This window comes from Pinus tabuliformis, chromosome 6 (genome assembly GCF_031772625.1).
Source record: "Pinus tabuliformis cultivar Carrire ecotype Pingquan chromosome 6, CPIR1, whole genome shotgun sequence".
Lineage (NCBI taxonomy): Eukaryota > Viridiplantae > Streptophyta > Pinopsida > Pinales > Pinaceae > Pinus > Pinus tabuliformis.
Genome location: NC_142292.1, coordinates 237054863 through 237199041, shown reverse-complemented (window position 1 = coordinate 237199041; position 144179 = coordinate 237054863). Strand labels below are relative to the sequence as shown.

At 40.1% G+C, this 144179-nt stretch overlaps 1 protein-coding gene across 1 annotated transcript; it reads right to left on the bottom strand.

Moving 5' to 3' along the window:
- Positions 1-31383: 31383 nt before the first annotated feature.
- LOC149258277 (serine hydroxymethyltransferase, mitochondrial-like) lies at positions 31384-140250 on the bottom strand. The gene is made up of 5 exons (XM_089408884.1): positions 140154-140250; positions 137878-138077; positions 121124-121235; positions 32055-32165; positions 31384-31980 (listed from the first exon to the last, which is right to left on the bottom strand). Exons 1-5 carry the CDS (start codon positions 140248-140250, stop codon positions 31829-31831), a joined length of 672 nt encoding a protein of 223 aa, XP_089265010.1. The 3' UTR covers positions 31384-31828.
- Between the last annotated feature and the right edge of the window lie 3929 nt (positions 140251-144179).

Genomic DNA, 144179 nt, shown 5'->3' with positions numbered 1-144179 from the left:
GCAATATTAGAATAGTTGAAGACCCCGAAGATTATGTTAGCATACAAGAACATGTACATTGGAAGTTGAATGATGGTTGGGGTCATGAAGCTATAGTACGTGCCAACAGATGAACAAGTAGCTGATGTAATATATTCCACAAGAAGTTAGTTTTAGGAGCATGCTCGAATTGGTGGATGTGTTGATCTCATCCTAGAAAGCTAGTTTTTTTTTTAGAGGGAGAGATGAAGTACCATGAAATTGCCAGTGATGATACGTGGGAGGACAACTTGGTTGGCTAGTTGATGATGTTTGGATACCGGTGAGGGAGGGTATCATTGGTCTTGTGGAGCTCTGACCTTGGATATGATACCTAGATCCCTATGATACCTAGTACCTATAGTGGAAAATGCCTATATAACACCTTACTCCCAATAGTGTCCTAGATATTTGAAGAGTGTATGGCACTAGAATCCCTTAGTTGGATTCTTTATATTAGTTTCATTGACACTTGGATATTTGATGTGAGGATACCTTGGCAGCTAGGGTATCCCTAGCATTGTGTATGTTGATTCTCTTCTTATAAGAACTTTTCAAATAGAGTATTTTACTTGTACCAATTAGATAATTATGAACACCTCCCTAGTTAAGAGGGAGTGTTGGAAATTGTAACTAGTTTGGTCTTCATAATTATTTTTTGCGTCATGATGTAATTAAGTAATATCAAAATAAATTAAAGAAAAAAAAAATCTATTGTAAAAGATTGACTTATTAAAGCATGTCTTTCATGCTTGGGTCAATAGTCAATAGGTCTAGCACCCATTGTGTGCTCTATGGATTTTATTTGGAGTCAAAGTCAAAGTCAATATGATGTGGACCCTTTGGGGCTCTTGAAAAAAAAAAGAGAAATTTATTTTGTGTAAAAAGTGTCTTAGAGTCCAGCGACTGATCAGGTTGGCCAGCCCTTCAAGTCAAACTTCAAGTGACGTGTCCTTCCCACAAGAATACTATAAATATGATGAAATTCAACCTTAATTGGTGAGAAATTGAACCACATATTTTCTTATTTGTTCTGAAGCAAAAAAGGAATTTGAAGAGGCTTAAGAAGAGGCAATAAGTCTAGAGAGAAACTAAAAGGATGCCACTCTCCTTTGAAGTGTGAATTCTCTAAGGTCTACACAGTTCTAGAGGAGCAGAAGTTAGCAATTGACTTTGATGAAGCATATCTCTTTGTTGGGTGGTTGATCTAATCATGGTGTGTTGGTATTTGGGACTATGGTCTTGGAAGTCTCATTTGAAGTTGATGAGAAGAGAAAATTATGGCGGGTTTTACCCTCTAGGAGGGGTTTTTCACTGGCATGATACCTACAATATGTGTTCTTGTGATCTCTATTTGCTTGGAATTTATTTGATGATGAAAGTACACAAACATAATAATAATATAATCGCAAATAACTATCAAGAATGGAAAACATTATGCCCTAACTAGTTTTCCATTCGATAGGTGGCATCGAAATGAATGGTATATGACATGGAAGATGATGTGGATTATGTCAGGCTTTGCGCTAGGATGTTGGTTTGGCAAAGATTGAGAGTGTTAATGAAATTTGTTTGGGGTTTTTTTTATGATAATCACTTATATGTTAGATTTAGGGTCTCCTAAAATACCCAATTTCAATTTATTACTCTATGTTTGGGGGTTTAAGGATTTAGATTAATTTATCCCTTACTTAGACTATATTTTCAATCTAGAAATAAAAATTGCTTGAAATCAAATGCAACGCAAAACTAAATCACGCACCTAGTAGCTATGTGCTTGGTGGGCTATAATTGAGCCATATTTGGATGAGCTTTTTTCGCGTATATGACTCCAAAACTAGTTATAAATTTGAAATCCATATATGAAAATGAAAGTACCTATAAAACAAAGGAAGGAGGAGAAGTTATATGAGATAAATAATATATAAAATTGAAGGAAAAGCATACTAGTACCTTATGCCCAAATAATAGAGTAAGAGTTTCTCCTATCCCCTGCATGAAAAATGAGAGTTTGTTGTCTTTCTCTCAAATACAAACACAGTGGTCAAAGAAAGACAAATACTACGTGAATTTTTTCATGGAAAAGTTTCTTATTTTGCTCTATTCTATCATACAAAAATGAAAGAACAATGCATGAAAGAAAATAACTGGAAATGAAATAAACCTACCATAAAAACTAGTAGTACATAATGAGAAAATCACCATGACAATACATAAGCAAGGGGGGAATCCAACTCTCAACAATTTTGGTACCAACCTGATATCATCTCAATATAACCAAAGAATAATCAATACAATGCACAAACCCACTTTATTATTATCTCACTGCTTGACTTATCTTCTAGACTAGAGCACATACCCACTCATGATTATTATTTATTTAAAATGAGCACAAACCTTTATGTAACTCCTTCTCAGCCAAGACATACAACACAAATATCAAACAAATTTTGTTGTCTCACCTAAACCCTTACCATTTTTTGTTATTTTCTTCGGATAGTTGTTCCACTTCAACATCTGAATTGATACTAGTTGTCCTACACATATTCATGAGACCAATGAGGAAAACTTAGATTAAATTTGACCAAATATCAACTTAATTGCATAAATAAATAATAATTAAAAAGACTCGAGTGCATGAATACCTGAATGAGTTTCTCTCAGTTTTGATAATAAATGGTTGGAGTAGTTTAATCTTGGAGAAAACCTCCCTCCACTCGATGAAACAATAGTGAAGTCAACATTGACTTTGTTGTTGCTTTGTTGGATCGATGGTGTTTTTTTACAATATTATCCAAATCCTTATTTATTCTCTATTGAACAGGGCCAACCATGTGAAGGTGGAAGCTCTCATGGCCCCTTCCCACCTCACATCATTCTCAATTCCCCAGTACCCAATCTATCTACTAGGGAATAGTTGAAAGAAAGACATTAAGATACCTAAAGAAACAAATAGAAAACATTCATTCATTAATTCATTCGTACATCCAAAAAATATTTTATCTCAATAAAGTTTATCACAAAAAATATGTTTACGTAATATGAAACAAGGTCTTTCTAATTTTTTCCATCGGAAAAAATTACAACTTTTTATTAAGATAGTCAAAAGTTATATGTGCACATTCCATGAGGCATTCAACCTCTTAATCAAAAATGTGGTACTCAAAAAATCGGGCTCTAAATAGACAAGTGTGTATATATATATATATATATATATATATATATATATATATATATATATATATATATATATATATATATATATATATATATATATATATATATATATATATTATAGTCATAATATTATATATTATAGATATTAATATTAGTATAAGTTAATTATGTATTAATAATGTATATTTAATTATAATATTAATGTTATATTTATTTTAATTAGTTAAACAGATCAATGCAAAGTGGTCATATTAGACATTACCAATGAAAAAATCCATTAATGGTGGAATTGAAAGCTATGTAATGGTTATTTTCCATTTTTCGGAAATTGGACAACACATTTTCATATTGGATATAGCATCGGATATTCGATGATAAAAGAACTCTCATTGGATATTCAACGACAAGAGGGATTATAGGAAATCGTCGAATAACCAATGGGATAGGACAATCTGTCAAATATTCTACTGTTGAAGAACTCCCATTGGATATTCGATGGGCGTTGGGATTTTAGAAGAAAAAAAATGCATTTAACTTCTGACACTTTTTATTTTATTTTATTTGTTTCATCAGATTCTGTCGTTGGAATTTCGCCCAAATGTAGTAGTGCAAGATTACAATTGAAAATACCAAATCCCTCAGTTTAGAAGAGGGGTCATTGTTTTATTCTAACTATGGCATTGTCCTATATCATTTTTCAAATCATTAGCCATAGGGGAATGGCCTATCAAAATTGAGTAACAAGGATTTAATGGCAATCACCAAAATGACAATGGGGAACAACAAAAGAAATTGAGATAGTAAAATTAATCATGTTTTATGGGTGGATAGGATAATGAAGAAATAACCCACAAGGAAAATCGCTTTTGAGTTGGTGTACAAGATGGAAGTTACCTTTCCAGTCCATTTGAAGATCTTGATATACCATTTATTGCAACATTTCACCACAAATAAAGAAGTAGTTCAGGAAATCGTGAATCAACTAATGGACATGGATGAAAATTGGAGGAAAGCATTTAATCTTGTTTAGAATTAGAATAAAATCAAGGGAATTTTTTATAAGAAGGATTTTCCAACAGTGCTATATAAAGTGAGTCCTAGTACTGATGTTAGATAAGAGAAGTGAAAATCCTAGGTAGCAAGGTAAATTTGATATGTTGTGGATATAGATTGTACATAATTAAAGATGCAATTGGCACAAACTCTTTCTACCTCAACCACCTAAATGGAGAAATGTTGTAGTTTCCCATAAATGGGAAAATTTTGAAGCACTAGTATTCTAATGGCAATTGATGCCATATTAGCTTAGTGAAAGTAGGAATGAATAAGCTTGTGTGAGTAATAGCTTAAAATAGTTATTTATTTCCATGTGCGCTTTGACATATTTGTTAATTATTATTTCAGAGTTGTTTTGATTTCATGTATCTAAGCCACATGACTCAAGGACATGGGAATTGGAAGACACAAAAATATGAGTGTCGAACATTGCACACATAAACCCTCGAAATAGGACACATATGACATGGAAATATGGGTGTCCAATGCAAGATACATCAAAGCCTAAAATGGGACACAGGACACTGAATATATATATTCAAAAATATAACATATATTAAAATAATTATAAATTACTAAGATAAAAATGAAATATAGACATAAAGTTCCAACTTTTTTAGAAAGTTGAACATTTACAAAACACTTGGAATAACTTCAAATCTCAATTTTACCCTTCACCTAGATAATAAGAGATTGTAATAGCTCCTTCGATACAAATGAAAGTGATAAAATAACAATAAGAAATGATTTTAGAGTTAAAATAGTAGGAGATGTCTAGGGCACATGTCTTGTTTTAGGATGTGCCAAACATGTCCCTAACATGTCCTACCATGACAATGCCCCACATGTAGGATAGAAACATGTCACCCATAGGGCAAGTGTATTGTTACTTAGTTGCTCATGTATTCTATATTTTCCTCAATTATATTTTATGATAACCCATGGTGAAAATCTCACCATGTTATGTTAATATAATATTTTCCATTTTGACTTATACCAAGTTTTGCTTGATATTTTCAAGTTCTCATGTACTCTCTTTCAAAAAACGTGTTAACATGTTGGACCAAGTGGTTAACCCTTATGTTGTATGAGGATATCTTTGTTAAAATTATTGAAAGAAGGTAATGAAGAGAGATAAATTTACTAGCAACAAAAAAGACACGTAATATTTATCATGAAAACCTCAATCTGTGAAAAATCTAGCTAACAGAATATTCTATTGGTGTCCCTTGGCAGAATTTGGCCAAGCCGACCAAGTGAGCCTTTACTACTCACATCTCTGGCACATTACAATGAAGTATTCCAAGCCTTTTAAAGGCTTCATTACATGTAATCCACTAGCATAAAACCATGGGAAACCAAAACAAGGTGTCCAAAACCACCAATGTTTGACCAAGCAACATTGAATTTTTCACTTGACCAAGTCTAACCAATCCTTCCAAGTGAACCAGCACCCCTCACCTTTAGGCCCTAACCCCTTATTTCTAAGGTATCATCTAATTCAGCATGCTCCCATATCACCTAGGTCTAACTCTAGACTTAACCAATAGTTTCCTAGGGGTATGCATGCTTCACCAAGTCTTACATCCATATGCCCATTTAAATGTAATTAGAAAGGAAAATTGACACCATTATAATATGTTATCATTGTTGTTGTTGCTATTCCAACACTTATGCAACCATCTTGTCGCCTCGACACGCCTAACGCTCTCCTCACCCATGTACAACCACATTCTATGTATCCATCATAAATTATCTCATTGAAACATTATGTCAAACACTTTGCATGCATCCTTGGCATAAATTACAGGTTCATATACTTCCTTTAATGCCATTGGCACAACCATACCCACCAAAAGTAGGTAACCCCATAGGAGAAAAAAATTTCTCCTATCTTGGATAGCCAACTAGCCAACAGCCTTATATTTGGTCAATATATAATGATATGCCACATTCCTCTACCATTTTCGCTAATCACACACCTCTCACCATCTAGAATTCCTCTTAAAGGAAGGTGGGTTACCACTTGGCAGGGACTTAACCATTTTGCAATCAAGTGCTTTTGCTTAAATTTTTAGGCATTCTGACATGGAGATATAGATGATATGGATGGTGACCAATCTTGAATGTATATTTTTTCTCTCAACTTACCAACGAGGTTAGTCTTTGACCCTAGTCTAGTGGGACCTCCTCGAAAGCCTTTGGGTTATAGGAGGGGCACTACTTAGGAAACTTGGATTGACGTAGCATGTCCATAATCATTCCATACTTACACTCTTCACCATTCCCTTAATTTTGCATCCACGCTTTGGTTTTGTTGTCATTAGTTCGTTCAGATTTGGCACCCTCATATCCACAACCCTGAGTCAAGGCTAGAAAACTTTTCCCTAGAGGTTGTTGCAACTAAAAGAAAAATAAAAGCATAAGATGGCCACAACAAAGGAAAAAGAAAATATAAAATGAAAAAGATGGTCAGGATAATAATTAGTGCATGGGAAAAATCCTAGCAAGAGCTCTAGCCCCCCATTAGCCATCGCCTAGTTCCTAAGCACTAGATGCTCCATCATATAATAAAGGAACCCTTTCATGTCCCAAACATAATGAGCAAGAAATTAACTCATCCTTAAGGGGTAAATAAGTGCTACGTCATTGAAAGCAAGCTTGGACACCTAAGTTATGCTCCTTATCAACGGATTATCAATAAAAAGTAAAAGGTGCACTAGAGGGGTGGAAAAAGCAAGCCAAGGAAAGGGTAACTTGTGCATCCATGATTGCCACATCCATACATCTATACAAGTAGGATGACAGACATCCATTATTTGGTTCCACTATCATAAAAACTTATGAATTGAAGGGATGACCTTGGACATGTCACCTCCCTTTAGGGGCTGGAAGCATCTAATATATTTGACCATATAGCCACCACTAACAAGGTAGAGAACACTTTTACATGACTTGGTCTAGTTAGATATTTGAAGGTAATCTTGGTTTGAAGTATTATTATTCCCTTAACAATTAACTATGGTCCAATATGATGCATCTATGGTCATTGTCTCTAATGAATGGTAACTTTCACTTGAGTTTGAGATGCCTTTTCTAGGTGGCCCTTCATAGATCAATAGAGGCCTTGAGGCCACGCATTACATGCTTTCACTCCACATGATTCCTAGGCCATTCTACACTTTCAGACAACAATGATGACCTTTTAGATGTAGTTTTGTCCTTCCACAGCAAAACATTGGGCACTTTGATGATTCTAGCAATTAATAGACACCTCGGAGCACCCCCAGATGCCAAAATGCTGAGCTCACTTATTTACTACTGGAGATACTTGATATGTACCCAACGAACCTAGCATGCCCCCAAGCTAGCCTTGACATTGTTTGATGGGAATAGCTTGATCCAGACCCTATATGATGATGGTCGTTCCCAAGATGACAAGGGAGGGCTTGAACCACTTCTTAGAGCCCCAACACTTGTGAGAAATTGCACTACGTTATTTTTATAGCCCCCTTGGAGATGATGTAAGGCACCCAAAGTTGGATTTTGACATATGGATACATTCAGAGGCATGACTTGAGGGTTTCCCCTCAATCATGTGGTTTATTATGATGGTTGGAAAGTTTTCTTGCCCATTCCATTCATTTTTGGAGCTTTATTTTTCCTAAAAGGGCATGACGTCATTCTAGAGAGGAGTTTTGGCCCTCACACATGGGCTTTTAGTGGCTTATTTTATATTGAGATATTGGGTTGGCTTATAACCCATTTTCCTCCTGTACACTCAAAATTAAACTTGTTATATGGCTTTTAAGTTAATTAATTAGAGTGATTTACCCCATATAAATAGAGGATCACTCCATTGTTATTTTCATCATCACTCATGGATTTCAACCTCCTTTAGAGAGCTCAACTTAGCCTTCTATAACTTTCTACTTGTGGAGATGTGATATTATTGGACCTATTGCTATTGGAGATTATTTTTGTCTTGGAGATATCTTTTTAGGATTGAATGAAGGTAATTTCATGGAAGAATTGTAAGTTTAGTTATAGATTTTTATTGTTTTTCATGTGACTAACTTGTGCCATGTGTAAATTTATATTATTTGTGGAAAATCTTAGTTGATTAATGAATGTTAAAATTATCTTCCTTGAAATCCATAGGAGACATCCTAAAGAGTTTCCCCTATTTAATTTCTCCCCTCACAAAAAAATGAGTTAGGGTCTATACAAGTGAAAACAAGGTTTTCCCCCTTACTCCAACAATTAATTCACTTTTCTTAAATTTAGCCCTAAAGACTCCACCTAATTAAGAATGGGCACTAGGAATCATTGTGTTGGCCAAAAGAAAATTACAAAAAAAACTTTAATATTTCCCTTCCTTTTTATTTTTGTATGTCCTTAAAGGCAAGCCGCTAAGGCTATTTTGTAGGATTGAATTCAATTAGGGCACTCTTGGATGAATGTTTGAGCTAAATATGCTTGGATTTAATCTTGTTGAGCCATCTCAGTCAAAATATAACATTTTACATGGTTAAATTTTCCCTAAAATGGATGATGTCATCCTCTCTAAGTAATTTGTGCCCTTGAAAAATCCTAACCCAAGCTAGGGCTTCAACTTATGGCTTAATTTGAGCATTTGCTTTCTCCTTTGTTGATTATACCATCTCCAAATCCTTTCTTTGTTGCATGTGAGCCTAGTGATTCCTTTGTTGATACACTTCTTGAAACCCTAGGTCATACATGCCTCTTTTAGGGTTTGGTATATGATACACTATTCTTATACAAAAATAATTGTGCCTTTGTCCATTGAAGAGTATCTTCACCTAGCCTATATTTACATCACCATGAGCCACATAACCTAGGATACCCCTTTAGGTGATCACTGGGAAGCCTCCCTTGTAGTGCAATTCCACTAAAGAAAGGGAGAAATATTGCTAAGGTGACAATGGCGATCTCCCTCAATGACGCAACAAGGTATGGCCTTTGCCTTGTGAGGCCTCTCATAAGGTTTGTTATATTTTGAGGCAACATCCCCCTATTACGTAGGTCTAACAACAAATTTTACCAGTGATTTCCTACAGGTATGCATGCCTTACAAGGTCTTATATTTGTATGCCCATTTACATCCAATTAAAAAAACCCATTGTAATTTTTTATTATTATTGTTGTTATCCAACACTTATGCTACCATTCTCTCAACTTAGCACACCTGATGCATGCATCATTGGCATAAATTGGTTGGCCATATGATTCCTTTACTATTGTCAACTCGAAAAATGATCATGGCATCATCCACTAGGGAGGGCAAAACCTCTACTGTGCAGTGTCTTAAAATATATTTGATTGACCACTTCTAGCACAAATTCACAATCATTCTCCTCATAGCTTTAGGAATCATAGATCCTTGATGCACTTTCATGAAATTTCCTAGCACCGGGGACAACCTTCGGCCGCTGGTGGTCCATCTTTCACTTATCTGACTCAACCTTCTGGTAATCCAGGGCAACCTGGTACCCAGCAAGGTTACCCGTCTGGACAACCAGGACAACCTTACATCCAACAAGGTCAACCTGGTGTCCAGCAAGGTTATCCCTCTGGACAAGCAGGACAAACTTATATTCAACAAGGTCAACCGGCAGTCCAGCAGGGGTACCCTTCTGGGCAAGGGGGTCAGCCTTACGTACAGCAGGGCCAACCCACTGCCCAGCCTAGTCATCCTTCTGGACAAGCTGGTCAACCTCAAGGTCAACCGGCCGTCCAGCCCGCTCAACCATCTGTTCCGCAAGGACAACCCTCGGTTGCACAAGGACAACCTAATACCCAGCAAGCTCGTCCTGTTGGGCAAACGGGTCCGTCCCAAACCCAACCAAGACAACCTTCCCACCAGATGGTCCAAGCTCAACCTGTTCAAGGACATCCTTCTAGGCCCCAGACTCAAATTGGTTTTCAGATGCAAGGTGGATTGCAATCCCAACCTTCTTACCAAGCGCAGCCTGCTTACCAGGCTCAGTATGGAGCTCAGCAACCGTATGGTTACCAGCAACCCCAGGGGAAAACTCAGTTCACCCCTTATCAAAATTATCAACAAATGCAGGTCACCCCTTATCAGAATTATCAGCAACAGTATGTTGCACCTGCAAGTCAAGTTGCTAATCCATGGGGTGCTGGGGGGCAGATCCAGAGTCAGCTGTCTGCTTATGGACAGAACCCCTATGGACAAAATCCCTATGGGCAGAACCCTTATGGGCCAGGCCTGTCCGGACAAAGTCCATGGGGGCAACCACCACCTGGTTGGAACCCTGGTACTACCTCTCTTCCACGGCCACAGATGTCCTTCAATCCTCAGTTACCTTTCTTAGCGACATTGGAACTGCCAGATGTGTCCAAATTGACAAATGATCCCATTCTTCATAATCCATATTGGCCACCAGTTCCGACCAAGATACCCGGTGATTGCCCGAAATTCGATGGCAAAGCTGGCGAGGACCCTCAAGCCCACGTCATGACCTATCACCTTTGGTGCTCATCCAACTCGTGGCTTGATGATTCCATCCGGCTCCGCCTCTTCCAAAGGACTCTCACCGGCTCGGCCGCTAAGTGGTATATTGAGTTGAATCGCGGAACATTTCAAGATTTCAACTCGTTGGCTATGGCATTCCTAACTCATTTTCAGTTACCCATTCGGTATGAGACGGGGACGCATCTCCTTACGTCTCTCAAACAGGACACGGCCACGCATATATCCGATCATATACATGAATGGAGACGGCGTCGTCGTTTGATCAAGTTCTGGATTCCTGATCAGCTCCTAACTGATTGGTTTACAACCTCCTTTGTCCCTGTGATCGCGCGAGACATTGCTATGGGAGCTTGTGTAACTGAAGAGCAAGCTATCGCGCGTGCTCAGTACCTCGACTTAGTTTATTCTCAGTCAGGTACTTTATATGATTATTTGCCAGACGCCCCGAGACCCGGAACATCCAAAGCTCCGCCAAAACCATCTGTTGACGGTGTTATTGGCTCTGTAAACGCATCTTCAAAGAAATCATCCGCGAACCCTGGGAAGCAAAAACCGAACGCTCCTAGCGAAAACACTTCTCAGGGTCAATCTAATTCTGGAAACACTTCCGAGGTTAACGCCGTCCAGTCCACCACGGCGGATAAATCCTCGAAAGGGAAAAAGAAAGGGAAAGCCAAGAATAAATCCGAACAGCCCAGACAGGACTCCCCTAAACCTCCACCCGAGGAAGGAGCCAAACGTAAACCTAAGTATCCTTGTCTTATCTGTGACGAGGATCACTATACTAAAGACTGCCCCAGGCGGTCCGAAGTTAGTCGATTGTTGAAAGGTGCTCATGGGACCCCTGCTGTGCTTAAAGAACCTTTCCCTTCACAGCAAACTCAAATGGTGGCAGATCCATCGCAACCCTCTTCTTCATTCGGCTCTCAAGTATTTATGGCTGGGACGATTCCCGTCCACATCACTACTCGAGCAAAAGAATATCCGTCGCATGCCGGGAAAGAGCCTGAGGTCTCCTCCAGTGCTCCTCCGTCCAGTTCTGGTCCACTCCACATCGAGAGACCTAACACTGAGACGACTATTTGACCCCCTCCAAAAGGTGTACTCCGGAAGTCTTCGTACAACCCTAATGCTCGTGCTGCCTAGCACTACAGCATCGTTGAGGACTTAGCTCAGGCTCTGTCTGCTATGTCCGCCCTAGAAGTGCTCCAGAGCTTCCCCTCCCAGAGGAAGTACTTGCTATCGGCCATCAGTGGCATAGACCCGCTGACTCGGATTTGATTTCTTTTGACCTCGAGGGCCATACGCCGAGACTGCCTCACCAAATCTCTTTCCTCATACAGGTCATTATCAATACTAAAACGATTCATCGTACAGTCATTGATGAAGGTGCTTCGACTTGCATCATGTCTGTTGCCTGTTGGAAAGCTATTGGTTCTCCGACGCTGAGCCAGTCTCCTACAACATTGGAAGCCTTTGACGGAAGAGAGTCCCGTCCTTATGGTATCCTCCAACGGTTGCCCATCTCTTTGGAAGGGAAGACAGTCGAAGTGGAGGTCAAAGTTGTCGATGCTAATCTTACCTACAACCTCCTCCTCGGACGTAGCTGGACATACGCCATGCAAGCCATGGCTTCCTCTCTTTTCCGTGTCATTCGTTTCCCTCATCAGGGGAAGATTGTCACCGTGGACCAGCTCTCCTTCTTCGCCTCCTCTTCCGAAGGCAACGTGCCTTTCGTGGAGCATACCTCTAAATCATGTGAGAGTGTGGGAGCCGGACTCTTTAAAGATCCCGCCCTGATGGGTGTCTTTTCCCTCCCACCTCCTAATCTCGCTCCTATTAATATGATTTCCGTGTGCTCTGATCTGTGGGTCCTTCCTCCCGCTAATCAGATAGAATCTTGGGGCGATACGATGCCGTTGAGTCCCGCCGAGCTCAACTACGTTGAAATCGTTGCTGCATCGGCTCCCCCTCCCGAACCTGCTCCTCCGAGCAGCGTTCCCGACTCGTACGTTCATTCCCCTTGGCTTGGAGATGACGCTACTTCGGATCCATTAAAGGAAATATTTCCTTCCGATGAAGCCATTATAGAGACCATGTCTCTTGAGGAACCTCCTTGGTCTGATTATCACCACCGTTCCTCGTTCCTCCCTGCCCATCAGGAAATGATCGCCTGTCTCGAACGGTTTGCTTCTTGTATCCCATTTCAGCCCCTTCAAACACCTATTCAAGTTTATCAAGTGTCTTCTGAAGGCAATATGGGAAACATTACGCAGACCCAACCCATCGACATCTCTGTGAAACCAGGGATTGTCGAGCATATTCACATTGGAGTCACTTGTACTCCAGAGGAAGTTCAGCTCTACACCAATCTTTTTCGCGAATTTCGTGATGTCTTCGCTTGGTCCTACGAAGAGATGCCCGGCATTGACCCTAGCATAGTGGTGCATGAGATACCTACGTATCCGGGTGCTAAGCCCGTTCGTCAACGCCTACGCCCCGTGCACCCCCGAAAGGCTGCAGCCATTAAAGCAGAAGTTGAAAAGCTTCTCAAGGCTGGTTTCATTTACCCCATTCCTCTTACGGATTGGGTTTCTAATATAGTCCCTGTGAACAAAAAGCAGGGTACCATTCGAGTCTGTGTTGATTACCGTGACATTAACCGCACCTGTCCTAAGGATAACTTCCCCACAGCCTTCATCAATCGGCTCATTGATGAATGTGCAGGAAGCGAAATCTATTCTTTTATGGACGGTTTTTCTAGGTATAACCAGATCAATATTGCGCCCGCTGATCAGCATAAGACGGCCTTTATCTACCCTTGGGGCACTTTTGCTTACAAGAAGCTCCCTTTCAGTTTGAAGAATGCCGGTGCTACCTTCCAACGTGCAATGTCCTATGCTTTTCATGACATCCGTCACATTGTACAACCGTATCTGGATGATCTACCAGCTCATTCAGTCAAACGTCAGGACCATCCTTCCCATCTTCGTGAAATCTTTCTCCGCTGTCGACACTACCGTATTAGGCTCAATCATCATAAATGTGTCTTCTGCGTTGAATCAGGCCGACTACTTGGGTTTATCGTCTCCCGAGAGGGCATCCGTCTGGATCCCCTCAAAGTCGAGGCTATTCTGAATCTTCCTCCCCCTGCTTCTTTGCAGCAATTGCAGAGCTTGCAGGGCAAAGCAAATTTCCTAAGACGATTCGTTCCGAACTATGCTGAGGTGGCTAAAGGTTTTACATGGTTATTGAAGCGAGATACACCCTTTCATTGGGATGCTATCGCCCAGGAGTCTTTCGAGCGTCTCAAGGCTCTCCTTGTTTCTGCTCCATTATTGCGACCTCCGAATTACCACCATGATTATACTTTGTATCTGGCCGCCGCCGATACCACTATCGGCATGGTTCTCATGCAAGACGACGATGATGACAATGAGCACATCATATATTATCTCAGCCACAACCTCTTAGACACGGAAACTCGATACGCGTACGTCGAGAAGTTGGCATTGGCCGCTGTTTATGCCGTCCAACGCTTCCGGCATTATATCTTGTTGCGCACCACGACTGTGATTTCTGATTGCAACCCGATGACGTACATTTTGTCACGTCAATTGCTGGTGGGAAAATACTCAAAGTGGATCGTCATCCTCCAAGAGTTCGACTTGGAATTCACTGCTGCCAAGTCTAAGAAGTCCCTGGTCTTTGCTGAGTTACTTTGCTCTTTGCCATCTCCTTCTGCACCCCCTCACTCAGAAGATCATATCCCGGACGAAACTCTTTTTCTGATCAGCACCCTCGACCCCTGGTACGGGGATATTATTGTATATTTGCAGACGTCCTCTTTCCGCCCCGCTGTATCCAAAGATGCTCGGTGGCGGATCCGTCATCAGTCTCAACCCTATCGTATCATCGGGGACACCCTGTACCGTCTCGGCGTTGACTCCGTCCTCCGCCGATGTCTAACCCTCGAGGAAGCTGAGAGAGTCCTGAATGACTGCCACTCTGGTGCCTGTGGTGGTCACATGTCCGGATATGCCACAGCTCAAAAAATCCTTCGCGCTGGTTATTTCTGGCCCTCCATTTTTAAGGATTGCATTCTTGCCGTCCGTTCGTGTCATGCATGCCAGATATACCAGCGGAAGATGCGTGTGCCACCAGCTCCGCTGCACCCTGTAGTCACCGTTGGCCCTTTTGCAAAATGGGGCATTGATTATACGACCTGTAAGCCTCGCTCGGCCGGGGGGCATGGGTTTATTATCGTTGCCGTCGATTACTTTACAAAATGGGCCAAGGCGATGCCCACATTAACTGAAGACGGTCACACAGCGGCGCAGTTTTTGTTCAACCATGTTATTACGCAGTTCGGAGTTCCACAGGCCATCGTCACAGATCACAGGAAGCATTTCCGTAATCACATGATGACCGAAATAACAACCCAACTAGGCTTACGGCATGATAGTTCGACCCCGTACTATCCTCGATCCAACGGACAAGTTGAAGCTGTTAACAAGATTTTGGTTACGATGCTTCAACGTACTGTTGACATGCATAAGTCTAATTGGCATCTGATGTTGTTTCCCGCCTTGTGGGCTTACCGAACCTCTGTGAAGGATGCCACCGGTTTCACTCCATTTCAACTTGTTTACGGACTGGAGGCTACCCTTCCTATAGAATGTGAAATTCCTTCGTTAAAAATAGTCGTCGAGTTGCTTCCCAACACTACTCCGGTAGAGGAACAGCTTCTTTACCTAGAACGGCTGGACGAGACCCGACGCCTAGCCTCTCTAGCTATCGAAGCTGAAAAGAAGAGAGTTAAAACTCACTTCGACCATACCATCCATCCTTGTTCCTTTGTTGAGGGAGATCTAGTCCTACTATACAACCAAGCAAATGACAAGCTAGGGGCAGGCAAACTCGAGCCCATGTGGCTAGGCCCTTATATTGTAAAGAAAGTGTTGCAGAAGGGGGCATATGAGCTAGTTGACTACGAAGGTAATCCTCTTGATAAGCCCCGCAATGGGCTGTACTTGAAAAAGTACTATGCATGATTCCATGCACTTCGATTTATACATGCGTGTGTGTGTGTGTGTGTGTGTTTTCATGTTTTTGGCTTGGTGTGAAGGCGTGATTGCCCCTTATTGTGTTTTTGCTTCTTGTGCAGATGTCAGGTGCACCTTATGTTGGTTTCGTTGATGGTGCCTACCGCAGCACTCGCAATTTGTCCTCTGCGGCGTGGGTGATCTACGATCCTCACGGTGAGTTGATAGATCTTCAAGGTGTGTGTTTAGGCTGTACTACAAACAATGTTGCTGAATATAGTGTTGTTATTGAATTATTAGCCGAGGCGATTAATCTCAATATTCGTACATTGGTTGTTAACCTAGACTCTCAACTTGTCGTCCATCAGCTCAATGGGCGATATTCCGTCAGAGACCGTCACATTTTAAGGTTGTACTTACGTGTTAAATTGTTAGAAAGGAATTTTGACTTTATCACATATCAGCATATTCCACGACGATTAAACACATTATCTGATGCATTGGCTAATCATGTATTAGATAGACATTTGCGTAATTTATAATCAAAACATCATACAAGCAAGCACATAAAAGCACAATAATAAACCATAGGCATATGTATATATATATGTGTGTCGTAATGTTTGCACCGCGTGCATTATATAGTTCAAAAAATAATACATGTTCATCCTGATACATCCGGAGACGACATGTCCCTCAAAAAATATGCATAAAAGAAGCCTAGAAGTCTAATCGCGGTGGTGCTCATGATAGCACGTCACCGCGCGCACCAATCATCTCAACAGACGATGGACATGACTCGGCACCCCCATTGTGTGCCTCTGGTATGCAAAGGGCACATCCGCCAGTCTAGCGTAACCCGGAATCCCTCGGGTGAGTCCCTCAAGATTCTGAACCAGCTCTTCCCCCACGGCACCCTCTGCTTGAGGGTCAGCTGTGGGCTGGACCCTCCGCGCTACAGGAGACAAGCCAGCTGGTCGCTCTGGGCCAACGTCTGCATATACATACAACTGTCATCAGAATATGCATGTATTGACAAAAACAAAAAATACATAAAACATCAAAAAACAAAAAGATCATACCCAACTCCTCGTCCCACTCCTCTCCCTCTGGCAGTGGGAGATCTGGATCCCCGGTGAAATCAGTCCCCGCGTATGACCAATCCTCCACCATAATCAGCTGATGGTGGAGCCATATAAAGAACTCGGGCCGCCAGGACATCTGTTGGCCCCCTCCTCCTCTGGGCATCAGTGCTGCCCAGCGAGCCATCCTAGGCTCTCGTGGCAATGGATCAGCCACTATAGCTCCCTGAATCTGAAAAATGGGTAATCGTTCCAAGAAGAACGACACCACAATTGAGCCATACCCGAACTGTTTCACTCCTCCTCGCTTACACTTTGTAAGCTGCCTTTTGATATTGGTGGTCACCGCTGTGGTCCAGTCAAAAATGGTGGGATTGAGGCATTCTATCGCTAGTAGCAGAGGATTCTTGCTCGCCTCATGAGGCGCCTGTACCTCGACTGCACGAGTGATGGTGAACAGTATCACCCTGAGAACCAAGTCCGGAACGGTGGCAATATCCACCTTGGCACTGTTTTTCCCAAATTGTGCCCCTGGACACACTCGGGCCATCACTTCACCCATCTTCTCCCCGGAAGGTCTACTTCCGGTCAAGATGGGCCTCGCCCCTCTCCATGATAACCCAGTAATGAAATACACATCGGACACGTCGAGCTCTAATACTTGGTCCTGTAAGCGAAATACTTGGTCATCAACATCCCAAGCGTCAACTATAAATTGTAATAGCTCGGGCTGAGCTCGCAGGTAAGATGTGAGGAAGAATTTTTTGAGACCACGGTCTCTTAAGGCATTCATGCATCCCTCGTCCTCTATGGCCAAGGCATCTGCAGCATCATGTTCCCTTTCTTTCCATTCCACCACCATTTTCCCTGTTTTCCTGCGCCCACAAGGATGAATAAATCATTATTAGAACACTGGTAAGCTTACAATCCAGACAAATTTAAAATGCAATGGGAAATTTCAAAGGAAAAATTAGGTCGCGCGGTTGGCGCGACTGTTTCTAAAACAGTCGCGCCAATGGCGTGACCCCTTTAGGAAAATCACCCCATTAGCGCGGGTCCGTGCCGGATACCCGCGCCAATGGGCGCAGCCCTAAATTTTGAAATCCTCCTTGCAGAGGCTCAATCAGGAAACCAAAATGCATAAAAAATGTATGGAAATGGAGCTAAGGGAAGCGCCTCTTACCTGGAACCGACGAAATCCCGAATGGTTGCACGGATTGGCTGTAATCACCGTCTGAAGTTCACTCCCCAAACAGACCACTGCTACTATTCAAAGAGGTAAAAAGTAAAAGTAATTCTATTTTTTACCATTTTCACCATATTTATAAACTTTTTGACTTATACTTAGGTTTAAAAAGTTATTTTTTGAATATTTTAATATATTTTTGGTCGAAAATGGATTTTACGCTTGCTTCTTGTGCAGCGACAGGTCTTTTACGCAACTTCGATGGTGAAACGAGTTGTATTTTATACTTTTTCGGACTCGGTAAATACACGAAAAAGTCACTGTGGAGTCATCTTTCAGCTCTTTTCTGACTCGCTAAACATGAAAAGATCGTCGAGTTATCCCTCTTGACTCGTTAAACGTAAATAAGAGGCGGTCGTCTTTAAACTCTTTTCCGACCGTGTAAAAAATGAAAAGATCGTCGGACCCTTGTCGTTTCAGGTTCGTTAATGGTTACGAAACGACGTGATATTGATCGCTTTTTTACTTTTTCAGGTCGATGTCACTACATATGAAAAGTACTCCTCGATCGTAATGATCGGGCGGTTCTTTCGAGCATTGTTTTATACTTTTTCGAGCTCGCGAGACACAACTTTACGAAAAAGGACCCCCTAGAGTTCACTTTTCTGCTGTCTTTTCAGACTCTCTAAACAGGAAAAGACGCTGAGTTCTTCCTTTGTCAAACTCGTTAAAACTTAATGACATCGGATTCTGTCGTAATGACGCCTTACAAGCATATGTTATCCCCGTCAAGCTTGTTAAAAATAACTGGGGTACTCGCCAGAAATGGTGGGGAAAATGGATCCATAATTATTGTCGTGTCAGCAGTATGTCGCTCTTGAACATGGCACTTGTCTGCTTTCGTGTCTAGGTGGGGACATCTCATCTCGCTTTTCACTTGCCTCCATGGGTTTGGGTTATCCTGTTTGACCTCTCATTTGCTCATTGCCTTGTCACCATGACCCTTGATCATTTAATGTCAAACACTGCCAAGTCCACTGTCGTGCCACCGATATGTTCAAGAGAAGTTGACCTCTGCAGAATTACAACCTCCCTCTGATACCTCACATAATTCTGATTCACCACAACATTCTTCCTTTGTCTCGTGTCAATGATGTGGGAAACACTATGGCCCACCTTTGATCAAGGTCATTTCCTGTCGACTTCAGCTCATTATCCAAGAAGCTGATCTAGAGACTCCCTTCCGGTGCCTTGGAGCCTGCATGCCTCAATGGCAAGTTCTTCGTTTTCGACGAGAGGTTTTCATCATTGGCCTCCGATCAAATGATTCTACGAGTGTTCGACGCCAGCTCACTCATTCACACGCCGTAGATTGTACCTATAGTACCTTGAGGGCCATTGTCATTATTGGTGGTACCTCTCGCGTCTATTAACAGTTTTCACTATTGGCTGGTAATCAGACGATGTTCATGCATGTTCGACTTCAACCCTCATATTCACATGCTTGAACTTGTACTTTGTTTGGGTCAAGATGGAGCGCAAGACCCTGGATTTTGTTTGTTGGAATCCAGACTGCGATTTGTGGCTTATTATGATCATTACATGACTCATTCACTGGATGGCTGCGACCATGCCTGAGTCTATTTATCGATCCTCACTGGATGGCTGCGTCCATACCTTGGATCTAGATTATTGTGTACTCTGTTATGGATGGCTGCACCCATACCACATATATATCATGTACTTGAGATATCAGTTGTACTTCTTTACGCAGGTTCTCCGGCGACAGTGTTTTCAGTTACGCATGTTCTTGTAAAGCATTTTACCCCTCTCTCTCTCTCTCGAGCCTCATGCTTTAGGGGGCATCTGTTACACAGTAATTTGTCACCGTTTATCACCGTCCCTGTTTCCCCTCTCCCGTACATTGGAGGACTTATTTCGGGACTTGTGAGAAGTGACATAACCTGAAACCACTTGCATTATATTCCTCTAAGTATGAGCTTCATATGCCCTGAAGACATCTCCTGCAGCATACCCATAAAAATAGCCCTTTTTGCATTAGCGCGGGTCCACAGTGTATTGCTCGCGTCAATGGGGGAAATCCTCTAAAGAGGGCGCGCTATTGGCGCTCTGTCTCAGAGTCGCACTCGCGCCAACCTAGTTGGGTAAAGTTTTTAACAAACAAACTTCCGAAGGTTCTCCTTAACACATTCACCAACTGAATCCGTGTTGAGTTAGGATGGTTTGGCTTCGAATCTCCATAGAAGGGAAGTGGTTTGCCACCTTTCATGGAAGCTTCTAAGTGATAAAGCCAATCCCATGGAAATTGTGATTGATCTTATCTCCTTCCCCTCTATCTATAAAAGCTTGTCTATATGCCTTGGGCAAGCTAGTGCTAGTGATAGGAAGAATTCCAGGAGTTCAAGAGATTGAAGTTGCAAGTGCCTTCTTTACATCCATAAGGCCAAATCTAAGTGAGGAGATTCTTGTCACCAAGGAGAGAGAGGCCTGTTTCCCATCCCAACAAGCTTTGCAAGACTTGTGTAGCTGATCACCCAGCCAAAGGAGGATTTGACGTCAGAACTATGGTTGTATTCTCCTTTGTTATTTATCAATAATAGATGACTATCATTATGGTTCCACTCCCATTGTCCTTTGTAATGATTGATGTTGAGTTATATCTTTTCTGACTGATATATAATTGCATCTATTGGATTTCATGCTTGTATTTGTGTGGTTCTTTGCATGTGCAGGTGTCCAATCACGGAGATCGTGGGGATCGTGACCGGCCGAGGCAAAGGAACGAGAGCAACGTCTCTTCTACAAATATTAGCATTGGAATCCAAGTAGGTTCTCATCATCCACCTTTAATTTGCAATTAGGAACTTGCATGATAGCATTGTTTGATTGTTGCTAGACCTGATCTGGGCTAGTAGGGATCGTCTCTGTCCGAAGAGAGGATTTACCTCCACAACACATCCATTAGTTGGTTCCACTATCATAAAAACTTATGAATTGAAGGGATGACCTTGGACATGTCACCTCCCTTTAGGGGCTGGAAGCATCTAATATATTTGACCATATAGCCACCACTAACAAGGTAGAGAACACTTTTACATGACTTGGTCTAGTTAGATATTTGAAGGTAATCTTGGTTTGAAGTATTATTATTCCCTTAACAATTAACTATGGTCCAATATGATGCATCTATGGTCATTGTCTCTAATGAATGGTAACTTTCACTTGAGTTTGAGATGCCTTTTCTAGGTGGCCCTTCATAGATCAATAGAGGCCTTGAGGCCACGCATTACATGCTTTCACTCCACATGATTCCTAGGCCATTCTACACTTTCAGACAACAATGATGACCTTTTAGATGTAGTTTTGTCCTTCCACAGCAAAACATTGGGCACTTTGATGATTCTAGCAATTAATAGATACCTCGGAGCACCCCCAGATGCCAAAATGTTGAGCTCACTTATTTACTACTAGAGATTCTTAATATGTACCCAACGAACCTAGCATGCCCCCAAGCTAGCCTTGACATTGTTTGATGGGAATAGCTTGATCCAGACCCTATATGATGATGGTCGTTCCCAAGATGACAAGGGAGGGCTTGAACCACTTCTTAGAGCCCCAACACTTGTGAGAAATTGCACTACGTTATTTTTATAGCCCCCTTGGAGATGATGTAAGGCACCCAAAGTTGGATTTTGACATATGGATACATTCAGAGGCATGACTTGAGGGTTTCCCCTCAATCATGTGGTTTATTATGATGGTTGGAAAGTTTTCTTGCCCATTCCATTCATTTTTGGAGCTTTATTTTTCCTAAAAGGGCATGACGTCATTCTAGAGAGGAGTTTTGGCCCTCACACATGAGCTTTTAGTGGCTTATATTATATTGAGATATTGGGTTGGCTTATAACCCATTTTCCTCCTGTACACTCAAAATTAAACTTGTTATATGGCTTTTAAGTTAATTAATTAGAGTGATTTACCCCATATAAATAGAGGATCACTCCATTGTTATTTTCATCATCACTCATGGATTTCAACCTCCTTTAGAGAGCTCAACTTAGCCTTATATAACTTTCTACTTGTGGAGATGTGATATTATTGGACCTATTGCTATTGGAGATTATTTTTGTCTTGGAGATATCTTTTTAGGATTGAATGAAGGTAATTTCATGGAAGAAGTGTAAGTTTAGTTATAGATTTTTATTGTTTTTCATGTGACTAACTTGTGCCATGTGTAAATTTATATTATTTGTGGAAAATCTTAGTTGATTAATGAATGTTAAAATTATCTTCCTTGAAATCCATAGGAGACATCCTAAAGAGTTTCCCCTATTTAATTTCTCCCCTCACAAAAAAATGAGTTAGGGTCTATACAAGTGAAAACAAGGTTTTCCCCCTTACTCCAACAATTAATTCACTTTTCTTAAATTTAGCCCTAAAGACTCCACCTAATTAAGAATGGGCACTAGGAATCCTTGTGTTGGCCAAAAGAAAATTACAAAAAAAACTTTAATATTTCCCTTCCTTTTTATTTTTGTATGTCCTTAAAGGCAAGCCGCTAAGGCTATTTTGTAGGATTGAATTCAATTAGGGCACTCTTGGATGAACGTTTGAGCTAAATATGCTTGGATTTAATCTTGTTGAGCCATCTCAGTCAAAATATAACATTTTACATGGTTAAATTTTCCCTAAAATGGATGATGTCATCCTCTCTAAGTAATTTGTGCCCTTGAAAAATCGTAACCCAAGCTAGGGCTTCAACTTATGGCTTAATTTGAGCATTTTCTTTCTCCTTTGTTGATTATACCATCTCCAAATCCTTTCTTTGTTGCATGTGAGCCTAGTGATTCCTTTGTTGATACACTTCTTGAAACCCTAGGTCATACATGCCTCTTTTAGGGTTTGGTATATGATACACTATTCTTATACAAAAATAATTGTGCCTTTGTCCATTGAAGAGTATCTTCACCTAGCCTATATTTACATCACCATGAGCCACATAACCTAGGATACCCCTTTAGGTGATCACTGGGAAGCCTCCCTTGTAGTGCAATTCCACTAAAGAAAGGGAGAAATATTGCTAAGGTGACAATGGCGATCTCCCTCAATGACGCAACAAGGTATGGCCTTTGCCTTGTGAGGCCTCTCATAAGGCTTGTTATATTTTGAGGCAACATCCCTCTATTACGTAGGTCTAACAACAAATTTTACCAGTGATTTCCTACAGGTATGCATGCCTTACAAGGTCTTATATTTGTATGCCCATTTACATCCAATTAAAAAAACCCATTGTAATTTTTTTATTATTATTGTTGTTATCCCAACACTTATGCTACCATTCTCTCAACTTAGCACAAATGATGCATGCATCATTGGCATAAATTGGTTGTCCATATGATTCCTTTACTATTGTCAACTCGAAAAATGATCATGGCATCATCCACTAGGGAGGGCAAAACCTCTACTGTGCAGTGTCTTAAAATATATTTGATTGACCACTTCTAGCACAAATTCACAATCATTCTCCTCATAGCTTTAGGAATCATATATCCTTGATGCACTTTCATGAAATTTCCTAGCACCGCAATAATTTTTTATCGCTATCCTCATGCCCAACAAACTCTTCCTACCTCTTTTCATTAAACTAATCTCCTTGGACAATCCAAGTTAGCTTGCCTTTGATACATTGTTGAGGTTTATAGATACACTAAAACTCGTAGACATTAGTAAACTTCCAAGCCCATAACATTACCTTGAATGGGTGGATAGTCCTAAAACAAATTACACCCCCTCCCCAACCCCACTCACCAGGGAATCGATCCTAGGCCAAGGCTCTAATACCATGTTAAAATTACCAAGAGAAATTAACTGAAACAAATAAATTTACCATCCATAAAAACACTCATAAACATAATGTTTATCTTGTAAAACCCTAGTATGAGAAAAACCCAATTAACATAATATTATAATAACGTCCCCTAGCCAAACTTGGCCAAGCTAACCAAGTGAGCCTTCACCACCCACATCCCTGGCATATTACAATGAAGTATTCCCTAGCATTTTAAAGGCTTCATTGCATGTAATCTACAAGTGAAAAACCATGGGAAACCAAAACCATGTGCCCAAAACCATTTCTAGGAAAAACTGTATTGAAAACTGCCCAAAACAGAGACAAAAACCTTTGAAAATACTTTTCCCGAGGGTGTTGTAGCTGGCACAACATATAGTGTGTGGATGCAATCATGCAAAGAATATAACACATATCCAACAATCTCCCAATTGTTAGACTTTAAGCTTCTGTGGTTGTTTCTTAGTGTAGTATGATCCGGATTATCCACAGTATTATATTCATCATGTCGACATTTCAAACCCCAAAGGGGGTCCATCATCAAGACCAAAAAATGATAGATTATGAATGATTTCTACATTGTTTCAGAAATTGCAGGTCGGCAATTCTTCTTTCAATCTTTATCCTTGAAATTTCGAGAAGACAGATCTCATTCCATGTATCCCATCCGTATAGGGAAGTAATGTTAGACTTTAAGCTTCTGTGGTTGTTTTTTGGTGTAGTATGATCCAGATTATCCACAGTATTATATTCATCATGTCGACGTTTCGAACCCCAAAGGGGTCCATCATCAGGACCAAAAAATGGTAGATTATGAGTGATTTCTGCATTGTTTCAAAAATTGCAGGTCGGCAATTCTTCTTTCAATCTTTATTCTTGAAATTTCGAGAAGACAAATCTCATTCCGTGTATCCCTTTCGTACAGGGAAGTAATGTTAGACTTTAAGCTTCTGTGGTTGTTTTTTGGTGTAGTGTGATCCGGATTATCCACAGTATTATATTCATCATGTCGACATTTCAAACCCCAAAGGGGGTCCATCATCAGGACCAAAAAATGGTAGATTATGAATGATTTCTACATTGTTTCAGAAATTGCAGGTCGGCAATTCTTCTTTCAATCTTTATCCTTGAAATTTTGAGAAGACATATCTCATTCCATGTATCCCCTCCGTACAGGGAAGTAATGTTAGACTTTAAGCTTCTGTGGTTTTTTTTTGGTGTAGTATGATCCGGATTATCCACAGTGTTATATTCATCATGTCGACGTTTCGAACCCCAAAGGGGGTCCATCATCAGGAACAAAAAATGGTAGATTATGAATGATTTCTACATTGTTTCAGAAATTGCAGGTCGGCAATTCTTCTTTCAATCTTTATCCTTGAAATTTCGAGAAGACAGATCTCATTCCATGTATCCCCTTCGTACAAGGAAGTAATGTTAGACTTTAAGCTTCTGTGGTTGTTTTTTGGTGTAGTATGATCTGGATTATCCACAGTGTTATATTCATTATGTTGACGTTTTGAGCCCCAAAGGGGGTCCATCATCAGGACCAAAAATTGTTTTCTTTTCACATAAGGATTTGTAGGAGTACATGATCAACAATCCAAGACAATAATGCCCTTTGTTTCTCTACACCAAGAGAACTTCTCAGTGCTCATATATTTTGTTAGTAAATCTGCAACATTCTTCAAAATATCCACCTTTTCGGGAAGCACCTTCTTGTCTTCAATCATATCTTTCACGAAGTGATACTAAACATCAATATCCTTTGTCTTCGAATGATGAGTTGGGTTCTTCACTAGGAAGACTGCACCCTAATTGTCACAATCTATCCTTACAGTTTATTGTACCAACCTAATACATGAACACAATTTTTGTAACCATATTCCTTCCTTTCTTGGATGAGTTTTTTCCATGTGTTCAACATTTGTAGTTGAGAGTGTCACTATAGACTAACATTTCCTCATTCAAATGATTGCTTCGCCAAATAGGTTAAATACATACCCACTATTAGATCTTTTGCAATCTAGATTTCCAATCCAATCTGCATCAACAAACTGATATATGTCTATCATATCCTAGTCTTCCTTGGTAGCACGATCCATAGCCAATAGTACCTAAAATCCCTCTTTACTATTGTCCAATGTTGCTTCCTTGGTTTGATATATCCCTGCTCAATACTTCCATTGCATGTGTGATGTTTGATCTAGTACGGGCCATTGCATACATCAAGCTTCCAACCACACTAACATACGGAACATAGAACACATACTCTTTCTCTTCATGTGCCTTGGGACATTGTTTTGCAAATAACTTTATACCTACAAGAATAGGCACCTTTAGTATTTTTCATTCCTGCATATTAAACCTCTGTTATTTCTCTCAACATACTTCCCTTGACTTAACCAAAGTTTCTTGTTTGCTTGATCTCTTCTAATTTCCATTCCCAAGATAAAATTTGCAGCATCGAGATCTTTCATGTCAAATTTAGAGGACAATTGAGTTTTCACTTCTTGGATGATTTCCATATCATTTCCAATCAGCAATATATCATCCACATATAAGATCAAATAAATAACACAATCACCAGCTAATTTGAAAAACACAATGATCTGCTTTGCTCCTTGTGAAATCAAGTCACAAGTATCAAATTTTGATACTACATCCTTGGTGATTGCTTGAACCCACGCAATGACTTTTTCAGCCTACATACCAATTGTTTCTTTCCTTTAACAACAAAGCCTTCTGGTTGCTTCATGTGGATTTCTTCTTCCAGATCCCCATGTAAGAAAGTTGTCTTCACATCCAACAATTCTACTTCAAAATCAAAGCAATAGCAATAGATAAAAGAAATCTAATAGAACTTAACTTAGCAACAGGAGAAAAACTATCACAAAAGTCAATTTCCTCTACCTGGAATAACATTTTGTTGTTAACCAAGCTTTGCATTTCTCCGCTCTGCATTCTACATTTAGTTTCTTCTTAAACACCCATTTATTGCCAATGGGAATACTTCCATCTAGCAACTCCACTAGATCCCAAGCCTCATTCTTATCCAAGACTTCCATTTCTTCAACCTTAGCCTTTTTCCAAAGTTTCCCATCCTTTGAATCCACTACCTCCCTAACAGTTCTAGGATCATCATCAGTAATAAACAAAGCAAATTTGAACAGAAATCAAGTGCAATATACCTTTCTGATTACCTTATTTCCCAAATCAATATCTTCAATGTCAAGTTCGTGGTTCTGTTTCACATTCTTCTATAAAGTCTAATTCATCATCCTTCAGTTCAAACTATCTTTTTCGGTTTCTTATCCGTTTGTAGGACTTTCTATTTGACAACATCTTTAAGTTCTCAAAACACTAATCTCAACTATACAACTACCCTTTTGTTTTTTGTTCCAAAGCTTATAACCTTTCAAACCATCTTTATATCCAATAAAGATAACACTTTTCAACTTTATTATTCAACGTACTTCTATTCTCCTTTGGAACATGTACATAAGCATCACGTCCAAATACCGTGAGATATTTAAAAGAAGGTTTCTTACTAGTCCATACCTCATGTAGAATCTTGTCATCCAACATTGAAAAAGGTGATATATTTACCAAATAAGACGTAGTTTCCACTGCTTATACCCAAAAAAAATGTCCTAACCCAACACCATTAAGCAAGCTCCATACAGACCTTCTAGAGAGCATCCTAGCCTTTGAGGTGATTTTGATGGTTATATCTTGTTATTTAATGCATTTACTATGGTTTTTCATGAAGCACTCTCTCCTAGTACATATTTTAATGTTGAGGTTGTTATGTTGATGTGGATTGACCTCCCCTTCTACCATGTGAGACTTCATAACTTGAGCACATTGCTCCTTTGGCTGACTTTCACATTTGAGATGCATCACTTGATGGGGATTTAAAACATCTTTGTTGAGCACTACCTTAGTGCACACATGTTGAGGCATCTCATTGAATATATTGTTCTTTTATTCATGGAAATGGGTCATTACATTGATTTTGGAGGGTAGTCAGACTTGTTTTGACTTGCCAACATGCTTCATGGTGATATTTTATTGCTAGTTGGCCTCTTCTTTATTGGATCCATGTTATTCTACTTGATTTGAGGTCATTGCACTTGGGAGAGAGGCCATACCTTGCTTGAATCCACATGTGCAATATTCAATAGACATCATATACATGTTTCATAGTTTTGAGTTGAGATGATTGCATGAGACACTACACATACCACCTTCATGCATCTATTGGCAGTGTTTGGTTGCATATTAGAGGATTTTGAGGGGAGGGCTCTCCTACTCACATGTTTGACTTACACATGATGGTCAAGGAGGCTACAACTTGCAATTCCACATTTTTGGCATGGTTATTGTCTACCTAGTGGATTCATCCTCTTTTTGGAGGGTCGTGTGCATTCTATTGGCCTTGTATTCTACTTGGTTTGAAAATCCCACCTTATTGAGCCATCCATGGCTTGGAGATTGTATATGTGACATTAATTCACCATATTCCATCATTTGATGACTTGTCCTCTGAAGTTAGTTGGATAGTAGTAGTTTATGCTTTCCTAGAATAATCTTGGGGTTGTTAAAGGTTATAATCATTATTATCTTGTGGAGTTAGTTCAGTCAAAACTCTCATAACTTTGTAATACAAATGCTCGTGTTTCTTATCTAAGCTCTTGTGAATGGTGGTGTTATCTTGTTGATGTGAAACAATTTTCTTGGTGTACATGTGGCAACCAATATTGCAAATTTGTGGATGCCAAAGCTAATTCAATGACCCATAGAAGAGCAACATCACTACAATGAATACTTACTATTTTAATCTCTTTGATCCTTAACTATGAAAATCAACACTACATGCATCTAATACCTTGAATTATTGCATTAGTTGAATTTGTTTAGTAAAGCCACCATTGAATTTGCCTTGAAAGTGGATGCCCTAGACCCTTTCATATTGCAAAATTTGTCATGTTTATCAGTCAAACTAGGGTTGTTGTAACATGCTTTTTGCAACTCAGTTTGTCTTAATCTTTGTTGGAATAACCCTCATAGAAGCCCACTTGACCCCATGGCCCAATATAAAAAAAATAAGGCATTGATTTTTCTCTTTAACCACCAAAATTTTTACAAAATTCATTGTTTTTATTTCTGTTCTACAATCTGAAATTTTTACAACAATAAAAAGTACAATTCAAGTTGTCATTCAAGTCAAATAAACCCTAGTTAATCATCTTAATATTGACTTGAAATTTCTGAATACAAATGCTTAATTTTCCAACACTTATTTCAACTTTGAATTTGCTATATTAGCCAAATTATCCTTTTGTTTTGTATTTTTCAAATAGGCTAATTAAATCTGAGTGCAAATATAAAATCTTAATTCCTCATTTACAAGCCTAAGCTGTATTCCCCCTCAGCCCCTTACCCTTTTCTTATTTGACAATATATTGACCTTAGGGATTCCTCTCTTTAACTAGAATAAAACTAGTCTAGAGACAAAAGAATAAGGCTACTAAGATGATAGTGAGTAGCTTATCTTAACTCGCCCTTAAAGTTTCACATTTGTGGTTTGGGACTTTTACCTAGAATGAGAACCCAACAAGTAACACCCCATATTGTTTCTCATAATGATTAAAATCATTATCACTTACATCCTCTCCTTCCACTAGATACTCCTTACATTTCGTTTCACAACTTCACAAAATCTACCTTGTTCCTACCTTGTATTGAACTATGTTTATTGTTTCTCATAATGATTAAAATCATTATCACTTACCTCCTCTCCTTCCATTAGATACTCCTTGCATTTCGTTTCACAACTTCACAAAATCTACCTTGTTCCTACCCTTGTATTGAACTATGTTCACATATTTAGAGCAATCACAAGTCAAGTATCTGGAACAATTGACAAACTCACTCAGCATCGACTATTATGCGATAACATGTTCCCTTATTCCTTTCCAAAATTAAAATAGCAATTCATGGGTAATTTTTAAAATCTTTTGAAAATCATTCAAAGAAATATAGAACATAGTTTGAAGAGTCCCTTCAAGCTATGTGGTATGGTATGGTAGAAGACAAACACTACCACGTTATTAAAACTCTAGTGGAAGAAGGCATTTGTCCAATCCTGATGAGAGAGCCAACCATAGGCGTATCTAGAACAATCAACAAACTCACCCAGCATCGGCTATTAGGCGATAACATGTTCCCTTGTTCCTTTCCAACATTAAATAGCAATTCATGGGTAATTTTTAAAATCTTTTAAAAATCATTCGAACAAATATAGAACATAGTTTGAAGAATCCCTTCAAGCTATGTATGGAAGAAGACAAACACTACCACGTTATTAAAACTCTAGCGCAAGAAGGCATTTGTCCAATCCTGATGAGAGAGCCAACCATAGGCGTAATCCAATGGGATAGATCTTCCAGTAGATGGAAGTTGAACTCATTGCTGGGCATGATGACTGAAATGAGGCTATCATGCAGCAAAGCAATGACACTACACCACCAGGGAAAGGGATTGCTCAACGAGAAGCTCATGAGGAAATGCAATCCGTTGAACTTATCACAGAAGACACCAGGTTAATGACACAGGATGAACTGACCAAAGTTGGGGTCAACCACTCCCTGGGGATGGGTTGCTGATTCATGGATCCTATGAACTGAAGGTGGTAAACTAGAACCTGGGAGCGGCAGCGCTGCCTGAGTAACTCTTCTATGTGGCAATCAAATATGTCATTTTTGGGTGTTATTTTCAGTTGCAGATATTGAATTTTGGGACAATCTTAGATTAAGTTTTCCAGCTCGCCATAGCATAGCAAAGCAAACAGCGAGAAAAGTTTAGTGTTTCTTCTTTCTTTCATTCTTTTTTTCAAACAAAAAATCTCTCTTTCATGTTTTTCTAAGAAATCTTTCCTATAGATAAGCTAATAGGGCAGCTAAAATGAAGACCTGGATAGGGTATGGGAAGCATATTGTTTTTTAACAGAAGTGGGACCTTAAATCAAACTGAAATCCACTGTCTCGTGACTGTATACCATGCCTTGTACTTTCTTCTGTAATATAATCTCTGTTCATTTACAAAAAAAAATAGATATCTATTGGACTATAAATAATTTTTCCATACATTTCCTCCTTGATCACTTAAATTCAATGTCATTATTTTTTCTGCATTGTTGATTCTTTCTGTTGATCCGCTGGAGTGTGCATTTAGCAGTGATCTCATTTGGCATGTTTGTGGCTGTACGCTGGTCCATTTAGGAACTGTGACCGTGCTTGGTATGAAAGAAAATAAGAAATAAGGCATACATGTTGCTAGAAATCACGAAACTTTATTCCCCCTTCAGTTCTAAGCAATTGTATCTCTAGATAGAGTCAGAGATCAATGACACATCAAACCAGCAATAAGAAAAACGTAATAGCCAAATAGGCTGAGAATTTTTCCAAATACCATTTCAACCTTACATATCATGAAATTGGAGAAAGAAGATACACAATTGAAAAGGAACACATAAAGTGGTCTCAACAAAAAGACTAGTTATCCTCCACTATGAAAAAGCGATCACATCTCTTTCGGATTTCAATAAACAGGATAGAGAATTAATTTTGCTAAGCAAAGGCCTTCTCTTTTCATTGGCATGGCACTCTATTACTTTTCTTCCAAATCCAAGGCAACCTAAACCCTACCATCTTGCGCTATATAATGAATTGGTCGGCTTCTTTACATTCAATAGAGTACAGGACATAACAATGGAGATCAAAGAAATTTCATATGATGAAAATCAAAGCTGGTCTGTAACTCCCTTGAAATTTAGGAGATACGACCCAGAATGCATATTTGTACAAGTCTTCAATCTTTGTATTTCAAAGATGTTTTCTCAAACCCAATTGTTGGAAACTGCTTTGCATACTCCTCAACATTGTGTCGAAGGCTTGCAATTTCAGCTTGGAAGTGTGGGCTGCTTTCGATTGTAGCTTTGAAGTCCTTCAGCTTTGAACCACCTGTGCTAACAGGTTTCAGAAACTATTGGATTTACTGAAATATTTACATCAGCTGACATAATTGATATACTCACCCTTTGTTTCAGACTTGATTCTAATGGCTAGTTGAGTAGCAAGATCAAAAAATTCTGCTACTTTTGCAAAATCATCCTCAACGAAGCCTCTGGATGTCAAAGCTGGTGTCCCTGCATTAAGAAACAGAAAAACAAGCGTTGGACTGTAACACCTCAATATAATTCAATGTATTAAATGTAATAAAAGTCATATTAGAAAGTAATAAAAATAAGTTAGTTAGATGAGGTAGTTAGGATCCTGTGTGTAGCTCAACTTACATAATGAACCGAATTTAAGGTGCAGCCCTATTGTATCAAATGTTGAAATTTCCCATAATCACTTCATAGCTTAGCTGATGAACCCATTCAAACTTAGAGATAACAACACATAAGAAAGAGAGGCACCATATTTGATAGATACTCATTCCCTAAATCACTTATCAGATAACATTAGATCATAAGATGATGAATCACAAATGACAGTTGAGTGTATATTTATACACAACTCAAGAAGTATGGCACCTTCCACAAGAGGGGTTATGGGTCCACAAAATGACTAGATTGGTGTTAACCAAAGCTAGAAGTACGACAATAATGATCACAAAGTGAAGTCGATCATGACCAAATGAGAAAATTAAATCATTCTCAACACCACACTCCAACCCCCCTCCCCAAGTCAAAATAGGGGACCACGAGAATGCTGAAATACCGCTAAGAAAGGGTATATGAACATTGAATACCCAACTCAATATAGGATTGCTTGTAGCAAGAATGCAAAAATGAGTGGGTTTATGGATACCCAACTTGAAAATAGTTGAGAATGAGTTTATGAACACCCTGCTTGAATATAGAGAGTGGGTTTATGGATGTCCAATGCGAATATAGCTTGCCCAAATATATCCAAGAATGGGTGTATGGATGCCCACCTAGAATACAGGGAGTGGGTTTATGGATACCCCAATCAAATAACTCAATGGGCAGGTGTACAAATACCCAGCAGAAATACAAAGATTGCGATTATGTATACCCAAATCTTACATATTTGACCCTGACCAAGATACAGAAGTTAGTGGGTTTATGGATACCAAATTCAAATACTAATAGTGGGTTTATACTATATATATACCCAATTAAAATACAACTAAGATAGCTCGAACACCAAGAGTGGGATTATGAACACCCAACTCAAATGCAATTGAGAGTAAATTTGTTAATACCCAGTTCAAATCTAATCCACACAAATATAACTGAGAGGGTCTTTAGATACCCAACTTGATATAAGGTTGGCCTTAGCTAAAAATGAGGATAAAGAAGACATTATATCACAAAATACATCCCTCCTAAAATTTGAATAGGAGCCAAAGACTACTAGTATGGTCAATTATTCAAAAAGACCAATGACGACTGTGCAGTTGAACAATTAACAAAATACATCAATATGAAATCCAAAAAGCACTACTCAAATGACACCATGTCCAATCATCTATTCAACCACGACAAACCTTAAGTCAGCACTTATCCGAGATTTTACCTTCTAAGCCTCTTCTCTGATTATTTGTAAGAAGACTTGTCACCATGTCAAGAGGAATTTAGATGCACAAATGAACTCCTCCAACCAGAAAGGTTAAGGTGTCGATACAGTTGAGATATTAATGGAGAAGAATTTTGTTCCTACTAAACAAAGGATGTGGGATGTGGTTCCCGCTCAATAGTAGTAGAATCATAAAAAATGACAAACTCAAATTATGGCATATCATCACCAGACAAATCAGCACCAGCAAGGTCCCAAGCCCTGTGCAAATCAGTGGTTGAAGGATCAAAATGAGTTGCATCTAGAAATGAGTCTCATATCCAGTGCCTACTCTCATCCATAGTTTTTAAACATGGACTCAGAATCAGTCGATGGTCAACTCAAACTCAGATTGACTCAGACCATCTGATTTCAATGACTCAATCCACTTAAAAATACACAAAATAATTGGGTATGCTCCTCAATCCAAGTGTCCTCAAGTCAAAGTGTCCAGCCTCAAAGGTGTATGTCATACGGTCCATGCTCTTAGGATTAGGAGCTCTCCTCCAAGTGCCTAATGCTCCTCCTAGGTCAGTAACTCTCCTAATCAAAGCAACCAACTCCCCTTTGCTTGCACTTAATGTGTTAGTCATTATGCCAATTAGGGTAACAACCTACTAGGTAAGAGTGTGATGCTAGCACTCTCTTCAAGGCCAAGCATCCACCCAAAACTAGGCCACTTGTATGTCCATCAAGCATCTCCAAGGGGACAAGCCTAGCACTCTTCTAGCAAATGAAGACAATTTGAGCAACCCAAAAAGCTAACACTCCCTCATTATGAGAAAAAGGTTTCCTATAACACTTATTAACTCCTTTTGAATATGCCACTTATAAATCCTATGCTTCTACAAAGCTAGCAACATACTTTGCCCTTGTGAAAAAGCATTATACCCTAAGTCACCGTGTTCATGTTCGTGTTTGAGTTCAGGGACTTTAAAATTCGAATAAAATTCAACACCTAAAATTTTGACGATAATGTTCGGCAAAAAATTTGACATATAGAAATTTGATATATATATATATATATATATATATATATAATTCAATTAAACTTTAAACTTTAAACACATTAGCAGGTTGAAAAACACATGTAATAAACAATTGTTGTAGCCTTTGCTTATTTAAAAATTAATTTATGAACAGTTCAATAAAATCACAATTATATACACAGTGAGATATAAAATCTACACATTGACATATATACAAGTTGTGACAGACTCATCACTTCTCAAATTGCAGTGGGTTGAATTTTCGAGTGTCATAAGAGAAGGTTGCACATAGGGATTACTTTTGAATTGTTCCTACTAATTTATATTTGATCAGTTGAATGGTCGGACTAGTTTCATGTAACATTTACTTTATGAGAAAATAAAGTGAACTCCTTCACCATCACAAGGCAAAACCATAATAGATTATACTACTTGTCTGTGACTGTGGACGCAGGGACGGAGTGAGTCTGTGACTGTGTAGTGTGGACGTGGATCAAGTGTGCAGCAGCACGGGTTGGACATCGAGTGAGCACAACAAAATCTGGAGAGTGTGTCGTTTTGCGCCCACAGAAATTTTAGCCTTTTAGGTTTCCATTTTTATTTTTCATTTTTAATTATAAATTGCAAAAAAACTTGAACCACAAAAAAAGCCCGCCGAATAAATAAATAAATAAAAACAAACCCTAACACGAACTTAACAGAATGCATGGTGAATTTCTTGAATTTGTTCGAGTTAGGTTAAGGTTAAACTTCATCTTCAAGTTCGACGGACCAAATCGAATAAATTCGAATTGTGTTGAAGTTTGGCTAATTTCGAATCCCGAGGATAGTCTGCACACCTCTACATCCAAGGAATTGCTACTCATAAAGATGCATCTCTCTCCAAGAAATTTGACCTCTAAATGGCAAAGATGTAAGGAGATTAAAATCAAATCAACTTGGTTTACACCATCAAACCAAGCTACTCCCACTACCCCTCTGCTAGGAGCTCCAACCGAACAATGGCCATCTATGAAACTGAAGGAACATAACCTTGGATCACTACTTGCCTAACTCTAAAATCACTTTAGAACAAGACATCAATAGTAACCTATCAAAAGTCCAGCATTGCATAAAGTCGTCATCAGTTAAAATATTTTGGCACCACACTAAGAGTTGTTCAACGCATCCTGGAAAAATGATTAAAGACCAAGACAAGTGGATCATACATATCAAAAGCACAAGGTAAAATTTGTACACATCTCAACTCATCGATCCTGAACTACCAAACTCGTGGTACCTTGGAAACAACAACCCAAAAGGATGATCATCAAACCATGAGTATTAGAAACCCTCTCATGCACATTAAAACCTTTAAGAATTGAAGCAACAACCACTGATAAGTCACCTCACAATTTCAAAGAGAATATTGAAGCAAAAGTAACTACTCCCATCAACTACAAGTTTGGAATCAATAACTAATTCCACCAACATAGGTTTTGAACCATCTACAAGTTAGATCTTCCACAACCTTCTTTAATGTCAACACACTCCAAGACAAGAGTACATATGAAGAATACAACATGAAACATTCACTCTCCAAGTTCAAATGCAAAGTATAATGTTGATTTGGGGTAGCATCGGATGTGCTCTAGCCACGAAATTTGGTGGAGAGGTTAGGGCACATGAGATCTCCAATACCCAGAAAGGGTCTGGGCAGATTCTAAACAGATCAAGAGATATTATAATAAATAATATTTTTAATGGAGTTTCAAGTCTAAACTTAGGGAAAATAAAATATTAATGTGTATTAATATGAATCTATGTTAGAGTGGTCCAAAAGACATGGATCAAGCCAGATCTAATCTTAGCCTTGATTAGGGACTTAATCTCGGTCGTTGATATGTCAGCAGGAAAAGTATAAGAAGAGGCTTGAGGGTCACTTGGAGAATACACCAAATGATCAGTCATTCTATTCTCTAGAGCGAGGTTTGCTAAGAGAGATAGAATCAGTGATCGGGAGAGCAGCTGAGGGGCATTGAGTACAGAGAAATAGAGAAGGCAGAGATTGAGTCGGGAGACCAGCGCAACAGCCAAGGAGGATGACGCAAAGCTAGCAAGGGCTCACGCAGGGCCACGCAAAGGCAACCAAGTGTTGCGCAGAGCACCAAAGGGGCCATCGCAGCTGACGCAGAGGCTCCCAGAACTGACGTAGGGCCTCCTGGGGCTGACGCAGGCCTAGAAAGGCTGACACAGGGCCAATGTGAGACAGAGAGGGGCTGACGTAGTCCAGTTTGGGCAGACGCTAGGGTTGCAGAGCAGTTTTGTGTTGAGAAGCTGCCAGAAGGATTTTTCGGGGTTTCAGCCAGGAGATTTCTCTCAAACTGTGAGGTATAGCTACTAAAGAAATTCTCTGTTGGGTAGACCAATTTCGGCACCCAGATTGTACTCTGATATTGCTTCATAAGAAAACCCTTAGATAGCTACACCGGTTTTCCCGCATTGGGTTTTTCCAGGGACATTGGTCCAAAAATAATGGTGTCATGTGGTGTGTTTGTTCTTGTTTCTTTTAGTTGTTGATTTGTAAAATGTTGAGCATGCACTGGTGTTTATTTTCAGTATTTACTTTGTAAATAACTTGTTAAAGAAAATAAAAAGTACGTAGGAATAAATCAGATAAAGTGCATCAAGGGTTTGTAAACTAAGTAAAATTAGAAACTTCAACATGCTATTAGAGCGTGATTACAGATCACAGGAGGACTAAAAGACATTAGCCGAGCAGAGCAATAGCAACAAAAAACAATTTTCCCGAGGTGACAGACGACGTTTCTAGTAGCGCAGAAGCCAAGAAGTGTAACGCAGAGACAGCCAGAGCCACATAGAAGAAGCTGGGAGCTACGCAGAGCCTCAAAGAGGCCAGCGTTGCTAATGCAGAGGGCCAAAGGGCTAACGTAGGGCATCCCACGGCTGATGCAGACCCATCTGGAGTGACGCAGAACCAGCGTGAGGCAGAGAGGGGCTGATGCTGTTCACAGAGAGGCAGTTGCTGAAGTCTAGAAGGCTGCAGAAATATTGCAGAGTGGAGCTGGTGAGGTATTGTAGTCAAAATTGTTGAAAATAGCAACAAGAAATGCTATAAATAGCATTTCAGGTACTAGTGTTGGATATAGCAACAAGGAATGATAAAAATAGAAGTGCTAAAAATAGCACTGCTATAAATAGCATTTCGCGATACATTCTAATTTTAGTTAGTCCCTAAACTAAAATTGAGAATTAAAGTTCGAATTTGATCTTAGCAGCTATTTGTAAAATAATTAATTAATTCATTAGTTGTAGAAAATCAAACATGAAGTCTATGTGAAGACATGCAACAATTTCTCCTTTGATTGAGGAAGTTATCCCTTGATTAAAGAGATTAGGATGAGTTGTACTTTGAGTTGTAATTAGTTAGCTCAGTTAACTGATAAGTCCAGTTAGATTAGTTCCAACAGTTTGTGGAACTGATTGTGAGTTCAGTTAGTTAATGCATGCATGCATGTAATTGTTGCACTTCAGATAACTGAATATTCTCACATAAATAACTCATGCATGTCAGTTCAGTCAGAGACCCAGTTGAAATCAGATGAGGGGACAGTGTACTATCAGTTGCAAGAATATTCCATTGAGAATATCTCTTGCATGCAGAAAGAATTCATTCCTTGGAGATTGCGCAGTTACTTCTGAATTTGGTGAGTCGTGTGAGAGGCCAATTCACACAAGTGGCAGGATTGGACCCCAGGAGAAACTGTGCAAGGAAATAGGAGGCTTGGAGGATTGGAGGAAGGCATATATTGTGTCTATTCAATCTGTGAGTTGTATTGAGGGATTGTACTAAGAGTTGGATAGCTTGTGAGCTAAAGTTTGTGTAATCCGGACATATTTCCACTTGTATGATAATACAAAGATCGGGTTTTTCGCTGAGGCTTTCCCCAGAGTATTCTTCTGTGTTCATGTGATTGATTTCTCATTCTCTGTTATATGTGTTCTAATTGATCTTGCTCAAAATCGATTAAGCTTCCGCAAGTTTGTTTGCAGAAGTAGATCAAGTATTTTGCTTTAGTATATTGCATTATTTGGTGATCTACAGCAGGAAATTTTTACATGGTATCAGAGTAAAGGTGATCAGAGTTGTGAATGGTATACGAAGAAGAGAAATCGAAGTAAAAAAAAAAAAAAAAATTGGCCTGCGAGTTTGCAGAGCAGATCTGAAAATTTTTGTGCAAAATTTTCAGAAACAAATAGCAAATTTGGATTCTTTGCAAAAAAATACCCAAATTCAAAAAAAAAAAAAAAAAATCGCCTGAATCAGAGTTCGGATGAGAGAAATATCGCTGATTTAAAATCAGCGCTTTTTCTAGAAAATTTCGTGACAGCGGGAAAGATGAAACAGATTGGTGTGGTAGCCAAGAACATGTATGCTCTTGAGGTTCAAGATGCATGCAAAGCCTTGAGGAGCAAGGCAAATGTTGGAGACTTGGTGGTTGAGAGGGAGAGTACATTACCTCTCAACATGCAGCACCAAAAGAAGTCTCAGACAATTGTGGAGGAGCCACAATTGGTGAAGTAGCTTCAGGAGGTTGTGGAGCAGCCACAACTAGAGAAGCTGAGAGGAGACTGAGTGGAGGCATCCACTCATGCAAAGACCTCCAGTAAGGGGAAATTTCGAGCCAAGTGGGCAGAGGAATCACATGCATCCATACCTCCAGGTGTGAAGTGGAGCGATGTGAAGTGATAATCCCAAGAAGGTTGAAATAGGGGTAGGATCCTTGAGGTACCCAGCCTATTGGATTAAACCTTGCTACGGGAGCCCCGACAAGGAGTAGCAGGACTGGCTGAGTGGGTAGAAACAGATGCAGATGAAGCGGCAGAGGGAGCTTTAGCATCAGAGGGTGTTTCTAGCCCAACATGGAGGTCAGTTGGGAGATCAGTTACTTACTTCTCAGTGACTGAGTTGCAGTGCAGCAGTGGGCAGCACGATGAAACATGATGAGAGGACGTGTAGTGCGGATGCAGTGCTAGGAGATAGGACCAGCAGCAGCACAGATGCAGCAGGAGGAATCAGTGTGATTGATGCAGTCAAAGATCAAAGTGACAGAGGCTTGAGCAGTCAGATACTAAAGAGCACAGAGGTGCATAGTTTTTAGTCAACAGAAGCAATAGCAGTCAGAGACTTTTATGACAGAGGCATCATTCTGATTCAGGATGGATATTTTTTTTTGTTTCTAAAGTTGTTTGAGCAACAACACTAGGGGGAAGTGTTGCATGCAGAACATTCCAAAGGTTCAGGATCGGGTTCGAGTTGAATGCCTTTCTTGTTGAGAGGGAGTGTTGAAAATAGCAACAAGAAATGCTATAAATAGCATTTAAGGTACCAGTGTTGGATATAGCAACAAGGAATGATAAAAATAGAAGTGTTAAAAAAAGCAACAAGAAATGCTATAAATACCATTGTTATAAATAGCATTTCAGGTACCAGTGTTAGATATAGCAACAAGGAATGATAAAACTAGAAGTGCTAAAAATAGCACTACTATAAATAGCATTTCGGGATACATTCCAATTTTAGTTAGTCCCTAAACTAAAATTGAGAATTAAAATTTGAATTTGATCTTAGCAACTGTTTGTAAAATAATTAATTAATTCGTCTTAAGTTAATCAGTTGTAGAAAATCAAACATGAAGTCTATGTGAAGACATACAACAATTTCTCCTTTGATTGAGGAAGTTATCCCTTGATTAAGGAGATCGGGATGAGTTGTACTTTGAGTTGCAATTAGTTAGCTTAGTTAACTGAATTAAGTCTAGTTAGATTAGTTCCAACAATTTGTGGAACTGATTGTGAGTTCAGTTAGTTAATGCATGCATGCATGTAACTGCTGCACTTCAGATAACTGAATATTCTCTCATAAATAACTCATGCATGTCAGTTTAGTTGGAGACCCAGTTGAGATCAGATGATGGGACAGTCTACTATCAGTTGCAGGAATATTCCATTGAGAATATCTCTTGCATGTAGAAGGAATTCATTCCTTGGAGATTGCACAGTTACTTCTGAGTTTGGTTAGTTGTGTGAGAAGCCAATTCACACAGGTGGCAACATTGAACCCCAGGAGAAACTGCGCAAAGAAATAGGAGGCTTGGAGGATTGGAGGAAGGCATATGTTGTGTCTATTCAGTCTGTGAGCTGTATTGAGGGATTGTACTAAGAGTTGGATAGCTTGTGATCTAAAGCTTTGTGTAATCCAGACATATTTCCACTTGTATGATAATAGAGAGATCGGGGTTTTTAGTTGAGGCTTTCCCTAGAGTATTCTTTTGTGTTCATGTGTGATTGATTTCTCATTCTCTGTTATATGTGTTCTAATTGATCTTGCTCAAAATCGATTAAGCTTTCGCAAGTTTGTTTGTAGAAGTAGATCAAGTAATTTGCTTTAGTATATTGCATTATCCGGTGCTACAGTGGGAAATTCTAGAGTGGAGCTGGTTAGGTATTGCAGTCAAAATAGTACCTGACAGAGCAGGGCCAGAGGAGTTGTTGCCTAAGGTTTCTAGCCGAGGAACCTGGATCAGCAATGCAGTTGCACAAGACGATCAGAGTAGGGGGCATCTTGACAAGCGGCAAGAGGATTTCCAGGAGGGAAATCAGGACTCAAAGGGAGTCCAGAAGAGAACTTCCAGACGGGAAGTAGAGACTCAGAGGAGTCAAACAAAGAACTTCCAGGAGGGAAGTAGAGGAGCATCATGGCACTACACAGGGTAAGAGACCAGGGTAGACTGGACGAAGCATCGAACTTCGCAGTTTGGAAGGCCAAAATCTTATCAGTGCTTGACAGGAATCGTGTCAAGAACTTCACTTTGAAGACAATAGCTATCCCAGTCGACCCAAATGATAATGACAAGTACGAAGAAGCGATGGCGAGGGCCAAGTGCATTATCCTTGACGGGGTCAAGGATCATGTGGTACAACATATAGCCGAGAAGGAAACGGCAATTGAAATGTGGGAGGCTCTCAAGAATCTGTACCAGCACACTTCTGTGCAGAGACGAATGTTGCTCGAGAATCAAATGAGGTCGTATTAGATGAAGAAGGGTCAAACGATTGACTCCTTCCTCGGAGGACAGAATGAGATCTGAGATCAATTGACTGTTATAGGAGCGACAATGGATCAAGAGCTTATGGTGAGGACAGCCCTGAATGCTGTCTCAGAAGAGTGGGAAGTGTTTGTCCAGAGCATCCTGGGCAGAGGGACTCTCCTACCTTGGGACGAGATGTGGGCATCTCTTCGCCAGGAAGAGATCAATCATCAAACGGCAATCAAAGATAGGTAGCAGCAGCAAAGGGATCAAGGTCAAGCAGGAGGAAGAGGATGTGGCCCTAGCATCTGAGGGAAAGCAAGAAAAGTGGAAGAAGAAATATCTCTCCAAGATCAAGTGCTTCCACTGTGGGGAGATGGGTCATTATGCGACCCAGTGCCGAAGGAAGAAGAGTAAGGGAGAGTCTTCCGAGACTAAGGTAGCGCCAGCACGAGCAGAGAAGGAAGTTTTGATAGACAATGACTGTGCCATGAGTGCACACACGCCACTTGAGCGGAAGTGGGGAGACATTGAGCTGCAGTTAGGCAGACTGCAGGCGATGAGGGGTAAGATCCTTGAGGTATTCGACCTCTTAGATCAAACCTTGCTACGGGAGCCCCAATGAGGAGTAGCAGGACTGGTTGAGTGGTAGAGACGAATGTGGATGTAGCATCAAAGAGAGCTACAGTGCAGGAGTCTCGAGACAGCGCAGAGCTAGCAGGCTGCAGTAGTGCGAGAGGCACAGGAGTTTTGCACCAGTGTAGGAAGGCACAGAGAGGTGTGCAACGGTGCAAGATGCAAGGAGTTGTTGCAGCAGTGCAGAGGTCAGAGATAGGGAGCACTTGTCAGCGGTAGAGGGAGATTCAGCATCAGTGGGTGTTTCTAGCCCAACGGGGAGGTCAGTTGGGAGATCAGGTACTTACTTCTCAGTAATTGAGTTGTAGTGCAGCAGTGGGCAGCACGATGCACCTTGATGAGACAAGGTGCAGTGCGGATGCAGTGCTGGGAGAAAGGACCAGCAGCAGCACGAATGTAGAGGAAGTTGTCGTACAGATGCAGCAGTGGCAGTGGCAGAACCATGGGTAGCAGTACAGGAGGCAGCGGTGCAAAGGATGTTGGGCAAGAAGGCCTAGCATCAGCACAGGTACCGATGTCGGATGATCAGAGTAATACTCAGTGAGGAGTATTGCTAGAGCACAGTCTTCGCTAAGAGGGAGTGTTGATTTTGGATAGCATCGGATGTGCTCTAGCCACGAAATTTGGTGGAGAGATTAGGGCACATGAGATCTCCAATACCCAGAAAGGTTTTCAGCAGATTCTAAACAGATCAGGATATATTAAAATAATTAATATTTTTAATGGAGTCCCTAAGTCTAAACTTAGGGAAAATAAAATATTAATGTGTATTAATATGAATCTGTGTTAGAGTGGTCCAAAAGACATAGATCAAGTCAGATCTAATCTTAGTTGTTGATTAGGGACTTGGAAAATACACCAGATGATCAGTCATTCTATTCTTTAGAACGGGGTTTGCTAAGAGAGATAGAATCAGTGATCGAGAGAACAGTTGAGGGGCATTAAGTGCAGAGAAACAGAGAAGGCAAAGATTGAGCCGGGAGAGTAGCGCAACAGGCAAGGAGGGTGTCGCAGATCCAGCAAGGGCTCACGCAGGGCCACGCAAAGGCAGCCAAGTGCTGCACTGAGCACTAGAGGGGTTAGCGCAGCTGACGCAGAGGCTCCGAGAGCTTAAGCAGGGCCTCCTAGGGCTGATGCAAGCCTAGAAAGGCTGACGCAGGGCCAGCGTGAGACAGAGAGGGGCTGACACAGTCTAGTTTGGGCAGACGCTGGGGTTGCAGAGTAGTTTTGTGCTGAGGAGCTACCGGAAGGATTTTCCGGGGTTTCAGCCAGGAGATTTCTCTCAAACTATGAGGTATAGATGATAAGGAAATTCTCTGTTGGGTAGGCCAGTTTCGGCACCCAGATTGTACTATGATATTGCTTAATAAGAAAACCCTCAAATAGTTGCACCGATTTTCCGCATTGGGTTTTTCCGGGGACATTGGTCCAAAAATAATGGTGTCATGTGGTGTGTTTGTTCTTGTTTCTTTTAGTTGTTGATATGTTATATGTTGAGCATGCACTGCTGTTTATTTTTAGTACTTACTTTGTAAATAACTTGTTAAAGAAAATAACAAGTAGGTAGGAATAAATCAGATAAAGTGCATGAAGGGTTTCTGAACTAAGTAAAATTAGAAACTTCAACATATAATACATAAGTGACCAATTAAGATTCATCAATACCTGAGCATCACACAAGCTAGTTATATCCATGATAAATCCTTCCACAAGCACAATGTACGAAATGTATAACCTATTTCCTCAAAATCTAGCAGGTCTTGTAGAGGGGTGCCCTATAAGGCAAGCACTAGACTAAGTAACAACAATGAGGTGTGGCCCACTGTCACCACATCCACTACCCCCCATTGTTTTTGGGATTTCACGAATGGGAGGCTTCTTGGTAAATAGGTCACCTATGAGAGATATTCTAGGCTTAAAAGTTTATGGTGACGCAATAGGCTCCTAAAGGATGGCTCTACTTAGGTACAAGGCTCAACTAATGAGAACAAGGCAATTTGCATCCCTTAGAGAGGACTTATTAGAACATGTTATAGCTAGGGCTTGAGTAATAGCAAGCAAAAAATATTATCCTAGGGTCAAAGTGCCAAGAAAAGGTTCCCAAGCAATCAATATTAACAAGCCAATGACATATGAAACCTTCAAAAAGTCCTCAAGGCGAAGCTTATCTAACTTAGGGATTTCCTAGGATAAATTAGCTAGGGAAAGAGAAATCAAGGCCAAAAATGGATAGATTAGCCACCAAGGAGGTTGATTTTGAGGCAACCAAGTCTACCCTTGATGTTGAATCCTTCCACCACCTTAGATCTTCCTTCTAAGCCAATTCGCTCCAAGCCCTAGTTGAAGTTGCTTATGATTGAAAGGAGCAAAAATAGAAGAGACGAAGGAGGCAGAAATTCAATTTTGTTGGTGAATTTAGGTTTGATCACCAAATTTACAATGCCAATGCCTAGTCCTTAAGGGGATGGAGTCTATTGATGTTCTAGATTAGTTGTCTCACAAAAAAGTAAGGATGTTTTGGTGCCCTAACACAAAACCAATGTGGAAAAATTCAACCTTAGGAATAAATCGGCAAGGGCCTGGAAATTGAAAAAGTCATTAAAGTCGGGAGGTTTTTGAAAAATCAACAAAAACCCAGCAATATATAAAAATTACAAAAATATTCTTTTTTTTTTTTTTTTTAGCATTTACAGTATCCACAACATCAGATAAATGCATTGACACTTAAATATGAAAATAAAGCTAATATATAAGAAGTATAAGAAGTCTAGTGCTACATCACATATCACTAATGAATCAAGTCCTGAATCCTGAGTCCTAACTCAGTCTCAAGAGTCAAAATATCATAAAAAATTATAATAAATTGATCTGTAAACTATTGTGAATATTCCACTGGACAGTTCGTCACAATAGATTTGAAAAAATTATATTCAAAATCTCAAATTCTATACTATTACAATTTTATTGGACTTCTAGATCTGTAGATTTACTATTAATAGTGCATGCATGCAAATTTAAAATTATGCAGAAAATAGAGAATGGCAGAGTAAAAGTTCACACACACATTTGACACAAGATATGCTCTGGGAAACCATTTTGGGAGACAAACCTAGCTGGAAGGAGAGGTCGCTCCACTCTCTTTTTCTAAATGGAAATATGGTTGTGAGTACCAAGAAATATGGCATGTGGCTCGTGGGCTACTACAGTGCACAAATCCTCTCTTTGTGCTCTACCTCCTACCTCCTATCTCTCTTGGTTATGTTTTCTCATCTATGGAACAATTGCACTTGAAAGAAGGGAACCCTTTTCCTCCTAATGGCTCAGTTATAACACAGCCCGATAGCCTACTAGTGGTTAAGTTTGACTAGCTCAATCTTAACCAAAGTTACAATATAGACACTTTTAGAGTCTTCTACATTTTAATCGCATGGCTAACCCCTTTTCCATTAATAATGGGGGTTGACGTGGCATCCTCTCGAATTATGGTGGTGAAAATAGGAAGGTCAACTTCTAAGTGGCATAACATTCACATACAGACTCCGATTGACGTTATTCTTACGTCGTTGGAAAGGTCTCTGTGTGTAGAATAAGAAGAAGAAAAATGTAGCGCTAAAGTGGCAAATTTTTACCCCCAAAAAACATCATTTTGTGCCTCAAAATGCCCCTGGAAAGTTTCAGAGTATGTTTGCCAAACTGAGTCCCACCAATAAAAATAGTCTCATGAGCTGATTCCTCCAATTTTTCCACTCTGAAAGCATCTAGATGGATGACAAACAATATAATGATCCAATCTCGATCACACCTCCCCATTTTGAGAGGCTTTTGTTCCCTAAAAGCTTCTACTAAATGAGGTGAGTAAATTTTTCCTCCAACTTCTCTTTGGTGTACCATTTAGCTTAGTTGGAATATGTAACTAGGTTCAGTCTTCATTATTGTACTTGAGTCAAATGTAATATATTTGTCAAAAGAAAGTGAAAAAAAAATTATTATTAAATTGAATTGACTTATTAAAGCATGGGTTTCATGTTTGGGTCAATTATAGGTCAAGCCTCCATTGTACGCTTTAGGTTATTATCGAAGTCATTTATTGTTGGGTCAAAGACTCCTCCATCAAGTCATCCTCTTCAGAAAGTCACCAACTCGAAGTCTTCAAGTCAGCTTCAAATAGATTATTCTCAAGTCGGCTTCACTTAACAGAACGCAAGTCGACCTAACCATAAAATGGAGACACAATTGTTCATGATGATCATGTTGGCTCATTTACTATGGACGTACCACTATATATACAAGCTTGGGAACTTTGCATTATCACCAACTTAGAACTCACATTTAAGAGAAGTTTTTGGTGATGAAGTTTCGGTGATCACTGTGAAGTTTTTCAGTGTTACTACAATCTCGCTGCTATTTCAGAGCTAGTCTATTTCGGTATAAAACTCAGAGATGAAATCTTATCACAGTGCCACAGTCTTGGTAAAATATTTCGGTGTCATGTTATCAAAGGTCTCGGTGTGGTGAAGATCTCGATATTATTTCAGCGAATTAAGGTTCAGTGTAAAGTCTAGATGCTATGACAGTGATAAGGTCTCAATGTTGCCATAGAATCAAGGATTCGGTACCCTCTCAGTGACAAGGACTTGGTGCTCACATAGTGACATGGATCAAACACAAAAATGGAGGATGACTTGATGGAGGGAGTCTAGTCTAGTTCGTAAGGGTCTTGGTCATCTCATCTAGAATCTACTGAACGAAGAATTTTTCACTAGGTTTTCCCCTAGAGTGGGGTTTTGCCCTAGCAGCGTGCCTACATCTTGTGTACTCTTGTATTTGTTGCTTGGCATTAGTCTTGATGATAAGAAAAGATAAATCGAAAGAACTAATAAAAATAAAAACATCACAAGATAATGTCATTAACAAGGAAAAACATTTAACTACCACCTCTATGGATTTTCCAACATGGTATCAGAGCTATGGTCAAAAGGCAGTTTGAAATTCACTTGGGTGCATTTGTATTAAGGAATTCAAAAGCATCCTAAAAGGCACAGTGAGACAGTTCGGTCACTTCAAAAAATGAGTAACCATATTCAGTACAATTTCAGTGAATACATTTCAGTATTGTTACAGTGGAGGAATTTGGATTGATTGATGATCTCTTCAATTTGGTACAACCACAGAAAGAAAGGGTCTCGGTGCCTCCACAGTGAAAAATAACTCAGACTTGGTGCCATTGAAGTGATATGATCTCGTGAAGAAGAATAACAAAGATAACAAGTTCGGATAAGGCAGATCTTTCGATGCTATTATAGGGAACTCAGATAAGTTCTTTATGCTTCCACAGTTCGGTGTTATACTTACACAGTTCAAGGTTATGCAAACATAGTTTGGTACTATCCCTCCTACAGTTCGGTGCTACTTCAGTCTCACAGTATGGGTGCCATTTTAGTTCGATGCCACAATAGTGACCTCAGTTCAGAGCTGTCACAATGACCTCAATATAACAGTGACATCAGTTCGGTGATCCTACAGAAAGAAGATCTCAATGATACATCACAGTGAAGGATTCGGTGCTTCCACAGTGAGTAGGTTTTGGTGCTACTATAATAACACAGTGTTGGTGCAATCACTGTCTCTGTATAACTATAGAGAAAAGGAGTTTGGTGCCACCACAATGGTTCGGTGTCACTACGGTGTGAGGGGTTCACTACAAAGAGAAGGGATGGAACTTGGTACAGCTGCTTGTGGAGATCTATCAAGCTCAAGCACAAGGTACCAGCTCAAGAAAAATCAAGTAAGTATTTAACAAGATGCATTTGCAACAAGTCAAATAAGGTACGTAATCATAAGGTACATTTATGAGCTTTTAGATTTCTATTAATGATCCTTGTTTATATCTAGTCTAGGATTAAGAGTGTACTCTCTAGATAACATATTAGAACCTTAATCCTCTCCCTCTAGGATTTACAAGTAATCTAGGATTCCAAGCAAAAGTCCTTGATTGAAAGAAAGAATAAATTTTCATAGAATTCCATCCTCCATAGCTATGTAGGAAATCTAACTTAAGGAATGAAATCATGTTCTTGGTATCACATGTTCTGCTTGAAAGTATGCATTACAAGTAGAGAAGATCATGGCTTACACTTCCTACAAGGTTTGTTAAGAAACATCTCCAGGTATGTCTTAGACTATAAACTTCTCTTTATCTTATTTTGAAATTTTGCATTACATGACCAACATTGTTATGTCTAGCCTTGAATCATAATGATTTTTGTTCTAGGTGATTCATCACTTGAAAAATTTGCCCCTCATATTCTTAATTGATTTTATAGAACCCTAGACAGGTTCTCTAGAAAACCCTAACCTAAGGGTGTGCTAATGTCAATGTTTGAAACCCTAAAACTGCTTAGCGTTATTGGGAAATGCTATTTGAAGTTTTGGTTGATGATGTCATGTTTGGGATTTCGGTATGATCATAAAGACCTAACTTGTTAGGGTTGAATGATGTTTGTTTGAGATATCGAACCTTTGAAATTTTTGGAATAGTAGAATTTGCTTTGCTATGTTATGAAACCCTAGATCTTTATGGTTTGGTTGGGTCTATAAGCAAAACCCTTGTTAAGTATTTAGAATCCTAGGAATGAAACCCTAGGTATGTGTTCAGTTGGTTGAAACCCTAGCATGTTCTAGGTTGTTATATGTCTAATGCAGTGTCACTTGGGAGCGGGAGCGAAAGCGAGGAGCGGGAGCGAAAATGGGTGCGGGAGCAACATTTTCAGAAGCTCCCGGTTTGGGAGCAAATCCCGGAGTGTTTTTTATATAATATATATATTTTTTTATATTTTGATACATATATGTCAACAAAAACATGTAGAATGATGAATTAGATATAAAAAACATTAAAAAAAACATAGATTGAACCATATAACAACAATCATCTAGATTCTAGAAGTTATAATCTTCATCAACCACGTCCACAAGTTAGTAACATAGTAACATACAACATATTGAGTCTCACGATTTATCAATCTTAAAGTTTCAAGCTTTCAAAATTCAATATATAACATTTATCATCATTGATCACCAAAGTTGTACTTGTAAGCTAAGTGTAACCATTACAACAAATAATATCTAACATGAAATGAAATGTTATAAAATGAAATGAAATGAAACAACTTTCAACTTTCATGAAGCATCACATTCATAATTCATTACTAATGAGTTATAATTGCCAACTTCAAACTTAAATTGTCATATATTGTTTAAAAAAATATCATAATAAATATGAAAGAGTCAATAGTTATAAAAACTAGTAGAAACTAGAAAAGACAAGTAAATCTATTATCTATTGCTTATGCTCGGGCTTCTTGCCACCACGAGAAATGTCTAATTTTTTAATCATGTTGGAAAATCAGGGTCTTTGTCATTAATATCACCCTCTAAGCATTAATATCCAGAGGTATCTTTGTCATTACCTCTGTATCTGTATAGGGATCTCTGTCATTAATATCACCCTCTAAGCATTAACATAAGATAGAAAAAGCATAGCATGTCAAGTCAAGATTTTGTTTGAGTGATGCATACATTTTTAGGAGGGTCATGATAGAGGAGTTCGACAACCAATGTCACTAACATCAAGGTACATAGAGGGATTGGTGCTCTTGATTAAATACGAGTTCCATACCCTAATACATGACAAAATTCAATGGAAATATTGCAATCCCCCAATCCTGAAATCTTGAAAAACTGATAAGTCTGTTGGATTTTAAATGAAATCTAAAATTCTACTTTCTCCATATGAAATCCAATGAGGTCGGAACAATTTTCAAACATCCTGAGTCATTTCATGGCAATGTTAAAAATTTAAGTAAAAGGATGAAAATGAAGATCAAGGATGTTAGGATATTCCGACACATAGGAAATAGTTAAGTACAACTTGGTCTAGTATAGAGTTAGGTATAGAGTTAGGTAAAGTGTGTTTCTTTACCGTTGTACATTTTGTAACTTACAATCCGACGGTCACGATATGTAGTGATCCGACGGTTCATTCTCTCCTCGGTATTACCGACACTTGATCCGTGGCTTGACACCCGATTGGTCCATGATTTCTATTTAAAGCGCATGGAGGGTCATTTGTAGGGTAATCCGTGCATGAGAGAAACATATGTAAATTTTCATTCTTTTATTAATAAATTGCCTGAAGTGGCCGTGTTGGCTCAGGCCGTGGACTGTTTCCCTCTTTGAGGGTTTTAACCACGTCAAAAATACTGGTGTATTGATCTGCGATCTGGTTGTGAGCGGTGTCCTTTGGTGTTCTGTCTGAGGAACTTACCCTGTAAATTCCTACATGGTATCAGAGCTATTTGAGGGCCGCGTCCGTTGGTGATCCAAATCTGAAGCCGGTAGAACTGTATCCGACTGCCGTTTTCTAGATCTACTGTTTCTGACTGCTTTCGGGCCGAGAGGACTGCTCTGTTGTGTTGGGAGCATCTGTTCCAGTGAGGAATCCCTTTCGTTTCACGCGAAAAGGTTTTCGGTAGCCCTAGCTGCGTCATTTTTAAGATCTGGAGGTATACAGTGTTTATTTGCAGTTTACAGTTATTTTCTCTCTGTTTATTTCGGTTTCGGTTTATTTAGCTTTTTTTTATTACCGGATCTAAACCTTTCATTTCTGCGTATGCTCTTTGCCCTGCGACTCTGTGCGATCTGGGCAAATCAGAAACAGAAAGGAAGGATTTTTCTCATGCGTATGCTCTTTTCCCTGCGCTTTAGTGTGATCTCGGAAAATCAGAAACATTGAGAAAAATATTTAGTTTTCAACTAAAGCTAACTTTGAGCCGCAAGGTTCATTTTTGAAAATATTTGGTTTTTCGGCTAAAGCTAACTTCGAGCCGTAAGGTTCGTTTTCTTTGCATGTCCGTGTTGGGTTTTGTGTTTTTTGTTTTGTAGGGAAAAAGAGCTTTCTCAACGCAAGCACGCAAACCAAAGCACCCCCCCCCTCTCTCTCTCTCTCTCAAATTTTTTGTATAGCTCAATTGGTTCAAAGCTATTTTAAAAGAGTAGAGGTCTTGGGTTCAAGTCTCCATTTTGTGGGGGCGGACTTTTTCATTTCCGCACATTCCCGCACTTTGTCGGCAACTTCAACAACTTTTTTTCAAAAAGCCATAACTTCTTCATCCGAATGCCGTTTTCAGAGCCGTTTTTTTTAAACCAGCTTAATTTTTTGAAATCTATCCATTGAAACACTTATTTTCAGCATCTTTAGCTTCAGTTTCCGTTGAAATGGAAAGTCAATACCAAGTTACCCTTGACAGCACCAACTACTTCCAATGGTTGGCCTACATTGAGGATTTACTTAGAAGTAAAGGTCTCTACAGAATAGCCTCAGGCCAAGAAAAAAAACCGAAGGATGAAGATAAAGCTGCTAAATGGGAAAATAGGCAAGATCAAGCACGTGGATTGATAGGAATGTCTATTTCTCCAGATCTTAGATTCCATATTGCAGAACTTGATACTCCTGATGAAGCAATGAAACAAATCAATAAAGTTTTTGGGATTAAAAATGAACTTAGAGCCCATCAACTTGAAAATGAGTTGCTTACATTGGACCCTAATAATTTTTCTTGCATTGAACATTTCTTGTCCAAGTTCAAGACCCTTAGATATCTCTTGGAAGGTGTTAAAGTTAAGAAAGAAGATAGTAACCTTATCTATTCCATTCTTACTAAGTTGGGACCAGCCTACTCTGTGTTTGTTTCCACCTTCCATTCTACAAGAGAAGCCTTCATTTCTCAAGGAACAGGCTACAAGTCCCCTTCCTTTGACTCCTTTTGTGATTCTTTAATAAGAGAACAAGAAAAACTCTTGCACCTTGGTCTTCTTAATCTTGGAAACTCTTCCAAGAAAGCGTTAGCCGCCCAACAGCAACCAAATTCAAAGAATCCTAAGAAGTCATATCCTAAAAAGAATGGTCCTAAACCAAACAAGGGTCCTAAGCAATTTCAGCCCCAAAATGAAAAATATTTTCAACAAAATGATAAGACAAATAAAAACAAAGGGAAGAAGACTGATAGACATTGCAATTTTTGTAATCGAGATGGCCACTTAGAATCAAAATGCTTTAAGAAGATGGAAGCCTTGGAAGCAGCAATGAAGAAGCATAACATCCATTTGGGGCAATCTTCAACTTCAACTTCATCTTCAGGAATGGCACTTTCTGCATGTGGTTGTCAAGCATCTCGGTCTGGCTATGCATTAAATGTATCTTCTTCTTCTCATTCTCATGAGTGGCTCATTGATTCTGGAGATTTTTATCACATGGCCAAAAACAAAGCCATGTTTTCTTCTTTAAATGATTGTAACACCAAAAATATATATGTTGGTGATGATAGATCTCTTAGTGTTGTAGGGACTGGAACTGTTCATCTAGACAATGGTCAGTTTAATGATGTATTATGTGTTCCAACCTTATCCTGCAACCTTCTATCTGTATATCAGATAACTCATTCAGGTGAAGGTAAAATCGTTGAATTTTCACCTCATGATGTTGTAATCAAGGATCTAAAAGATCCTAAACAGATTTTAGCTACTGGCATTGCTGATGATTCTACAAGGTTGTATAAGTTTCACAACTTTGGGTCATCAAATCTTCCCTCAGTATTTGTTGCTCATAACGATGAAGTGAGCAAACTTTGGCATGAGCGATTTGGTCACTTAAACTATCGCTCCCTTCAGCATCTATGTAAAGAAAATATGGTGACGGGTCTTCCTATGGTATCTTGCAGAGATGGCGTTTGTTCCGGATGTGTACTCGGAAAACATCATCGGGACAGTTTTGAAAAACGTGCCTCTTGGCACGCCTCAGCCCCTTTACAGCTTGTGCATAGTGATTTATGTGGTCCACTTCCAGTTGTTTCATTCTCTGGCTGCAAGTATTTCTTAACTTTCATTGATGATTTCTCCAGACGCACTTGGGTATACTTCTTAAAACTCAAGAGTGAAGTATTTAACACATTTTTGGCCTTCAAGGCCTTTGTTGAAAAACAATCTGGACATCAAATTCTTAAGCTAAGATCTGATAATGGCGGAGAATATGTTAAAAACACATTCATCAACTTTTGCACTGAGAATGGAATTCAAATGCAACATACTGTTTCATATACTCCACAACAAAATGGTGTAGCTGAAAGGAAGAATCGCACCTTAAAGGAAATGGCTAATTGTATGCTACAATCTAAAGGACTTGGTCTTAGTTTTTGGGCAGAAGCAATTAACTGTGCAAATTACATAATAAATCGCACTCCTACTAAGGCTTTAAAGAATATCACTCCAGAAGAAGCATGGAGCTCAATCAAACCAGATGTAAGTCACTTTCGTGTTTTTGGAAGTGAAGCGTGGGCCCATATTCCAGATGAAAAGCATAAAGCTTTACAACCTAAGAGTGAAAAATGTACTTTTGTTGGATATTCTGAAGATGTCAAAGGCTATAGACTTATTCCATTTAAGTCCAAAACTGTTATCATTAGAAGAGATGTAAAATTTGATGAAAATATATCGGCCTGCGAGCCTAGTCCGGCGGATGTGCCACCTCTCCCTATCTCTTCTACTTTTGAAAACATTTCTTCTTCAGATGATGAAAGTGAGGATGACAATCCTTCCCCACCATCTCAGGATCCTCCTTCAGCTCCTCAGCTTCCAAAATGGGTTCGTGCTACTCGAGATGCAGCAGGTGATCTTGCCGGTGATCCTACAGATCAGCGACGCACACGTTCTCAGTTTGACAGAGCCTCTTCTTTACTGGCTCAAGCTCCAGTAAATTATGATCCTGACACCTTTGCAGAAGCTTCAGGCCATCCAGATTGGGAAGCAGCTATGAATGAAGAATATCATTCATTATTGGCAAATGATACATGGGATCTTGTTCCTCTACCAAAGGGACGAAAACTTGTTAGATGCAAATGGGTTTACCGAACCAAGTATGGACCAGATGGGAAAGTTGATAAACATAAAGCTCGTCTTGTTGCTAAAGGTTTTTCACAGGTTGAAGGCATTGACTACACTGAAACCTTCTCCCCTGTTGCCAAAATGAACTCTATCCGCCTTGTTCTTTCCCTTGCTGCCTCGTTCAAATGGGAAGTCCATCAGATGGATGTTAAATCTGCCTTCTTGCATGGGGACTTGCATGAAGAAATCTACATGGAACAACCCATTGGCTTCATAAAAACAGACTCCAGCCTTGTATGTCGGCTTAAGAAATCCCTTTATGGTCTCAAGCAAGCTCCTCGAGCTTGGTATGCCAAAATGGATAGCTTTCTTTTAGAATCTGGCTTTTCTAGGTGTCATTCTGACAATACTGTCTACACCAAGAAAGTGGGCAAGTCTCTTATCATTCTTGTTCTTTATGTTGATGATCTTATCCTTACCGGTAGTGATCCCAACCTTATCAACCATGTGAAGTCTAGCCTTAAAAGGAAGTTTGAAATGACAGACTTAGGACACTTACATTATTTTCTCGGTCTTCAAGTCTTGCAATCCAAGGAAGGTATTTCCCTTTCTCAGTCCAAGTATGCCTGTGATATTCTACGCCACTTTCACATGGAAGACTGTAAGCTAGCCCCTTCTCCCTTTCAGTCTGGAGTCAAACTTTCAGTCACTTGTACTTCTCCTGAAGTTGATGCTACCTTATACCGTCAACTTGTAGGAAAACTTTTGTATCTAACCCATATTCGTCTTGACCTTTCCTTTGCTGTTGGCCTTGTTGCTTGGTTCATGCAAAACCCCCGTGAAAGTCATTGGAAAGCAGCTAAAAGAATACTTCGTTATGTTCGAGGTACAGTTCAGTTTGGGATTCATTACAGTGCCGAAGTAGCTCCTCTATTGGTTGGTTTCACTGATTCTGATTGGGCTGGTGACCCTGATGATCGGAAGTCTACTGCCGGTTATGTGTTCACTCTTGGTTCAGGACCTATTACATGGGCTTGCAAGAAACAGGGTGCCATTTCTCTTTCGTCAGCAGAAGCAGAGTATCGTGGTGCCGTAGAAGCTAGTAAGGAAGCCTTGTGGCTTCGTCAGATCCTGTCAAAGTTTGGCTTTGAGCAGCAGCATCCGACTACACTTTGGTGTGATAATCAAAGTGCCATTCAGCTATGCAAAGATCCAGTCCAACATCAGCGCAGCAAACACATTGAACTGCACATGCACTTCATCAGAAAGCTCATTCACGACCATGTTCTTGAAGTGCAATATTGTTCAACAGATGATCAAGTTGCAGACATCTTCACAAAGGCTCTCACAGAGGCGAAATTCACTAAACTTCGATTTATGGTTGGAGTTCAGGAAGTTGTCACTAAGGGGGGATAGGCTCTAGTGCCTCCTTCCTTCTCCTATTGTGTCATATTTGTAAATCCTTCAATCCTATCCCAAGTTGTTCTTAAGGGGGGATGTTAGGATATTCCGACACATAGGAAATAGTTAAGTACAACTTGGTCTAGTATAGAGTTAGGTATAGAGTTAGGTAAAGTGTGTTTCTTTACCGTTGTACATTTTGTAACTTACAATCCGACAGTCACGATATGTAGTGATCCGACGGTTCATTCTCTCCTCAGTATTACCGACACTTGATCCGTGGCTTGACACCCGATTGGTCCATGATTTCTATTTAAAGCGCATGGAGGGTCATTTGTAGGGTAATCCGTGCATGAGAGAAACATATGTAAATTTTCATTCTTTTATTAATAAATTGCCTGAAGTGGCCGCGTTGGCTCAGGCCGTGGACTGTTTCCCTCTTTGAGGGTTTTAACCACGTCAAAAATACTGATGTATTGATCTGCGATCTGGTTGTGAGCGGTGTCCTTTGGTGTTCTGTCTGAGGAACTTACCCTGTAAATTCCTACAAAGGAGAATGTCACTTTTACTTTTAAGAATTTAACATTACCATGAACCGCATATCAATACTAGGGCCATAGGCTTGATCATTAAGCTACCCCACTCAAAACTTATTTGTTTCTTTGAAAAAAATTGCATTTGGAACATTACTGCAAAAAAAAATTGCAAAAAAGGCTAAATGCTCCCGAAAAGGCAGGGAGCGTTTTTTTTTAGGGAGCACGCTCCCGAGGCGCTCCGGAGTCGCTCCCACTCAGAGCGCGGATTGGGAGCGGAAGCGAGAGGGGGGGGCTCCCCCGCAACCCTGGTCTAATGTATTAATATTGCCTGACATATGATGTGTTGATGAATTCCTAGATATATGTGTTGACCTAAGTGTTAATGGTCATGAGGCCTAGGGTTTGGAAACAAGCCCTAGTCAAAGTTTGATGGTCTAGGATGATGTTTGGAAAATCTAGGGTCTTGCAGCTAAACCCTAGTAGTAGTTAAACTCTCTAAGTATGTATGATAAGACAATCTAAATCTATGACTCTACATAGTGATTGTTGAGATTGTGTAACTAAGAAAATCTAGAGTGAATATTAAACCCTAGTAGATGCTAGTCATGATGTTGATTAAGCTATGATTGGTTCTAATTGTTGAAACTCATGTATGAAATCTAGGACATATATGAAATCTTAGTAACGAGTCTAACATATAAATTCTAAAAGTTGTTAGACTCATTGATTGGATTTGTATCTATGGTTTGCTATATGAAGGAACTTGTCGTTGAAAGAATATTGAAACCCTAGATATAATGAGCTATGAATGTGATTTAGGGTTTGTAACTAAACCTGGGCAAGAAGTTGAAGTATTGAAGTATAGTCTCTTGTTGATTATGTTTAAATGCTTCTGTTGTTATAAGATTTTGATATGACTAACTTCATGCTTCTATAATTTTGGTTGTACTTGCTATCCAATTTGTGTAGGTACATCATCTTCAAGTTGGTGAAGATAATTGTACGTAAAGTTGATGTGATAAGCATGAAATATGAATGACTCTGGTACGAATGATGGAAGGCATGAAAGATTCTCCAATGTCGTAAAGAAGAAGTAGAACTCCCTAAGTTAAGAGGGAGTTTGAATGAAAGGAATCTCCCTAGGATAAGAGGACGGTTGAGAATATTCCTTGTACAGGAATAATTAGATCCTCTTTGTTTAAGAGGGAGTGACAGATATGACTCTCTACTTCATACGACTAACAACCGTAAGTTTTAGTGAAGGCCATGAGTGAGAGAAGGAAATTGGAGAATGCATTTCGAGGTGTCGCTGAAAGAAGGAAAGCAAGATCCAATTGAAGAATATGTTGTTGCATATGAAGTAGGAAAGGAAAAGTGTATGATTGAGGAATCTTCTGTCAAAGATTCGGTTGATAGTCCTACTATGAAAAGTTGAGAAGCAACATCAAGTTGTCTAGAAGACCCCAGAGGTTTGTATTTGATTATGTACATGTGAAAGTATATTATTGATTGGGGTTGTGTTTGTACAGGAAAATCTCTCGAAGGTTTTGATAGCATGTTGGTTACCAATCAGTTTGATTGGGAGAGATTTGTTGTCCTTGATCTGTCGGATCAAGGAGCGTTGAGGCTTTGTGAGTGAAGCATTGCTTGGGAGGACATCCGGCTGACACTTTGGGTCAATGTCTAGGTCCCGAAGTTGGAAGGGTAGCGTTGGTCATTGAACTCTGACACGCAATTGGATTTCTAGGTTGATGGTTAGCAAGTAAGCGTGATGGTACCTAGAGAGGCTAAAAGCTTGAGTCCATCTTAGTCCCACCCGAATAGATTGCCCTGCTCAGGAATCTAGCCCGTGGCATTGCGGTGCCTAAATTGTTGAGAGACCAATGGATAGATTGCCCTGGCCAAGAATCTAGTCCATGGCATTGCGGTGCCTAAACTTCTTCGTAGATGATGTGTTTTAAGATCTTCCATGTACCTCTTTGATTATATGAATATCTCCCTAGTTAAGAGGGAGTGTTGGAAAATGTAACTAGGTTCAGTCTTCATTATTGTACTTGAGTCATATGTAATATATTTGTCAAAAGAAAGTGAAAGGAATTTTATTATTAAATTGCATTGACTTATTAAAGCATGGGTTTCATGCTTGGGTCAATTATAGGTCAAGCCTCCATTGTAGGCTTTAGATTATTATCTCAGTCATTTATTGTTGGGTCAAAGACTCCTCCATCAAGTCATCCTCTTCAGCAAGTCATCAACTCGAAGTCTTCAAGCCAGCTTCAAGTAGATTATTCTCAAGTCGGCTTCACTTAACAAAATGCAAGTCGAACTAACCATAAAATGGAGACACAATTGTTCATGATGATCATGTCGGCTCATTTACTATGGATGTACCACAATATATACAAGCCTGGGAACTTCGCATTATCACCAACTCAGAACTCACATTTCAAAGAAGTTTCCAGTGATGAAGTTTCAGTGATAACAGTGAAGCTTTTCAGTGTTACTACAATCTCGCTGCTATTTTAGAGCTAGTATATTTCGGTATAAAATGCAGAGATGAAGTCTTACCACAGTGCCACAGTCTTGGTAAAATATTTCGGTGTCATGTTATCACAAGTGTCGGTGTGGTGAAGATCTTGGCAATATTTCAGTGAATTAAGGTTCGGTGTAAAGTATAGATGCTATGACAGTGATAAGGTCTCAATGTTGCCACAAAATCAAGGATTCGGTACCCTCTTAGTGACAAGGACTCGATGCTCACGCAATGACATGGATTAAACGTAGAAATGAAGGATGACTTGATGGAGGGAGTCTAGTCTAGTTTATAAGGGTCTTGGTCGTCTCATCTAGAATCAAATGAAGGAAGAATTTTTTACTAGGTTTTCCCCTAGAGTGGGGTTTTTCCCTGGCAACGTGCCTACATCTTGTGTACTATGTTATTTGTTGTTTGGCATTAGTCTTGATGATAAGAAAAGATAAATCGAAAGAACTAATTGTAAAAAAAAACATCACAAGATAATGTCATTAATAAGGAAAATCATTTAACTGCCACCTCTATGGATTTTCCAACAAGCTTTGCCTGGAAGTTGTCCTTTCAACCCAATTTTCCAAAGGTCATGCTGCCCCTGTCTTGTAGTTTTGGACCTCTTCTGCAAAATTATATCTTTTGTCAACTCTGCCTAAGCATCTGGTTCCAAATCCTCCACAAAAGGTAGGACCTATTCCTATACATGATCTAGCATGGAAGGCTCATAGAGTTTCAAATTCTCTACATTCACAACTAAGTAAATGTGCATATATGGTGGTAAAATGAGTCAATAGGCATTATCACCCACCATTTCTAGTATCTCAAAGGGACCATACCTCGGAGCCTTGACTTTCCTACCAGGCCCCTGTAGCCTCTCCTTGTTCAATTGTAGCCATACTACGTCTCCCACCTTGAATGATTTCTCTGTCCTATGCTGATCATGTTTGGCCTTATATTTCCCCTGCGACTTTTACATTGTCTTGAAATTTTCTACAATTTTCTCAACCCTTAAGGCATCTCTTGTAAGTTCTTCCCTCACTCATCCCTTTTGCCCATATGCAATGTCCAAGGATCATGGTGGCAAATATCCAAACATGTTTCAAATGGGGACTTTCTTGTAGAAGTGTAGATTGCTCTATTGTAAAAATGTTGTATATGTACCATATTTTCATACTAGGCCTTCAAATGCTTTTGGTTACATCCCCTCAAAAGTTGCACCAAAGTCTTGTTGACTACTTTTGTCTATCCATCCTGTCTGTGGATGGAATGTTGTAGATCTCTTCAACTTTGTGTCCATCTTCTCCCACATTGTAGTCCAGAATGCACTAAGAAATCTTGTAACCCTGTCTGAAACAATGCTCCTTGGTATCCCAAAGGGCACCCAAACCTATCCAAAGAACAAGTTTGTTGCTTCTTGCCCACTGATTGTCTTTTTACAGGGCATCAAAACACACATCTTGTTGAACCTATCAACTACCATGAACAGGTAGCCATGTCCCTTCTTAGTTGTTGGTAAACCTCCCACAAAGTCCATGGAAATGTTTTACCAAGAAGAGTTGGTACAGGTAAGGGACGATACAAACCTTGTTTCCTATTGCTAAGGTTGTTAGTACAACAAAGCATAAATCCTCTTATGAACCTAGCTACCTTTTCTTGCGTCTTGGACCAATACACATACCTTTGCAAGTTGGTTAGAGTCTTCCCTACACCAAAGTGCCCTGCAACCTTGGAGGTGTGAGCCCTTGCAATAGCTCACCTTTAGAAACACAGCGCTTATCCAACCTGTAGAGTAACCCACTCTGGAGATGGTAGTCAACGATGTTGTCGCCATCGTGCACATGACTCTGACTCTACAACTATTGAAACACCTCCTTGAAGTCCTCATCCACTAAATATGCCTCTCTCTAGGCATTATGGGTGAATGGTTCCAAGTGCATAAGATTTCCCAAAGTTGTGATCTTTGGTGTGGGTGGCCTTGGGAGCATGTCATCCAACTTGTTTATGCTATCCTTCTAGTACTTGATCACCAAATGAAGTTGTTGTATAAACCCCATCCACTTGTAATGCCTAGTCTGATGTAGCTTACTTAGGGCCTGCAAATACTATAGTGGTTGGTGATTTGTGTGGATTATTGTCTCCTTTCCCATCAGATACTGCTTCCACTTCTTCACGACCTGCACTAGGGCATAGAGCTCCTTATTGTAGGTACGGTAGTTAATGTTGAAAAATGTGTAACTGGGTTTAGTCTTCATAAATATGAAATGTACTTTTGATTCTTGTATATTTTAAAATGAAGAAAAGTTATTATTATTATTTTTTGCAACATGGGTTTCATGCTCAAGGTCTTTTATTTTAGAGGTCAAGCACCCATTGAGTGCTTCTAGGATGTGTCCTAGGTCATGAAGTCAAAAGAGTCATTGTCATAAGTTGAAGACCCCATCGGACACATTGTAACTTGTCAAGAGAAAAAAATTCTCTTTAAAAGTGTCAAAATACCCTTCAAGACCAAGTCAGCCTAGTAGCTAGGAAGTCGACCTATTTTGAGGAGCCACGAGCCACGTCCACCTTTAGAAGCCTATATAAAGGAGGAAACTCGACCTCCTTGGAACACATTCATCGCTCACTCATCCAAGTGAAGAAGAAGAGCAAGAAGGCAGCAAAGAAGCAAGAGGACGAAGAAGACTTGATTTTGGGCTATTTCTCTCTCACACGTCCAAAGGAAGACTAGGGTTTATGCCGCTAGACTAGGGTTTTTCTTCTGCAGCTTCGATCTTGAAGAAAGAAGAGAAAGAAGGTCAGTGAAGGTCACATTAGGTCATCCTCAAGCACCAGAAGAAAGAGAAAGCCAAATGAAGGTTTGAAAAAGCCTTGGGAGGCTAGAATAAGCTCACACATGTGGCAGCAGCTGCCGCTGGGAGGGCCGCCAATTTTAGACCTACAGTAGAGGCCGAAATTCTGAAGCTAGAGGTCAAAGTTGTGTTGCTAGAAGAGATTTGACTATGTTTGACTTGGATAAAGGAAGCATGTCATCCGAAAGGGTTGGACTTGGTCTTGGAGGGTATTGGTCTTGGAATTCGTCAATTGAAGAATCTATAAGAACAGAAAAGATTTGCAAGTTTTCCTCTCAAGTGGAGAGGTTTTGGCCCTGGCTTGCAGCCTACATTCTATGTTCTTGTGTACTATTGTTCTTCTTGTTTTGGTAGTTGTTTGATGATATACAAACATAATAATAAGTGAAGAAGCTAATAAGTAAGAAAAAGTAAAAAGAGATCACAAGCAGTTATCAAGAAAAGAGAAATCATTCTAATTATTTCCCTATAGATTTCTTAACATGGTATCAGAGCTAAGGTGGCTAAGGGCGTAATGAAGATCTCTACTACACTGAAGAAGTTCCTAAAGAAGTGTATGAAGGTGGCAAGTCATCTCAAGAAGGGCATCAAAGAAGTATGGGATCTCCTATTTTCTTCTAAGAAGGAAGTGACCAAGACATCTACAAAGGATGAAGGATTATTCTCAGCACTCACTGGCACATTTCAAGATGAGAATATTTGGGTGATCAACAGTGGAGCATCAAGGCATATGACTAGTCAACAAAAGCAATTGAAGAGATTATCAAAAGGGAAGTCCTCTTACTCCGTAGAACTTGGTGATAATAAAAGCTACCATGTGAGAGGAATTGGATCAACTTCGATTGAGCTAGAAAATGGACGAAACATTCATCTCAACAATAACTTATTTGTTCCACGTTTGCACAAAAATTTACTTTCCATTTCATGCTTAGAAGACAAGGGTGATTGAGCTGCATTCATTGATGGAAAAATTGTAGTACGGGTTAAAAACTTGAGCATAGAAGATGCTAGAATGATTGGGATTCTTGAAGGAAGACTCTATAGATTGATAACTCCCCTCGCTCAAGCGTTGGTTCACATTGAAGTTAGCCCATGTGAAATTCGGCATAGAAGATTTGGTCATCTCCACTACAAAATCTTACCAACCATAAATACCATTGTAAATGGCATCCCCGAACTAAAAGAAGATCATGAAGGAGTTTGCAGGTGATGTGCATTGGGTAAGAACACCAAGAGACCATTTGGAAGCAATGCTTCAAGGTCAAAAGAAATCTTGGATCTTATTCATTCTGATGTTTGTGGTCTTATGACTCCTCCACCTGGAGGTCATCTATACTATCTCACATTTATACATGACCACTCTAGGAAAACTTGGGTTTACTTGATGAAATCCAAGGACGAAGTGTTTATAAAATTTTAAGAACTCCAAGCTGAAGTAGAAAACCTTATAGAAAGGAGAATCAAGATATCGAGATCTGATAATGGAGGAGAATATACTTCCAAAGAACTTATAGCCCTTTGTAAGGAGTCTAGGATTAAGAGGGAGTTGATAGTCCCATATAATCCCGAGCAAAATGGAGTTGCAAAATGAAAGAATCGATCCATTGAAGAAAGTGTGAAAGAAATGCTACATGATCAAGATTTGTGAAATTCCTGTGGGGTGAAGCAACAAAGACAGTTGTATACATACAAAATCGAAGTCCCCACAGGTCACTAGACAACTTGACTCCTAAAGAAGTATTCATTGGGAAGAAACCAAGCATAGATCATCTCCGAATTTTTGGTTGTCCTCTTTATATCAATGTTCCACCAAGTTTTTGGTATGTGGGGGCAAGCAAGCAGGGATACGCAGGAGCAACCTATGCAAAATCTCCCCACCAATTTTTAGGAAACATGGGGGGACATTGGGGTCTTAAAAACTTATAAATATAAAAATATTAATATATGATATATCATTGAAATTTTAATATTTATAATGTAACTGTCTTTATCATTATATAATATATCACACTTACATCATGAAGGATAAATGATAAATCGATGAATCATATAATTGAAGTCTGAAACAAATTTAAAATGAAATGCATGATATCATATAATCATACACCATACATGTAAGTTTGTAACTGTATAGTGTAACTACTAAGAATGTACAATGAAAATAAATGTTTAAAGTTTTAAAGTTTAAACCATATTGAAGTTCCAACTATGAATACTGAATATTGAAATAAAAGTCAAGTCTGATACATCAAGAGTCAAATTTTTATAGAGTTTAAACCCTTCCCGATTCATAAAAATTAGGATTTTTTTCATTAAAAAAAATTGCGAATTTTGTCTAGGGAAACGACCCCTTTTGCCTAGGAAACGACCCCATTTGGAGGATTCGACCATGGAAATCGAGGAAACACCCCCTTACAAGTTTATTCGCGTACCTTACTGTTAAAATTGGCAACTAGGGCCAAACTCCATGTGGGTCATCTTATTTATGGCCGCTGATACTTTTCTTGGATTCCTCTAGTCGAGAGGTGTAGGATTGATCTAAAGATCATCTGATTCCAACATGTATTCATGGAGATATGAATTTATTTGTGTTATGGGACAATTCATCAAGGTCAGCCAGCAACCAAATTGCCCCCACTAATCCTCCACGTTTTAGTATAAATAGAAGAGGACTTTAAGTCATTTGACACACTCACTCTTGTGATATCTCTTCATTATGTTTTGGGTTTGATGAAGATGAGATTTAGAGGTAGTGCCCTAGGTGATACGCTGCCCTAATAGGAAATGCCCTAGAAGTTGTGATGAAGAAGGCTCTACGCTATCATGGACAAGGCTCTACGCTGCCCTAAATGCAGTCATGGAATCACAGCAAGGATTGGGCAAAAACGCAAGTCTATAACTGACATCTAGACGCTGATTTAGGAGGGTCATATTATGCCCTAGCCACAGAGAATAGGAGGGCTTATGACTGTATAATGGAGGCCCAAAAGGCAGGCCCTAACGCTGTGTAAGAAGGCTCAATTCAGGCTTGAATAAGGGCACCTATGTGCACCCCAATACGCTGTCCTATACGTAGCAATAAGGACTTTGTTGTCCCTAACACAGTCATGGAAGGAGGTTAAACACAGGTCCTATCTGCAGGTCTTATTCCACTCATACGCTAGAAAGAACACAGCCCTAACGTTTCCCTATCAAACTGTTCTAAGCCGCAATTTAAAGAGGGTTTTATGTGCCCTAACCGTTGTGAATACAAGCCCTAGCCACAGTCCTATTGGGACTATAGCCGCAGCCCTAGAAGAATCATGCCTACAAATCAAAGGCCTAGCTTCTAAAGGGGCCTAACACAATCATGAAGGAGGACAACCCTAACACAGAGTAAGGACCCTTCACGTTGTCCTACAGGAGTCCTCTATACCCAGCAAGGAGAAGCATATATATGTTGTCAATGGATGCTCCAAAAGGACGCAGTCCTAATGTGAGGATATGTCGCAATCAAGGATGTATATAGTCACAGCAAAGGAAGCTTATCAGCAGTAGTAAAGACTGCTGTTCTAAGGCATGACTTAGGCATGTTTGGGAGCAACTGTCTCTATATTAAGGACTGAGGGCAAAGCTGTTTACATGGACCTGTTGAAGGAGTCTGCAACTATAGCCTAGCTGCTCTGCTAGGCTGTAAGCCATAGCAAGCAGCTAAGGCTGGTAGTATAAATAGTTGCAGCATATTAGATGCAGTATGATGAAAGCATGATGGGGGCAGCGTGGTGCAGTATGGTGCAGTGCAATGGATGCAGTGGGGTGCAGCACAATGGTACAACATGGTGATGATGGGCATGGATGTATAGCAATAGCACAATCCATTGCAGTGGCTTGTTAATGATGGGTACAACATGATGATGAGGTACTCCTCAGCGATAAGAGCAGCTCAGTGATTGGGTGCAGCACAGTGTCAGGTGCAGCATGGTGATGGAGTCACCTTGGAGGATCAGTTGAAGCAGTATGCCTTCACCTGAGTTCAGATCAGCTACCTCATTATGTTATCTTCATGGTGAAGATCTTTGCTCTTATCTTGTCAAGTCAAAGTGTTGACTTCTGATGTATATGTACTATCTCTCTCTGTTGAACTATTGAAGAACATAAGAATAATTGATCAAGGGTTTCCCCACATTGGGTGTTGTCCCTGGCTGGCGCCACATCTTGTGTCCTCTTGTCTTGGCTTGTTTTCTGCGATTTATGTTTATGTTCTATCTACATTTTACTATCATGCTAAATGTGATTGCTAATCTGGAATTGATATTGAGCTAATATGGAAAATTGAAGTAAATTTGCTCTCAGCATAGAACATACCTAAAATTAACACCTACTTTTTGGGAGCGTGGGGAAACAACCCCCAGTTGTCCCCAAGTCCCCGAAGCGCGAGGGAGCTAGGAAACTCAACCCCCAAGTGGGGGGACGCGACCCCGTGGAACACTGGTTTATATCCATATACCGAAGGACAAGAGAAAGAAGTTGGATCCATCAGGCATGAAGGGAACATTTGTTGGCTATAGTAATTCTTCAAAGGCCTATAAGATCTACATAAAAGAAGGACACCAAATAGAAGTCAGTCGAGATGTGATATTTGACGAAAGTATTGCATTCAAGAAATCAAAAGATCTCCCTATGGACTCTGATGATGAAGAACTTCCGGTATTTGAAGAGGAAGTTGCTAGGGAGGAAGAAGAATCAAATCATGAAGATGAAGGTCCCAGTGAACCTATACAACCTATGGTAATCCCCGAGACTAGAAAGAGACCTAATTGGTTGAAATCCACCCTATTAGATGCAGAGGGTCATGGAGCAGCTAAAGGCACATTTAGAGAAAGCAAGAAGCCCAAAAGATATTCAAGGTACGCAGCATATATGACAAAATTAATAGAAGCAGAGCCATCCACTTTTGAGGAAGTTGTCAATCATCAAGAATGGAAATATGCTATGAACGAAGAATACCAATCGATAATGAAGAATGGGGTATGGGAGATCGTACCTAGGCCTGAAGACAAGTCTGTGGTAACTTCCAAGTGGTTGTACAAAATTAAACATGCGGCAGATGGAAGTATTGACAAGTATAAGGCAAGATTTGTGGCTAGGGGCTTCTCTCAACAAGAAGGCATCGATTATGAAGAGACATTTGCTCCAACAGCAAGGTATACAACTATTTGATCATTGGTCTCTTTGGCAGCATCAATGGGATGGAATATACATCAAATGGATGTTAAGATTACATTCTTGAATGGCACAATTGATGAGGAAGTCTATATAGAGCAACCCTTGGGATTTGAAGTCAAAGATAGAGAGGCATATGTTTGCAAGTTAAAGAAGGCATTATATGGCCTTAAGCAGGCACCAAGGGCATGGTATGCAAGGATGGATGCATACCTTCAAAGATTGGGCTTCACAAAAAAATTTGTTGATCCGAACCTTTACTTCAAGTTTGTAAAGGGTGAGCCTATAATCATTCTTCTATATGTGGATGATCTTCTCTTGACAAGTGTGGAAGGCCGAATTGAAGAATGCAAGAAGCAGCTAGCAGCATAATTCAATATGAAGGATCTTGGGCTGATGGACTATTATTTGGGACTAGATGTTTGGCAGGGACCTGATGAGATCTACCTAGGTCAAAGGAAGTATGTGATCAAGATGTTGAAGAGGTTTGACATGATGGATTGCAAACCAATAACAACCCCGATGATCACAAACTTGAAGAGACTAAGGAGTTCTTAATTTATCCCAGTGGATCGTACTAGATATAATCAATTGATTGGCTCACTTATGTACTTGGTGAATACTCGACCAGACATTACAATGAATGTTCTTAGTCAGTTCCAAGTGGAGTTGAAGCATGACCATTGGATAGAAACCAAGCACATACTGAGATATCTACAAGCAACAATCAACCACTGCCTGAAATATGAAAGGAGGAACGATGTCCACTTGATTGGATATATAGATTCCGAATGGGAAGGCAGTGAGCAGGATGGAAGGAGCACTACAGGAGGATGTTTTAGTTTGGGATCCTCCATGATCTCATGGATGTGTAGAAAGCAAGATACGGTTGCTTTGAGTAGTGTTGAGGACGAATATATTGCAGCCTATGAAATGGGTAGAGGAGTTGTCTAGTTGAGGAAGTTGTCGTCTGACTTATTCAAAAGACCAATGGACCCTATAGTGATACATTGGGATAACACAAGTTGTATAAAGTTGTCTAAAGACCCAATGTTTCATGGAAAGACAAAGAATATAAACAACAAGTATCACTACATTCAGAAGATAGTACAAGATGGTGTGTTGCAACTACATTATATCTCCACTGATGAGTAGGTAGTTGACATATTGACAAAATCTCTTCCCAATAAGAAGATTGTGTAATTGAGATACAAGCTTGGTTTGATTGATATATCCTCCCTGATTGAGAGGGAGAGATAGGCACATCATTTTTGTCTTCACTTGGGAAGACAGAATGGAGGATTGGGTAAGCATTTGGCATCTGATACTCTTTGAGGATGAGGTAGGGCATCCAAGATAAGCGTAGTCAAGTACCAATATTCTTTAGGGACTAGCTATCCAAGATAAGAATAGACCAAGGAAGGATATACTCTGTGAACACTCGGGTGGGGTATGTGCCTTGAGAGACAATGATGATGGTGTCTATAAATCATTGGTCTCACTAGCATTGTGCTTTGATCTTGTGGAGAGATAGATTTGTTAGTCAAGGCCTTGCTATGTGACAATATTGGTTGTTATGATGCTAAACAGATGGGTTACCAATCCGACTCTTATTATGAGATCTCTTCAAATTGAGAATGTCCATGTACCATTTATGAATACCTCCCTGGTTAAGAGGTTGTGTTGAAAAATGTGTAACTAGGTTCGGTCTTCATAAATATGAAATGTACTTTTGATTCTTGTATATTGTAAAATAAAAGAAAAATTATTATTATTATTTTTTGGAGCATGGGTTTTATTTTAGAGGTCAAGCACCCATTGAGTGCTTCTAGGATTTGTCCTAGGTCATGAAGTCAAAAGAGTCATTGTCATAAGTTGAAGACCCCATCGGGCACATTGTAACTTGTAAAGAAAATTACTTTTCTTTAAAAGTGTCAAAATACCCTTCAAGACCAATTCGGCCTAGCAACGAGGAAGTTGGCCTATTTTGAGGAGCCACGTCCACCTTTAGAATCCTATATAAAGGAGGGAACTCGACATCCTTGGAACACATTCATCACTCACTCATCCAAGTGAAGAAGAAGAGCAAGAAGTGTTAATTTTGGCAACTAGGGCCAAACTTCACCTTAGACATCTCATATGAGGCAGCTGATATTTTATTGGATTCCTCTCTCCGAGAGGTGTAGGATTGATCTAAAGATCATCCCATTCTGACATGTACAAATGGAATTATGAATTTATTTTGATTATGGACAAATTTTCAAGGTCGGCCAACAAACTCATGTAAGCTCAGCAGCCCAACAGTCACGTCTATTCATCCTCAATGTTTGCATATAAATAAATGGTGCCTCCTCCTCATTTGGATACTTCATTCACTCACACATCTCTCTTGATTGGGTATGGATTTCTGAGGCTTCTCTCTCTCCACACGTGCAAAGAAGGCACTGTTCTTTTGTTGTCCCTACGTTGACCAGAATTGACCAAAAATTGCAAAAGGCTGATTTGACTTGCGTTGACCAGTGTTGACTTGTTTTGAGTGCAGTTTTGGGTAGAGGATTTTTGTTTGGGCAGGCCGCAATTCTAGGCACCAAATCCGAGGCAGATTGATGTCTGTTTGACCAACGTTGACTGTGTTAGGGCTTGTTGTTGCATTGACTTTTGTTGACTAGGTTTGACTGGACTAATCTTGGGCTGATTTGATTGTTGTTGGAGGCCGAGCTAACTAGGTTTGACTGAGCTGAATTGGAGGAAGAATTCTACCTTGTTGACCAACGTTGACTTTCTGGTTAGGGCTTCTTGTTACTGTTTTTGACTGATCAGATTTCACTTTGATTGGGCAAGTGAAAATTATATATTGTACTCTCTCTGTTGAACTTTTGAAGAATTATAAGAAGAATTGATCAAGGGTTTCCCCACATTGGGGTTTGTCCCTAGCTGGTGCCATATCTTATGTCCTCTTGTCTTGGATTGTCTTCTATTGTTATTATTTATGTTGTATCTACATTTTATTATCATGATGATGCGATTGCTAAATTGGATATTGATATTGGGCTAATAAAGAAATTGAAGTAAAATCGCTCTAAGCATAGAACATACCATTGTTATCCTAAAATTAACATGGTATCAGAGTTGAGGTGAAGACAAAGCCCAAGCAAGAGTGAGAAGAGCAATCACTGGTCAAAGATAAGACTCAATGGCCTCCACATCCTACTTCAAGTTTGATGATAAGCTTCATGATAAGTCTGATTATCATGCATGGAAGATATCTCTTGATTTGACATTAGAAGAGCAAGATGGTATGGATTATGTGTAGGGAAAGATTTCAAAACCTCCTTCAAATGCATCGGCTGCTGCTAAGACAAAGTACAAGAAGGGTGAAGTCAAAGCCAAGAAGATCATTAGGGATTCTACTCATAAGCATTTAGTTGCTTACATCTCCGATTTGAACACATCAAATGAGACATATGACAGGTCGGTTGTCATGTTCAAATCTAGCAATGCAAACCAAATTCTTTTCCTCAAAAACACGTTCAAGGATATAAAGAAAGGAAGAAATGAAGATATTCAATCCTACTTCATGAGGATTACTGAGATCAAAAATGATCTTCTTTCGATTAGAGAAGCTATTGCTGATAAGGAGCTTACTCTCATTGCCCTTGGAGGACTCCCTCGTGAATGGCACATGTTCAACACTACTATTCTTAACAACGACAGGATTCTAGGTTTTGAAGAATTGCTGACTAGATGTTCTCAAGAAGAAACAAGGATGATGGAACTAGATATGCCTTCAAATAGGAATGATCCTACTGCATTCTCCGCTCATGCTAAAAGGAAGAACAATGCAAGTTCAAAGAAGCAATGTCAAGGAACGTCGGGTTTCAAAAATAGAAGGAAGGGAAAATGCTTCATTTGCAACAAGTTTGGTCACTACGCTAGGGAGTGTCCTAATAGAAGGGATACACCTCATGATGATGACAACCACAACAACAACAATTTTAGGGGCAACAACAATCAAAGGAATGGAAGATTCAACAACCAAGGAAAAAAGAATGCTCCTGCTCCTCATCAAGGAAATGGTCGCCCTTCCAAGAGATCAAGAAACACTAGGTATGATGAATCTAATGTTGTTGATAACAAGAAAAAAGAATTCTATCTTATATCTGCCCTTTCTACTGCATCTCCTCTGGACACTTTAGGAAATTGGTTGATTGATAGTGGTGCCTCAAGGCACTTCACTGGGTATAAGGAAGCTCTTTCAAATCTGATTGAAAGGGATACAAATTTGGAAATTATCCTTGGAGACAATGCCACCTATCCTGTAAATGGAGTTGGGAATATTATTCTTCAATTGAATCAAGGTAACACCATTCATCAACAAGAAGTACTATATGTATCCAATCTAAAGAAGAACATGGTATCTATCTAGGCGATGGAGGACAAAGGATTCAAGGTGGCATTCATCGATGGAAAGGTACGTGTGTGGAATAAAAATTTCAAAGATGCATTTACACTTGGCTTCAGGGTTGATAGCCTATATCAAGTTGGAGGAAGCCCATTGGGAGCTATGTCTTGCGACACATCACTTCAATCCGAATTATGGCACCGGAGGTTTGCTCATCTACATTATAAGGCTCTACCCGATTTGACGAAGATGGTGACAGGTATGCCTGAATTTAAAGTAGAACATGAAGGTGTTTGTCAAGGATGTGTCGAAGGAAAGCATACAAGGAGACCATTCCCCTCAAGTGATAGCAAAACTACTGACATATTGCAATTGCTTCATTTTGATCTATCTCGTGCAATGCCCGTGAACTCATTAGGAGGATACTTATATTATGCTATCTTTATGGATGATTTCCCTCGCAAGACTTGGATATATTTCTTAAAGAATAAGGACGAAGTATTCTCATGGTTCCGTTCTTTCAAAGATTTGGTCAAAAATCAAACTGAGAAAAAGATCAAAATATTGAGGACCGATAATGGAACCGAATATGAATCAAAAGAGTTCAAAAATTACTGTAGAGAAGCTGGCATTAAGAGGGAGACTACTACCACAAATACTCCTAAGCAAAATGGTGTTGTTGAAAGGAGGAATCGTTCGATAGTAGAAGCCACTCGTGCCATGCTTCATGATCAAAGCCTTCTGAAGTTCTTATGGGCCGAAGCTGCAAACACTGTCGTGTATGTTCAAAATAGATACCCTCATCAAGCGTTGGACTCCAAAACTCCTGAAGAAGTTTTCACCGATAAGAAACTTGATGTTTCTCACTTTAGAATTTTTGGTAGTCCCATATACTTTCATGTGCCAAAAGAAAAGAGAAGCAAATTGGATGCTTCTAGGAAGAAAGGAACATTTGTGGGCTACAGTCAAACTTTTATGGCATATAGACTCTATGTGCCTTGTCAAAGAGAAGTGGAGATAAGTCATGATGTCACCTTCGATGAGGATGTTGCCCTTGGGAAGATTAGTAACCTCCCTCTTCCAAGGAAGGACAAAGAAGCAGATTCAAGAAAGCAGGGAGAACCGCAGGATGAGCCGATGCCTGATGCTAAAGGACCAATCGATCCCATTGATCCATCCCCTCATGAGCCCTCCTCCTCAAAAAGGAGACCCTCATGGCTTAGGGAGACTCTCGAAGATGCTGAGAGACATGTTGTACCTAGGCGGACTTTTCGTGAAAGCAAGAAGTCGAATACGTACTAAGGGTACTTAACTGCAATGAGCACCATTGTTCAATTTAAGCCTAGCACATTCGAAGAAGTTGCAAAGCACCAAGTTTGGAAGGATGCAATGAACGAAGAGTATGAATCGATTATGAAGAATGATGTCTAGGATGTGGTTCCTAGACCCAAGGACAAATCCGTTGTCACCACAAAATGGCTCTTCAAGATCAAGCATGGAGCTGATGGAAGTGCGGAAAAGTTCAAGGGCAGATTTGTTGCTCTAGGCTTCTCTCAAAAGGAAGGTGTAGATTATGATGAGATATTTGCATCGGTTGCCTGCTACACCACCATCTGTTCAATTATAGCCCTTGTCGCCTCGCAAGGATGGAATCTACACCAAATGGATGTCAAGACTACCTTCTTGCATGGTTCACTTCAGGAGGAAGTCTATGTAGAACAACCTGAAGGGTTCGAAGTTCAAGATCATCAAACACATGTATGCAGGTTGAAGAAAACCCTCTATATGTTGAAGCAAGCACCCTGGGCTTGGTATGAGAGGATTGATAGCTATCTAATGAAGCCGGGATTTACGAGAAGTGAAGCAGATTCGAACCTTTATTTTAAGGTTGAGAATGATAGACTTCTCATCTTGGTACTCTATGTGGACGATCTCTTTCTGACCAGTGCAGACCCTCTTATTCATCAATGTATGAGGGAGTTGGCTTCTAAATTTGAGATGAAGGACCTAGGAATGATACATTACTTCCTAGGGTTGGAGGTCTGGCAAAAGCCAGATGAGAGTTTCTTTTCTCAAGGAAAACATATTGTGAATATACTTGAAAGATTTGGGATGGTGGACTGCAAGTCCATGACTACTCCGATGGAACTTAACTTCAAGAAGTTATGTGGAAGTGTTGCTGGGCCTGATTTGGGAAATCCTTCTGAGTATCGTCAACTCGTGGAGGCCCTGATGTTCTTAGTGAACTCTTGTCCGGACATATGTTTTGCGGTGAATACATTGAGTCAGTTGATGGTCGAGCCTCATCGCATACATTGGATTGCTGCGAAGAATCTCTTGAGATATCTTCAAGGCACAATCACTTATGGACTGAGATACACTGTCGGGAATGTGAGGCTCCATGGTTACTCTGATGTAGATTGGGCAAGCAGTGTGGTGAACCCTAAAAGCACGTTTGGATGCTGCTTCTCTCTAGGTTCTACTTCGATTTCATGGATGAGCAGGAAACAGAAATCGGTTGCCTTGAGAACAGTTGAGGTTGAATACATTGCTACTAGTTTGGCCTCCTATGAAGTTGTTTGGTTGAGGAAGCTCTTTAGTGAGCTGTTTGGACATGTGTTGGATACCACCATGATCTTCTGCGACAACTAGATTGGGATTCGTCTTTTTGAGAATCCCGTGTTTCATGACCACTCCAAACATATTGATATCAGGTACCACTTTATCAGGGATATGGTACAATGCGGAGCAATAAGGCTCCAACACATGGGGGTTGATGATCAAGTCGTCGATATTCTTACAAAGCCCAAGGGGAAGGTCAAATTCTTAACCTTCTGTGAACGACTTGGAGTCATGGAGAGACCCTCTTATGAGGGTCTCATATGAGATGGATGTTGAGCTCTGGGAGCTCCAGGGGGCTTGGGGTACTTCTTGGAGCGATGAGCGACCATAGGGTGAGTGGTTCACCTTCCCCTAATGGTGTGTGATGTACAGGGTGAGTGGTTCACCTTCCCCTGTGATACCCCATGGTGACATATGCATAGGATGAGTGGTTCACCTTCTCCTATGGCATGTGAGCAAGATGAGTGGTTCACCTTCTCCTGCCAACACATCCTACCCATGCACTCTGGGACTCATGGGAAGTACCTCTCATCTGGTCAATGAGTAGGGAAATGAGGATACGGACCATAGTACTACCAATGGATACATCGTGTACTACTGTACTCCCTATTCTAGGATGTTGATATTGATCTGGGATCAATGGAAACTAACTTTGGGTCCGTTAAGAGTGCTATGACACACTCTCTATTATTGGAGACTAACTTCAGGTCAGTGGAGAATGGTATGATACATTCTCGATCATTTCTTCTTTCTTCATGGTTAAGTGAAGCAAAGCAGTGACAGTGATGGTACAGATTGTCAGACAGTTTGGCAAGGGACGTTCTCCCTAGTTGAGAGGGAGTGTTAGCTTTGGCAACTAGGGCCAAGCTTCACCTTGGATAGCTCATATGAGGCAGCTAATATTTTTATTGGATTCCTCTCTTCGAGAGGTGTAGGATTGATCTAAAGATCATCCCATTTTGACATGTACAAATGGAATTATGAATTTATTTTGATTTTGGACAAATTGTCAAGGTCGGCCAGCAAACTCATGTAGGCTCAGAAGCCCAACAGTGACGTCTATTCATCCTCAACGTTTGCATATAAATACATGGTGCCTCCTCCTCATTTGGACACTTCATTCACTCACACATCTCTCTTGATTGGGTATGGATTTATGAGGCTTCTCTCTCTCCACACGTGCGAAGAAGGGACTGTTCTTTTGCTGTCCCTGTGTTGACCAGAATTGACCGAAAATTGCAGAAGGCTGATTTGACATGCGTTGACCAGCGTTGACCTGTTTTGAGTGTGGTTTTGGGTGGAGGGTTTCTGTTTGGGCAAACCGCAATTCCGGGCATGAAATTTGAGGCTATTTGACCTTTGTTTGACCAGCGATCACTATGCTAGGGCTTTTTACTGCATTGACTTTTGTTGACCAAGTTTGACTAGACTTTTTTCGGACTGTTCTTGGGCTGATTTGACTTCTTGTTGGAGGCCGAGTTGACTGGGTATGACTGAGCTGAATTGGAGGAAGAATTTTGTCTTGTTGACCAGCGTTGACTTTCTGGTTAGGGCTTGTTGTTACAACTGTTTGACTGATCAAATTTCACTTTGATTGGGCAAGTGAAAATTGTATATTGTACTCTCTCTCTCTGTTGAACTTTTGAAGAATTATAAGAAGAACTAATCAAGGGTTTCCCCACATTGGGATTTATCATTTGACCCTCGCTAGTGCCATATCTTGTGTCCTCTTGTCCTGGATTGTCTTCTACTGTTATTATTTATGTTCTATCTACATTTTACTATCACGATGATGTGATTGCTAAACTGGATATTGATATTGGGCTAATAAAAAAGTTGAAGTAAAATTACTCTAAGCATAAAACATAACATTGTTATCCTAAAAGTATCAAGAAGGCAGCTAAGAAGGAAGAGGATGAAGAAGACTAGTTTATGGGTTATTTCTCTCTCACAAGTGCGAAGGAAGACTAGGGTTTCTGCTGCTAGACTAGGGTTTTTTTCTACAAGTTCAATATTGAAGAAAGAAGAGAAAGAAGGTCAGTGAAGGTCACATTAAGTCATCCTCAAGCACCAAAAGAAGGAGAAAGCAAAGCGAAGGTCTATAGAAGCCTTGGGAGGCAAGAATAAGCTCACACATGTTGCAGCAGCTGCTGTTGGGAGGGCCAAAAATTTCAAACCTGCAGTAGAGGCCGAAATTCTAAAGCTATAGGTCGAAGTTGTGCTACTGGAAGAGATTTGACTGGGTTTGACTTGGACAAAGGAAGCACATCATCTGGAAAGGTTGGACTTAGTCTTGGAGGGTATTGGTCTTGGTCTAGAGGTCTTGGAATTCATCAATTGAAGAATCTATAAGAAGAGAAGAGATTTGCTGATTTTCCTATCAAGTGGAGAGGTTTTAGCCCTAGCTTCTAGCCTACATTTTGTATTATTGTGTACTATTGTTCTTCTTATTTTGGTAGTTGTTTCATGATATACAAACATAATAATAAGTGAAAAAGTTAATAAGTAAGAAAAAGTAAAAAGAGATCACAAGTAGTTATCAAGAAAATAGAAATCATTTTAACTATTGCCCTGTAGATTTCTCAACATGGTATCAGAGCTAAGGTTTGTTAAGGGCATAATGAAGATATCTACTACACTGAAGAAGTTCCTAAAGAAGTGTATGAAGGTGGCAAATCATCTCAAGAAGGGCATGAAGGAAGTATAGGATCTCCCATTTTCTTCTAAGAAGGAGGTGACCAAGACATCTACAAAGGATGAGGGATTATTCTTAGCACTCACTGGCACATTTCAAGATGAGAATATTTGGGTGATCGACAGTGGAGCATCAAGGCATATGACTAGTTAACATAAGCAATTGAAGACATTATGAAAATGGAAGTACTCTTACTTCGTAGAACTTGGTGATACTAAAAGCTACCATGTGAGAGGAATTGCATCAACTTCGATTGAGCTGGAAAATGGAGAAAGCATTCATCTCAACAATATCTTATTTGTTCCAAGTTTGCAGAAGAATTTACTTTCCATTTCATGCTAAGAAGACAAAGGTGATTGAGTTGCATTCATTGATGGAAAAGTTGTAGTATGGGGTAAAAACTCCAGCATAGAAGATACTAGAATGATTGGGATTCGTGAAGGAAGATTCTATAGATTGATAACTCCCCTTGCTCAAGCTTTGGTTCACATTGAAGTTAGCCCATGTGAACTTTGGCATAGAAGCTTTGGTCATCACCACTACGGAATCTTACCAACCCTAAAGACCATAGTAAATGCCATCCCCGAACTGAAAAAAGATCATGAAGGAGTTTGCAATGGATGTGCATTGGGTAAGAACACCAAGAGACCATTTGGAAGCAGTTCTTCAAAGTCATAAGAAATCTTGGATCTTATTCATTCCGATGTTTTGTGGTCCTATGACTCCATAGTCACTTGGAGGTCATCTATACTATGTCACATTTATAGATGACCACTCCAGTAAAACTTGGGTTTACTTAATGAAATCCAAGGACGAAGTGTTTATAAAATTTCAAGAATTCCAAGTTGAAGTAGGGAACCTTACAGAAAGGGGAATCAAGATATTGAGATATGATAATGGAGGAGAATATACTTCCAAAGAATTTATAGCCCTTTGTGAGGAGTCTCGGATTAAGAGGGAGTTGATAGTCCAATATAATCCCAAGCAAAATGGAGTTGTAGAACGAAAGAATTGAACAATTGAAGAAAGTGTTAAAGCAATAATACATGATCAAGATTTGCCCAAATTCCTGTGGAGTGAAGCAACAAAGACAATTATCTACATACAAAATCGAAGTCTCCACAGGTCACTAGACAACTTGACACCTGAAGAATTATTCACTGGGAAGAAACCAAGCATAATCATCTCCGAAATTTTGGTTGTCCTGTTTATATTCATATACCAAAGGACAAGAGAAAGAAGTTGGCTCTATCAGACATGAAGGGAACATTTGTTGGCTACAGTAATTCTTCAAAGGACTATAGAATCTACATAAAAGAAGGACACCAAATAGAAGTCACTCAAAAATGTGATATTTGACAAAACTTAAAAGTATATTCACAAAATCAAAAGATCTCTCTATGGACTCTGATGATGAAGAACTTCCGGTACTTGAAGAGGAAGTTGCTAGGGAGGAAGAAGAATCAAATCATGAAGATGAAGGTCCAAGTGAACCTATACAACCTATGGTAATCCCCCAGACTAGAAAGAGACCTAATTTGTTGAAATCCACCTTATTAGATGCAGAGGGTCATGGAGCAACTAAAGGCACATTTAGAGAAAGCAAGATGCCCAAAAGATATTCAAGGTACGCAACATATATGACAAAGTTAATAGAAACAGAGCCATCCACTTTTGAGGAAGTTGTCCATCATCAAGAATGGAAAGATGTTATTAACGAAGAATACCAATCGATAATGAAGAATGGGGTATGGGAGATCATACCTAGGGCTGAGGACAAGTCTATGGTAACTTCCAAGTGGTTGTACAAAAGTAAACATGCGTCAAATGGAAGTATTGACAAGTATAAGGCGAGATTTATGGCAAGATGCTTCTCTCAACAAGAAGGCATCGATTATGAAGAGACATTTGCTCCAATAGCAAGGTATACAACTATTCAATCATTGGTCTTGTTGCACTCATATTTGTTAAAATTCCAAGGAAGCAGAAGTACAATTTTTTTCAACAGGATCAGATCATATATCAACAGTTTTATTTGCCATTATAAACCCATTCTACAAGTTATGTAATGTAAATGATCCTAGTAAGACCTTGAGTGTATGTAACAACCTAGGTAAGTCTATTATTTTGGCGAAAAGTTTCACCCTATGAGGTTTTTCGTCTCACTGACTCGTATGTTTCTAAACACACATGGTCGGTAAAGTTTTTCCCTCCAGCCTCACCCAAAGCTAGAGTGGAATTCTTCGTCGAAGTCTTAAGTGGGTCCTAGTGTTCTAGTTGAGCCATATGTAAAAGTGATTTGCGAATAATTTAAGCTAGTCGACTATTATTTTATTACAAATCACTTGATCGACTAAATCATGTTGTGTCGCAGAATTGGGTACGTGTCTCGAGAGTCTAAGCCAAATGTGTATTTCCTCTTTGAGAGTTGTAAATATAAACATCTTATGTAAATGAGAGTGGAAAAATATTAAATCCCCTCATGTGTAAATTAATTAATTTTTTTGGCAAAAAATAAATAAATCCTAAGCCAAAAAATTAATCAATTAGAATCAAATTAAATTGTCTTAGGAAAATTAATTCTCCAAGTGGAAAAATTTGTGGGTCTTAAAAGAAGTAATTTTGAAGGTCCTTCATCAAGGGAATATTGTATATTTCAAGAAAATTTGGACCCTTCAACCTTGGTGGTTAAGTCAAAGTCAAATTGTTTAGAAAATTAGCTCAAAATTAATTATTTTGAGTTAATAAAAATGGAGTTAGATGAGAAATTCGAAAATTCCTCAAAAATAAAAATTCAACAGCTGAGATTAAAAGATATTCAAGAGTTTATCAACAGCTGAGATTATTTTGACAAGGATCAAAAAAACTAGCCATTATTTTTCTACTCGGAAGATTTAGCTATAAATTAGAGAGTCATTTGAGTCTCTAGCACAATGATCTTTGGCTAGAAAATTGTTGTTGAAGCTTTCATGTAAACTATTGTCCCGCTGGGAACTATTTTTTCTATCATAATAAAGACTTTGGGGTGCAATTTCAAGGTGTTCCATGTTCATGATTTGTGGTATGTACTAACTACGAGATTTCCTATGTTGTGTTGAATATTGGTAAGATCTATTTTCATTAGATGGAGATAAAATCATGCTATTGATAGTTTTGGGCTAATCTTAGGTGGTTTGATTCCCCATATGATTAACAGATTGTCTTGAGATAAATACATAATGTTTGCAGAAACTTCAGTCCTTGGTCTCCAAGTTCACAAACTTTTATTTTGCTCTAATCCCGAATATTTGTATGGTGGCTTTAATCTTCGCTAAGGCTATAGTGTGCATTGGGTTTCTAAAATATTTTTAATTGTTCATCAAAGAAAAAACTCCATTAAAAAAAAGACATTCTCAAAAAAATTAATTTAAAACCCTTGTACATTTGTAAATTTCGTGAATAGATTTGTAAATTAAATTTGCAATTTTTTTTTATAATTGGGGTTTTGGGTTTTTTTAGATTTTTTATTTATTTGGGGTTTTGGGGTTTTGGAATTTAAATTTATTTTTTTATATTGAGTATTTGGGTTTCTATTCTAAATTTGTTTTAAGATTGAGGAAGAAATTGGCATTGGAGACCTCAAAAACCCTAGACATCTCAAAAACCCTAGACATCTAGGGTTTTTAGGCTATTTTTGCAGGTTACTTATATTTGAATAGGGGAAAAAACCCATTTTTTGAAGGTCCTAGCCCTTACCCAACCTAAAAGGCTAGTGTTTGGGACCTATTTCGAAAGTAGTAAGAATGCCATAAGCCCTAAAATGGTTAGATCTCATTGCAAACAAGGGTTTCTTCAAGAGATTCGCATTTTATCTCTAACAATTTGTTTTGCAGTTATTTTGGGGTTAACATTGTTTTTTCAGGTGGTCATCTTTATTGGAAGTCTTCCTAGCCATCTACAAGGCCCCAAGGCCTCTTGGTTTGTTGAACCCTATTTTCTCATTGTTTTACCATTGTTGTAACTTTTATTTTTAGTAGTGATACATAAGCTCTAAAATCACATTTAATTTGCTAAAAATAACTCAAAATTGCAAAATTTGAATTTTCCTAAATTTTGGTCATTTCGGCAATGGTTATCTAGCCTAAATCTGGTTTTTTGCTCGCTGGAATTTTACTGCATAACTGAATATATCAAATCTAAACTTTTTCTTAATAATTCAGCTAAAAGGCTCAAAATTTCAAATTTTCAGTTTCGGCAATTTTTTCCAAGTTTTGGGCATTTTTTGGCATTTGTTCAAGCACTAATAGCTCATTGGTTTTCTGATTTCCTCACTGTTGTAACAAGTTTTTCAGATCTGATATTTTTTTAATATCACACTCTAAAACACCTAAAAACTAGATTTTTCAATTTTGATAAAAATTTTCTAGTTTTGGACATTTTGGACATTTATTGTAGCATCATTAACTGCTGATCTGATGATTTGTTTACTGTTGTAATAAGTTTCTTCAGATCTGACATATCACTGAATATTCCATTTGAAAGTGGGCTAAATTCATAAATTTACATCTCTAATCATTCAGAAAATTTTATGTTTCATATATTTGATAAATTCCATGATCTATGGTGATTTTCTTGTTGTAGTTAGAAGTCTAATAAGTGTTGGAATTTTCTGAAATATTACTGCGGATTTGGATATTTGAGATCTAACACTTGCTTGTCTTGCTCCAAGTTACAAGGATTTATGAATTTTACACTTAAAGCACTCATACATTTAAGCTTTAAATTTCTCATCTTGTGGAGGGTTAAGTTGCTTTGACGCTTGGAATCGAATTAGCGTTATGATAAGAGCATCTTGAGTAAATTTTATTGGCTTCGTGTAATCATTGGCTAATTGACAAATTGGATTATTTATTCTAAGTATCTTGTAAAAGAATGTTGAATGAGTTGATTAACCTGGAGCAAACAGCTCAATGATAATACAAAGATATTTACAATAATAGAAACATCAGGTTTCTATGTAGAATATAGAACAAACAGTTTCATCTAAGAAACTGCTAAAAGAAAAAATAGAAACAGCTAAAAGACTGAGCATTACTAAATAGAGATATATTCTAATACCCTCCCTTAATGCTCAATCTATTTACAACACCAATAGACCCGCGAAATTTTACAAATTTATCAGGACCAAGAGGCTTGGTGAAAATATCGACGGGCTGCTCTGTTGTGGGAACATAGTGCAACTGAACTGAGTCGTCTTCAACCAGCTGTCGAATGTAGTGGCAGTGAGTTTCCACATGCTTTGTTCGTTCATGAAAGACTGGATTCTTGGCAAGTTTGAGCACTCCCTGATTATCACAAAACAAAGAAGTAGGCCCTGTCTGAAAAACATGCATATCTGCAAGCATACGACGAAGCCAAACTGCCTCACAGGCTGCCTTAACTGCTCCCCGATACTCTGCTTCTGTTGAGGAGAGAGCCACTGCCTGTTGCTTCTTACTAGTCCAAGTAACAGCACCAGATCCTAGACTAAACACATACCCAGCTGTAGATTTACGGTCATCAACCGAACCGGCCCAGTCAGAGTCAGTGTAGCCACTGAGAATAGGATTGGAGCTGCGAGTATATAAGAGGCCATAATCAGAAGTACCACGCACATATCGTAGCACCCGCTTTGCTGCTATCCAATGATCAGCTTTAGGAGCTGACATAAAGCGAGAAATGTAGCTTACTGCAAAACTGATGTCAGGTCTGGTAGCAGTAAGATAGATGAGACTGCCCACTAATTGCCTGAATAAAGTTTCATCCACAAGAGGAGAGGATGACTGTGCTGAAAGTTTGAGCCCTGGTTCCATAGGAGTCGTGGCCGGTTTGCAATCCTGCATTCTGAACCTTTCCACAAGATTTTTGGCATACTTGGACTAAGAAAGAAAGATCTGATTTTCAGTCTGCCACACTTCAACCCCCAGACAGTAATGAAGAAGTCCCAAGTCTGTCATCTCAAAAGTTCTGCATAGATCTTGTTTGATCCCATGGATCAAATGTGCAGAGCTGCCAGTAATGATAAGATCATCCACATAGACAACTACAAACAAGATATCATCACCAGTATGCTTGATATACAGGTTTGCATCAGATGGACTCCGCTGAAAACCCTGATCTGTCAGGTACTGATCAATTTTCATGTACCAAGCCCGAGGAGCTTGTTTCAATCCATAGATTGCTTTAACTAACCGACACACTTTTTGTTCTTGACCAGCAACCTTGAATCCTGGAGGCTGCGTCATGTAGACTTCTTCTTGGAGATCACCATTTAGGAAAGCACTCTTTACATCCATCTGATGAACTTTCCAATTGAACTGAGCTGCTAGGGCAAGCACAAGCCTTATGGTACTCATCTTGGCTGTAGGAGCAAAAGTCTCCTCATAGTCAATGCCTTCCTTCTGTGAGAACCCTCGAGCCACAAGACGAGCTTTATACTTGTCTATGGTTCCATCAGCTTTGTATTTCACTTTATACACCCATTTGCAGCCTATGGGTTTTTTCTCTGCAGAAAGATCAGAAAGTGTCCATGTATGATTCTTCTGAAGACTTTGGAATTCGGCTTCCATAGCCTGTTCCCACTCAGATGTACCCTTAGCCTCTGAATAGGTTTGAGGCTCAAAAATACTGTGTATGTTAGCCATAAGAGCAAAATTGACTGTAGACTGTTGTCTGTTCTTATGTCTAGAAGTTCTACCTTCAAGGAGCTCATCATCCCGGAGATCACCTATGGTTTTAGCCCACCATTTAGGCCGAAGAGAAGAAGAACCAATATCAGGAGCAGAGGAACCAATATCAGAAGGAGGTGGAGAAGGCTCAAGAGCAATAGGGACAGCAAGAGGAGGGTTAGCTTCTGGAGGAAGCTCAGATAGAGTATTATCTAATACTGATGCTACATCATCCCTCCCATCAGGTGGACCGACTGGAAGAAGAACACTGTGAGGCTGATCCTCAGAACATTGCTGAAAGAATCCTCTGTCCTCATCAAAGACTACATCCCGACTGAAGCTAAGACGACCAGTAGCTATATCTATCAGCCTATAGGCTTTGTGATGATCACTGTACCCTGTCATCATGAGTTTCTGGCTTTTGGAATCCAACTTAGAGCGCTTAGCAGCTGGAATCCAAACATATGCAACTGAGCCAAATACTTTGAGATGACTGATCTTAGGCTTACGGCCAGACCAAACCTCTTCAGGAGTCTTCCCTGTAACAGCCTGAGTGGGTGATCTGTTAAGAAGGTAAACAGCAGTAAATACTGCTTCAGCCCAGAATCTGTTTGGAACACTCCTGTGTTGTAACATGGAACGAGCCATTTCAACAACCGTGCGGTTGCGGCGCTCGACAACACTGTTCTGCTGAGGAGTGTAGGGTGCGGTTAACTGATGTTTGATGCCATGAATATCACAGAAATTGGCAAAAGCTGAAGAACAAAATTCCCCCCCATTGTCGGTCCTAAGAGTCATGATGTTACAGCCAGACTCTTTTTCAACTAAGGTTTTAAACTTCTGAAAGGTACTAAGTGCATCAGATTTATTTTTTAGAAAATACACCCACATCTTTCTACTGAAATCATCTACAATAAGTAAAAAATATTTGCAAGCAGTGATAGAAGCTGTATTCATAGGACCACAAATATCAGCGTGAAGTAACTGGAGTACCTTAGATGCACGCCAAGATTCTCCATTCTTGAATGAAGACCGATGTTGCTTTCCTGCTTGACAGGCGCCGCATACCCCTAACTGCTGAGTCTGAATATCAGGTAATCCTGACACAAGTCCCTCCCGGGAGAGCTGAGAGAGATACTGCATATTTAGATGCCCATATCGCTGATGCCAAAGAGTACTAATGGGAGAGACACGTGCTGCTAGGGCCACTTCTGGAGAGTCACCGGTGTCAAGTAGCCTATATAGACCATGGTCCTCTAAGCCAACAACAACTGTTAGACTAGTCTCTCTGTCAATAATAGAGCACTTGTGTGCACTGAACACAACATCAAGCTGAGGAGAATTCCTCATAATCTGGCTGACAGACAGCAGATTAATTTCCATACCAGGAACATAGTATACATTCAGAAATATGAGTGTGCGCCCACCAGACTGAATTTGAACTGTACCTCTGCCAGCTACTGTGTACTTTTCACCTCCGCCAAATACCACGGAATCACTGAAAGGTGAGAAGTCAATAAACCAGTCACACCTGTGAGAGAAATGGCGTGATGCACCAGAATCAATGTACCATGCAGAAGAAGGAACATGATCTGAAGACCTTTTAGCCATAAAGGCGTAAAAGGCTTGATTTCCTTCTAACATCAGATTGGTGAGCGTGGCCATTTTCTCAAAGAAACTACAGAAGTATGACACACAAGAACAATGTAGCTGACTGTTTATCCTGATCTAAATTAGAGAACAGACTTTGTCCTGCTAAAAACAATGTTACCCAGCAAAGACAGACTTTGTCCTGCTAAAAAAAATTTACCCAGCAAAGGTATCTCTCCAGTCTAAATCAATGATAATCCTGCTAGCACAAAATATAAATTTCTGAGAATTTAGTTTCCCACAGGAGCATGCAAGTTTACCACAGGTGTATAGCTTTGTAAAGAAGGCTGACAGGATACCAAAAAAATCCGCTGATAAAAAATTCTGACAACCAGAACTGCTGATAAAAATGCCGGCAACCAAAACCACGGAAAACAAATTCCGGCAAACACCACGGATTGGTAACGCTGATAAATTAAATCCCAATATCTAACCACGATGGCCCACGTGAGCTATCAAGCCTTCACGTCTCAACTGGAAACGACTCAGCGTGTTTCAACTGCCACGGGATGCAACAGAATATATATGGACCACGGGTTTTCAAAAATCAACTGTCACGGGTTATCACATACGGGCTGGACCACGGATTTTCAAACTTCAAACTGCCACGGGTTATCAAATACGGGCCGGAAATATAATCACGGGTTTCAGAGCTATATAATCACCACGGTTACGTGAAATACACAGGTTACGTGAAATACCAAGCGAAATACAATGAACCACGGGCGTATGACAGAGCTATAATGAACCACGGGCGTATGACAGAGATACACTGAACCACGGGTTACGTAACAGTGTTTGCAAGATACAGCGATTGCAAAAAAAAAAAAAAAAAAAAAAAAAACAGGTTACGTGAAATACAATGAACCACTGGTTATAAATATACTTCCACGGGTTTGACTTATAAATCCACGGGTTTCAAAACTGTATATCCTCGGGTACATAATCCACGATTTTGACAGCGTTTAACAGTAGTTAAAAAAATGACAGATGCCCGCAGATCGATTTTTCAAACCACAACTCCGATTTTCAAACAAACAAATGAGATTTGAGAGGAAAACACCTGGATCACAAATGCTGAGAAATTCCACGGTGTGGTCGAGTAGCCGCCTGGTGAAGAAGAAGATAGCCGGATCCGCGATTCCAAGCAAAACTGGCCAGCCAAAAAAATCCCGCTCCCACGAAAACAGTCACCGCCACAAAGTTATTTCTTTAATAAAATGATCATGCAAGAGAAGAATCCATTTCTGTATCGAGATGGACGACTGTAAGCTTTTATCACAGCGAGCAAAGCCGAGGCTAAGACTCAGTGAAGGCTGCCTGGCTTACAGAGGGCTCGACCTTAGAAAGGACTCAAGAGATTTCGGTGCAAAGAGAATTACTGTTCAAGAAGAAAAAAAAAATCTCTTAACCTTGCTCTGATACCATAAAAGAATGTTGAATGAGTTGATTAACCTGGAGCAAACAGCTCAATGATAATACAAAGATATTTACAATAATAGAAACATCAGGTTTCTATGTAGAATATAGAACAAACAGTTTCATCTAAGAAACTGCTAAAAGAAAAAATAGAAACAGCTAAAAGACTGAGCATTACTAAATAGAGATATATTCTAATATCTTGTGGATTGATTCATTGGCACTTGTATCCTTAAGCACTTGTCTTGTATTAAGATTGTCCTCTAATTGTTGTTAAGTATTGTTGTCATAAGGAGTAATCATAATTTGAGTACTTAAATACTTAGCCAATCTTAACTCAAATAATTTCATTCATCATCTTAGCACAAGCATTCTATGATCTAGCTTGCACTAAAAACTTACCTCCTAGCATAAGCTAGGTTGATAGACTCTTAGGGCAACCCTTTTCTAATTAGCTTGAGGGATTCAACCCTTCTTAGTGGTTAACACAGTGACCTTGCAGTGGTCAGAACCACAGTCTCTGCAACATCGGAGGCACTAGGTGGTTGGAACATAGGCGGGGGTATCGTTAATTAGGTCTTTGTCTACTTCCTGTTGGCTTCCATCCCACAACCTACTCTAAAGATTATTTCTCAAAACAGTTAAGGGAGAGGTTCAACTTAGAATAGGCATTTAATCTAAAATTTACCAACATTCTTGCATCACACCTAGCTCTTAGGACTTGCATCCCATATAGGTTAGTCTATCATATCAAGCAACGGGTGTCCATCCAGTTACTTGGCATTAATTTACATTAAGCAAGAATTGTGACTCCATAAGGCACTGGTCTCATACTTAAAATCTAATCTAATCATTAATCTTGCTAAATTTAACCAAGTAGCTAGGCCACTCATCTGTGTCTCCCAAACAAGTTGGTTCCCAACTTGTTTTCCTTCACCTCATTTCCAAAGCGACTGCCCTGCATAGCCTATTGTTGGGAGACAGCGAGAACAGAGTGGGCAGGGATCAGAGTGACAGCCCCAACCCTGAGCGGTTGTCACGGTGCCTATACAATCTGAGCGATAACATTTTTTGGCGTCGTTGCTAGGGATATCTTATTCTTGGTGCTTCAACGACAATCTTCATAATCTTCTAATCCATTTTTCATCTTCTTAATCCATCAAGCACCACATTTTCTAGCGCTTTGATATCTCACTAATCTTCTTATTGCCTTGTTCACTTCTCTGTTTGCACCTTAGCGCCTGGACATTTTGGGTTAGTTTCTTGTTTGGGTGGCGACTCCACTTTTTCATTCATTCACAAAAGCTTACATTAGAAAGAATCCTGGTACCTTGGTTAACCTCGCTCTCAGAGCTTGGTTAAACAAACTACACTCAAGTAAGCATTCATTTTTTCTCAGACAAGAAACCTTCCTTGTTATCCATATGCTTCTCCCTGACTAACTTTTTGGTTTTTGCCTCCTGGATTTTGGAGATAGATTCATGTTCAAGTGGTGACTCCACTTCTTTCATTTTTTACAAGAATTCTTGCTAGAGGCTCGCTTCGTGTGGATTTTTTTATTGTCTTCAACAAGGATATCTCTCTGACATCCATTAGCTTCCCTTTCCCCTTAAGTAAGTCATCATGGATGACTTGTCCATCCCTTGTCGTTATTAGAATAATACTAATTAGTGTTTAATGCTCATTCTTATTAGCTGTTGCTATTTTTATCTTTTTAGCAGTTTCTTAGATGAAACTGGTTGTTTCTATTTCCTAATAGAAACTTGATGTTTCTATTACTGTAAATATCTCTGTATTATTATTGAGCTTCATTTTGCTCATCAATTCAATTCATTCATTGGAAATCCATATGCGTGTTTCGCACTGTTTTATGGTATCAGAGCACAGGTATCTTTCGAAATAATTTTTCATTACTTGAAAAATTCTGTAGTTCATTTCGAAATTGCTCTTGGAATCTGAATTTTTTTTGGCATCACCAATTTGTTGCTGCGGGTATAGCCTGTGGATCTGTCTGCACGCCGAGCGGCTGCATTCTATGCTGCGTGCTTAGGTTTCTTAAGCGCATCGCTGTTCTCTGCGTAAAACTTTTCTCTACGGCTGGGAGTCAACGTGGCAGCGGAAGCTGTTCCGGCTATCTTCAGTTCAGGCACGGAGGACATCATTGCGACTTTTCTCACCAGATCCGCACTCGTCAATTTTTCTTCCCTGTCCATTTAATTTGAAAATACTCAGGTAATAAAATATTATTACACAATTGCATCTTTTAATCAGTTTGATGAGAGACGCGGGGAAGCGCTATTAAAGAAAGGCACTTTTCATCGATTTCGTGTGAACCGGTGTATCCAGCGGATTTTTTTATATATATAGCGGCAAGGGTGCTGGGTAACAGAAATTTTATTTGCATATGTTTTTAAAAACACGAGTGTTGTCGCTGTACCAAGGTTCCGTCTGATTCAAATTTTGGTAGCAAGGAAATCAGTGGTGCGGGTGTCGACAGATCGCGCGTTCGAGCCATCGAAAGAAGTTTGACGCTTCTCCGAGACGGTTAACGGTGTATCACACGTCGATATTCTCTATCCCGTGGACGTTACTATATTTTCCAGAGGTGTGCTCCACTTTGTCCTCCATTTTGGCAGCGTGGAAGCTGAATATTTGTCTGCACTTAACAGTGAAAATCCAGGCCGACGCTTCTTCTTCTCGTTCTTGTTATTTCATTTGAAGAGGTCAACGGCAGAATTGCAGAACGCAGACATCCATTCCTATGTGTGACAGAGACTGCTGCGTGGTAAAGCTCTTACGGCACATGACGTAACAGGTATCACGTATCAAGTTTGAGTATATTCGTTTGTTGTGGGTACTGCTGAAAGCCTGTGAGGATTTTTTTTTTTTTTTGCCGAGTAAGTTATTTTGGTAAAAGATCGTGCTATATATAATTTCTTGAACCCGCTTCTCAGACCGATTTCTGGTTATATTCTCTATTACACCAGCGCCTGTCAGTTTTTTTTGTTGGTCAAGATCAGCCGGTATCTGCATTAAAATCCGTGCCAGATTTCTTTGGTATTTTTTGTGTCTTGGGAAACGTGTAGATGGCTTCGCTAACCAATCTGATGTTGGAAGGCAGTTAGTGCTTTAATGGCACAAATTATAACATCTGGAAACAGAGAATGTTGACCATTTTTGAGAATAGGCGTCTTGACCAGCGTGTTTTGGCCAAAGAGCTCCGTCCTGGTACAGCTGGTACCGATCAAGATAAGTTTGATGATCGAAATCGAGAGGCTGTTATGCTTCTCAAACTTTCTGTCACTGATGATGATCAGTTATCACAGATTCCTTCCGGCAAAACAGCTGCTGAAATTTGGCAACATCTTAAGGAATTGCACGAGACATCCGACAAGAGCAGAGCTTTCTTTCTCAAGAATCAGCTGTTCTCCATCATGATGGACGAACATATGTCTTTATAGGAACATCTTAACAGGATTAAAGACATTCGAGATCAGCTCGAAGCCATTGGTCGGACCATGGAGGAAGAAGATATGGTAGTCATCACTCTGAAAAGTCTACCGAAATCTTATGAACACTTCATAGAAACACTCAACATTACCAGCACAAATGTTGATCTGAAGTTTCCAGAGTTATGCACCAAACTCCTGTAGCAGGATCGTTGGAAACAGCGGTTTGGTAGTAGTGCTTCATCAGTGTCCTCAGAAAATGCTTTTACAGCCAAATATCAGTCCTCTCAGTCCTTTCAGCGGAAAGGTTCGTCTCAGCTTTTTGATCCGGCTAGGAAGAAAAGTGTGCAGTGTAATTACTGTCACAAGTTCGGCCACATGAAGAAAGATTGTCGACAGAGGATTGCCTCTGAACAGAAGAAACAGGGAGGGCCCCATCAAATAGCGAATGTTGCAGAACATTCCGAGCAGTCAGAATCTGCCTTTTACGCCTTTATGGCTAAAAGGTCTTCAGATCATATCCCGTCTTCTACCTGGTACATTGACTCTGGTGCATCACGCCATTTCTCTCACAGGCGTGACTGGTTTATTGACTTCTCACCTTTCAGTGATTCCGTGGTATTTGGCGGAGGTGAAAAATACACAGTGGTTGGCAGAGGTACAGTTCAGATCCAATCTGGTGGGCGCACACTCATCTTCTTGAATGTGTACTATGTTCCTGGTATGGAAATTAATCTGTTGTCTGTCAGCCAGATTATGAGGAACTCTCCTCAGCTTGATGTAATGTTTAGTGCGCACAAGTGCTCCATTATCGACAGGGAAACTAGTCTTACAGTTGCTGTTGGCCTAGAGGATCATGGTCTATACAAGCTTCTTGACACTGGTGATTCTCCAGAAGTGGCTCTAGCAGCACGTGTTTCTCCCATCAGCACTTTGTGGCATCAGCGATGTGGGCATCTAAACATGCAGTATCTCTCTCAGCTCTCTCGGGAGGGACTTGTGTCAGGGTTACCTGATATTCAGACTCAGCAGTTGGGCGTATGCGACGCTTGTCAAGCTGGTAAGCAACATCGGTCTTCATTCAAGGATGGAGAATCTTGGCGCGCATCTAAGGTACTCCAGTTAATTCATGCTGATATTTGTGGTCCTATGAATACATCTTCTATCACTGCTTGCAAATATTTTTTGCTTACTGTAGATGATTTCAGTAGGAAGATGTGGGTGTATTTTCTAAAAAATAAATCTGATGCATTTAGTACCTTTCAGAAGTTTAAAGCCTTAGTTGAAAAAGAGTCTGGCTGTAATATCATGAATCTTAGGACAGATAACGGGGGGGAATTTTGTTCTTCTGCTTTTTCCAACTTCTGTGATGCTCATGGCATCAAACGCCAGTTAACTACACCCTACACTCCTCAGCAGAACAGTGTTGTCGAAAGCCGCAACCGCACGGTTGTTGAAATGGCTCGCTCCATGTTACAACACAGGAGTGTTCCGAACAAATTCTAGGCTGAAGCAGTATTTACTGCTGTCTATCTTCTTAATCGATCACCCACTCAGGCTGTTAAGGGGAAGACTCCCAAAGAGGTTTGGTCTGGCCGTAAGCCTAAGATCAGTCACCTCAAAGTATTTGGCTCAGTTGCATATGTTTGGATTCCAGCTGCTAAGCGCTCTAAGTTGGATTCCAAAAGCCAGAAACTCATGATGACAGGGTACAGTGATCATCACAAGGCCTATAGGCTGATAGATATAGCCACTGGTCGTCTTAGCTTCAGTCGGGATGTAGTATTTGATGAAGACAGAGGATTCTTTCAGTCTTCTCCTTCTGAGCAGTGTTCTGAGGATCAGCCTCACAGTGTTCTTCTTCCGGTAGGTCCACCTAATGGGAGGGATGATGCAGCATCAGTGTTTGATAATACACTACCTGAGCTTCCTCCGGAAAATAACCCTCCTCTTGCTGCTCCTATTGTTCTTGAGCCTTCTCCCCCTCCTCTTGATATTGGTTCCTCTACTCTTCGGCCAAAATGGTGGGCTAAAACCATTGGTGATCTCCGGGATGATGAGCTCCTTGAAGGTAGAACTTCTAGACATAAGAGCAAACAGCAGTCTACAGTAAATTTTGCTCTTATGGCTAACCTACACAGTATTTTTGAGCCTCAAACCTATTTAGAGGCTAAAGGTACATCTGAGTGGGAACAGGCTATGGAAGCTGAATTCCAGAGTCTTCAGAAGAATCACACATGGACCCTTTCTGATCTTCCTGCAGGAAAAAAGCCCATCAGCTGCAAATGGGTGTATAAAGTGAAATACAACACTGACGGAACCCTAGATAAGTATAAAGCTTGTCTTGTGGCTCGAGGGTTCTCACAGAAGGAAGGCATCGACTATGAGGAGACTTTTGCTCCTACAGCCAAGATGAGTACCATACGGCTTGTCCTTGCCCTAGCAGCTCAGTTCAATTGGAAAGTTCATCAGATGGATGTAAAGAGTGCTTTCCTAAATGGTGACTTACAGGAAGAAGTCTACATGACGCAGCCTCCAGGATTCAAGGTTGCCAGTCAAGAACAGAAAGTGTGTAGATTAGCTAAAGCACTCTATGGATTGAAACAAGCTCCTCGGGCTTGGTACATGAAAATTGATCAGTACCTGACAGATCATGGCTTTCAGTGGAGCCCATCTGATGCAAACCTGTATATCAAGCATACTGGTGATGATATTTTGTTTGTGGTTGTCTATGTGGATGACCTTATCATTACTGGCAGCTCTGCACACTTGATCCATGGGATCAAACAAGACTTATGTAGCACCTTTGATATGACAGACTTGGGACTTCTTCATTACTGTCTGGGGGTTGAAGTCTAGCAGACTGAGAACAACATCTCTCTCTCAGTCCAAGTATGCCAAAAATCTTGTGGACAGGTTCAAAATGCAGGATTGCAAACCGGCCACGACTCCTATGGAACCAGGGCTCAAATTTTCAGCTCAGTCATCCTCCCCCCTTGTGGATGAAACTTTATTCAGGCAATTAGTGGGCAGCCTCATCTACCTTACTGCCACTAGACCTGACATCAGTTTTGCCGTGAGCTACATTTCCCGCTTCATGTCAACTCCTAAGGCTAATCATTGGATAGCAGCAAAGCGTGTGCTACGATATGTGCGTGGCACTCCTGACTACACTCGAAGTTCCGATCCTATACTTAGTGGTTACACAGATTCTGACTGGGCCGGTTCGGTTGATGACCGTAAATCTACAGCGGGGTATGTGTTTAGTCTAGGATCCGGTGCTGTCACCTGAACTAGTAAGAAGCAGCAGGCAGTGGCCCTCTCCTCAACAGAAGCAGAGTATCGGGGAGCAGTTAAGGCATCCTGTGAGGCAGTATGGCTTCGACGTATGCTTACGGATATGCATGTTTCCCAGACAGGTCCTACTCCCTTGTTTTGTGATAATCAGGGAGTGCTCAAACTTGCCAAGAATCCAGTCTTTCATGAACGAACAAAGCATGTGGAAACCCATTGCCACTACATTCGCCAACTTGTTGAAGACGGATCCGTTCAGTTGCGATATGTTCCCACAACGGAGCAGGGCGCAGACATCTTCACCAAGCCTCTTGGTCCTGATAAGTTTGTAAAATTCAGAGGCTCTATTGGTGTTGTAAATAGATTGAGCATTAAGGGAGGGTATTAGAATAATACTAATTAGTGTTTAATGCTCATTCTTATTAGCTGTTGCTATTTTTATCTTTTTAGCAGTTTCTTAGATGAAACTGGTTGTTTCTATTTCCTAATAGAAACTTGATGTTTCTATTACTGTAAATATCTCTGTATTATTATTGAGCTTCATTTTGCTCATCAATTCAATTCATTCATTGGAAATCCATATGCGTGTTTCGCACTGTTTTAGTCGTTTTACTAACACTCAAGGTTATCCTCATGACCTTCCATAAGAGGAATATGGGGTTAAAGAATTAATAGAAATCATTAAAAGTATGCATGATGAGCAAAGCAATCAATTCAATGATACATAGATGCACATAAAGAAGTTGCGAGAGAATGAGTTACAACATTACAATGATCAAGAAGTACCAAATTGTAGATCTTGTAATCACTTTCATGAGCAATCCACTCATGCCATTGCAAGAAGAGTCCTCGATAGTGGAAAGGCAGGAACTAGTAACCAAGTTAATCATTTCGACGATGAAAAGAAAGAAGACAAGCATCTTGTTAAGGAATTAACTCAAATGATCAAAGAAATGCAATCTAGTCAAACAAGATTGATAGCAGATCACGCCAGAGAAATGAGTTCCATGGGAAACAGGTTACAAGCAATGGAGGTTACTCAGTATAATCAAAGGATCAGTTTTCAAAACACCAAATGAATGCCATTGAGGATAGGCTACAGAGATTGATTAAGAACATAGAGGTTGATCACATACAACAAATGAAAATTATGGAATCGATATATGCTTGATTCATTAGCACTTGTATCATAAGCACTCATCTTGTATTAAGATTGTCCTCTAATTGTTCTTAAGTATTGTTGTCATAAGGAGTAATCATAATTTGAGTACTTAAATACTTAAACAATCTTAACCTTAACTCAAGTAATTTCATTCATCATCTTAGCATGAGCATTCTAGGATCTAGCTTGCACTAAAAACTTACCTCCTAGCATAAGCTAGGTTGATAGACTCCTAGGGCAACCCTTTTCTGATTAGCTTGAAGGATTCAACCCTTCTTAGTGGTTAACACAGTGACCTTGCAGTCATCAGAGCCACAGTCTCTACAACGCCGGAGGCACTAGGTGGTTGGAACATAGGTGGGGGTATTGTTAATTAGGTATTTTCCTGCTTCCCGTTGGCTTCCATCCCACAACCAACTCTGAATATTATTTCTCAAAACAGTTAAGGAGAAGTTTCAACTTAGAATAGGCATTTAATCTAAAATTTACCAACATTTTTGCATCACACCTAGCTCTTAGGACTTGCATCCCATATAGGTTAGTCTATCATATCAAGCAGCGGGTTTCCATCAAGTTACATGGCATTAATTTACATTAAGCAAGAATGGTGACTCCATAAGGCACTGGTCTCATACTTAAAATCTAATCCAATCATTAATCTTGCTAAATTTAACCAAGCAGCTAGGCCACTCAATTGTGTCTCCCAAACAAGTTGGTTTCCAACTTGTTTTCTTTCACCTCATTTCCATAAGGACTACCCACCATAGCCTGTTGTTGGGAGATAGCTAGAATGAAGTGGATTGGGATCAGAGTGACAACCCCCACCCTAAGCGGTTGTCGCAATGCCTATACAATCTTAATGAAAACATTTTTTGGCGTTGTTGTCGGAGATATCTTACTCTCGGCACTTCAATGACAACCTTCATAATCTTCTAATCCATTTTTCATCTTCTTAATCCGTCAAGCACCACATTTTCTGGCGCTTTGATATCTCACAGATCTTCTTATCACCTTGTTCAATTCTCTGTCTGCACCTTAGCACCTGGACATTTGGCTTAGTTTCCTATTTGGGTGGCGACTCCACTTTTTCATTTATTCACAAAAGCTTATATTAGAAAGAATCATGGTAGCTTGGTTAACCCCGCTCTCAGAACTTGGTTAAACAAATTACATTCTAGTAAGCATTCATTTTTTCTCAGACAGGAAGCCTTCCTTGATATCCACCTGCTTCTCCCTGACTAACTTTCCGGCTTTTTTCTTCCGAATTTTGGAGATAGATTCATGTTCAAGTGGCAACTCCACTTCTTTCATTTTTTACAAGAATTCCTGATAGAGGCTCGCTTCTTGTGGATTTCTTGATTGTCTTGAACAAGGATATCTCTCTAACATCCATTAGCTTCCATTTCCCCTTAAGTAAGTCATCATTGATTACTTGTCTGTCCCTTGTCATTTTACTAACACTCAAGGTTATACTCATGACCTTCCAGAAGAGGAATATGGGGTTAAAGAATTAATAGAAATCATTAAAAGTATGCATGATGAGCAAAGCAATCAATTCAATGATACACAAATGCACATAAAAAAGTTGCGAGAGAATGAGTTACAACATTATAGTGATCAAGAAGTACCATATTGTAGATCTTGTAATCAATTTCATGATGAATCCACTTGTGCCATTGCAAGAAGAGTCATCGATAATGGAAAGGCAGGAATTAGTAATCAAGTTAATCATTTCGATGATGAAAAGAAAGAAGACAAGCATCTTGTTAAGGAATTAACAAGGGACTTATCTGTCCCTTGTCATTTTACTAACACTAAAGGTTATCCTCATGACCTTCCAGAAGAGGAATATGGGGTTAAAGAATTAATAGAAATCATTAAAAGTATGCATGAAGAGCAAAGCAATCAATTCAATGATACACAGATGCACATAAAGAAGTTGCGAGAGAATGAGTTACAACATTATAGTGATCAAGAAGTACCATATTGTACATCTTGTAATCAATTTCATGATGAATCCACTTGTGCCATTGCAAGAAGAGTCATCGATAGTGGAAAGGCGGGAACTAGTAATCAAGTTAATCATTTCAATGATTAAAAGAAAGAAGACAAGCATCTTGTTAAGGAATTAACTCAAATGATCAAAGAAATGCAATCTAGTCAAGTAAGATTAATAGCAGATCACGCCAAAGAAATGAGTTCCATGGGAAACAGATTATAGGCAATGGAGATTACTCAGTATAATCAAAGGATCAGTTTTCAGAACACCAAATGAATGCCATGAGAATAGGTTGTTGAGATCGATTAAGAACATAGAGGTTGATCACATACAACAAATGAAAATTATGGAATCGATACATGTTGACGAAATGAAGGCCATAAGAATTGTACAGAGCACTCTTCAAAGTAAACTACTAAAGAGTAAACTAATAAAGATGGAAAAATCACAGGTTCAGCCAAAACCAAAGGATCCAACGCAAGAACCTCCCATCTCGCCAAAGCAACCTTTATCGTATTATAAAGAAGTCATTGATTCCATTGAGAAATGGTTAAACGAAGATGACCCAGGCGAAACTGAAGGAAATCAGATCCATGATTGCAACATCGATCCAACGGTGTTGACAGAGAAGGGTCATGAAAATAAAGAAGAGAAAGTCACAAAAATCATGGACTTTCCAAATTTTCCAGATGAGCGTTATCCAAATCAAATAGAAAGTTCCACGCCAATCGCATCGACATCAACATCGCATCCTACTGAGAGCAAGCGTAAAAGGCAAAAGAAAAGAAAGAAGAAGTTTGATGCATATGATGCTCGGCAGCATATCGATATTCGGATAATACAGGGTCCTCGCATTGTCAGAATCCAGCGCAGCACATCCAAGAAACAACCCACAGACTTGCAAGAAAGTCTGCAGATGCTCAACATGCACTATGTGGAAGATATCTAATGCCATAGAGCATCTGTGTATTGTATCTCTAACCCTATTCCTTTTTATTTCATGTCATGATATAGTTTTATTTAACGCATTTATATTATATCTTTTATATTTCAGTTTGTTAATTGTAGATTTTTCTATTCCAGCAACATTTTCTATGTATACATGCTGATTTTGATTTTGAATGGATATTTATTTGATGGAATTCTATTTTCTTGGATGCAGGATTCTCGAGTTCTCACGTCACTTCATGGAAGCAACGTATCCCGATATGGCGCCAATTGTTGCACTCATATTTGTCAAAATTCAAAGGAAGCAGTAGTACAAATTTTTTCAACAAGATCAGATCATCTATCAGCAATCTTATGTCATTATAAACCCATTATGCAAGTTATGTAATGTAAATGATCCTAGTAAGACCTTGAGTGTATGTAACAACCTAGGTAAGGCTATTATTTTGGCGAAAAGTTTCATCCTAGGAGGTTTTTCGTCTCACTGACTCATGTGTGTTTCTAAACACAAATGGTTGGCAAATGGGTTACCAATCCAACTCTTCTTATAAGATCTCTTCAAATTGAGAATGTCCATGTACCATTTATGAATACCTCCATGGTTAAGAGGGAGTGTTGAAAAATGTGTAACTAGGTTCAGTCTTCATAAATATGAAATGTACCTTTCGTTCTTGTATATTGTAAAATGAAATGAAAATTATTATTATTATTTTTTGGAGCATGAGTTTCATGCTCAAGGTCTTTTATTTTAGAGGTCAAGCACCCATTAAGTGCTTCTAGGATTTGTCCTAGGTCAAGAAGTCAAAAGAGTCATTGTCATAAGTTGAAGACCCCATTGGGCACATTGTAACTTGTAAAGAAAATTATTTTTGTCTTTAAAAGTGTCAAAATACCCTTCAAGGCCAAGTCGGCCTGGCAGTTGGGAAGTCGACCTATTTTGAGGAGCCACGTCCACCTTTAGAAGCCTATATAAAGGAGGGAACTCAACCTCCTTGGAACACATTCATCACTCACTCATCCAAGTGAAGAAGAAGAGCAAGAAGGCAGTGAAGAAGGAAGAGGACGAAGAAGACTTGTTTCTGGGCTATTTCTCTCTCACACGTGCAAAGGAAGGTTAGGGTTTTTGCTGTTGGACTAGGGTTTTTCTTCTACAGGTTTGATCTCGAAGAAAGAAGAGAAAGAAGCTCAGCAGAGATCACACTAGGTTATCCTCGAGCACCAAAAGAAGGAGAAAGCCAAGCGAAGGTTTGAAGAAGCCTTTGGAGGCTAGAATAAGCTCACACGCGTTGCAGCGACTGCTATTGGGAGGGCTGAAAATTTTAGACCTGTAGTAGAGGCCGAAATTTTGAAGTTGGAGGTTGAAGTTGTGTTGCTGGAAGAGATTTGACTGGGTTTGACTTGGACAAAGGAAGCACATCATCCAAAAGGGTTGGACTTGGTCTTGGAGGGTATTGGTCTTGGTCTAGAGGTCTTGGAATTCATCAATTGAAGAATCTATAAGAAGAGAAGAGATTTGCAAGTTTTCCTCTCAAGTGGAGAGGTTTTGGCCCTAGCTTGCAGCCTACATTCTGTGTTCTTGTGTACTATTGTTCTTCTTTTTTTGGTAGTTATTTGATGATATACAAACATAATAATAAGTGAAAAAGCTAACAAGAAAAATTAAAAAGAGATCACACGCAGTTATCAAGAAAAGAGAAAGCATTCTAACTATTGCCTATAGATCTCTCAACAATTAAGAACTACCCCATGAAATACTTCAGAATGGTAGCATACAGACATTCCTCCCTGCATCAAGGCCGCTCCCATAACATACCCATTTGCATCAGTCTCCACTTCAAAGGGTTGCTACAAGTTTGATAATGCCAAAATTGGTGCTTGACTTATTTTCTTCTTTAGCTGCTCGAAATCCCTCTGTTGACCCTTCCCCACTGGAAACTCTTTCCACTTGTTGTTATGGTGTGGAGCAGTGTTGGTTCCACTAAAAACAAGGCTATGAATTTTCTTAGGTATTGTGCTTCGCCAATGAAACTTCTGAACTCAAAAACATTACTAGGCACCAGCGATTTCATGATGGTCTCCATCTTGACAAGATATATTTTGAGCTCTCCTCCACCTATCACATACCACAGATACACCAAATATTGTTGTGCAAATGTGAGATGTGCTCCACCCAAGTGCATTGTATACCAGTATATCATCCAAATAAACAATAACAAATGAATCTACAAAAGGGTGCAATACATCATTCATCAATCTCATAAATGTAGTTGATGCATTACATAGGTCAAATGGCATGATTGACCACTCATATAACCCTTGCCTAGAAGGCAATCTTCCAGCTATCTTCTTCTTTGACTCGAACCTGGTGGTATCCAGACTTGAAGTCCAACTTGGTGAAGTATTTTGCTTGCTGCAAATGATCTAGGAGATCATCTATCCTAGGCAGGAGGTACCTGTTCTTGAGCATGATCTTGTTCAACGCCTTGTACTCTATACACATCCGCCAAGCCTTTTGCTTCTTTGGCACAATGATGATGGTTGACCCACATGGTGATGTACTCGGTCAAATGACACCCTATTCCAACAGTTGTTGCAACTGTTTCTTCACCTCATTGCTTTTATAACAGACTACCTACATGGCCCAATGTTTGGTAATGGGTTGTCTGGCAGTAGCAAGATCTTGTGCTCTACTTCCCTCTTAGGTGGTAACCCTTTAATCTCCCGAAACACAAACCTATATCACTCTAACAACTCTTCTAGTTGTTTTTGTTTCTTAGTACACCCCTCCAGGAATGCCTTGCCTCTTACTAACACTTCTACAAATTAATTTTCTCTTAAAAGAAATAAAACATACTTCTTGCTGGAAATATTCAATTTCTTGGCTTGGTTGGCACTTGCCAACGAAATTTTCGGCTTTCCTTTGTGCGCATTGATGATCAACGATTCTCCATCCTTAATGAGCCAATATTGGTTGGCTCTATGCATGAATATTGCATCTCGCATATGTTGATTCTCCATGATCTTGGTGTCTGGGATAGAATCTTAAATCACTGATGCTACCAAACCAAAGATCACAACGAAACTACTTTTCACAATGGAATATAAACAACAATAAATCTATTAGTGAACAAAATATAGACAACTTTTTAAAATTTTCAACCCAACTTCGTTATATTAATCAAACTAAATAATATAGCAGTGTAGGGCTCTCGTACTAGGGATAATGGCCCTCATACATCCACTAGTACAAGAATACAAAACTGGGGCTTGGTGTCAATCCATCGACAACCCATCTACCCTCAATAAGATACTTTGACCATCTGGTTGTTGCATGCTCTCTCAACTCCTCTTGGTCGTACCCTATACTTGCCTGGTCCTCCAGCTGTCGATTTGCAGCACTGCCTTTATCAACAATCCAAGTCCATCTGGCCACTGAACCTCAGCTATCCAATTTGCTCGATAGTTATGCCTCAATCCATCAAGGGCACAACACATCGAGACTTATGTTGAGTTGTTCACAACTTCATTTGTGAACAACTCTCAATCTACCCACTGCTACTCCTCAGCTACTCAGGGACTTCAACCCACTATGGTCTTCCTGCGGTGCTCCAATGAAGACCAACATAGGGCACGGAGAGTTGCCACCCATCACTACAAGATGTCCATCTCCCACAATGAACACAGGCTAGGAGGATTTCCCATTTTCTGTTGTACATGTCCTTCTCCACACACAAGTCTAGGGCTACTCAAACTGCTCCTGGTTGATCAGACCCTTGAGCTCAACAATTGCCACTCTAGCAACCACCTAAGTCCATGAAGATGGTGCACATTGGGGCTCCAAATCACGATGTCCTCCAACAGACCATAAATGCCCAATCCAATGTCCAAACTTGGTCCACTCTCACGTTGCCCTCCAACAGACCACGAGTATCCAATTCTTGTTGTAGCATCTGCACTCTAGTTAGGGCATTCTCACACTTAGGAAACCCTCCTCTTGGTTACTAACGAACTCCATCAAATTGTCCTCTCCTAGGACACCCATCCACCTCATGAGCTAATGTGGTACTGCTGCAATGTCTGCAATCTGGTTAGGGCTAATATCAATCCACATCATCCCTAGATCCTTACCTCTATACCTCCTCTACAACTGCGGTTTACTTCTCATTGTAAGTTGCTCCCTTTGCTGCCACATGGGACAAATTTGTGGTGGTTTTGGCTCCTCCAAACAACCACTACAACTTTTGTCCTCTCTGCACTTCTCACCCCACAAATATCAGACAAAGCCACACCATACATCAACCTAGAATCATCCTATACTTAGGACTTCCAACCTGCACCTCTTCTCCTTGAAGACATCCACAAACTGCTCTTCCAATTCCTTGAAATATGAGTTGTCTTCTCTGAAGAACTCGGCCCTGGTTAGGGCACCTATCCCTGCACAAAACCACCCTTCCTCCCACCTGTAAGCCTTCTCCTTGTTGCATTCTTGTTGGAGACAGTTGTGGCCTTGTTTAGGGAGCCTAGTAGACTACTTGGCCTCCCTAAACAAGCCCTCCTTCCCACCTATGGTCACACAAAGGTACACGGCCTGCTACAGGGAGACAAACTGTTGGTTATCGTGCCGAAACAACCCTTAACCTCCACGGCCAAGTCTCATCTTCAATGCTGCCTTCACCTGCAAACACCACAGCCCTAAACTAGACCCCAAAACTATCTCGGCCTCCTCCTTTTCTTGATTGTGGTTACCTCAAGGAACTCGACTTCCATTTCAGACCTTGCATGAGAGAGAGGGATGCTATGTTGGATGATCTAATGAGGCTCCTCCTCATATTTATTTATATCTCTCTTGTGGCAACGTCTAGCCCTCTTCTAGGGTCACCTCATGTCAAGGCCAACTTGACTTCTCTAGACAATTTGCCGACACTTAACTTCAAAAATTAATATCTCTTCAACGACAACTCGGAATTGGACGATTCTCGATGCGTTGGATTCATCTCGTCATCTACTATCATCCATCACATGTCGCAGTTTCGTCACGGTTTTGGCCTAAACATCAATGGGTGTAAAACCCCAAGGTCGGGTTTCAAGCCCACAAGGCCACTTGTGGAGCTCCTTCCTCTGAACCCTTGATTCTCAAGGCTTGGAGTACCTCCCAACCTACCAAAAATCGATAGCATATACATATAAGGACTTCCAAACATGACTCCACATATATCATGTAATATCCCTTACCAGAGATATCCCTCAAATACAAGCAAACTCCAACCAGAGAAATAACAATAGTGCAACATACAATAATGTATACATAGAAAATAAGCAAATACTTGAGAAATGCAGAGAGAAATGCTAAGCCATTTTATTATACTGAGTAATGGAAAGAGTACAAGAGGTGATCAGAAGGATAGCACCTCAACTTGCACAAGGCAAGTGAAGAAATACACTCAGAATGGTAAGGAAATGGCCTCTCTCTGAACTGCGTCCAAACTGTCAGAAAACTGTTGTGCTGCTGCTACTGCTGGAATCAACTAAGGATTTGGGGCTATTCCCCTCCTTAATGCTGAAACTCTGGAATCAGCCTCTGCTCAATAAACCCAGAAAAGCCCAGAAAGCTTTCTTGAAATTGTTGACCCCCGAAAATCACCCTCTTGGGGGATCTACGCAATCTCTCAAGGCATTGCACTGCTCCTGAAGAGAAACCTCCAAAACTCTGCCCGAAGCTCTGCCAAGATCCTCCAATATGCAAGGGTTGATCCCTTGCTCAATCTCCCAGCTCAAATCCTCCACAAAAACCCAATCCGGAGCTCCTACCCAAAAGAACTGTGTCCTCCCCTCTCAAGACTGCGCAGTCATCAAAATACTCAGCTCCTCCTCAACTCCAGAAATCGCTCCTCCTACAAAACACTGATGGAACTACCTTGCCCGAGCAGGCACTCGAAGTCCCCCGGGGCTAAGGGTGAGATCTCCGAACAGAGACACTCGACGGTGCTGCAAACAGGCTAAACAGCGAGCGTGCTCTAAGTCGAAAGTGACTAGCTCAAATGCAACATAATCGAATGATCAAAATGAGAAGGCTCATCTCTCCTTTATAGCGTTGGCCTCTCTCAAAACCCTAAGGCCCACCTCCTCCAACGTAGCCCCTCTCAAAACCCTAAGGCCCACCTCCTCCAACGTAGCCTCTCTCTTGCCACATGTTCCTTCTCCATCTGCGTAGTCCCTCCAAGTCTCTGCATGGGCCCCTTCCTTGGGAACCCTTGGCTCCCCTTTTAAGTTACAACGTTGTGCTACTAGGGAGTGACTTTATTCATAAAGTGAGTTATGCCCCCCTTCCTCACTTTTTTTTATTTATAACTAACGATGGAAGGCAAAATTGAGCAAAATCGAATATTCCAATTAGCCATGGCTAATTAGGAATATTACAATCTCCCCCGGCAAAATGTTGCTTGTCCTCAAGCAACTGAAGTGATGGATGTTGCAAAATTTTCTCACTCTCCCAAGTGGCATGCTCATCTGGTAAATTCTTCCACCTCACCAAGAATTCCCGGACTGTCCTGCTCCATAGTTGCCTCTCCCTGGTATCAATAATAACCTCTGGCTGCAACACCAAATACCCCTCATCATCCGTGGGTGGTAGCTCATCTGTCACTGTCACCTGCTGCCCCAATGCCTTCTTCAGGCATGATACATGAAAAACGTTATGAATCTTGCTGCCTTGGGGCAGCTCCAATTCATACGCAACCTGTCCAATCCTGCGTATCACCCTGTATGGCCCATAAAAGCGGGGCTTGAGCTTATCAGCTCCCTTCTGCTTCAGTGACGACTATCGGTATGGTTGTAATTGTAGGTAGACCAAGTCCCCTACCTCAAACTGTCTCTCCACCCGACCCCTGTCAACATACAGCTTCTGTTGGTTCTGTGCTGTAGCCATATTATCCTTGAGAGCTCGGAGGATATCCTGACTCTCTTGGATCCAAATCTTGGCTCTCGGAGCCTTGCTAGCACCAAACATCACATCAGCAAAAGATAAAGGATGATATCCATACAAAGCATAGAATGGTGACATACCAATGGACATGTGATGTGTAGTGTTGTAGCAGTACTCCCCCAGATGCAGCCACTTCAGCCATGCTCGCTGCTGCCCACTGACATAGTTACAAAAGTAGCCCTCCAACCACTTGTTAACTATCTCCGTCTGCCCGTCCATCTGTGGGTGATAACTGGTACTCGGTGTCAACTCCGTCCCCACCAACCAGAAAAGCTCCTGCCAAAACCCGCCCATGAAATGGCTGTCCCTGTCACTGATGATGGTCTTAGGAAGACCATGTAGCCTGAAGACCTCTCTGAAGAACAGCTCGGCCACCTGCACTACTGTGTAGTGTGCGGATATGGCGAAAAAATGTGCGTACTTTGTCAGTCGATCAACGACGACAAAGATACAATCTTTGCCCTGCACCATGGGCAACCCTGTGATGAAGTCCATCGAAATACTCTCCCATTTCCCCTCCGGAATGGGAAGAGGTTGCAATAATCCTGCGGGATGGCTCATCTCCCCCTTGTTCCTCTGGCAAACCTCGCACTCCCGGATATGCTGGAGTACGTCCTCCTTGAGGCCCTTCCATGAGAACCTCTCTCTAATGGCCCTGTAGGTTTTGGTAAACCCCTAATGGCCAGCCAATGGTGAATCATGTGATGCCTGAAGTATCTTCTTCTTGAGCTGAGATCCCTCAGTCAAGAAGATCCGGTCCCTATAGTAGATGATCTCATCGATCACCCTGTACCTGTCATCCGCCACTTGCCCATCCAGAATCTCACATGCAAATCTGTCCTTGGAGTACTCTACTAAGAGTCGAGCCCTCCAGTCTGTGTCCAAGCTCATAAGAGACAATGTGGCTAGTCTACGTGAAAGGGCATCTGCTACCACGTTGTTCTTACCCTTGACATACTCAATGTCAAAGTCATACGCTTGGATCTCACTGATCCACTTCTGTTGCCTCTCCTGTAGCTGTTTATGCTCCAAAAAGAACCTGAGGCTGTTGTGATCAGTCCTCACCCTGAACCTATTACCCACTAAATACTGCTAGAATTTGGCCAATGCATGCATAATGGCGAGCATCTCCTTGTCGTATATAGAATACAACCTCTCATGCGGAAGGAGCTTCCGGCTCTCAAAGGCTATAGGGTGACCTCCCTGCATCAACACTGCGTCGATCCCCTCTCCCGACGCATCACACTCCAAAACAAATGGCTGCGAAAAATCTGGCAATACAAGCACTGGGCAGCTGCTCATAACCTCCTTGAGCCTGTTAAAGGCTCGCTGTGCTGTATCCGACCAACTAAATGCCCCCTTCCTCGTCAGATCTATCAAGGGTGCAGCAAGCTGTGAGAAACTCTTGATGAACTTCCGGTCGTAAGTACAAATGCCAATGAATCCCCGAAGTTCTGTCACGTTCCTCGGCTCCGACCAATCTCTGATGGCCCTGATCTTCTCCTCGTGGACTCTCACTCCGTCCACCCCTATGATGTGTCCCAAGTACAATCTCCGTCAACCCAAACTCACACTTGGAGAGCTTGGCATAGAACTGTTGCTCCTCCAATATGCGCAACAGTCTCAATGTGCTGGAGATGCTCCTCCCAAGTCCTGCTGTAAATGAGAATGTCATCAAAGAACAACACAAACTTCCTTAAGTGACTGCGGAAGATGTGGTTCAGGCAGGACTGGAATGTAGCTGGGGCGTTGGTTAGCCCGAAGGGCATCACCAAAAACTCAAAAGTGCCCATAGTGACACTTGAAGGCGGTCTTGGGAATGTCTTACTCCCTCACGCGAATCTGATGGTACCCAGATCTCAAATCAATCTTTGAGAAGAACCGTGCTCCTCTCAACTCATCCATCCTCGGTATGGGGTACATGTTCTTCAGGGTCTTCTTGTTCAGGCCCTGTAGTCAATGCACATCCTCAGTGTTCCGTCCTTCTTCTTCACCAACACCACGGAAGAAGCAAAAGGACTCGTGCTTGGCCGAATGTGCCCAAGAGCCAGCAACTCCTGAATGGCCCACTCAATCTCATCCCGATAGGCCTTGGGATGCCTATAGGGGGTAGTAATCACTGCCTGTATGCCCTGCTCAAGCTCAATGGTGTGCTCAAACCCCCGGTCCGGTGGCTGTCCTGGCGGAATCTCCCCAAACACTGTGGCATACTGGTCAAGGATGGACTGTATCTCTGGGTGCACCGTCTGCCCTGTAGTCCCTGCCTCTGATGCACGCAGCTCCACTGCCCACTCTACGTCTCCCTTCCGGAAGATTGCCTCCATCCGATGAGCCGAAACAGTCTAAGGCGGATATGTGTGCTGTCCCTGTATCTTCTCATGCCTCCCTGTCTTCTCACCATCCCACTCCATCTCTAGGGCCTTCCAATCTGTCGTGACCTTCCCTAGAGTGATAAGCCACTGAACACCCAGTATCATGTTCATGTCCGAAATATTGACCACGAAAAAGTGGTCAGTCAGTGTGTAGGTGCCCATCATCACTGATAACTCTGGAACATAACGACCACACACCATGATCTGATCTCCTGGGACCAAAACTAAAAGCCATCGAAGCTCTCTGTCTGTATACCTCTCCGCTCAACCATTTGTGCATTGATGAAGTTGTGGGTTGCTCCACTATCAACCAAAATTAATACTCGCTGGCCACGTACTGTCCCCCATACGCGCAGCGTCAGATACTTGCGAACTCTTCGCAATGCTGCAAGGGCCCCTCTGGAAGGTGCAAAGGCTGCACCACCTGCTGCTGCTGGTGGAGGTGGCAAAGGATCCTACGCAGCATGACTATCTCCTACCTCCACATCATCCTCCTCATCCTCTTCCCCACTGCTCTCGGAGAAGACCTCAATAAAATGTGCTTTGCCAGCAGCACATCTATGTCCCGGTGCCCACGGCTCCTGACAGGTAAAGCACAACCGCTTCTTCTTCAACTCCTTCCTGGCATCATCATCAATCTGTGCTCGTCCTGGATTCCCCTTTGGAGGTGGAATCCTCACATCCTTCCCCTTAGGCTGGAAAACCTGTCTCTGGGGGTAAGGTGTCCGGGTCCTGGGTAAGGCATCCTATAAGTCCCGGGTCCGACTAATAGCATCCTGGAGTGTGGCTGGTCTAGTGGATCTAACTAGACCCCGAAGTGGCTCTGCTAACCCCTCAACAAACATGTAGATCCGCCGTGTCGTGGATAGATCCGGCACCATCACTGAAATCCTCAAGAAGTCTACAATGTAAGTCTCTGGGTTCCCGGTCTGTTTGAGCCTCGTCAGCTCAACAAAGTGCTATTATGGATCCCTCCGGTCAAACCTCTCCATCAGTCTCCTGGTGAACTCGACATATGTCGCCACTGTGGAGTGTCCGAGTGTTACCAACCCAATGAATCACCAGTCTTGGGCCTCACCATCCAAATGTAATGTCGCCACCTTGATGGCCTCTGTCTCCGACATCTGGTTAAGCTGGAAATAGATGTCTAGCTTCTCAACCCAAGACTTTGCCGAACTGTTTGATGGGCCATCAAACGTAGGCAAGTGAAATCTACTAGCTGTGCGGTGGGTGTCTCCATCATGATAATGCGGTATCCTCTATGATGGTCGCGGGGTCTACTATCCCGCTAGCGCTGAACAAAGTCTCTGAATGAGAGAGCATCCCAGAACTCTTGCCCATAGGCCTGGTACTCCACAAAATAATCACCCATATGACCGAGTTCTGCCTCCTACTGTACTCCGGCCCCCGTGTCTGCTCCTAGGAAAGTGGGCATGGTAGAGCGTATAGGGGCATGTGAGGCCACCTGTTGAGTAGTATCACGCTGAGTGGCACCCTGCTCTGGCAAATGGTGAGATGCACCCGATCCCTCTCCAACCTGGAAAACTCGTGGTCTCTCACGTTGTCTAGCCTCCACCACCATGGATCTCTACCCCATCACCTCGATCTGCCTTGACAGATCATGCACTGATTTGAGGAGCATGTCCGCTAATTTCTTCCCGTCATCATCTGCCATCGAATCCTCCTGCTCTGAATCCACCACAGGCTCCTCCTATTCTGTGTCCACCACCCGAACACAGTGTCCCTCTCCATAGGTGTTCTCCAACCTACGCTCAATATCTCTGTATTTCCTACTTCTATAACAGATGTAAGGTTTCTCACTCAGTGTCATAGACTGCTAGCTCCACAGGCTGAGCCAGATCTATGCTCTGATACCACTGTAATATCCCTTACCAAAGATATCCCTCAAATACAAGCAAACTCCAACCAGAGAAATAACAATAGTGCAACATACAATAATGTATACATAGAAAATAAGCAAATACTCGAGAAATGCAGAGAGAAATGCTAAGCCATTTTATTATACTGAGTAATGGAAAGAGTACAAGAGGTGATCAGAAGGATAGCACCTCGACTTGCACAAGGCAAGTGAAGAAATACACTCAAAATGGTAAGGAAATGGCCTCTCTCTGACTGCGTCCAAACTGCCGGAGAATTGTTGTGCTGCTGCTATTGCTGGAATCAACTGAGGATTTGGGGCTGTTCCCCTCCTCAAAAAATGTTGAAACTCTGAAATCAACCTCTGCTCAATAAACCCAGAAAACCCCAGAAAGCTTTCCTAAAATTGTTGAACCTCGAAAATCACTCTCTTGGGGGATCTACGCAATCCCTCAAGGCTCTGCGCTGCTCCTAAAGAGAAACCTCCAAAACTCTGCTCGAAACTCTGCCAAGATCCTCCAATATGCAAAGGGTTGATCCCTTGCTCAATCTCCCAGCTCAAATCCTCCACAAAAACCCAATCCGGAGCTCCTACCCAAAAGAATTGCGTCCTCCCCTCTCAAGACTGCGCAGTCATCAAAATACTTAGCTCCTCCTCATCTCCAGAAATCGTTCCTCTTGCAAAATACTGATGGAACTACTTTGCCCGAGCAAGCACTCGAAGTCCCTCGGGGCTAAGGGTGAGATCTCCGAACGGAAACACTCGATGCACTAAACAGTGCTGCAAACAGGCTAAACAGCCAGCGTGCTCTAAGTCGAAGTGACTAGCTCAAATGCAACATAATCGAATGATCAAAATGAGAAGGCTCCTCTCTCCTTTATAGCGTTGGCCTCTCTCAAAACCCTAAGGCCCACCTCCTCCAACGTAGCCTCTCTCTTGCCACCTGTTCCTTCTCCATCTGCGCAGTCCCTCCAAGTGTCTGCGTGAGCCCCTTCCCTACGTGGTCATTGGGCCCCCTTGGCTCCCCTTTTAAGTTACAACATTGTGCTACTAGGGAGTGACTTTATTCATAAAGTGAGTTATGTCCCCCTTCCTCACTTTTTTTTATTTATAACTAACTGTAGAAGGCAAAATTGAGCAAAATCGAATATTCCAATTAGCCATGGCTAATTAGGAATATTACACATCAAGGGGAACCATATCTAATTCTACTTCATCAATAAAATCAACATTAATGGAAAATCTAATTTTGCATTGTTTTAATATCTTTAGCTCTGTATCCTTACCCATCCGAGTGGATATGGGTTTGGATGATCACAAACTTCCAACCCAAATTTCTTGACCGGCTTTGCTGCAATGAGATTCACCTGCAATCCTGAGTCAAACAGAGCATCAACCTTTGTCTTTTGGACCTGTATCTTTATATGGAAGAGTCTGGTCATTTCTCTCTGCTTGTTGCTAAACGCTACTCAGGTTCACCTCCTTCTGCACTGACGTACAAATGATCTTCTCATCCACGTCCAAGCTTCTTTCAACTTGGTTGCTTAAATATGTGGCCATGAGATTCCTCTTCTTATTTACTTTCATTTTGTTCTTCGGGTTTAGCTCTAGATGCAACTTCCAACACTTCTCCTCTATATGGACGTCAATTTTGCAGTGGTTGTAGTGGTTCCTGGGATCTTTGCACTGGTGTGTTGTGGTTGTCGTCTTTCTATATTTTCCCCCTTTTTATTCCTTCTTCCCCTCCTTAGAAGCATCTTATTGCTCTTTCTGCTTCAATCCACTTCATTGCGCTCTCTTCAGGCCTATATTCTCTAGGTATTGTGCTTGTATAAAAGCCTTGTCCACTGATTTGGCCTTGAACAGCATCACTTGCTCCCACAGATGGCGATGTAGACCCCCCAAATACTTGAGGAGTACATCTGGGTTCTTTGGGGAGATACCCAACATTATGGCCATCTTTCTGAATTCTATAGTGTACTCCTACACGCTTTGCCCTGGCTTTTCCTTGAAGTAGTGCCATCGGATCCACTGGTCCTCTGCATACCCAATAGGGTAAATTGTGACTTAATAAAGGTTTTGAACTCCTCCCACTTAGTCACTAGAGACTCCCCCTACAACCTCATGGCATGGCCCTCTGATTTTAGTCGTGCAAATGAAATCTTGTGTTCTTCCTCAATTTGATGGACGCTGAAATAAACTTCCAGATGCTACAACTAGTGATTCAACTTCAAAACGTCGATCGCGTCCTAGTATGGCTTGATATTGACCTTCGCTTCCATTTTAAATAGGGGTTGTGATTGATTCATGGCACTCAAATTGGGTTGATCTTTTCTGAGTTCTTTCTTCAGTCGATTCTCTATTTCTTTCCGATCTCCTCATCCCCTTTTCGATTTGTCCTCTACGTTTGAACTCATTGCTCAGGGATGCCACGAGGAGATTTACATTATGATTTATATCAACAACTTCTTGTTCCAGCCACGAAAACCTCTCCTCTGCGGGATCACAAGGGTTATTCACAAATTCGTCGACCACGATTAGGGTTCTATGACATTTGGCCCATTCGATCTAAATCTCCTACAAATCTCCACAATACACCCAAAGAAACTTGCTATGATACCAATACGATCCGTAAATTGCCATGGATATTCCATTGGACACTTCGTCAAAACAGATCTAATAAAATGACATTCAAAATCTGAAATTCTACACTATTACAATTTTATTAGACTTCTAGATCTGTAGATTTACTATTAATAGTGCATGCATGTGAATTTTAAATTATGCAGAAAATAGAGAACAACAAAATAAAAGCTCACACACACATTTGACACAAGATATGCTCTGGGAAACCCTTTCTCAAGAAAAACTCTGCTGGAAGGTGGGGTCGCTTTGCTCTCTTTCTTTGAATGGAAATATGGCTGCGAGTACAATGAAGTATTGTTTGTGGCTCGTGGGCTGCTACAGTGCACAAATCCTTTCTATGTGCTCCACCTCATATCCCTCTTTGCTATTTTTGCTCAACTATGGAGCAAATGCACTTCACAGTGTGGAGTCTTGTTTCCTCCTAGTGACTTGGTTATAACAAAACCCAATAGCCTACTAATGGTTAGGTTTGACTACCTCAACTCTTAACAAGAGTTAGAATATAGACTCTTCTAGAGTCTTCTACATCATAATCACATAGCTAGCCCCTTTTCCATGAATAATGGGAGCTAACAGGAAGGTCAAATTTTGAGTGGCATAACCTTCACATACAGACTTCGATTGACACTATTCTTGCATCGTTGGAAAGGTCTTTGTGTGCAGAATAGGAAAAAAAGGTATGGCGCTAAAGCGGCAAAGTTTTAACTTTTACCCCCCAGAAAACATCGTTTGATGCCTCAAAACACTCCCATAAGGTTTCAAACCCTATTTTTCCACACTGGGTCCCACCAACAAAAATGGTCACGTGAGCTTATTCCTCCACTTTTTCCACTCTGAAAGCATCGAGATGGATGACAAACAGTATAATGATCCAATCTGGATGATAAATGTATATCATGATATATCATCATGAGTCATCTACATGTCATAAACTAATCAGTCACTGAGTTCCTCTGCCCCTTTTACAAGAATAGGGAATGGCTTTGCCTTTTCCTCTAGAGGAAGAACGCCCTGCACCTAGGGCTACAAATGGACTTAGTCATCCCCTACAAGCAAAAATAGGAGGTCGCATCTATCCTCTGTTGTTGCCCATCCTCACTCATCCAGATTGTTATCTCCAATCACAACCCACAAGAACAACTAAGCAACAGTGGTTCAATGGCTCACAACTCCTCCAGGCTCCAAACAACATCCAACAACGGCCCACAAGAATAACTCAACAAAATGATTAATCTCTAGCAGCAACTTAGAGGCACACAAATCCAGGCTCTAGAAATATCCAGCAGCTCACGACTCCTCTAGAAAATCTCCAAACTCCAACATCCACGACTCACGGCTTTGGCTCACAACAATCTCCATCCACCTCACAAGTCCACTGTCCATGACCTAGGCTTCAACAAACAAACTCAGCGAACACAACAATGAGAATATGTCATCAAACAAACTCAACAAACCACAACAACATGAATACGTCATCAAACAAATTCAGCAAACCACAACAAGGCGGATAGGTCATCAAACAAACTCAACAAACCACAACAATGTGAATATGTCGCCAATCAAACTCAACAAACCACAGTTATGAAAATACGTCGTCAAACAAACTCGGTAAACCACAACAATTAGAATACATTTTCAGAATCGGGCAATGAAAAGAGATTTTGCACCATAACAAAACCCTAGACCCTCTATGAATCTCGCCAAACCTAATAAATTTTTTCTTGAAATTCGCATTTTCATATTGGTTCAAGTTCAGTTCAATTCAATTTAGTTCAACTTTAGGTTAGAGTTTTGATTCGGTTCAAATTGGGTTCGAATTCGACTTTGATGTTCATCGAACCTTAATGGATTTCAAAAAAAAAAATTGTGTTCACCAAATTTGGTTTGGCGAACCCTATAACCCCACAAAGATTCACCTTTCCATTCAAATGTACTAATAGGTGGAGGTCTTTCATCAAAAATGACATCTCTACTCATAATGACCTTTTTGTTTATCTAATCATATAACTTATATGCATTTTATTTAGTACTATATCTAATAAAGATGCATTTTCTACTCTTATCTAACTTATGTCTATAATATGTGCATATTCTAAAAAGCCAAAAACTTTGAGACTGGTTACCTCTGTTTTCCTTCCTAACCAAGCTTCACAGGGCATCTATCTATGAACTACCCTTAATGGATTGTGATTTGACCTGGACCTACAAGAAGGACAAGGCCAAGCGCAACCAACTTCAAAAGGATCAAGCTTCAAGCAACTAACCCTAGCATGATCAAGTCAAAGTTGAAGCTCACCAAGCCTCTTAACCTCTTCCAAGAAAGGCTCACTCTATCTCTGCCTCCTCCCAGTTTTCACAGCTATTTCAGTTATCTCAGTCATCATAGTATCTGCAATTTCTATTTTGTCTTAGTTCTGAGTTGTATTAAACTGATATTTGAACTCTCTGAAGGATCATTTGTGTTGAAAAACAAATTTTCTATGTTGTTACAATCACTTAAATCCAAAATTTCTTTATGCTGCAATATAAGTAATTGTAGATAGAACATAAACCATATAAGCCATATGCACAATGGAAGACAGCCAAGAACTCAATGAGACACAGAGAAGTAAGGTCAAAGAACGGGACAAAAGCCACAAGGGGAATGTTGAGAAATCTAGGGCATTGGCATTATAGGTGATTTCGCTTCTATTAGTAATTGTTTGTGAGTGCTTTTTACTTGTTTAGATTAGGATCTTCTTCATTTAGATTATTGATGTTCTTCTTCATCAAACAGTAACCAATGCATGAACATAAATAGACAAGAGACACAGCATGTAGGCTATGAGCTAGGGCCAACACCTCTCACTCTTTCAGAGGAAAACCCACACAAATTCTTCTTATAGAGATTCCAATTGACGAATACCAAGACCAAGACCCTTGACCTAAAAGCCACTCCAAGACCAAGCCACAAGTCCTCTTGACTGTCTTCTCTTCTCTTGACTCCTCTTCCTCTTAAATCTTCTGAGCATTGAGACATTGACATCACTGAGATCTCATCTAGATCTCTTCTCATGAGACCTTCTTACTGTCATCATCAACGAACTGTGGTTGTACCAAACTGTTATGTCTTCAAGACTGTATCTCTGATCCAGGACAGAGAGACCCTTGAACTTGTCTCTGTATCTCTGATCCGAACTTCCTTACTATGGTTAGCCTAGAATATATCCTTGTTATCTCTTCCTTCTCTATCTGAGTTTCATCTTCTATACTGAACTATGGCATCTGAACTGTACTCAAGAGGGATCTGAATTCCCTTTACCACAGAACTGTAGCCTTCTTCACCGAGTAGGATACCTGAAACAGAGGTGATCCGAATTTCCTTGCTGCCACTGTTCATTAGACTTCTTCACTGCTCCTTTTATTAACTTCCTTGTTGCTCCTTCCATTCGAGTTCATCTCTGTTCTAGAGATCCGAACTGATCTTTGTAATACCCATCTGAAATTTCAGAGAGATGCGAAAATCTAAACTGTCCTTTCTGCGATGACCCTAGCCTTGTATATATAGTCATTCGTCCATATAATGAGCCAAATTTAGCATCCGAATGGGTGTGTCACTTTGGGTGAGCCGACATGAGTTATTACTTCATTTTGCACGCCGGCATCGAAAGAAGAGGATTGTGCTCGTCTTTGGAGGGCTTTCTAAACACTTAAATGACTCATATACATTTTACACATGCTCAAGAAGAGCTCTTCATACATGACATTAATTCTTTGACCTTAATGACAAATCCTAAGGCTCTCAATGGGAGCCATCTAAAATAAAATCACTTGCTCATGAAACCCATGAAGCAAGGCTTACAATAATAATTTTAGTTTTCTTTATTACATCATTTACAAGAGTCACAATTATATGTCATTATGAGGACCAAACCTAGTTACACTTTTCAACAGGGAAAACCCAACCAGATTCTTCTTCTATTAGAAATCAATTGTTCAGTGAAGATAAAAAGTACAATGAGAGAATGAAGAAGTTCACCCAAATCTAAAGAAACTTTTTGATAGCAGTAGCTGATGCAAACACTAAATCACTTTGGCTCTCCAAAATCTACTCTGTTTCTTCAAGACTCTCCAACTCTCTCTCTCTCTCTCTAGACTCTCCAACTCTCTCTCTCTCGAGTTTGAATAATCCTTTCACAAGCACAAGTAAGTGTGTCAAGTGAGGGTGAGAGGCACAAATATATAGGAAGAGCAAGGAGGTCGAATTCATAAAAGAGTAACCCCTATGCCTTGAGGAGGAGTTACACATGCCAAAATATGAGTGTCACTTATGCCATAAGGGAGAGGAGTGTAACTTATGCATTTAGGAGAGGAGTGTAACTTATGCCATTAAGGAAAGAAGTGTAACTTATGCATTAAGGAGAGAAATGTAACTTATGCATTAAGGAGGTGTAAGAGGAATCTTTTTATGACTAGTCATTAAAGTGTGTAAGAAAGTGTAAGAGGTGTGTAAGAGCATTAAGGAGAGAGAGAAATGAATCCATTAAGAGAGAGAGAGAGAGTAACATCTGCATTAATTGAAGGCAGTTACATATGACATGATTGAATCCCATGAATGAGAGACTTGATTTCTTTTTAATAATAATATAATAATATCATAAAGAGGATAACAATAATAATAATAATAATAATATTGGTGATTAAGTTAAAAAATTAAACAATTGAGATTGATTAAGGACAAGTTAAGTGATTTTCCATCATATATATATGATTACGAATTGATGGAAGGTAATTTACTATTTTTGGAGAGTCATGGTTGTAAAGATAGACATGACTTTCTATTTTTAGAAAGTCACTCTAGAAAGGTCAAAACTGAAATTTTATTCAAGAAAATTCATCCCATAACTGCTAATTTTCAATAATTTGGTTTCCCTTTCACGAGCAAATGGTCTCTCTGAAGTTTACTACAAGCTAGGATAGGTATTTTGTGGACATTTCTCTCTCTAAACAAAAGCTTTACCAGTTCATCCCTGCTTGTATTGTATGTAAAACAATTTTGGTAATATAAAGATCTTATCTTGCTTACAAAAAATAATAATTAGGTAGGTAATTTTATTATTTATAACTTTATTATATTATTAATGAAATTATCATTACAATATCTAACACATTATTATAATGAATCTCACACACAACATAAGCATTCCATATTTACATAACAAAAAATTGAAGTTGAATATAGATTTATAAGTAGAAATTCAATGATTTCTTTTAACCAATGATGGTCCAAGAAACTAGCTACGTAGAAGTAAGTTTCACCCAATCATAAGCATCAAATGTAAATGCCACTTCCAAGCAAGGCTATGCGGCCATGAGGGCAAAGAAATCAAGCTACAAAATTACAACTCAGTCAACCCAAAGCTCAGCGCATTTTCTCACTACATAGAACTCCAAGTAATACATCTTGGCATCAATTAGTCATGACATTCCCATCCACTGCCCTATATAATAGAAGGGAGATCTTTCTTTCTCTACTTAACACTCCCTCAAAAATATTCTTCAATGCGGGCAGGAATAATCTATTCTATAGGGGCATTTAGGGACTACTTCGCAAATATATGCTTTCACTCTAAGGCATTCAATAAACCGCAGTTAACAAGGAAAGAGAAGGGGTTTCCTAAAGAGTGTTAAAATTTGGGTACCAAAGGACAAGTGGTTCCCTAAGGCTTTGATCTTTGGCCTAGGGAAAAGTGTCCAAATTTATTTGTACTTTTCTCCTAAAGTGACTTTATAAGTGGTAAAGTCAATTTAATTTAAAAATGACTTTATAAGTGGTAAAGTTACATTCTAATTTAAAAGTGACTTTATAAGTGGTAAAGTTATATTCTAATTTAAGGTGACTTTATTAAAATCAATCAGCGATTAGAAAGTGAAAAAGTGACTATGGAAATAAAAGGCTACGCGAGTCTTTATTTAAGTGGGTGAGTTACAAAATAGAAAGTGAGAATTAAATTCACATTTATTCTTATCCCTGGATCTAAATGAATCTCGGCCATTAGATCTTAGGGTAACCCAAGAGGTCATTTAGAGAGTAAAAGGAGAAGAGAAAGGGAAAAGATCATTCATTCTTTCATGAGCATTTGAGAGATAGAGAAGAGAGAGCAAGGAGAAAATTTCTGAGCAGTGAGGAAGTGAAGGAGAGCAGCAAAAAGACATTTCAGCAAATCTGGGCAGCAGCGTTTATTGGCACGCATCCCAAGGCAAAACCATACAGCAAGAGAAAGGCACAGAAATCGAGGAAGAGGGACAGCACATAAATCGAGGAAGAGGGACAGCACATAAATCGAAGAAGAGGGACAGCAGCAAGGGCACAAATTTCAAGGCAAATTTGGGTAAGAATTTCGAGGCAGTCGTACTGTTGAAATCTGTACAGTCCGTACAACAAGTTCTAGGCATGTTTTTCGAGGCAGGCCGTACAGCATTTAATGATGCTTTATTGCTAGAAAATTTCTGTTTTGGCTGTTTGCTAATTGGCATGATTTTCGAGGTGGAATTCAAGCACGGAAATCGAGATAAGTTGTAATTTGTGGTTGTTGGAATTTTTAATGTGTATTTCAGTTTTTCTGTAAAAGAATTTTCAAAAATAAAGAATAGCTCTCAAACTGGTTTTCCCCAAGAGTTGTAGGGGGTTTTTCCAAGGTCACATTGACCAAAAATCACTGTGTTATTTTCTGTGTGGCTCTCATAATTTTTTTGTGTTTTATTTCTACAATTTCAGCAGTTGTGAAATCTTTAAATTTGTGTTTTCAGAAAATGTTGTCATTTCCAGATTTTAGAATTTTTATCATGCTTGGATTTAAAACTAAATGATGGAATGATAAGGAAAACTAATAACCGGAGTGGGGGTTGAAATTTCTTCAAAGAGGCTAGACTCTATCCTCATCTACAACTCCATCTTTCACCCTTTGTATCCCAAGTCTGTACTCTTCATATTCTTGATTTGAATATCAATCCCAATAGGACAAAAGACTAGCATAGAGAACTTGGGTACCCAATTTGTATGACAATGGTTATTGTTACTGTTGAAATCTGTACAGTCTGTACAGCAAGTTCTAGAAATGTTTTTCGAGGCAGGCCGTACAGCATTTAATGATGCTTTATTGCTAGAAAATTTCTGTTTTCGCTGTTTGCTAATTGACATGATTTTCGAGGTGGAGTTCAAGCACGGAAATCGAGATAAGCTGTAATTTGTGGTTGTTGGAATTTTTACTGTGTATTTCAATTTCTTTGTAAAAGAATTTTCAGAAATAAAGAAAAGCTCTCAAACTGGTTTTCCCCAAGAGTTGTAGGGGGTTTTTCCAGGGTCACATTGACCAAAAATCACTGTGTTATTTTCTGTGTGGCTCTCATAATTTTGTTGTGTTTTATTTCTACAATTTCAGCAGTTGTGAAATCTTTAAATTTGTGTTTTCAGAAAATGTTGTCATTTCCAGATTTTAGAATTTTTATCATGCTTGGATTTAAAACTAAATGGATGGAATGATAAGGAAAACTAATAACCGGAGTGGGGGTTGAAATTTCTTCAAAGAGGCTAGACACTATCCTCATCTACAACTCCATCTTTCACCCTATGTATCCCAAGTCTGTACTCTTCATATTCTTGATTTGAATATCAATCCCAATAGGACAAAAGACTAGCATAGAGAACTTGGGTACCCAATTTGTATGACAATGGTGATTGTGACAATAGCAAAGGTCCCTAATGAGAATGAGGAGTGCAAATTCCCACAAGGATGGAGGAACAAATTTCCATGAGGAAGGTAATGCTTCCCCATGATGATCGTACCCAGCCACATGCCTCCACATCTACTTGAGGTAGACATCCTCACCCACCTCCACATGCATTCAAAGGTTGCCTTCTAAGTCAAAGTTGGTGGATGAGCTTTATTTAAGGCACATGATGGAAAGATAGGAGTTCATAGGCTGGAACTTGGCAATACAGGAACACTTTCCCTTGGGCTACCTTTCCTATTCCCATCTTGTGAACTCATAATCCCTCTCATGCTCTCCGCAGCCATCTTGCGCTGTTATATCATTTTTCAACAACAATATTTACATAGTTTGAGCATACCATGGAAAGTCTATCACATGGTCCATTGAAAGTATATTTATTGCATACCCCTGGTTAGCCATTCACTAATTGAGCACTGGACTGGAGCTCTGCACTAGTAATCCATACAAGATATTTACAATATTTAAATACAAGGTCATTTATTTAAGCTCGCACAACTCGTCTCTCATCATTATAACAACACATTTATAACTTATACATAACTTGGCATGGAAAAATCTATAAAATTTGTGAAATGAATAATGTAGAAAAGGAAAACCATTTTCTCTTGGAATGCCCAACCTACATATAGATATTAGATCCAACTCTCATAAACATTTATAATAACACCAATTCCCAAAACTTGTTAACCCATGAGAAACAAAGAGATCTACTAAATTTCATTTCCATGTAATTTGAACATTGAAACAAGTTGATAAATCAAAGCAATTAATCTTACTTTATAGGTCCAATAGACCAAAGTTGGTCCCAGTGGACAGTAATTTTCGTTATCATCAATCCAATCCAATACACTCCAAAGATCAAAACCATGGTATTGCACAAGCATAAGTAGTTGTCCACAAAATTCTTATTTCAAAAACACATAATTTTTTATTGTTTCCAGAATGGTCTTACAGGAAAAAATTATTTTCATAAGTTTATTGATTTTTCTATTTTGGCCTAGAAACACAATGACATCAAGATTGTCTACTTGCCCATAATATATCCATATTTTTTGGGGGGATCAGAGAAGTCAGACAATTTTTTTGAATCTGTGAATATGATGAAACTTGAGATATAGACCATTTACCCCTCAAGTCTGTGAAAAAAAATGTTTATTCCATTAAAACAAAAATTTGTTGTGTATGATGGTGACAAAAACTGCCTGTAAATTCTTACGCTGAGTTGTTTGATCTTCAAAACAGAGGGAATTAAAGAGAGTTTAACTCAGCCTGGATAGTTGTCCAAGTAATTCGGAAATTAAGAATCTCAGTGTCTGGGAGTCCAGGAATACAGGAACTCGGCAATTTCAGAATTCTGGTTTATATATATATATATATGGTCATTAAAGTTTTGGTATTGTAGTGTTAAGAGGGGGACTTGGCATCAATGTTGCAAACATTGCGATAAAATCGGAAATTCACGATAATTTCACAGGCCCAATTTTTTCGGCAATATTTTCCTCAACGAAAAATCACAATTTTATCGTGAGTTGATGGCAAAAAATCACCGGTCTGTGCCCAGACTTGTTTATAAAGTAATTTCATGGGTTTTTTTTGTATTTTTGGTATTTTTTAAAATTTTGCCAATTTTTACCGATTTTTTCCCCATTTTTATGATTTTTTCTTTTTCCAGACCCTCGTCGATTTTATCCCAATGCCGATATTCACAACATTGTTTGGCATACAACCCTCCAATATAAATCAATGTGATAATTGTGATAAACGCCAGTAAACTAAGTATTAAACATGAGTTATTTAGATAAGGTAGTTAGGTCCTATGGGTAGCTCAACTACCTAAAGAACCAAATAAAAGGGGATCAACAGCATTCTATCAAGTGACTCCATTCATAATCAAATAATATTGTATATCTTTTGTAAATTGTGGGTCTTGCTTTGCAACAGTAAGGAGATCATTGAATAGGAATACATGAAGTTAGCAAAATTAACATGGTACAGTCTAGGATTTAGCTCAATTTACTGTGACAGTAAGTGACAGCAGTTCCCTAAAAATTATAGTTTTAACTACATTTTCTTTGCTTGAAGCTCAGAGACCTATAGAAAACCTCAAGAGATATACAGTTTTAGTCTACGGTGATAACTGCCTGTTGAGTGTCATGATTTCTCGAATTCTATTCTTATGGAGTTGTATATGAAATATGATTCAAAGAAATACCTGTTGGATGTATCCATTTTAGAACCAGGCCCTTAACTGGCTAAGTGAAATGGATGATTTATTTATAAGACTGAAGAATGGAGACTATAGCCTAGTCAGAAAGGCAGATGTACTGTTTCCCTATGTGAACAAACAAGACAGGAGTTGAATACATCAAGACATTACCCATGCGAACTCCACCAGGAACCATTGCAGAAATATCCCCAGGAACTGTATTTTTATTAGCTGCAATGTGAACCAATTCCAGTACCCTTTCAACCCTGGAACCATCAATTCCCTACAATTCACAAGACCAGAATCATTTCTCAAATACACATACAGCACGCATATTACATGTTTCATAAACAATGCAAAAGATCCACATCAACGTCTCTACAGGATGAGGGGAAAAACTATAACTTAAATGGTAAACCTCTCAAATAAGAACATAAAATGCATACAAAATATTAATTGTTATAGAAACAATGTAAGAGATGTGCATCAAAGTATCTACAGAATATAGGGGGAAAATATCAATTAAATCTATAAAATCAGAAGGAACATAATGATAAAATAAATAATTTCGTAAGGAAACATCATCCATTGAAAAGAGTAAAATTCGCTGCAAACATAAATTCTGGTTTAAGTGTTATTTTTATGAAGATTATTGAGGCACAATTTGATAGGGACTTCGAGAAATTTTTCATAGCATGTGACATCCACATATGTAACCAATATGAATAAACAGAACTCAAACATCAAATTGAATACTGACAACACAATGATGCTATACTAGACATCTCACAGTCCACCTTTGATACTCCTAGTTGTCCAATCAACCATATTAAAGCCTTTATTATGCAATGCACCTTCTATCTCCCAAATCACCTGCTCAGTGCTACCCAATATTCTTAGGAGGGCAGCAATTCTCAACTTATGCTTGTGAATTTAGGGAGACATTTTGACAACCAACAGAATAGATGCAATACTTCTTGTACAGTCTCGTGGGTAGGAGTGATGTTTCCAAGGCACAAGCATGCTGCATATCAATAAAACACACGCCTCTCAAACTACAGTATCATATCAACTCTTGTATAAAAAACCTTAAAGAGCAAGTTGTATGATCACTACCAGAAGCATTATGTCCCTTTGATCCTTTTCATTACAGTATAAGAATAAAAAGACTACAAGTATTAGACTGCTTTGCGATGGCCATCTACACTCTTGTCATATAGAGGTGGTGCGATAAAAAATTTGTTGATTTGGGGTAGAAACAGATGTGCTCTAAGCCTCAAATTTTGCAGGGAGGCTTGAGCACAGGTATTCCAAAGAACCCAAAAAGTGTTTTGGGAAATTCCACCCATAAGTGATTTTATTAAAATAATTAATATTTTTAATGGGGATCCTAAGTCTAAACTTAGGAAAATTAAAATATTAATGGGTATTAATCTAATCAGGGGTGGAACTTCTAGAAAAAACCATGAATCAAGCCAAAACGATCTGAGCCTTTGATTTAGATGTAATCTAGGCCATTCGTTTTCTAGACTCCACCATGAAAATATAAGAATTGGCTTGAGGGTCATTTCAAAAACACACAGAGAGATTGAGAAAATCGATTTTCTGAAGTGAGAAGTTCTAAAGAGGAAAAATCAATTGAGGAGATCTCTTGCAGTTGAGGGGCAGGGATAGCAGCTTCCAGAGAGAGAGATTCTCAGCCGGAGATACATCAACAAAGAGAGGCAGTGAGTGATCCAGAAGCCTTGACACAGAGGCTGACGCAGGGCTAGAAGGGCCACACAGAACCAGCGCAGAGGGAGAGAGAGGAGTCTGAAATCTGTAGAGGAATTCGATTTTCAGAAGCCAAGAGTCGGGGTGTGAGACCGGGAGGAAGAAATTGAATTTCCTGGGCAGCAGATCGACCAGCCAAAAAAGTGATGCAGCACCCAGAGAGCTTGACGCTGGGCTGACATAGACATAGCGCAGAGGTAGCCAGAAAAGCCGAGGGACCGTCAGTTTGGGTTTAGATCAGCTAGGATTTCTAGATGATTGTGTGAGGTAAAACTCACAAAGCTTACGCCAGTATTTCTCTCTGTAACTTAATAACCCTGTGAGGTATTCAGATTTTGCTATTGCTTAATAATAATAAACCCTCAGAGTTGTTGCACCAATTTTCCCGCAATTGCGTTTTTTTTGGGGACTTTTGTCCAAAAATAATAGTGTCCTATGTGTTTCTATTTTCCTTACTCAGTTTCTATGTTTCATAATCATATTTAAATTGGTGTAGGCTGCTTCAGTAATTTACTTCAGTGTTTCAAGAATAAATCTGAAATAAGCTTGTACTGTAATTTACAATCTAGGTGAAGTTGATTCAATTGGTTGCAGTAGGATTCCTGAGATTGTTAGATCTAGGAATATTCACACAATTCAAGAGCTAGGATGGACTCTTCTATGCCTAGGTTAGGTAGAAGCTTGACAAGATGTTACTATGGGCTTTCTAACCTATCTACAATGAATTGATTTCAATACTTTGTGCATCTCAAATGACCCTGACTCGGTTCTTGCATAATTAACTTTTACGTAGAATCATTGACCTCTATAAGGAAAATGTCAAGGAGAATAAAATTATAATCAAGTTGGCATTCAGTGTTTGCAATGTTGAGAAATCTAGGGCAGCTAGATTAAGTGATTTCTCTTGCCTTGATAATTGCTTGTGATGTATTTTTACTTAACCTAATTAGCTTCTTCTTTCTCTTGATTATTTTAGTGTTCTTTTCATCAAACAACTACCAAACCATAAAGAACAATAAGACAAGAGGACACAAGATATAGGCGATCAGCCAGGGCCAAAACCTCTCCTTCTAAGAGGAAAACCCACAAGAATTATTCTCTTCTTATAGAACTTCAATTGATGAATTCCAAGACCTATGACTCTTGACCAAGACCCCACCATGTTGAGAAATGGTAACAAGAAATTCTAGTTTAATTTGTCCTTGAATTAAACTGAGAATTAAAATCGAATTTTATTCTCATAGCAACATGTAAATAGTTAATTAAATTTAATTAGCTTAGGAATTTCGAGTTGGAAGTCTTTTTGTAGTCATGTATATGTTCTCCCTAAGTTTTAGGGGTCCAATATGATTTTAAATTGAGTTGGAAATTAGATCACTCAGTTTACTGAGTAAAGTTTAGTTAAATTAGTTCTAAATTGTTTTTGGAACTAATAGAGGACTAACACTCGGTGCACTAATGCATCCACTAGTGCTACTCCAGTTAACTGAAAATTCCCTCATGAGAAACTCATGTATGTTAGTTTAGAGAAAGACCTAGCTGAAACTAGAGTGCAGGGGCAGTGTACTATCAATGGATTTATTTACTGGAGTGTAAATATCATGCATGCATCAGAGATTGATCCTATGTTTGGATTGCATAGTTTTGGAAGCATGAATTCCCTTTAAATGCGAGCTATTCATCTTAGTAATTACTTAAGAGATTAGGAGCTTAGAGAGTTGCAGAATTGGCTAGTGCTGGCCAAGAGTTAGCTTGTGAGCTGAGAGAGTTGAGCATACTGTTGGGAATCACGATTGTCGTTAGACCAAAACCTGTAGGTGTTAGTCAACGATCGCATCACCAGAGATAAGGATCCACGAGAGGCGGTTAGTCCATGTCTCGAAACACATGAGGAGGGTTGGTGTCCAACAATCTCCCCCCCAACGCGAGTCGGGTGTGTATCGAACTCGTGACCTACGCTCTAATACCACTTGTTGGGAATCATGATTGTCATTAGACCAAAACTCGCAAATGTTAGTCAACGATCGCATCACCAGAGATAAGGATCCACGAGAGGCGGTTAGTCCATGTCTCGAAACACACGAGGAGTGTTGGTTTATCGAATGTCCAACACATATTTGTGCGCAATTGTTCTAGTGAGAACAAGCTTTGTATCTTCACTCATATTTCTGATATATGCAATACAAATAGCGAGGTTTTGAGCTGTGGCTTTCCCCAGATACATCTTGTGTTATGTGCCATTGATTTATCTTCTTCTTGTTCATATTGTTTTCATCGATCTATTGGCTTTCGCCAATTGAAAGTAGAAGTAGATTCTTGTCCTGTGCTTTAGTGCATTGCATGAGTTTGTGAATCTACAGGGTTTTTTACATGGTATCAGGGCTGAGAATAGCATACTAGAGGAGATTTCGAAGTTTTGAGTTTTGGGTTACAAGTGAAATTCAAATTTGCAATACATACTTCAGGATCGGCAGATGGTGTTCTATGGTTTGCGGCTCGAGTATGCCTTGGAAGGCAGCTCGAATTTTATAGCCTGGAGGGACAGAATGGAGGCTATGCTAGAGGATAATGGATTGAAGGAATTTGTTGATCAAGAAATTCTTAAGCCAACAACATTGGATGCACAGAATTTGGCCGAATGGAAGAAGTGTGTGGCGAAGGCAAGGCGGATAATCCTTGAGGGAGTTCGCGACCACATTGTCTCAAATCTCCATGGCAAAGAAACTCCCCATGCTATGTGGAAAGCATTGACGGACTTGTATCAAAACAGCAATGACCAAAGGAATTTTGGCACTGAAGAAAAAACTTCGAAAAGTCAAAATGGAGAAAGACGAGACTATTCCAAAATACTTGACCAAGTTCACTCAATGTCGTGATGAAATTCGAAGTGTTGGAATCACGGTTGCCGAGGATGATATGGTGAGTCTTGCTCTTCTAGGACTCCCAAAGAGTTGGCATAGTTATCAAGACTCTATCAATGGTCGAGAGAAGCTGCCGAATTGGGAACGACTGTGGTTGGATTTGATGCAGGAGGAACACTAGGGATGGCTCTTCATCAAAGACTGATGATGAAGAGAATTGTGCCTTAGAGATTAAGGCGAAGAAGGGGAAAGGGAAAGCTTCCCATTCCAAATCAGATTCTTATCATGGAGGTAAGAAGAAAGACATGACGAAATTTAAGTGCTTTCATTGTCATGAGCTGGGCCATTTTGCTACAAATTGTCCACTCAAGAAGTCCAAGAAGAAGTCCTTAGGAGGAGCGGCAGGTAAGGCTTTGGCCTCTCAATTCGAATTAGACTTTTCCCTCATTGCATGCATAGTGTCATCACTTATGGGAAGTGTATGGTACTTAGATAATGGAGCTTCATTCCACATGACTGGCAACAAAGAGTTATTCAGTAACCAACAGGAGAAATATCTCTAGATGCATATCGAGATGGGTGACGATGGGAAGTATAGTGTTACTGGATTGGGCACGATTACTTTTCAGAGGGAGCACGGGGCTCCACTCACCTTGAAGAATGTTATGTATGTGCCCGGGCTAAAGAAGAACTTGGTATCCGTTGCCATGCTTGAGGATAGAGGCTATAATGTGATCTTCTCGAAAGGAAAGGCGTTCCTTCGACACATAGCCACGGGTCAAGTAAAGAAGATAGGGATTCAAGTGAAGAATCTCTATAAGCTAGAGGTAGAGGAGTGTGTTGCTTTGAGCACAAAAGTAGAAAGGGTGCAGAGCCGAGACGTTAGCGAGTTGTGGCACAGGCAATTGGGCCACTTGCATCATGGGGATTTGAAGATATTGCAGCAGATCTCTACCGGTCTTCCCAAAGGTACGCTTGAGCAATTTGATACATGCAAGGGGTGTACTTTGGGAAAATACACCAAGTCTTCCTTTCACGACAGAGACAGTCGAGTAGAGGCTATTCTAGAGTGAGTCCATTCAGATGTGTGTGGACCATTCTCGACAGCATCCACAGCCAAACACAGGTATTATGTTATATTTGTTGATGACTATTCTCGTAAATGTTGGATATTTTTCATGCAGAAAAAAGGATCAAACTTTCACAAAGTTTTGTGAGTTTAAAGAATTGGTGGAGAAAGAGTTGGGCAAGAAGGTTAAAGCTCTACAGAGTGATAACGGTGGTGAGTATGTCTCAAACGAGTTTAAGAACTTTTGTGCAGCGAAAGGGATTAAATGGGAGTTGACAGCACCCCATAACCCTCAGCAGAATGGGGTGGCTGAGAGGAAGAATAGAAGCATAGTAGGGGCAGCGAGGGCGATGTTGCATGATCAGGGCCTACCACTACACTTGTGGGATGAGGCATGCAACACAGCGGTTAGTTTGTTTGGTCAACAAATGGATCCAACTGTAATTTACTGTGATAATCAGGGTTGTATCAAACTCTCTAAAAATCCAGTTTTTCATGACCGGTCCAAGCTTATTGATATCGAATATCATCATCTCAAAGATTGTGTATTGAGGTATATTATGTTGTTAGAGTACATTCCAACAGAGGGGCAAGATGTTGACATTTTGACAAAGGCATTGTCAAGATATAAATTCAAGTTTCACAGAGACAGGATCGGGGTAGTCGATAATCCCCTTCTTGTTAAGAGGGCGTGTTGAGAAATGGCGACAAGAAATTCTAGTTTAATTTGTCCTTGAATTAAACTAATAATTAAAATCGAATTCTATTGTCATAGCAACTTGTAAATAATTAATTAAGTTTAATTAACTTAATTAGCTTAGGAATTTCAAGTTGGAAGTCTTTCTGTACTCATGTATATGTTCTCCCTAAGTTTTAGGGGACCATTATGAGTGTTTAAATTGAGTTGGAAATTAGACCACTCAGTTTACTGAGCTAAGTTCAATTAAATTAGTTCTAAATTGTTTTTGGAACTAATAGAGGACTAACAGTCAATTGTTGCATTAATGCATCAACTAGTGCTACTCCAGTTAACTGAAGATTCCCGCATGAGAGACCCAATCATGCCAGTTCAGAGAAAGGCCTAGTTGAGACTAGAATCAGTGGTGTTATTTACTAGAGTGTAAATATCATGCATGTATCAGAGATTGATCCTATGTTTGGATTGCGCAATTTTGGAAGCATGAATTCCCTTTATATATGAGCTATTCATCCTAAGAATTACGCAAGAGATTAGGAGCTTGTAGAGCTGCAGAATTGGCTAAGTGTTGGCCAAGAGTTAGCTTGTGAGATGAGAGAGTTGAACATACTTGTGCCGAATTGTTCTAGTAAGAACAAGCTTTGTACCTTCACTCATATTTATGATATATGCAATACAAATAGTAGGGTTTTGACCAGTGGCTTTCCCCAAATACATCTTGTATTATGTGCCATTGATTTATCTTCTTCTTGTTCATATTGTTTTCATCGATCTATTGGCTTTCGATGGTTGAAAGTAGAAGTAGATTCTTGTCTTGTGCCTTAGTACATTGCATGAGCTTGTGAATCTACAGGATTTTTTACACTCGAAGACCAAGTCAAACCACTCCTTTATATGCTTTCCTTCGTTCAAGTCAACACTAGTCAAACTTGCTTCACAATCTCAAATTTCGGCCCTTTTTTCAAAATTTCGGCTTTGTTGTAGCAGCATTGCAATTTCAGCCTTTTTTGCAGTAACCCTAGTTCACACGTATGACTAGAATATGGACAAATTTGCTTCTCTTCTCCTTCGCTTGACTTGAATTGGCCTTTTTGGAACTTTGGCTTGCAGGAAAGATTATTTTCCCACCTTGTTTCGGCCTCCTTGAGGTGATTGCACTTCGGTTCTATTACAACGAATTCTGCCCTAGTCTCCTCGCTCGTGTGAATAGAAATAGCCCAAAATGGTTCTTGCAAACTTCCCTTTTTCTCTTCCTTAGATTCTTGTTTTCTTTGCTAGGTATCTTCGCCCTTCTTGTGCTTCCTTGAGATGCTTCAGGGTGTGTGTCTTTGAATAAGGCCAAGTGCTCCTTTATATAGGCTTCTCAACTGCCCAATAGGCTGACTTGTCCTTCTAGCTAGGTCGACTTGATAATTTCCCCATGACGACGTCTTGGAGGGTCTTTTGACTCAAATATTTTTTTCTTTACAATATGGAACATGCCCAATTGGGTCTTCAATACATGACAATGACTCAATTGACCTAGAAGCACTCAATGGGTGCTTGACCTAAAAATAAATTTCCCTTGAGCATGAAACCCATGCCTCAAGAACAACAATAATAAATTTATTTTTCTATTTACATTAAATACATAAAATCATGATTACATATGTCATTATGAAGACCAAACCTAGTTACATATTTCGACATGCAAGACGTCCAAAGTCTAAAGTTTCAACTTACAAATGTTAGTTTTTGGTAGCATCGGATGTGCTCTAGCCATGAAAATTGGTGGAGATGCTAAGGCACATGAATTCTAAAGAACCCAGAAACTGTTTGGTGAAATTCAACTCGAATTGTATTTTATTAAAATAATTAATATTTTTAATGAGGTTCCTAAGTCTAAACTTAGGAAAATTAAAGTATTAATGGGTATTAATCAAAATATGGGTGAGAATGTTCTAGAAAGCGGATCAAGTCAAGTTTTTAATCTTAGCCGTTGATTAGAGACTTAATCTCGACCATTGAAGTCTCAACAAGAAAATTAGGAGGCTTGGTGTTCCTTCAGAAACACACCGAGAAAACAAATTGATCTAGAGTTCGAAATTTTTGGGGCTAGGAAGCTAAGAAATTCGAACTAAGTGATCATTCTGCAGCAGAGGGGCAGGGATAGTTCGGAAATACTAGGAAGAGAGGCAGAGGGGCACTAGTGGAGGCAATCCAGCACCTAGAGGGATTGACGTTGGGCTAGTCTGGGCCCATGCAGGCTTGACGCAAAGACAGAAGGGCCAACGTAGAAGGGAAGTTGCCTCCACGCAGAAATCCGGAAATGTCGGGGAGCTGCCAGAACAACCAGTAGAGGTTGACGCAAAAGCTCCAAGAGGCAAAAGAGACAGCGCAGGGCTGATGCAGAGCCCCCGAGGCTGACGCAAGGCCAACGCAGAGATAGTTGGGCGTTTGTCAATTCTGCTGTCGAATCAGCCGGAAACTACCAAGTGAAGTGAGGTAATCTCACTCAGTTTTCCGCCGTTATATTTTTCTCTGTAACTGGATTGTCGAGAGGGCATCCAGCATTGTATTCAGAACTACTGCTTGATAATATAAAATCCTCAGAGTTGCTGCATCGGTTTTCCAGCATTGGGTTTTGCCAGGGACTATTTTGTCCAAAAATAACAGTGTCCTATGTATCTTGTTCTTTGCTCAGTTTCTTGTTTCATGTAATCAAATTAAATTGGTGTAGGCTACAGAAATAATTTACTTCAATATTTATCATAAAATAACTTGATAATGTATATTAAAATCGAGTAGGAGAAGTAAATTCAGTTTTGCTGCAGTAGGGGTTCCTTGAGTATTGAAATTTTGACATGGTATCAGAGCATTGATTTTGAAACAGGAAGAGCAAATCCAACGCTAAGAAGAGAGGCCAATAGTTGCATTTGGTAGCAATTCAAATCCCCTTGAAGGGATTGTGTAGTCCTTGCCCGGAAAGCAGAGATTTCAAGGAAATCTCTCTCTGAGAGAGTCGGCAGAGAGGTACGATTTCCGGTTCGTGAGCTTGCAGAGGCAAAGGGAGTGATGCAGAGCCTCAACACAGTGCTTGAAGGGCGCAGTTTCTGTCGGGGCAGAAATCTGTCAGAAAAGAGCAAAGACACATAGAAGGGGAATTTTCTCCTCAGAGGACTTTTCTCGCCATAAGTTCGAATTTTTCACTTGCCGAGCAGCAGACCAGTGTTGCGCAGTGACTAGAGGAGTCAATTCAACAGTTTGGGTGAGATGGCATCACATGGGCTCAGAGATCAGGACAGGTTGGAAGGAGCTTCCAACTATGTCATATGGAAGACCAGAATCTTAGTTGTTCTAGAGGAGTACGATCTCGAAGCTTACGTCAAGAGTGTTGTGGTTGTTCCCGCAGACAATGATAAGAAGAAGAAGTACAAGGCCGAGCAGGCAAAGGTGAAGAGGTACATACTCGATGGAGTTCGAGATCATGTGGTCTCACACTTGCAAGGCAAAGATATAGCCCAAGAAATGTGGGAAGCTTTGTCTTCACTGTATGAAGGTTCTTCTGAACAGCGGAAGATGTACTTAGAACAAAAGTTGCAGTGGACATTGATGCAGAAGGGGGAAGGGGTTAATTCCTATCTTCAACGTCTTCAGGACACCAAAGACCAGCTTGCTGCAGTGACGTCTACTCCTCAGTCTACCGCGATGGTAAGGACAGCCCTGAATGGAGTCTCAGATGAATGGCAAGTCTTCGTCCAAAGAATATTGGGCAGGGAAAGACTACCTTCATGGGAGGAGATGTGGGCAGCCCTTCAACGGGAAGAATTAAGGAGGGATCTGGTTAAAGTCAACCTCAATGGCAACAGTGGGAGTGGCACGAAGACCAAGGAGAAGGAGGAGAACGCAGCTCTAGCATCAAAGGGACAGCAGAAGCAGAAGCGAAAGAAGGAAATTTCGAAGGTGAAATGTTTCAGATGTGGCGAGATGGGCCACTTTGCATCCCAATGTCCTTTGAAGCAAAAGGATAAGGATGAGAAACATGATCCTAAGGTTGCTCTAGCAAAAATTGACGAAGATGAGTTTGCCATGAGTGCCCACGCATCTCTAGGATGGAAATGGGGCAACATAGAACTGTAGTCAGGAGGACTACATGTGGGCAGGATCCTTGAGGAACCCACCTCTTGGATCAATTCCTTGCTACAGGAGCCCGAGATTCAGTAGTAGCGAGATGGACTTAGTGTTAGATGATGCAGTGGGTTGGTTGGAGAGACAGATGCAGTAGCCTGAGACTAGAGACTGATAAACACAGAGCAAGGTTGGCAGCAGTGCAGAAGTCAGCAGCAGCGCAAAAGATTCAAAGGGTATTAAGCTAAACATAGTTAGTTCAGTAATTTTGGGTGTTTTACAATTGCTTCTCTCAGCAACTGAGTTGCAGTACGAATGCAGTGTTAGCAGTGGTGGTACTAGCAGCATAGCAGATGTAGCATTTGAGGAGCTGTAGTACAGATTCAGCAATAGCACAGTGTTGATGGCAGCAACAGTGTGAAAGGAGATGCTTCAGAGACAAAGCAGCATGTAGTTGGACATTGTTGCTAGAGCACATTCCTTGCTAAGGAGGAGGCTTGGGGTTCATTCAGAAACACACCGAGAGAACGAATTGATCTAGAGTTTGAAATTTATGGGGCTAGGAAGCTGAGAAATTCGAACTAAGTGATCATTTTGCAGCAGATGGGCAAGGACAGTTCGGGAATACTCGGCAGAGAGGCAGAGAGCCACCAGTGAAGGCAACGCAGCATCGAGAGGGACTGACATTGGGCCAGTCTAGGCCCACGCATGCTTGATGCTGGGCCAATCTAGGCCCACGTAGGCTTGACGCAAAGCCAGAAGGGCCAGCGCAGAAGGGAAACTACCTTCATGCAGAAATCTAGAATTGTCGGGGAGTTGCCAGAACAGCCGAGAAAGGTTGACGCAGAATCTCCAAGAGGCAGAAGAGACAACACAGGGCTGACACAGAGCCTCTGAGGTTGACGCATGGCCAGTGCATAGATAGCCGAGGTTTGCCAATTCTGCTGCCGGATCAGCCGGAAACTACCGGGTGAAGTGAGGTAATCTCACTCACTTTTCCGTCATTATATTTTTCTCTATAGTTGGATTGTCGGGAGGGCATCCAGCATTGTACTCAGAACTACTGCTTAATAATATAAAACCCTCAAAGTTGCTACACCAATTTTCCCACATTGGGTTTTTCTAGGGACTATTTTGTCCAAAAATAACGGTGTCCTATGTATCTTGTTCTTTGCTCAGTTTCTTGTTTCATGTAATAAATTAAATTGGTGTAGGTTGCAAAAGTAATTTACTTCAGTATTTTTCATAAAATAACTTGATAATGTATATTAAAATTAAGTAGGAGAAGTAAATCCAGTTTTGTTGCAGTAGCGGTTTCTTGAGTATAGGAATTTTCACAACAAACATCACTCTAGACCATTTCGCTGAGGGTGCAAATATTTAGCTTTTAACATTCAGGGAAAACGGGTATGGCTTTGTTTCCCAACATTTTAAGAACAATGTTGTCAATTAAATTATTTTCCATATAAGGGTCACTTCTTGAAGATAGTAGTATATGGCTTAATCATCACATTCAGCTATGTCCAACTTTTACTACATCATTAATGCAATTGGTTGGGCATTAATGTGATCATTTATTGTATTACTAGATTATAGTTCAAGTCTATCTAGTCAACTTTGATATGTAGGCTCAATAACACTCTTGGGGAGTGGGCTCTACTTATGTGGGCCCAGAACAACTCTTTGAAGGACAACCTACTTCAATTGTGAGTATATATGCAACTCAAACCTCATTAGTAAACCATCTTATTTTATCATTGAGTCAAGGCTCTTTAATAAAAGTGTTTTAAGCCTAAAGATACTACATCTTTGGCATTATTTTGTGGTTGGTGTATTTCCTTAGTTACGAGCATTTTTTGCATCTCATATGTAGCACACTCATACTTTGGCATCCTTCCTTCTCTAGCACACTTTGGGTCAAGGTTGCACGAAACGGGGAAACGGGTACGAGTTTCCGAAACGAGAACCAATACGAAACGCGACCTCCCCAAATTTTGGAAACGGGGAAACGCGAATATATATATATATATATATATATATATATATATATATATATATATGAGGACATTTAAGAAATATGTGCAATCATAAAGCATATATGATACATTCTAATTTATTACATTATGATAAAATTGTCAATTGTCAATGCATAAACTATAAGTCCTTAAATTTACATCACATTTACTCATGAATGATCACATAATGAAAATAGAAATATCCAAAATCAGCCACAAGAATTTCTAATTTCTTGTCTCGTGCTTGATTGGGAGTCTCCTCCTACATAGTCGAACAACCTTAGTGCTCTTGATTAAATACAAGTTTCATACCCTAGTACCCTACATGCTCTTGATTATTGGGAGTCTCCCCTGCATAGAGGGCTTGGTTCTCTTGATTAAATACAAGTTCCATACCTTAGTACATGATAAAATCCAATGGAAACATTGCAATCCCCCCAATCCTGAAACCCTGAAAAACAGATAAGTCTGCTGGATTTTGAGTGAGATCTAAAATTCTACTTTCTCCATATGAAATCCAATGAGGGCAAAACCACTCTCAAACATCCTGAGTCATTTCATGGTAATGTTAAAAATTTAAGTAAAATGATGAAAATGAAAAATAAAGGAGAATATCACTTTTACTTTAAGAATTTAACATTACCATGAACTGCATATGCCTCAAACTTCCTGATGAACTGCATATCAACACTAGGGCAAAAGTTCACTTTTATAACTTTAGACAGGCATCTAGAAGCAACTAGAAGTCATTAGGAAAACCTAATAATAAATTAAAAAAAAAACACAAGTTACAAGTGGAAACGTGCGTTGTACGGCCGTGAAACGCGTTTCCGGCCGTACTGGCCACGTTTCCGCATCAAGAAACGTGCCAGTACGGCCGGAAACGCGTTTCACGACCATACCACACGCGTTTCAGGGTTTCGTTTCCATTTCCGTACGGAAACGGCCTCCTACCCTGCGTTTCCTGCAACTTAGCTTTTGCTTCAACCATATAGCATTTCTTAGGTGTTGTTTTTTTCTCTTTTTTTTACAAGTTTTTGGGTTGGTATTTTGGTTCCATTCAATCCCCTTTTTCTATTTGTGATCTCAACATGATATTAGAGCGGGTGTAAGCATTCCCTACACATTTTATTTTTGTTTTCAAGGTTTTCGCTTGGCTATTCATGTTGATATTTTTGTGATCAGCCTTTGCATCCCTACAAAACCCTAACCAAAGAAATATTGATGTTGTTTCACTATTATTTCTTGGTTCGGAAAGCTATTTATTAGGATTGTTTATGTCCATTTTTCACTAATTACAAATATTTTGTCCATCGATTGATGCACCTAACATTAGGGTTTCCTTGCTAATTTACTTTAGCATTTTTCACCAGTGGTTTTAAAGACCTTTATGGCTAGTGGCATTGCTTTTCTTGTGACTGCAAAATTGCAATTTCCAAAGCTGTTGTCCTTCACCCTCAAGGGCAACCATCGCACACCCCCCGTCCCCCATAGGCCCCTTCATTCCTATTAATTTTGGATAACAATGGTATGTTCTATGCTTGCAAAAATTACTTCAATGTCCTTTTGGTAGCCCAATAATAATTTCCCCTTAATTCACAATAGCAATCACTTTAACCATTAATCACACTGACAATAACTATAAAAAGAACATAAACAATAAAATGCAAAAGACAAGACAAGAGAACACAAGAATTTTGGCTCAAGCAAGGGAAAAACCCCAAGATGGGGAAATCCCTTGATCAATTCTTCTTATTATAAATATCAAATGTTCAACAAAGAGAGAGAGTACAACAATACAAAGTCAAAGTCAAAATTGACTTGCCAAATCACTGTCCAAAACAACCCAATCAAATCTGCAATTTCTACTCTCAGTCAATAGCAGTGAAAACAACCCTAACCAATCAATAGTCAACAGTCAAACTTCCCCTCTTGAGCTTGGTTAAACACGGCCTTCTTTGTTGGGCAACTAGCAGCAAAAACATTCAACAAATCAGTGGTCAAACCCAGTCAATTGATGATGTCACCATGCGATCAAACCAGTCCTACAACTTTGTGGTCAACCCTTGGCAAATAGCGCCTTTTGCATCGGTTTCTATGCCAGATAATGTGGCCCGCTTGGACAGAACTACCCCTGGTCAAAACACAGTCAAATGGTCCTTAAAATGCCTTTGTACACAATGGTCAGAGTCAGTTGAAACAAAAACTCAACATCTAGTCAAACTGCCTCCTAAAATTTGCATGTGTGAGAGAAGAATAGGTTGACTGCAACTTGTACAACCCAATTAGATGAGGAGAGAGAAGATTTGATGACTTGTGATGATTCCAGATGAGGTTTGAGGTCACTCTTATTTATATGAGTCAATGTGAGACAAAAGACATGTCTCTTGGGCTTCATGAGCCTACATTATGGTGAGGTCGACCTTGACAAATTGCACAAGTGTGGGCTTTACTTCAAAAACATATTTCTCATTGTCTGATTTTAGTGATCTTTAGGTCAATTTTGGTCCTCTCAAAAAGAGGAGTTCAATGCAATAATTATCTCCATCAAATGAGATGTCCAAAGTGGAATTTGGCCCTAGTTGCCAACTTTAACACTTCTTCTCAACTAGGGAGAATTCCCCCTGCCAATATCTAACCATTGATCATCATGTCATCCTGTCATCATGTACAATCTCTACATCTCATCTCAGCTATGTTGAACACTAATATAGATAATAAGAAGAATTGATTGAGAGTGAGTCACAAGACCCTACCACTCTCCACTAATAAAAGTCAGTCCATACAAGCAGGGGTAAAACCCCAATCGAACTTGATCCTAAATGATCAAGTTGTCGAACATCATGCATCCTAGACATAGGGAGTACAGCAGTACACGATCCATCCATTTGTAGTGTTATGGTCCCTATCCTCTTTTCCCAACTCATTGGCCAGATGAGAGGTACTTCCCAAGACTCCCAGACTGCAAGGGTAGGATGTATGTTGGGGCATCCGTTGGAGAAGGTGAACCACTCATCCTGTTCATATGCCATAGGAGAAGGTGAACCACTCATCCTATGCATATATCATCACGAGGTATCACAGGGGAAGGTGAACCACTCACCCTGTACACAGCGTACCTATAGGGGAAGTGTGAACCACTCGCCCTATGGTCACACATAGTTCCAAGAAGTACCCCAAGCTCCCAGGAGCTCCCAGAGCTCAATGTCCAACTAAAGCAAGACCCTCATGGGAGGGTCCTTCCACGACTCCCAGCCTCTCTCTAAAGGCAATGAACTTGACCTTACCAAGAGGTTTTGTGAGGATGACAGCAACTTTTTCATCTGTCCTGATGTGATGGAGCCTTATTTCTCCCCATTGTACCATATCCCAGATAAAGTGGTACCTAATAACAATATGCTTGGAGCAGTCGTGGAACACGGGATTCTTTGAAAGGCAAATCCCACTCTGATTTTCGCAATAGATCATGGTGGTATCAAACACATGTTCAAATAGCTCACTGAAGAGCTTCCTCAACCAAAGAGCTTCACAACAAGCCATACCAACTACAATATATTTTGCCTCAACGGTGCTTAGAGCAATTGATTTCTGTTTCCTGCTCATCCAAGAAATTGAAGCAAATCCTAAAGAGAAGGAATATCTAGACATGCTCTTTCTATCCACCACACTGCCATCCCAGTCAGCATCAGAATATCCATGTAGCCTCCAATTCCTGGCAGTGTATCTCAATCCATAGTTGATGGTGCCACGAAGAAACCTCAAGAGATTATTTGCAGCAACCTAATGTATGTGATGAGGCTCAACCATATATTGACTCAAAGTATTTACAGTAAATCATATGTCCGGTCAAGAGTTTACCAAGAACATCAGGGCCCCCACAAGTTGTTTATATTTAGAAGGATTTTCCAATTTGGACCCAGCAGCACTTCCACATAGCTTCTTGAAGTTTAGTTCCATCAAAGTAGTCGCAGTGTTAATTTCAGGTATGTTCTATGCTTAGCGCAATTTACTTCAATTTTTCCATATTAGCCCAATGACAATATTTAGATTAGCAATCACATCAGCATGATAGTAAAGTGCAGATAGAACATAAACATAAATCGCAGAAAACAAGCCAACAAAAGAGCACACAAAATGTCGCGCCAACCAGGGACAAGCCCCAATGTGGGGAAACCCTTGATCAATTCTTCTTATATTCTTCAATAGTTCAGCAGAGAGAGAGATAGTACATATACATCAGAAGTCAACACTTTGACTTGACAAGATAAGAGCAAAGATCTTCACCATGAAGATAACATAATGAGGTTGCAGATCTGATGACATGGACTGCAGTTCTGAACTCGTGTGAAGACACACTTATCAGTCGTCATACTTCAACTAATTCTCCAAGGTGATTCCATCACCATGCTGCATTCATCATCACCCTGCTGCACCCAACAGTGTGCTGCATCAACCATGTTGCATCCATCATCACCATGCTCCACCCAACAGTGTGCTGCATCAACCATATTGCATCCATCATCACCATGATGCACCCAACAGTGTGCCGCATCAACCATGATGCATCCATCGTCACCATGTTGCACCCAACAGTCAATGCATACTGCAATACGGCCATGGAATAGCATTAGCTGCTTGCTATGGCTCGCAGCCTAGCAAAGCAACTGGCTATAGCAATAGATTCTTCCAACAGGTCTCATGAACCCTTAATTCATGCCCAAACATAATCTTGATACAACGTTGTCTTCCATACTAATTCAAGCTACATATAGGGTCCTTATTTCAGTGTATAGGTTCACTGTTGATCAACTCTCCTTTGTTGTGAATAGGGCCATCAAACAATAGATTAGAAGGTTGCGTCAGGGCTCCTTGATAGCCCTTGAGGACTGCGGCTAGGGCAGCTTATATAGACCCCTCTATGATTGTGTCTAGGGCTGGTTAAGGCCTCCTCTTCCCAGCGTATAAGGATCCTTCTTCTTGCTGCATAGAACCCTCATTTGACTGCGGATTATGACATCTCCTAGCTGCGTAGACAGGTCTCCTTTTGCTGCATATAAAAGCTCCCTTTTACATAGGAGTCTCCTTTAGAACAGCGTATAGATTAGTCTTCCATAGCTGATTAGACCTCCTTTATGCAGTCATTCAATCAGCATCTATAGGGCTACATCAGTCCCTCTATTCTCTGTGGCTAGGGCATAACATGACCCTCCTATCTCAGCGTCTAGATGTCTTCACTTAGGATAGCGTTTGACTGTGATTCTATCTTCCCATTACTGCATCTAGGGCACTCTAGAACAGTGGCATTAGACCTGCGTTTAGGTCACTTCCTCGCTGTGATATGGAAGCCTTCTTCCCTGACTGTGTTAGGGCTTCATGACTGCGTATTAGTTAGGGCATCATTAGGCCAGCGTATTTGACTCTTTCTTGGTTGCTTGTAAGACTTCTCCAACACTGCGTTAAGGCTTCTTTATTAGGGCAACATAGAAGATTCTTCATGACTTCGTCTAGGGCTAGGGCATCTCACTAGGGCAGCGTATCATCTTTAGATCTCTCCTCCCACCAAAACCTAAAGAAAGGTGGAGAGAGATCACAAAAAATGAGTGACCAAATGACTTGAAGGCCACCTCTATTTATACTAAAACGTTGAGGATAGATGGGGGTAATTTGGTTGTTGACCGATCTTAATGAATTGTCACATAACACAAATAAATTCATATCTCCATGAATACATATCGGAATCGAATGATCTTTAGATTAAACCTACACCTCTCGACGAGAGGAATCCAAGAAAAATATCAGCTGCCATGAATAAGAAGACCCTCATGGAGTTTGGCCCTTGTTGCCAATTTTAACACACAGACTTGCATTCCACCATTCCACATATTTCTAACAACTTCACAACGTATTTTCCTTGAGAAAGGAAAATCCCCCCTGGTGTTTGCTAGACCTCCAAGCCTAGGAAGGAGTGCATCAGTCCTAGGTCCTTCATCTTGAATTCGGAAGTCAACTCCCTCTTGCATTGATAAATGAGAGGGTTTGCACCTGTCAAAAAGAGATCATCAACATAAAGGAACAAAATAAGAGGCATGTCCTTTTCAACCTTGAAGTACAAGTTTGGATCAGCATAGCTCCTTGTAAATCCCAACTTTATAAGAGAACTATCAATTCTCTCATACCAAGCCCTAGGGGCTTGCTTCAACCCATAGAGGGCTTTCTTCAGTCGGCAGACATGTGTCCTTCTATCTTGGAATTTGAACCCCTACAATTGTTCCAAGTAGACTTCTTAAGTGAGCCATGCAGGAAAGCAGTCTTGACGTCCATCCTTGATTTGCAGCGAGAGAAATAATAGATCGGATAGTTGTATATAAAGCAATTAGTGCAAATATTTCATCATAGTCCACTCCTTCCTTTTGAGAGAAACCAAAGCTATAAACTTGGCCTTATATTTTTCAGCACTTCCATCAGCTCCATGTTTTGTGTGAAAAGTCATCTACAAAAATTGCATAATATGTGTATCCTCCCAATGAGGTTACAGGCAAGGCACCAAATAGGTCAAAATAGACCAATTGAAGAATATCAGTTGTTATACTTTCGCTAGAAGGGAATGGTCCCTTTGTATGTTTCCCAGCCGCACAACCCTAACAAACTCCTTCATAGTTCATGTTAAACTAGAGCATACCTGTGACCATTTTCCTTACCCCAGGTAAGGCTTTGTAACGTAAGCGAGAAAACCTCTGGTGCCATAATTCACATTGAAGAGAAATATCACTTGCCATAGCTCGCAAAGGAATTCCACCAACTTGATAGAGACCATCAACCCTCCATCCATCACATGTCCAAAAGGCTCCATGGTTTTGGCCCAAACATCGATGGGTGCAAAACCCCAAGCTTGGGCTTCAAGCCCACAAATCCACTTGTAGAGCTCCTTCCTCCAAACCCTTGACCTTCAAGGCTTGGAGTACCTCCCAAGCTACCAAAATCAACATAATAAACACCATCATCATTGTCTCTCAAGGCACATACCCCACCCGGGTGTTCACAAGGTATGTCCTTCCAAGACTATTGTTATCTTGGATTCCAAGTCCTCAAAGAATATCGGTCCTCTTCGACTACTCTTATCTTGGATTCCCTACCACATCCTCTAAGAGTATCAAATGCCAGATGCTTACCCAATCCTCCATTCTTTCTTCACGAAGTGATTACAAGAATGATGTGTCTATCTCTCCCTCTCAACAAGGAAGATATACCCATTCCTATAGAAGGAATGCACCCATTCCTATAAAAGGAATGTACCTAAGCTCCCTCTTATCCAGGGACTTGTCCAAGCTCCCTCTTAACTAGGGACAGCTTCCAACAGCTTTTTGCTCTTTGGTGGAGATCATAGCTAAGATTCAAGAAAAGCAAGAAGAGCATAGCTGAGATTCAATGCTATAAAGTCTATGGACATTACATAAAAGATTGTCTTAAAGGGACAATATCAAAAGAAGAGAAGAATCCCATATAACCGAAGAAGTGGAGGAAGCTGTAAAGAAGAAGTTCAAGAAAAGAGGAAGTAAGAGATCTCTACTATGTTTGAGATAGTCTCCCTCACAAAGGGTCTTGTCATAGCTTCTAAATCTTATGTTATAGGATATGGCTATAATAAACAATAAGATGCATCGTGGCATCATGAAAGCATTAGCAACAAGAGCTCGTGACATCACCATAGGAAACATGAACTTTTGAAGGATATAGCTCTTGGTGACCTCAATTTAAAAGGGAAACATCTGCTGAATAAGGATATGCGAGATGGAATCCTCATTGGAGGATTCACCGATCTAGAGAGGAAGCAAGTGTTTCATCAAGAACTCCAACTTGTGGAGTTCATGGGATGATGGTATGATGACATGAGAGATGAAGCAGATCAAGGGGTTGAAGATCTTTTCAATCAAGGAAGTTGCTAAAAGAAGCCTAGATGACCTAAAGGTAAATAAGGTATGTATGCTTGTATTTAATATTATAATGTCATGTCGTATGGTTGCAGGTAACATGGATCACTACTTCTATTTTGAGAAGCATGATCAAAGGAAAGGAATCTCCTCCTATGAAATAATGTCGGAAGGCATGAGTCACACTAGATGAAATCAACATAATATGTTATCATATGAATCATGAGGAAGTTGACTACAATTAAGGAACTCTAATTGGAAGCTCCTAGGAATAAAGTGTGTGAAAAGAAAGGAAGAGATCGTGAAAATATGCAACAATAATAGAAGGCATTCAACATCCGAAGTCCAAGAAGAGTTGACTAGAATATCTCCCAGAAAGATATGAAGACTTTGATAGGAGTCGGAAAAAGATGGAGACCCTTGACAATGGATATCTTGGGAAATGTGTCAATCTGCATGCAAGATGTTGATACCTACAGGAAGATGTCATGATGAAAGACCATCACAAAGGTAATGTTTGATTTAAGTGTTCATTTATTATTTTTGAACTAATATCTGGATGGGCTTATGTAGGACTGCCAAAGGGAAGATCTATGGATGACTTCCAAGAGGACCATATTGAGGGATGTAAGATCCTTCTAGAAAATATGGCATGAAAGCAAAATGACATGAAGCAAAGCCAGATGGAAATCTGATGGATCACTTTCTGATGAAATGAAGACATGACTAACTCATGGATGAAAGTGATGGATGGTTTGTAATTGTGCCCTATGAAGGAGACCCAAAAGATGAAGACTCCATGACAAAAGAAATAAATGATATCAAAGAAGAGAGGAGTTCTTTAGGCAGTTGGTTGTTCCACATGAGGAGTTGTTGAAGGTCCCTAGTTAAGAGGGAGCATGATAAAAATAAATAAATAAATAAATCTGACTTGGAAGAAACTTGGGTACAAAACTTGGAAATTCCTAAGCCAAGAGGGAGCTTAGGTACATTCCTTTTTGGTAGGAATGAGTACATTCCTTTATTGGAATATGTCCTCCCTATTTGAGAGGGAGAGATAGACATGTCATTCTGGTCTTCACTTGGGAAGACAGAATGGAGGATTGGGTAATCATTTGGCATCCAATGCTCTTTGAGGATGAGATAGGGCATCCAACAGAAAGAGTAGTCGTGGAGGACCGATATTCTTTGAGGGCTAGGGAGTCCAAGATAAGAATAGTCCTCATGGAACATACCCTGAGAGAACCCGGGTGGGGTATGTTCCGAGAGAGACAATGATGAGGGTGTCTATAAATCATTGGTCTCACCAGCATTGAGCTCAGATCTTGTGGAGATAAGGAGTTGTTAGTCAAGGCCTTGCTATGTAACAATGTTGGTTGATATGATGCTATACAAATGAGTTACCAATCTGAATTCTTTTTATGAGAAATTCTTCAGATTGAGAATGACCAAGTACCATTATGAATACCTCCCTAGTTAAGAGGGAGCGTTGAAAAGTGTAACTAGGTTCGGTCTTCATAATGATATGTACTTGTGACTTTTGTAAATGATATAATGAAGAAAATAAAATTATTATTGTAAGCCTTGCTTCATGGGTTTCATGAACAAGTGATTTTATTTTAGATGGCTCTCATTGAGAGCCTTAGGATTTGTCATTAAAGTCAAAGAGTCAATGTCATGTACGAAGAGCCCTTCTTGGGCATGTGTCAAATGTATATGAGTCAATAGCATTGTCAAATAGCCCTCCAATGATAAGCACAAATCCTCCTCTTCATGTCGGCTTCTAAAAGGAGTAATAAACTCATGTTGGCTCACAGTTTGAAGACACACCTATTCATAAGTTCATGTCGGCTGCATATGACAGATAGACCACTATAAATAGGCAATTCGGCCTATTCCATAGAGATAGAATTTCGGTCACATGTCTCTGAGTTTTTCGAATGGGTAGCACAGAAGGCAGGTTCGGATGAAAAGGATAGCAAAGAGATGAAAAAGGCTAATCTCAGTCAACAGAAGTTCGCATCCTTTTCTGAGTTCGAATTGATACATCACAATGGCAAAGAAGAACAGCAAGTTCGGATTATAGTGCCAAAGGTGAAACTTTGTCTCGATGCAGCAAGGAGTAAATTCCGTGAAGACTACAGTAATCACAGTTCAGTATAGGTACAAGAAGGGTCTCTCTCTAGTTTGGTGTAATTGCAGAGGTCATATTTCGGATTGAAGCAGAGAAGCTTGGCAAGATTTCAGTGATATCACAGTGACATCCCCTCACTGTCTTGGTGCTATACCACAGTGATGATCTTGGAAAAAGATCACTAGTATGTGACAAGGTCTCGGTACTATCTCATGAAGAAGGTCTAGATACGAAGAAGATCGAAGTGGAAGAGGAGCGAAGGAGAAGGTTGACTGTCAAGAGAACTTGTGTCTTGATCTTGGAGAGGCTACTAGGTCAAGGGTCTTGGTCTTGGTATTCGTCAATTGGAATCTCTATAAGAAGAATTTGTGCGGGTTTTCCTCTCAAAGAGTGAGAGGTTTTGGCCCTGGCTCATAGCCTACATGTTGTGTCTCTTGTCTTTTATGTTCATGCATTGGTTATTGTTTGATGAAGAAGAACACTAAGAACTAACATAAAGAAGATCCTAATCTAAACAAGGAAAAAGCATTCACAAGCAATCACTAATAAAAGAGAAATCAATTAATTCTAATGCCCTAGATTTCTCAACATTGGGGCCATTGTTATTTCAAATTTTTGGTATTTTCGGAGAAAGACAGATCAA

Bases quoted from the DNA above. Each gene is read 5' to 3' on its own strand.
- LOC149258277 (XM_089408884.1), bottom strand. From the start codon at position 140,250: ATGGCAAGTGATATTTCTCTTCAATGTGAATTATGGCACCAGAGGTTT. The intron at 32,166-121,123 runs GTAATGTCTTGA...TTCTTAATGCAG, and splicing joins TCCTGGTGGAGTTCGCATGG to GGACACCAGCTTTGACATCC. The intron at 31,981-32,054 runs GTGAGTATATCA...CTGTTAGCACAG, and splicing joins AATCAAGTCTGAAACAAAGG to GTGGTTCAAAGCTGAAGGAC.